Source organism: Hetaerina americana, unplaced genomic scaffold (genome assembly GCF_022747635.1).
Source record: "Hetaerina americana unplaced genomic scaffold, ioHetAmer1.1.p SCAF_44, whole genome shotgun sequence".
NCBI lineage: Eukaryota > Metazoa > Arthropoda > Insecta > Odonata > Calopterygidae > Hetaerina > Hetaerina americana.
Window position 1 is genome coordinate 1,521,227 of NW_027287030.1, and position 121,360 is coordinate 1,642,586.

The window sequence follows — 121,360 nt, forward strand, 5'->3', positions numbered from 1 at the left end:
ACTCCGCTAAAAGTTACTGTTGCGGCATCTCCCATAGTTTCTTTGGAATTTCCTATTAGAGCACTATTTCTCCATTCTATTACTGAAAATTGTGGGGAATGTACAGAGAACTAAATATAGATGAGAAACAATAAGAAGGAAATGTAACTGCAAAGATGTGGTGAAATTTCAAAGGTAGATATATTGAAGTTTTAAACAAGAAGTAAGAGAACTGTCAGCAGAGTGCAGCTAGGGGAAATCTGTTAAGACCACATCAAACTAGATGGGGAAATCGTTAAAAAGAGGCAAAGATTCAGGAAAGATTGCATAACTGAGCTTTATGATGAAGAGAGTAAGCCAGCCAGCTTATAAAGGGAAATTGGTTAAGTTATATGTTGTTAAATAAAAATTCCAAAAGAATATACATAGGGTTTATTCCACTGAATACAAAGAAATTATCCTCTAACCAGTACTAATAATATTCATCATTCTCAAGGAACCACCATTACACTCTAAATAAACATATGCTGCCTACAAAACAAGTACTCGTAGGACAAAGCAGAGAGCATACACGCACTGGCTTTGGTCAAGGAGAAACTAGCCAAAATGAGTTTGACGATAAGGGAAAATTCCTCCTTTTACCTCCAGCCATCTTCCATCCATCATCTACGTAAACATCTTGCCATAATAACATTCTTTCTCACTGGTAGAGAACCTATACCATCTTGGCAGAATGAGTGGCATGAGTGTCTCATTCTACAATAGAGAGACTAATTAAATCTGATGAGTTATATTCCTGTGGTTTGCCTCAATTCTCTATACAAGGAGTGCACACATCCATCTTAAATGACCTTATCCTCCAGCACATTCAACTGGTGCATGATTGAAGTTAATGAGCAGAGGGGCTCAAATCAAGGCAAATGCAACTTGCTCCTTGATATGAATGTTTACCACGATGCCTGGCATTACCACTGCAACTATCAATGACATTACCAGGTTACAGATGATGAGATTACTCAGATATCATGTCCTATATTGAACACCTATCACCAAACCCTTGAAATTACATTATCAATGTCATTCATGTACTTGTGGATAGTTTCAACAGTGCTGGTAATATATGCTTTACTGTGGCATCTACCAAGTTATCTTCTTGAGCCTCTTCCTGTTGTACATCTCCCTTCTTTCACTATCACTGAAGTGGAGATGTTAGAAGGGAAAATGTGGGTACTGTTTAGTTCAACAGGAAGTATGTCACTCACTCACCTCTTTATGATGACTTCTAAGATGTTTTTTCAATGCAAAAGAACTCCATCTTGCAATGTTCACCATACATAAACACAATGAAATGCTCTTCAAGTTGGGCAAATGTGTGACAATCTCACTGGAATATAATTAATTTTCCTCCAATTTTTACTAATGGACTGGAGAGAGATGCAATTGAATGAAAATTTGTTTGTGAATCAGCGTGTGAAGGATAGCAGACAGAGAAACAAGAATAGCAGTGATAGAGGCACGGGTGTGAAACAAGGGTGGTCCATTATCACCACCAGTGTAGCTTAAATGTTGAAGAAACAATAAGAGTTTGATTTAGAACAAAAAAGGGCAGCAATGTGATTTAAAAGTTGTACTTTCAAAAGTAGATCAATATCAAGCTTATTAAGCAATAGTCATCTCCATGACAGAGAGATGGAAACAAAGAGTCAAGAGGTGAGAAAGGAGATTCTGATTAAACCCATTGATGGTTTCATGAGAATAGACTTCTAATAGGGATGGACTTTTCAATTCCTATAAGAGCTACAGGAACTTGACTTTGAAGTGAAGTTTGTTTTCAAGAGACTGAAGTTACCCCAAATTTTGAGCTTGCATATAACTGGATCATGTAAAATAGAATTTCATGCTTTTTCATCATCTTAAAATCCTTTTTGCGATGCATTCAGATAAATATGGAAGTTTGAAAATGATTCCATGTAACCTCTAATGAACATATGATTAGTTTATAGAGTAAAATTGGATGTTTCCAATTTGATTTTGAACTTCCGAGTGTAAACCATTAACTTTGAAGTGAACAAGCTAAATTCTACATCACCAAAAAGATTTGTTCAAGAAACACAACACAGGCATGGTTGTATTTCTTACCCTCATCCATCGTGGTTTAAGAAACAATAATCTCAGTGTCTTCAACCTCTTTGCCCAATTGAAATCTTTAGATTGTGATATGAAATTCAGGGTTTCACAGTGCATGGAAATACCTTACTATGGTCAAAACAGGGAAATAACTTCACAATTCAGCTTAGAAAATATGAAAAAGTTTATTTCCCTGGTTTTTTGTACATGGACATGGAAGGGAAAACTAAGGTACAAAATCATCTCTACCAGTATAAAGATTAAATGTATCAAACATTGCATATGATGGCATCTGCTGAGCACAGTAATGCATTTTAATATGATATAAAATATAAATTGTTAAGTGAAGTAAATAACATGTTAGCAAGGTAAATCACTTTGAATTTACAATACAATTCTTCCCAAAGCTATGGAAGATTTTTATACACAATCGAACCACAAGGACAAACCTTGGTTATAGCCATTGTTCAGACAATTTTTTACAAAAAATACCTTACTTTTATATTTTATTAAAATAATGGTTCATTACCTCTTCACCAAGGCAGAACCATATTAGTCTGTCAACAGTGGAATTAGTGGGTATGGAATGTGACAAAAATGAAACATCCACTTCACATTACAAATACACATTATGAAACCTTCAGAACAGGGCCCACCATAGGCGGGACAATCAGAATCAATGTATCAATGAGGCATGATAAGAGTCTTCTGTAAAAAGAAGGCTCATGAAATGTATCACATTTTTGAGTGCACTTATTAAAACTAGAATTTTCTAGTATTGACCATTTGATATGGACAAGTTAAACATGTTTTATATACGCCTTTATTGTATGCTACTGGAAATGCAGCTCATGAAATTCCATAAAACATATACATATATGTAAATAAATAAAACTAGCGGAAGACAATGATGTCTTTACAAAAAATGTAAACTTCTACAAACTCCAGAGATTTTTTTTTACGCACTTCATTAAGCTACCTTCATCAAACTTTTTGATTAATATAAAAAATTGGAATCAACACTCGCATGATCTCTTCACAAAGGTATTTCTTCATACCACCAACAAGGCCCATAATTTCCCAGTCGCACAATCAATGATAAAACAGTCCTCACATCAACAACATTATAAAATATATACTAAATGGTGGTAGTAAATGCTTTTGATGCAAATAAACCAAAATCTAGAGAAGTAAACGATGGGAAATGCAAATTCTCTTTAAAAATTGTCTACATATAGAAAATATAAACATGAAGTGCTTTCTGAATTAAGAAATAAAAATACATATGTTCACTCACTCAGTCTTAAATCTCAAGAAATATATATACACAGACATACATACCGAAATAAAAATTGGACGAATGCTCTTGTTGTCCTTAAAAAGGACCTGATATTCCTGATTCTTGAATGAATTAGAAACAACATTTGGTGTTGTCCGAGTGTTTTAAATATGGCTTCAAGTCCCATTGCTTTCATTCTTAAGCATATACATACTTTTGTATAAAAGTAACTCTTGCTTCATTCGTAATAAAATCTTGTGCTTCTTCCATTAATAGCTAGCTTCTTATAACAAAATAATCTTCATATCACAAAATGTTTTCTCAAATTGAAAAAAGTTGCATTCTGTCATGTCAAAGGTGAGTAGCAGCCCCCTCTGCAAACATCCCATTCTTCAAAGTTCCCCCGCTGCCTCCAATCGGGCAATAAGAAATGTGAGTGCCAGCATCTTCATTCAACAGCATCAACGTCTGACTCTTCAGGGCACCAATCAGAGTTCCCTCAGCCTGGATGTAGATCTTCTTAGGATGGCCCGATGGCCTTTCCTTGGGCCCCCCTTCCCCCAACAGCCCATTCACCGACTGGCATGCCAATATGGACATGGATGGGTGGGACACAAAGCTTCCGGAGGTACTTGCCATTTGGTTCTCTGGCTGCGCACCCACACCCAGCCCCCCCTGACTCCCTTGGTTGACCACCATTGGCTTGAATAGAAGCATGGTCGATTTCCCCTTCTCGATATTTGAGGCACCATCAATTCCCTCAACTTTGGAGGTCCCACCATTTGCGGCATTACCATAGGAAGTACTACACATCGTCTCCACATTCTGGTTGTCAAGAGCCACACATTGATCTGTGTTCAAATAGATGCAGTTCAACTGGTCACGAGATCTTTCCTCCAACATCTCAGATTTGACCACAATGGGACGCATGCCCTTCTCACCAGAATCCATTCCCTCTGCCTTGGTGACCTGGTCGGCATCCTCGCTTCTTGCAGGGACGTCATCATAGTAAGAACTATCGCAGTCACCCACGACTTCCGTGACGGAGAACTCAATTGGATCTGGAATGATGGCATCTCCTTCACAAGAACGGAAATCAGATCCCTGGAATGGTATGTCGCTCTGCCTCATTGCTTCCTTCACTATGTCCTTGAAGAAGGCCTTCCTCACACTGGTCACCTTGCCTTCAAGGGGTGCTCGAACACCAGAAGTCCCATCTACTTCCATGTTGTTGTTCTCCTTGTTTGAGCCACGCTCTTCCCCGCACAATTCGTCCGGCGAGTTGCTATCTGAGTTTACGTCACTCGAGATGTCAGATTCCTGCGAGATGTACTCCATCTCATCGTCTTCCCCATTACTTCGCTCACCTCCCTGCATTGCATTTGATCGTGTGCAGTCACTATTCCTGGATTTGCTGAGGATTCTTGCGGTGGTTTTACTTGAGACATGTCGTGGCAGAGCTCGCACCTGCTTGAACTCATCATCCGAGAGGACTAACAATTCTCCTGAGGGAGTCAACATTTTGCCGTGATGGGTTCGCATGTGACGCTTGTAGGTGTTCCTTGTCTTGAATCTGTCACAAAAACAAAAAAATTCCGTTCATGAGAAAGAACAAGTTGATAATCTTGGAGACATCCAACGCTTAGGGGATGCCTCAATATTTTATATATAATATCATGCATTTTTTTAAAGTCTTTCTCTGCTGGCTTCTCCTACCATTCTCAATATTTTGAAAATTGCTCAAACACACTAATATCACTTATAATACTTATCCCTTTTCCCACTGTAAAATTTTTAATTAAGAAATGTTTTTCATGTAAAGATGAAGAATGGTCCTTCCACATTCTGGAGAAAGGAAGTCATTCAATTTTGATCAATTGTGCTTGACTTGAAACTTTTCAATTCTTTTCATATGATGTAACGCTAACTGCAAATGTAGTGGTCCCTATTCGCATTTCGAAATTTCCCAAGACCACTCATCACTACTGCATAAGACTTCAGGCAAACACATATTGTAGTGGAGTCTTGAGATAATGGATTTTATAATCACTTATCAGCAAATTCCTATGACTTTCAAGATAAAATAGGCATCGCTGTGGGTAATTTTTGTCATGGATATAGTATACCGTCTGGAAAGCTACTAATTAAGAGGACACCTTGGTAGCATTACTGGCTACAGTACTTGGCCAGGTATCGAGGGATCCAGGTTCAAATCCCGGTCAAGAGTAATGATTTTTATAATCAGAAATTGTTGCATAGTAGAGCACATTTAGCGGATGACACCGTTAAAAATTACTGCCGTGGAATTTCCTGCGGTTTCTAGGAATCTATCAATAAAGACACTGTACATTTTTAAGACCATCATTTTCATAGGAGGCATCATATCACCATTATTATTATTTTGTAGTCCACAATTGAGGTAGATTTTTTATGGACACAGACTGAACATGGCTATATTTCTAAGTCTGTCAATCTTCATCATTCCATCCCTAATTAAAATCCTCAGTATCCATTTTTCTTGCCTCCTTTGGATTTCACCTGACAACCCTCGCTCCTACAAAACCATGCCTAACTATGTTTGTTTTCTTCCCAATCCATTTTACTTTTTCTGTCCTTCTCCACCCTCAAATCTTAAATCTTCACCTATCCCTCTACGCCTCCGATCTACCCCTATCCCTCAGTCTCAATGAACAATTTTTTGTGCCATACAAACCTATGCTCCTTATTATACTTCACATCATAATGATATGCATTAAATATTCTTAGCCGCCAGTCTCGATAACTGCTCTAGTTTGATACCACAAACATGGCACGTCATCGGCTAACAGTTATGCCTCAAACGTATACGGGTATCAACTGGGGAAACTATTAATAATCATTGATTGTACATTTCAATGGCTGAACATGATTTAATATCATGCTTTTGCAATAGCATGTATTACATTTTTATCAGTTGATCTCAGTGGCTGCAGCAAAGTTACAAATTTGGCCTTTATATCAATTAATATAAAAGATAATTTATCAATAGATGTTCACGCTATTCAAAATAATATTTATATCCTCTAGCCAATGATGAGCCATGTTTACGGTATCGGATTAATGCTGAGATCAACTGCTAAAATTTTTAATACATCATAAAAGTGTACACCAAATGATTGTTAATAATTTCCCCCAATACATATGATGCCTAATACCTACAGCAATGGCTATACTTTCTATGTCTCATGAATTAGCTAATAAGTATTTAAAAAATTACCATCTACAATATTTAGAACTTGATATAGTGACTCTTTAAGGTCTGAGTGCTCTTGTTATTGTAGACTTCTTCTATACACATAGATATGTTCCCAACTATTTTGGACATATTTTCAGTCACATATTGAGTAAATACATCATTTATATATCAGATTTTCTTCTTCCTTAACTTGATCATATTGCTAATTCCAACAACCTTTCCAAAAATGTTACCAAGTAAAGTTACTAGGCATAATACATATTCTTATGGTTGCATTCAAATATGACATAAGATAACCTTGGGTAGCATCTCATTCATACCCCACCTGAATATGCACTAGTTGTATAGTATTGCCTGTTGTTGACTATAAATATGAGTTTCCGCTATCCTTACAATTATCATCTCATTTCAATACTGTTCACTGATACACAATACAGAAATCTAGCCAATGATATTATTATTATTATTATTACTTTTTATTTGCCCAGAGATCACAATACAAAAATACCAGGTGGGTGAAGTATGTACATGATATAAGGCACGTCAATGAGGAGCAAAGACACAGGCTCAGTTAAGATACATAAAAGAATAGATGCTCATAGTTACATAAGTGTTTGGTACAAACCCATGAACATCGGCTGTAACATGCACATACAATATCAAATTCAGAAAAATCATTGATCACAAACATGAATCAGACCATTACCATTGCTAGAAACTAAAAGTATGAACTTACTGGTCGGGAATATTGTTGAGATATTCATCAACCGAGTAAATTATATTGCGTTGTAGATATCTTTTTAGTTTATGCCTGAATACGGCAGTTCCCTGTGTATCCTTGATACTTTTGGGTAGTTTGTTAAATAATCTGATGCCCATTTCATTGGGTCCTAATTTCAATGCTTTAGTTCTTATATTCCCATAATGGAAGTCATTCCTGCCTCTGGTGTAATGATGATGATAGGCAGAGTTAAGAGAATAGTTGCCGATGTTATTTTTTATATATAGAATTAAAAACATAATGTAGATGCATGGGAGTGGTAGCAAATTTAATTCATGGAAAATAGGCCTTGATGGAGCATTGTAAGGTTTCCTGGCGATGATTCTAATAGCTTTCTTTTGCATTTTAAAGATGTTTTGAGAAATAGCAGCTGATCCCCATAATATTATACTGTAGGTTATATTTGAGTAAATTTCCCCATAGTACAAATTGAGTAGTACAGTTTTACTTGTAGTTTCATACAGGTGTCTTAGTAAGTAGCAAGTTGAACTGAGCTTGTGTTGGAGGGCTTTTACATGAGTATCCCAAGAAATATTTGCACATAGAGAAATACCTAGAAATTTGCATTCTGTCACACGCTCAATTGATAGGTCATTGATTTTTACCAGCAGATCATCTGATATGTTCTTATTGTGTGTAAAGTTTACTATTTTACTTTTATTTACATTTAAGTCTAGAAGGTTGTCTGTACACCACTTGTTTATAGCAAGTGTGACAGACTTAGCTTTTTCCACAAGGCTGGGATATGTTTGTGTTGATATTATTATATTAGTGTCGTCAGCGTACAACACTGGTATTATTCCATCATTATTTGGTAAGCAGTTAGGTAGGTCATTGATGCAAATCAGAAAGAGGAGTGGCCCAAGGGTTGAGCCTTGTGGAACACCTTTGTTAACTTGGTATGCTTCGGATGAATATTTTGACCCATCAACTGATAACACTACTTTTTGAGTGCGATTATGAATAAAGGACTTCAACCAGTTTAAAGGACTTCCTCTAATTCCTATTCTATTGAGTTTAATTAGTAGTCTATTGTGGTTTACATTATCAAAAGCCTTTGACAAGTCAAAAAACATTCCAAGAGTTTTGCGTTTAGCATCTAATGAATTAAGTATGCTGTCGATTGCCTGACATATGGCAGTTGTGGTAGACCTTTCCGATCTAAATCCATGCTGAGAATTAGAAAGTAGGAAGTTTTGTTCGAGATAAGATGCTATTTGCATATACATGGCTTTTTCGAATATTTTAGCAAATGTATTTTGGACGGCTATTGGTCTGTAGTTATTCAAATCATTTACACAGCCATGGTTTTTATAAATGGGCACTACTTTTGATTCTTTTAATTGGGATGGGAAAATCCCTTGTATCAAAGATTCATTAATTAAAAATAAAAGGGGTGCTTTTATGGCTTCAAAACAATGATGAACAACTTTACCAGGAATTTCATCTGGGCCAGTACTGGATTTGTTTCTGAGTGAGGAGACAATAGTTTTTAGATTGGTTTCAGAACAGGGCTTGGCAAACATTGACGATGGTGCATTTGCTAAAAGCACATTGGCTGGAGAAGTAGTTAGGCAAGGAGCTGATACGTAGTATTTGTTAAATTTATTAGCTAGAGATGAATAGCTAATGGCAGTGTTATTTTCAGGGTTACAAAGTTTTGGGAGAGTGAGTTGTGGATTTTTCTTACCTCTACAGTCATTAATTATTTCCCATGCAGTTTTGGACTTGTTATTGGAATTAAGTAACTTATTATCATTATAGGTTCTTTTCGTGGTAGAAATCAGTTTACGGTAATACTTTTGAAATTCCTTATAGAGTAACCTTTGTTCATGATTTTTTGAACTTTTACTGGAGATAGCAAGTTTTTTAAGGATAGTTGAGTAATAACGGATCTCATCAGTTAGCCATGGCTTACATTTAGTTCTATGAAATATTTTATGATGTGTTACTGGGAAACACATTTCAAAATTGTGTTTGAAAATTGAATAAAAGTAATTGAAACCTTCGTCTACTGACTTAAGGTCATAGACATTGTCCCAGTTTTGGGACTGAAGAAGGAGCAGAAAATGCTGCATATTTCCATGAGTGAGAGACCGCCTTGGGTAAGTTTTATCATTTGGACTATCCATTGGTTGGTTAGTATCGATACTTATTTTCACCATGCAATGGTCTGTTATACCTAGGTCGCAAACAGTTGTGACTACTTTTTCATGGTTAAAGTTGGTCACAGCGTAATCAATTAGGGTGGCATATTTTGGCATTTAACCTATTAAGGTACGTTTTCAAAAGAGACAGCCTACACAATTGTATTTATCACCAATTTTATTCAAATAGTATTTATCAGCCTATGGTTTACTATGGGAATATTAAACCCGTAATTGAAACAATTTTGAAAACAATAATTAAAAACACTATCATTATTTATAATTCTTCAAATGGTTTTACTTTTTGGTGCACATTCAGTGAAAAAATGACTTAGAAAAACATAACAGTTTCAGGCTTAACTTTCTGGAATTCCTTCATTATGAGGGTAAAAAAAAACTTCACACTTCCACAATAAAGATTCAATATTTCACTGAATCTTTATTGTGGAAATTTTTAAAAATTTCATTAAATCTTTATTGTGGAAGTGTAAAGTTTCTTTTTTACCCCCATAATGACTTAGAAACTTGAAAAATGGATTTTTACTCACTGTCCATGCAATGACCACAAGAGATGGGAGAAGGCAATGAAGTGAAAAGCACTCTTTTGTTTTAACGCACCTGTACATGCAGTCTGAGCACTCGTACGGTGACTCCCCTGTATGTCTCCTTCGATGCTCCTTGAAGTGCGATGGGTGCCGGAATTTGCGCCCACAGTCTGAGCAAGTGAACCTTGTCTGATTTGAGTGGATGAGCATGTGGTAGTTGAGGCTGTGCTGCCTCGTGAACACAGATCGGCAGAGACGACACTCGTAAGGTTTGATTCCTGCATGAGCAAACAGAAAATTTGTTGGGAACATTAGTTGGTGTGGGGTCCTTCATGTGGAAACTGTACAGAAGGGAATGGTAGAGGAGGACGGTGATCCTTCAAGCGCAGACCGACATACACAAAGCCAACAGAGTATGGATGGTAGATGCAATGCCCCTCTTTTAACTACCATGGACTACATTTCATCCGTTAAAACACCCTTGAAGCCACAAATTTTAACATTAAATCACTAATTGAATAAATAAAAACTCCCAGAGAAAATGTCATGCTTGAGGAGCCAAAATGGAATCATGACAAAAATGAGGACTGTCTAATTTCAGAATCAGAAAAAAATGTTATTATGATCCTTATTTCATACTTTTAAACACATTCATGAAAATTCATGAATTTTATTCACTTAAGTGGTGCTTGAGTCAGCTGCAATTAAAATTAAAACCAAGGGTTTTCACAATTAAGATGCATGTCTCAGTTTAATCTCCAATTAAACTGATTATGTCACTGTAATTTTGTGAACATTCACAGCAAAATAATGCTACACACTGTTTCATGTAGGTAATTGAAATTCTAGTATTGAATACATCAATTTTTTATCACAATATCTGAAAGTACTTTTTGTGAGAATAATTTTTAATTATGCAAAATGAAACATAGAAGTGGATATAAAAATAAGTAGCTGTGCCAGTATTCAGACTAAGTTAAATTATGGGAAAAAGGGTTTTTATGTTGGTAGCAAGTAAAAAAAAGTACGTAGTATTTGAGAATGAGAAGGAAAGGCAGTGGTAGGTGGGCTGATGGACAAGAAGAAATAGTACTAATATTGCTTGCTCGAACTGTTTCTGAAATGGAATTGCATCCTTCAAACATTTAAAAGAATAACCTTCGATGACAATTATTATGGAAGGAGCAGCAATACAATGACTGGTGGGGCTGAGCATTACATATTCACTTTTGTACTTCACTGTACACAGCACTGAAATAGCAAAATTTCCTTGAACAAACACACTTTAAGTTAGCGTTCAACAAAAATCTTCAATTCATAGCAAAAAACGTCAATTCATAGCATATACACAACAAATTATTGCCTTCTGGTTATTGCTTCCCAATTGTAATGTATTTGAATGGCAGTCATGCCAGAAAAAAAATGAAGCCCAATTAATGTCCATTCATTACAAGTGAAAGGCTGCAATGACTCACACAATATATTGAAAGCGCATGTAAGAAACATTGTTGAACACAATTATTTGAACATACCAGCATGGCTCCTGTAGTGACTGATCAGTGTCGTTGGTGCTGTGAAGGACCTTGGTGGGATACAGATTTGGCATTCCAATGATTCAAGAGATGTGACCCTACCCTTGATCGCTTCAATCATTTGTATAGCTTTCTCCTAAAGTAAAAAAAAATATTCAATCATTCATATAGCATAGACCATACCTATCACATTTTCTAAAGAAAAAATTTAGGGTGCAAATACGGTGCTTTCTCAATAAGAAGAGAATTAATAACAGTGACTTTGAGTAAGGATGTTACGGCAAGGCTCATCAAAACTTTGATATGGAGCGTACTTATGTACACCGTGGAAACATGGTCATTGAAGCAGGAGAATGGACGTAGATTGGAGGCTTTTTAAATGTGGGTGTGGAGAAGGATGGATAAGGTGAAGTGAACAGAAAGGAAAACAAATGAGGAGGTGCTTGGAATGGCATAGAAGGAGAGGGGACTGCTGAGGGAAATCCAAAGAAGGCAGGAGAGATGGATTAAGAGCATATTGATTGGCAGTGGGATCTTGAAGAATTTGATTGAGGGGACAATGTTAGCCAAGCTAGAAAGGGGCAGGAATAGGATAGGATGCTGGATGGAATGAAGGGAGGAAGGAATTAAGCAGAGTTGAAGAGGGCCCTACTATAACGTTGGATGACGGGTAGTGGCTGTTAGGAGAGATAAGGGAATTTTCACTGTAACATTTGGTAGCTTGCATCCATCAAAAAACTACCAACTATTAACAACCCACGTACATAAAGCATATGAAAAGGGCCTGCTTTAAAATCCCAAGAGCCCAAATCACCATAAGTAATCTAAATGGGTCTCTTAACAAAAGAAAGAAAATTACTTCAATGCATGATATTATGATCATAGGCATCGAGGTTCATTGTTACACCTTGAGAGAGAATTATCCACTGGGAATTGACCATGCCATACCTTCTCTGCTTTGGACTGCCCAATGAATTTTGCTTTTCCTTTAGGCTTCTTCTTCATACGGTATTCATCCCTTTCGATGTTGTTATTATTGTTAATCACTTTAATTTCCCTAGAATCCTCCTCACTCTCAGACTCAGCCATCTTCTTCAAAAAATCCTTTAGCTGACCTGTATGAAAACATAAGCACATTAGAAGAATGATGGATACCCCCTCCTTGGAACTAATTATAATTAAGGCCACTAAAAATTAAAAAAATGTCCATGAGCAATGAATGTCAGGACAAACTAAATAGAATCACTGAATAATAATTAACAGTTTCTGTTTTTGAAACAGCAGAAATATACTGTACATGACTATTGTAACTATGTTTTGTATTCAAATACGGAACATTTTTATTACCTGTTTTCACATCCATTTCACTACCAACACAAGGCAATTGTTTCAGCTGCAACTTTTCTTTCTCTAAAACACACACCATTATCTGAAATTAACATTAAATTGTGATTTAATTAAAATTTATTCACATTATAAAAAAATTAAAGTATCTACATATAAAAGGACAGGTAAGATATCATCATGAAATCGAAAAATTCATCCATCCTGATTTTCATCAATGAGAATAATTTGCATTGGATTTTTTTTCAATATTGGAAGATTCAACTTATATACATGTACACTCCAATAATTATCTGTATATTTTTGTATTTGATGTTAAGTTGACCTTTTATATGTAGACTTTCCTCCTTCATAGGATAATATAATGTTGTTATAAAAACTGTAGCAGATGTCCAATGGTTGCTAGTACATTTAGCACATGAGAAATCTTCCATAAAACCAAATGAAAATGTGTATACATAGGACACCAGCAAAAGCTTACAAATACACATGAACCAAAACAATGTTAAGAACTATGAACCCTGTCTCATTAATTAAACACCATTTAATTATCAACAAATTGAAAAAACGCCCACACCCAAACAAAATAACGTCAAACACTTCCCTCCACCCTTCGCCCACATCCAGATTCCAGATTTGTAATATTGGATGTTGCCTATTATGTGGGATAACAGATTTTTCAATTAGAGTTTCTAAGGAGGAGGAAATGAATTATGTTTATGGTTTGTAAAAAGCTAGATAAAAGGGAGACCTGGGATATGAGGTAAGGATGGAAGGCAAGTGTTATCCATTTTTCCTATAGTTTGGTAGAGGAAAGAGTAGCTTTCCCTATGGATATGAAGTGTTTCACATCAAAGTTGTAGCTAAAGTAAACCATAATATTTTAAATACATGCATCTGTTTCTGAACAAATATTTTTGCACTAATATAAATGAGACAGCTCACTTAGAAGGGCATTGTACTTGCTGTCAATTTACATTTGCTGCAGTGAAAATAATGCACAGAGAATGTAAAATAAATTTTTGGAAATGTTCCATCATTATTTTCTCCCCGAGATCAGAGTACCTAACAAATACAGAGATATTTCTTAATTACGGTTTCAGCCATAGAGGGTACTTGACTTAACTGCTTTAGAAATGTATTTTGTCATTGGAGTGTCAAAAAGGGCAGACACACCAATGATGAACAATTTAGCAGGATAAAAAGTTTGAATTCTTAACAGTAAAAAATCAAACAATGCTAACAAGATAAAGACAGCACTTACCACATTATGCAGCGTCTCCGACATCATAAATTTATTCAATTCAGGAGATGTATGCTTAGATTTCTCCTCCAGGCCTGTTTTGATTGCACTCTTCAACAAAGATTCATTTCTGTCGCAGTGCCATTCCTGAGGCTTGCCGGCTAGGATTCCTTGCCCCTTCACATCGTCACCAGAGGTGGAGTCAGTCCCTTGAAGGAAGTAATTGTGATCCATCAAAGCGACAGGATCTTCCGTTTTTACTACCACTTCCCTAGCACCCCCACCCCCTTCCACCTTGATCGGGGACGTGTCCATGACGGTGGTTGCAACGGGAGTGCCTTCCTGTTTCACCGATCCCTTGTCCACCTTCGTTGGATGCTCACGCAATATGCCGGCCAACCTAGAAGTTCCACCTTGGCCTAGCTTTGTTTCAGATTTCATGTCTCTAGTCACAGGATCAACGCAGAGGACACGTGACGAGCTGGCATTCCCACCCTTTGGCTTGGAGTCATCCTTCACATTGCAGGAGGTTTTCAGAGGCTGCCCCATTGCTCTCAGCATTGTTTTCTTCTTTTTGCTCAGCAAATTTGCCGAGTCAACTTTCCGTCTTTGACGAGACTGTACTGTCTCAGCCTTGAAGTGCAATCCCACTGAAAAATAAGTTGGGACAACTTATTTTTGGCAAAATGTTAACAAAGAAGTGAAAATACCAAAAAAAAATATTATTCAGGCTAGCACTGGTTTCCTCTACCCCCATCCCTGACTGTGATTTTCCTCCCAAGTTTTTGAAAACTGATAAGTCATATTTTTGTGGGACATCCTCCTTCCCATGGCGTTTATACTGATGAAGTTCGTCTGACTATATTTTTGGTTTTTGCCAGGGCCTAAATACATGATGGCCTAAGGCTAACTAACACAAACTGATCTCACAACTAAAATGAACATAGTGAACTCCCACAATTCTCATATCATATCCACAATTTTTTTTAAATAACCCTTTTCTCCATTTTCTCAGAAAAATTCAGAAAAAATATTTTAATTCCCAATTTTTCCAATAGTGGCCAACCTGATACACAATTAACCATTAGAATAGTGTCAATTAGGATCTCTTGGAACACATAATTCATTAATAATGATGCTTTGGCAAACCGGGTAATCATCAATGAGGTGAGGAAGGACTAGATGGCTTTATATAAAAACAAATGAGTGCAGATTCACTAATTTGTGGTTAAGTCAATTCTTGCCCATACCAACTTCAATATCCCAAACGAGATTAATCACCAAATTAATCAGAATATCAATAAAAGAGATTGATCTATGAGAAAACTGTTATTGCTTGTTATGATACCTATATTTGTAGAAGTAGATATCTCTGTGCCCTTTTGACAGCAAATAGCTCATTTAGGAACAGATAATAACGTGAATTATGTTTATTAGCCTTTTACTTGGCTCCTTATTGGTAACCTTTCACTTGATTGGTCAGCTCCGGCAAAATTTCCCAAACTTTTCCAGATTTTCAGATCAAAATGTAGCTTTCCCAGGCCAAATTTTCGGAGGAGATGATTACATTGAAGAGGGACTTTAGCCATTCTACATTTTCCCGGTGCTATTAAAATATAAAATGTGGAAGATGGATTTCTGAATGTCAAAATGGATACAGATATTTCTTAAACATATTTCAGGTGACACTACCACAAAATTACTGACTCAAAATCCAAAATACAAATGCAGAAAATGTAGCTGTATTTTAATGAAATATTTCATGCAAGTTCATCCTGGTACAAAAACATAGCAACCACATATTGTGGTTTACTTCCCATAAACTTGATCCCTTTTCCAGAGATATGGAATTTTACATGCTCTTTGTAACAGATTTTATACTTTCAGAACTTTTCCAGGTGTGCATGAACCCTGGATTAATCACCATATTAAACTAAGAATATACTTCATAGTCATCATATACAAAAAAATTAAACAAATATACTCACTCATTGCTTCCTCTGACAGCTTATTGACATGCTCTAGCAAATGTGACTTCATCTGCTGCCTTGCCTTGAGTTCACTCCCAAAACTTGAGAATTTCTTCTGGCAACGTGCTGGATCCAGCACACAGGAGTACGTAAACGTCCTCTTCAGCTCATTACCATCAAAATCAGAGAAACATTTGAGCAAGTGGTGGGCTGACAGCTCCCTTATTTGATCAAGGCTCAGCATGTCACCTTCTCCAAGCTTCCTACACGATGCCCGCTGAAATGTCAAAAGGAAACAGGATGTTATAGGAAACAAAGCGAACACTCAGGAAAACATTCAAACTCAATGCTTTGTGTTTGTCAGCAATTTAGGTGCTGAATCATACTACAATGAATATGTTTTACATACTGAGAATATATTGAAAATTCACTTTAAATTTGGATTTTCGACAAATTAACAGAAATTCATTTCTGAGTCTTTGCAAAATTTTCCTTTTGGAGGGTTCTAAAATTATTAACAATAATAGTGTGGAGTGGAGTAACCATTAGAGTAACTGGAATTGCCTTGGAAGTGATTGAAATCCAAAAGTTTAATTGTAATCAACTTATGACTTCCTTGGTACTTATACTACTCCTATTTTAAACTCTAGCATTAAGTTATAATCGAGTAGTAGTTTTGAGGGGAGGCGACCGACAGCTAAGGTCATTTGCGCCATAGGGGATGGATAGGAAAGGATGAAGGGTGGAGAGAAACCCGGCGTCGGCATTAGCCTACTCTTAACGAAAGGCGCCAAGGGGTCCGCAGTTTAACGTCCCATCCGACGGACGGCGTACTCACTCAAAGTGCCCTCCACAAAGCACCTCAAGTAGGGATCGAGATACCTCTGAAAAATATTCAACACCGCCGGGATTTGAACCCGCGCCCTCATGGTGGGAAGCCAGTACGTTAGCCCCCGCACCATCTCGATCCCCAGTTATAATCGATTATTATTGAGTAATAAAAGATTCATTTCACATGAACACATAAAACTTCACCAAATGGTCTGAAATAAATGCCAAGGAGAAAAAACATCACTTTTACCCCTTAGCTAAATGCCATGGTAATTCCAACATAATTTCCTCTTCTAATAACTATGCCCAGGATATTTCCCTCAAATCTAATTATGCAATGCTTTCCTGACACTAACAGTGCTGAGTCATGTGATTCAATGTTCTTCTATGTCATTGTAATAATCTTTTTCAAATGGTACCTATTGCAATTAGCAATAGCTCATTTTAATCATAAAATGAAAATCTACTTGAATAAGTTAAATACTTTATTGCAAATAAACACAAGGCAGGATTTTTTGGCTCTCAACGAACTGAAATGTCTTTGTAATTACAAGTTGGACGTAAATCATCTAAATGGCAGCACAGATATTCTCCTACAAAACTCTAATCCACAAGCATGACTCTATTTGATACTAAAAGTTGGATTCCTGAAAGTCAAATGGCTAAAAATAGTTGTTAAACATACTCCAAGTGACACTACCACAAAATTGACTCAAAAGCCAAGAGGTGTTGGCCTGTTCTGAGAAGCACTTGATATTGGCAGTTCTCTTGCCAATTATTGTGGAAATAAAAATTGGGATATATAAGATGAAGAAATCTGGTCATCACATTTTATTTATAACAAGATGACCAAATGTGCCCACACCCCATTCTCAGGACGATATTCTTGGTTCACTCCAATGAAATTCACAAGGATGGCCCCAATCAAAAACCAGAAAATTCCAGCTATTCCCAAGATTCAGATATTTGTTTGCCACACTATAGAAAATTGACACAGCCAATCTACCAATCTTTTTTTCACCAGAAATTATTCATTTCATACAGAGAAGGAAAGGAAAATTGCCATTTAAAAAGATTTACCTTTCTTTTGCTGGAAAGGAGGTGTCCATTATCAGCCGGAGAATGAATGTCGACAAAGTGCATGGAAGATTCTAGTTTTGGCAGACTGTTGCCAGGGGACATCTTCATGGTAGGATCTGAGTGCAAGTGGTGTGATGCCACAGCTGCCAGCATATGCAGCCGGTTATGTGATTCCATGTGCTCATCCATTATTTTTGATTTCCTCTTTGGTGATCCCACATCAGCTATGAATACAAACAATTAAACACAAATTAACACACAACTTGACACCAAATGAACATTTCATTTTCCTGATTCTGGTATGCTTAGCTCTAACCCTTCCCTAACTCATTTTAATAAAATTGAACTTCAGCATTAATCTGTGACATTGATATCTTTAAAATATATGGCCAAGATTATGTAATTATAGATTTGAAATGTGTCACGCACAGTGAATGAATCAACAAGATGGTCAAGACGATGCTTCATTTAAAGTAATGACTATATGTCTTCTCATTCCTTATAAATAAACCTGTAAAATAAAACAATCAGATAATACTAAAAAAACACAAAGAATCAATACAATAATTGGCTGCTTGAAATGCGATCCGCAAGATGTCCTCAGTATTAGTTTTAGCATGGCTCTCAAGATTTTTCTACAGCAGCACACCCTCATTCAGCAGTCGTGGCAATGAACTAGACAAAAGTATTCAATTATGCTTTATGTCATCTTGAATGGATCCAGGGAGACCAAAATATTCCTAGTAAATCAATGCTACTTGGTGATGACACTACTTTCATTCATTTGGGTCAAGATATAAACTTGACCACAGTTCTATCACATATTACTCCTGTTCAATCCCATAAATTATTACCTGCCAATTATCTTTCATCAAACAAGGACAAAACTCAACAGCTGTTATTTACTTTGTTCAATGATTAATTTAAAAACAACCAAACTGGTAGCTTCTAGGGTTAATCCTCAATGCTGACCGCAGCTGAGGCGTAAACAGTTTACGTGTTAAACTATCTCGCGTCATCTTCTATTAAGGAAATCAAAAACATGCTATCTACGTCATTCCTCAATAATGCATGCCAGGCATTTCTCAATTGCCATCGGGATTGAAATTATGGAGTGGTTCCACTGGTGACACACTGACCCTCCTCCAACGTGTAATGCAGCTTATAGAGATCACTTGCAATCCACTGTACATTGGTAAGGGTATTATGACGGTTTACATCCTATATATTTATGCTGTATTATGTGGTGCAATGTTGATAACACTAGACAAGCACCAATGTACATAATTATGAAACAAGCAACAGAAATAAGCTAAATAAATAATATTCTTTTTGGCTAGTTTACAAGACATCGAAATTCTTGGGTTTCACATAATTTAACTAACTACCAGCTTCAGCATATAGCACCAACATCTCATTCAATCAAAACCAAACTATCACTGGATATCAACCAATCATTTCTACTCGGTCAATGACTTTATTGAGGCTGATGCTGGTGACAAGGCATTACAGTAAACAGTACAGAGATACATGTGTAATAAGTACTCTGTTTTCTGCCTTTGATATTACTCATGATATCTATAGGGGTATTTAATGTATGCAATCAAATGATAAATATAGATTATTAAATTGGAAGTCATTTTGGGAAAAGATAAAATACAAGGGCATCCCCAGTATATTATGCATGTACTCTTCAAGAGCTTTGAGTAATATGTAAGACTTCACTGTATACTGTAGAATGATCAGTATAATGTTACACAAAAAATTAATTTATTGAACAAAACCATTTGGGGTTTGTCTTCATTTGATTTAAGGCAATTTGAATTGGTCCAATCAGCACTATTTCTTTGCAATTCTCAAATTATTATTATCAGCAGTCTCATGCTCAAAGTAGCTTTGTGATGGACAGTGAGACAAACCATTGCTATGATTCAAAGCCACACTTAATGTCAGTCAGGTACCACCCTACACAACAATAAAAACTCCTTCAATTCCACAAACTTTCTGCCTCCCTTCATTTTGTCTTGCCTCTTCTTTTCATCCCTATACCTTGCTTATCCAACATTCCCCTCCTATATCACAGTCTTTGACCTTCAACTGCCACCCATTTTGCCCTCCATACACTTTTTCCATCTCCTTACAATGTGATTAGCTTCAGGCATGATGTGATGGAAGTCAAGTTTCCACTTGATATCAAGTGGAAAAGTGCTTCGATCAGTTATTCCTTTGAATTTCTTCCAGTAGCTGTCTCTCTTACTAAACCATGCTTCCTTGTTGTCTTTTTATCTGTCTACGCCACTTTTTTTCACTTGCCTCAAGACATATCTCATCATACTTCAATCATTACTTATCCCTAAGCTTGAGTGACTAATGTAACCATCCTAGCCACATAGAAATACATTCCATATCAACCTGATCACTCATATATATTTTCATCACATTGTTATATGATTGTTATGATCAACATAACAGCTTAACATCACTCTCATAAACAACTTCCACCCAAGTTAAAAATCTTTTTTCTCCAACAAAAATTCTTTAAAAATCATTATTACTTCACCCATCTTTCTCTACATCACTCCCCAGATAGATTAACTATTTACCTGCTCTACTTTCAGCCCTCTGACTCAGATGTCTGACTTTGCCTTCTTGTTTCTCAAGAACCATATCACGCACTCACCAACACTGGGACAATTACTGAGCACTGAAGATTAACATTGCATTCTCAACAAAAAGAGAAGAGACTGAAATAGAATTAGCAAGGGATGGGCATGTAAAAAAAGTTCACCATACAAAATGCTATATTGATTACTTTAAAAATGTAAATAATAACAGATTACTTTCAAAATTATCCCATCACAACTGATCGAATCACTTTTCAAAAAATCAAAAAAGTTATTAAATCACTTTTCTAGTGCAGCAATAATAAATTGTTTATAAAATTACAGAAAAAGCTGAGAGCTTATAAGCAATTTACATAAAATGAAATATTTTTTCTTCAATAGTAATGGCAACTGAATTCTGTTCAGGTATAATTTACAATACAGTTTCTTTGGCATATTACACAATGAAGCGATAAGAAAAAAGGAGAAAGGTAAAAGGAGAACTATATAGGAGGATTGAGAACAAGATACATGGAACACGGAATAATTAACAAATGAATAAATATCTATTTTTGCATATTTGTCAAACCAATCATACAATTTATAACCAATTACAATGATGGTTTATGGATAATCCCATAGGATTAAGTTATTATCGAAATCCAACAATTTATGCTTCAAATGAGAAATTTCAATTTTCCCAAGAAGGAATCGTGAAACAAAATTAACAACTGACATTATCACAAGCAAAAATGAAACTTGCTTTCACTCAACTGGTCATTAAAAAAACTCACGGCCTGATATATCAAAAGCCCTATTGAAGTGTACCAAATACCCAAAATAAGAATTAATGCACACAAATACATGGAAGTCTAAATGTAGAGCAAACACTCAAACTTCAGATAGTAACTTTATTACATATAATTGAATATTATCTCATGCCTAATTGTTTGAAATCTACCACACAGATTAAAAAACTACTTGCTTACTTATAAGGCAAAAACTGTAATTTCCATCAATCTATTGGAAACAATGTCTCAATTTTATAAGAATGATTTAGTATGATGCAAAAAATGAGGAATTAAAAACTAAAACTAGTCACTTTCTGCATTTCATATTTATACATCAGTTTTATAGTGTTTTTCCTCTGCCTTGTATCTATTGAAAAAATAGCAAATTGTTAGACAAAAAAATGGAATGGACCAAGAGCCACATGTAAGATTGCTCAAGAGTAAACCATGCATAAATAATTTCTATCTGATCTAGTATCATTATGGAAAGGTTTCTATGGGATAGCTTAACAAGAGATTAATATTTGTTGTACCTATAACGATTAAATAAGACCTAAAAAGGAAAATCAAGTGTTTCCATAGACATATTGTCACACAATTAAGGGAAAAATGATTATTCATATCTACGAATGCTAAACATAAATATTGATATATATATATTTAATATATATATATATATATTTATACATGTCTTTTTACGCGTACACATGCATGGGATACAAACATATATAAAGGTACAGAAAATTATGCAAACACAAAGATACAATCTTACAAATTAACACCACAATATTTACTTACTGAGCATTAGCACTTTTCGATTTATAGCTAAGTCGATATGCTCTTGGATTATCTCTCAACTGTTTCTTTTGCCTATTCAGGAAGGAATAGATTTGATAAAAATAATATTTCATATGCTCTCACACCCTCTTGTTGATACAAGTATATCTCCTGATTTAGTAAGATATTATGCACAAGCACAAACATTAAAAGCACATTAAAGTGGACACAGGGATGGCCCCTTTTGTTATGGATCCTCAATTATTACAATTCATTCTACACCTGATCCACCTTAACATATTACTGAACGTCGTCAATTTGCAGAACACTGCATCGCAAATTTAGCACAACACTGAGAACAGGATCAAATATTCCAACTAGGTTTGGCATTATTCATTTGAAATTCTCTAGTATTCACTACAAAATGACACTAGAAATTTAGGATATCTACCAAGTAAACATCATACCTGAATTTGAACTTATCACTTTATTTTAGTTTAACTTTCTATTGTGCTTTATCCTTATAAGGAAGTTCTTTCAGTAGAGGGTGTTTACAAATTTATAGTCCTTATGTCTAACCCTATTAAAAATTCTAGCTAGAGAATTGGCCATTTTGAGCTTGACTACCAATATGAAGAAATAATTGTTTACCAGATAAATATTGAGTGAAATAGAAAAATCAACACATGAACCTACTAAAGATCACTGTATTTAGCAGGATCAAACTAACATATGAGGAACATTTGTATGTTCCCATGAATATTTGATAAGGCTATACTTTTTGCTCTTTACTAGCAGTTCTACCTAGATTATGGCATCCTGCTACACCTAGCAAGATCCAACTGGATGTGACCAGACCAATAGGAGAACTGTGAATCTTTCTGAAGATTATGCTTTCTGTGGGTTTTTTTCTTAGATCTTCCTGAATACTTATCGGATTCCACAACATCTAGTGCATACCAATATTACTTATTAAATATTCCAACTTATTTTCTATTTTCCGACAACCTGGAATTTTCACCAGGGAATCAACTACATGCAGTTTTCAGTTGAGTTTTGGAGGACATAAGTATACAAGTTTAGAATCTCGCAATTAAAAATCCATCACTCATAACACAAGCCACTGAAGATTTCTCGGCTGCTTAAACTAAGGGTTGTTAGGATTTTTAATCATGCAATTCGTATCATCTGGCACATTGAGGCTATTCCATACTACAATTCCACCATCAGTTGAGACCTTAAACATGACATGAAAGAGAAGACGTCCCACTCAAGATCCTACAGATACGGCATATATATAAATACTTAAATTGTATTATTAGGCCTTCTAAACTGGAAGCATTATTCCTTCACAATGCACCCATTTTTTTCTTTAACAAGATATGAATCTACAATCCTCAGTGAGATGTCATTGACCCAAGGTATACAATTCCTTCGAGCAGTAATTGACAATTGAACAATAAAATGCTATGGTAAGATTGTAAATTAACTGTAGAGTGACTATACATTTGACGAGTCATATATGGCGGTGCTTAGGGCAATCCTATCATTTTCCTTGACATAATTGAACCTTCGTACTGACTTGTCATTTGTTAGTGATTGATAAAATCATTGTGAGGTGAGAATGTTAATATTATCACATAGTTATCACTTTTCTCAGGTGCAACCAATCGGCATGCGATCTCTTTTCCCTATACATGTTAATTACCCAAGCAAATAACAAGATATGACAATTTAAGCCATTAACAACTTAAAGAGCTCCGGCTGTTTGCCTGACTTTCGTATAAAATTCGTCTGTCAGGTAGAAACTTTGGATATTAAATATGAAGTCATTAATAAACGTCAAATTCAAAGTTGAAAAGAAATACCTAGCACGCACCCATATTGTAATTACGTTAGGTATTTTATTACATCCGATTTAAAAGAGCACAAAACAAGTTCGCCCAGAACCTTGAAGGAAAGTTACATTTTCAAATACCATGGACATCAACAGACCCAATGCCATTCTGAACTTAAAACAAAAATATCAGCCCCACAGGTTTTATTCCTTACAGCCGTGGAAAAGAATGCTCACGATAGCAATGCGGAATTTTGCTACGCTACGAAGTTTTAAAATTGAAATTCTGCAGTTCTAACGAACACTCGAAAAACACAAAATTGGAGGTTTAACACATTTTCGCACCGTGTAACACAAATTAAGAGAAGAAAACATGAGCGACTATTTCCTCCAAAGTAACTCGGAAACAGTATATTAATGTCAAGTGCCATATCATATGCAAACGATGCCTTCCGGTTCATTTGAGAGGGTTAATATTTTATTATGTGATCACGACATTTCTGAAAACTAAATATGTAAAAACAAATTTACAGCAACGGCGGCCAAAATAGTTAAGTGTATCAATTACTGGGTCAGGTTTCTGTGTTTTTCGTCGAATCCATTTTATCTAAGTTCGATTTAATCTCATACGTATTTATAATTATAGAAAAAGTTTCCAGCTAAACGCTTAAATAAAAGCAAATTAAAATTGAAAGAAATTATTAATTTAAAATTGCACTGCAAAGTATTCACACAATGTCACAAAACACCAATTGACTGAATGAAAACAAGTTTCAAAATATATCATGGCAGACCAAGTTTCAGTGACAATTTGGTTTGACAACGCCCCAGTTTACTCGCAAATTTAATAAGTATTCGACAAGGAGGAGATGTATATGATCTTTAAAACTGTTTACACATATTTTCAAACTCATTTTAACATCAATTAAGACATGTTACTAGCAGTTAAGTGCATAGCATTTTGAAATTGTGAAGGTAACAGTTGGTCTTGGCGCGAGTTGTTTTAGCAGACGCCATGAGGGTAACTAGCAGCCGACATCAAGGTCTTAAATCGGAATTATCACGCCTAACTGAATACATTTATAAATACTTAAGTTAATAATTTTTGCAGTCAGAACTACGAGATAAAGCAATGTGGAGAGCATACTCACAAGATTCTCCTGCTGGATGAGCAAACCACTCGGTAGATTTCATTCTTGTTTTCATTGTTCTCAACGAAGGATGGATACATATTCGAGGTAGACTCGATGGAATCGAGATAAATCGATTCCGGCTGTTTACGCTTTTCTCGTTATTGCTGTGATATTTATCATGGTAAATATAAATTAATTATGAGCAATGGAAGACGATTTTGATTTTATTTTGTGGTAATGAAAATAATTTAATGTGTTTTAACTGAATTCGCCGAATGCCATTGTAAAAATGTCGTCGTTCTGAAAATGTATTTAATATTCCCATCGTTATTCATTTGTTTTCGTCTGACAGCTTCAAATTATGGGAAGTGGCAATTATGACCGAATGGCACGAAGAATATTTGGAAAAAAATAATGATAAAATTTTGAAAACTGTGAAGTAAATGAAAACTCAGTTGAAATGATGTTTTGTTACAAACGTGGTGTTAGAGTTACTGGTTCCAGAAAGTCATAACAATTTTGCCTTATCGTGATGGTGTTGCATAACATTTTTTATTCCAATGTGGAATAATGGGAGATGGAATTGAGGTGACTGTTAAAGTTCTGTTTTTTGCCAAAGCCCGAGAATTGTCAGGGACTGAAGTCAGTGATTTGAAAGTAGATGCCGCGTCTACTTATGATTATCTTTTAAATAAGATTGTGAATAAGTTTTCCTTGGGGAAAATTCGCAATAACATTTTACTGGCCATCAACGAGGAATACAGTGGTCCTGATGCACCGATACACCTCAAAGATGGAGATGAAATTGCAGTGATTCCCCCAATAAGCGGCGGTAAGTAACTTTTGTATTATCGCAGGTTATTTGAAGTAAAGGAGGCAATATCACGGCAATCTTTATTCTTCATGTACAGGATAATTGGTGTAACGGTTTTGAAGAAATCGTAGAAATGGATTATATAAAGTTAGTCGACTCGAATTTAAGTTTGGAAGAGGTTTCTGGGCTGGTCTCCAACCCATCATGCGGAGCGGTTTCATTCTTCGTTGGTATGACCAAGGAACACTTTGAAGGAAAAAAGGTTTGTGTCTACTGAAGTGAAACTTATTAACATATCAAAATACTCTTGAATTGTTTCAAGAGATCTGTAATTTGTAAACTCATGTAATCATATGCAGTCTCTCTGGAAGTTATAATTTTGGCCTTGTCACTTCTATACTTTACTCTGTTTCGTCTAAGAAAATCTACTACACCGCGCACCGAGAGAGCCATTGAAGTGATATGAGGAAATTAGTTGAATTTTGCAAACAGATTCAGGAATGAAGTCTAAAGAAGGATGCAGATTCAAGTGAAAGAATCCCGCACGACTAGAAGTTACCATTGAACGAAATTAGTGCAGTTATCCCTGACTAAGTGGAAAAATGTATCTCTGAAAAGGTGGACAAAGAGAAAACATTGTAAATCTTGGAACAAATCGAATTTCAAGCTGTAAAGACTCTTTGAGTGTTGAATTGTTTAAGTACACTTTCAAAACAGTTCGCGAAATTATGCCCTTGGCGTTGGGTAGGCAGGTAAATAATTTAGGATAAAGCCCGGACACGCTGTCTAGGATTGTATGCGTAGAAGCTCTGAATATAACGAAAGACGATGAACATATTTTTGGATATATTCTGAAGTAGGTGTTACTAATGGTGGAGTTGGGAGGAAGTTTTTGAGGCAAATGTTATGGAAATATAGAGAAGTAGCAGTCTTCTAAAGTATGTTATTATTTGCAGGAGATACCAGTTTGAAGTAGTTTAAATAGACATTGGCCCTACACACTACTGTACTCATAAGTCCTAAATAACATAATACAAAATATTCTCAAACCCAGCCCATATATTACGGCTAATTCTTTATTTACGTATGTACATTTGTGATAGTAAATATATAATTAGGCTCCCTTCTTGAAATGGGGGAAGTGAGAGTAAGTGAGGACTTATGTACCGGGAGTTTAATTTCACACAATTATTTCATCGAGTTAGCTTACCTGCTGAGGAAATTTTAAGGATGGCATGGAAAGAGCTTTAGAAAGGGGGCAGATAGGTTTGCAGACACAGTGAAGGGGTTACAGATATTTTTGAGTGCTTTACGGGAGCAATGGGACAGATATGAGATAGAGGATGGAAAATGTGTTGGAGATTTCAGATAACCTGGATTTTTTCAGATGTTTTTATTTAAAAATTCTTTTGGTTTTAATGAAACTTTGGATTTTTTTTAACTTTCCTTCAAGGTAAAAAAATCAAATGTGTAAGACTGCCTCAAACATCCCTTTCAAAAAAAAATATTTTTAAAATTGAATTTTTCCTTGTTTTAGAAACAACTTTCTTTACATCCATTCGATCATAAACCCCTATAAAACACAGTAATCAACCCTAAGGTGGATTTAGTAGTTGATGGTAGTACTCCCCAGTACTAAGCCCTATACGGCGTGTGAAATTCACAGTTCCTTTCCCTGTGTTCCTTCCGTTCCTTTCGTTCCTTCCTGCGTTCCTTTCCCGCCAGTTCCTTTCCCTGTGCCGCATAAACCCCTATGTCTATTACATATTTATATTCCTACTCCATAATTGTAAATTATCATTATTTTATTTCTTAGGTCCCAACGAGTCGCAAGTCTCTTACAAAGGATTATTTTATGAAATAATACAAATGCCAACCAGAGAGTTTCTATTAATATAATTAGCTTTGGTCTATCAGATAAGGGTGGCTTTTCAATTGGCCCCTGGGCTCTATGTACCACTTGTATTCATAGGCCATACTTAACGCAACACTAAACACCCTTAAATCCAATATTACATGTGTATTTCAATAAATCATATGTTACCTCTGCATACCTTCTGCAATTAATTCCATTCAAAACGCATATTCTTTTCCTCCCTATACCTTGCTTACCCAATGTCCTACTTTCTATAACAGTATTCAGTATTCTGCATTCACTTGTTCTGTCTTTTTCAAAATTTTCATCGTTTCGCCCCTAATAAATCTAAACCTTTTTCATTTTCCATTCTCATTTTCAATAAGTGGTAAATAAGCATAAATATGAAACTTTTAGCAAATATCATAATGAAAGTTTTTACTAATTTTTCAAAACATTTTTATATAAGGTCCATTTTAATCCCCTCTCTTTGATAAAACTTCTTTAACTCAAAAAATAACTCAAATGATTAAGTGAAAGAGACTAAAGACTGATAAATGACTGATATTAACTACAGGTGATTCATCTGGAATATGAAGCCTATGAGCCCATGGCAGTGAAGTCTATCAAAAAAATTTGTGAAGACATAAGGAGCAAATGGAAGGTGGAAAACATAGCAGTTTATCACAGGTTATTATTACACACGAAGTTGATAAATGGAACTAATGTCCTAAATCCACTGTCACATTTCTTCCTCACACCCATTTGCTTTTGGCCTTTAGGATGGGTGTAGTTCCAGTCATGGAGGCAAGTGTGGTCATTGCAGTATCATCGGTGCATCGCACTGAGTCCCTGGAGGCTGTCCAGTATGCCATTGATTCTCTGAAGGCTTCTGTGCCCATTTGGAAGAAAGAGGTGTACGAAATGGCCCCAGCCATATGGAAGGAGAACCAAGAATGTGTGTGGAAACACTAAAAGTCTTCCATTATGAATACTTCTTATTTCCTATTTCTTATAAGGATGCTCTTGCATTTCACGCTGTGAAGGTTTTCAGTTGTGAGAACAAAGTTCAGCTGTTTTTCCACAATGCCAACACCATGGTTATACATCAGTAGTCTTGAAAAACTTCTTTCAGAGTGTTATGCCTTAGATAAAACATGAACTATCTTTCACATGCGGATATATATATAATTGAAAATCTTTTGTAGCACTCTTTTACTTCTCAACTAATAAAGAAATATGCATGGCCATTAGTAAATGTGTGAGCTGTGATGAAACTCCCAACATCTCTTATTTGATCATCACCTAGTCTTGCTCATTAGGTACTCTTTGCTATAGATTTTATAGATTTAGAATACATTTACAGTGGTGATTTGAAGGGATGAACTGTTTCTATAACAGCTATTTCATATAGTTGTGACTTTTATGTATCATTACAGCTTACAATTCTTTTAAAATCTGTCAGTTTTCATCAGTAATAAATTTTTAATCAAAGGCAACTCATAATGCTGCACAACATTCCAAGTAACAGCTGACTATTTTAATGCACCACTAATAATGTTACACAATGTCGTCTTAATGTTTATGCATAGGTATATGTGTGACTGTCTTCATTAAAAGTTCAAATTTGATTTCTTGGGTCAAATACCTGAGAATTACATGAAAGCAGAGACAAATTCAAAGAACTGCAGAAGGCACCATGACAGTAACTTTTATGTCATCCATTAATACTAGTTATGTATTAAAAGGCAGGCATTTCATAGTGTAAAAATCATTCGCCTTGACCGGGATTCAAACCTGGATCCCTCAACATCCAGCCGAGTGCTTTAACTAAACTGGCTAAAGCACCCGGCTGGATATCGATAACTCTGGGTTCGAATCCCAGTCAAGGCAAATGATTTTTAGACTATGAAATTGATAGATTGTAATTCCCAGCTCCAGTTTTCATTGAAAAGTCTTATTGCCTGTAATTTAAGTATTTTGCGATTAAAAAAAATGTGTAAATTCTTCTAAAATGCCATTGCCAAGTATCCTTTTGACAATATAAATAAGGCGTTTGTTTGACTTTATAAACAGGTTAAATGCAAATAGCATAGCATTTTACGACTAAATATTCTGTACAAAAATCACTTATTATTTATTTCAGCTTGATTCGTGATGAGGAAATGTTTAAATTATCCATTTCACCACCAAAAATCATAATTTTTACACGTGAATGTCTGTGATCCCTTTGTGTATAGACCAACACTCACCAGTCACATGGGAATCAGTGGCTGTCTGAAAACAGTTGTACAGAGGGCTTAATGTGTAAATGTATGAATGGCTAAACTAGGTTTCCTGTCTGGATGAAAGGGACCGAGTTTTGTCTAATTTCATGGACCACTGTCAATCCCTCCTCCTAAATAAAGCTACATTACTTAGCTAGGTCGTCTCTTTCAAGGAGGGACCATTGGCCTGATACAGCAGTGTACCACTCGTCTTGAGAAACCTTTGTTGTATAAAGAAGTTAATGGCCTTATAGATTGCCAGTCTTCCACACAAATATTTCTGGCTTCAAACTTGGTCCCTGAAAGACGTGTTAGCAATTCCTTACCATTAAAGGCCCCCATTTACCCATACAGGCAGTTGAGGAGCCTGTTGAAAATGATGGCTGACCCCCATCATAAGGAGTTATTCTTTCATCATCAGCCTTAGTTAGAAGTTTCTTGGTGGGACATTAGGCTTTGGTGTTTGACAATGAGTTAAAATGCTCCAGATCATGGGATTTCTAGGTGGTTATTCTGGTACAATTTTAAGGTGTGATACAAGTCAGACCGTGAGTTTTCATGTTTAGGGAAAGTCAGAAGATACCTCAAAAATTAGAGAGAAAGTTCTCTTCCACTGGAGAAGAATAGTCTCAGGCTTTACTTGGTGGAATTTACTCACAATATGGGTAAAAATACAAAAAATCAACAAAATAAATTATTATTATTAAACAGCACAGAAACCATTGGTAGTGTGCCAATAAATTATTTTATTGAAATTCCTTGTTTTTCATCTTTATAATTTTATTTTTGATTCAATTGAATTCAGGGAAATTCTGGTCTACTCACATAGAGCTGTGCATATTTGCATAAATGTCCACACAACCGATGGTAGTTAAAATGTCTTCTCCAGATTGCCATCTGTTTCACCCTCCACCCCAGCTCTGCAAACATACCTTGACCCTTTATGATGATGGTTTTACTCAGCATCTTCACGCTTCAGTATCACCCCTTCCACATCCCTAATTTGTTTCAAGTTCAGGTTTTTTATATGATTTAAGGTATGATAGTCTTAAATAATTTTTCATGTGTTGACTACTGAAGCAATAAATATATTTTTAAGTTACTAATTAAAAAACGATGCTATACTTCCGAAAAGGTACCAAATGATAAATGGGGGATGATAAAAAAAATCAGGGTCACAATGTCATCCATGAATAACTCCCGGCCAGTTTGATATGTATTCAAATGGAATGAGTAAGACATCAAAATCAGGAAAATAGCCTCGAACATGAATGCCTACCAATCAGTCTAAATTATTCAACTTCAAGGAATAGGACAACATTGTGAGAAGGTGCAAAAGAGAAAATGAACTGCCATTTGGAACAGTTTTAAGTGGGTACTTTTTGCCTAGTGCAGCTATTGAAAAACTGCATGCAAATAGAATGAATACCTTTGTATTCACCAACACAAGTATAGCGTTTGGAATTTTATGAATGCCAATTTTTCTTATTGTTCTTGGATGTTATTTTAGGGCAGTTCAATGTTTTGGTGGAAAAGAAAAAATTCATGTAGTGTATTGAAAATTTGAAATGTTTGCCTCCTCTTTTCCCCATTGTTGAATTATTTTGAAACGAGCATGAAATGCTTTGAGGTGCAATGCTGTCTCTCATATGTTAATTTAGTAAAATATCAATTAATGATTTGAAATGCCAGGCAACTTGACAAAATAAACCAGTACAAATGGCTAACATTCATGGATGATTGTCTTGGAATTTTAATATTGGCTTTAAAAAAAATCAAGTTCTTACCATGCTTGTTATGTCCTCATTATTTCATATTTTATCTATATAGCTATATTTATTATACCAGTTTGAAAAAATCATCTGAGGATAGAACATTGGGGCAACACACTATGGTATAAGATAAAAATTGAGCTAAAATGTTTTTCACCTTGTGAAATTATAACAACTTACTTAATCCTCCTACTAAGTCCACTTAATCTATTATAAGATGAATAAAGTATATTATTATTAACTCACATAAGCATATTGAGACTTACTAGAAGCCTCGTGTAAGTTTTCATTTTACTGCTTCTTTTCAAATTTGTTGATCATCCTATAGTGTCTTAAAACATTTCATTGGATCCATTTATCGATCCATACCTTAATATTGTATCCCACATGATTTCCCTTCCTTAAAAAGATTTGGGTAGCCACTGAAGAAATGAAAATTAAATTAGTGTTCATTATCTAAAAATTTGTTGTAATCAAAAGTGAATGTTAAACTGACTTACAATGACAAATTGTTCTCAATTCTCTCCACATCTGTTAGCGCACAGTAATCTGCACGACTATATGTTGAAGGAGCACTGCTACGACACCCCTGAGAGCTCACTTCCCAGTTATGCATTGGAAGAAGCTTCTGTGCCCCCACATTTCATACAAATAAAAGCCAGTGCTGATGAGGTAAGGAGGTTGGAATGGTAATAAAGTAATTTCTTCTCATTTGATTCTTATCATATTTTTCATTTCACAGATTAAACAACGGATAGACACATTCATTAAAAGAAAGCGTGAAGCAATCAACCTTACCAATGTTAGAGATTTCTGCCAAGGAACAAAGGGAAGCACTTGTGCTAGGGTGAACGCTGTTCTTGTACCCAGGAAAGGCAGCAGAAGTCATCTTAGAGGTATATCTTAGCTTCCTCATTCTGTGCAAAACTGACTACCAGGCTTAATTTAATGGCTTCCTAGCATGACGAAATAAATTATTTTGTTCCTTTATTTTAACTTTTTAGTTCGGAAAGCACTGAATAAGTGGGGACCACAAACCGTTGGACTAGACCCTGGTTCTAAGGACGTTCATAAGTCTGAAGCAATGCCCATCGAAGAGCAAGGAAATGATTGTAGAACGGAAAATATTGTAGCTTCGTACCCTGGGATAGAGGGAAGGCTAGTGAATGCAGAAAGATACCTCGGTCTCCCCAACAAACCCGTTCCCAAGGATGTTTATGCAAGATTGAAGCAAATAGAGGATAAAATTTTATACCTAGAGAGCGTTTCGCCGGAATATTCCACATGGGTAACAATCATTACAAACTGTGAATTTTAAATAATGCTTCTTGCAATTAATGTTGGTATTCTTTATAGGGACAGAGTCGAGTTGGGCCGACCGAAAAGGATTTGATTAAACTTAGAAAAAAGGTACTAAGCATTGGTCTCACAATATCTTTATTTATCTGTTGTAAAATGCCCCTAACAAAGTCTTATTAATTTGATTCCATTTTTAGGCGCACACTGCAATGGACCTGGCTAACAAAATTAAGGAACTCGAAAATAAGTTGGCTGGAAATGAAGAACAATGAATTTTCACGTTATAACGTTAAACTACATTTTTAATAAAGTACATTACAGAATTAACTAGTTGCTTCCTTCCATTTAATGATGACCTTCGGCTTCTTTCTTCCTTATCTCCGCCCATTTCAACTTATTTTCAGGAGAATTAGCTAAAAAGCAAGGTTAAATGGTAAAAATATGAATTCATTATGTTAAAACCTAACATTGTGGTGAAACTTACCAAGTCTGCTGATGGAATAAAACACCGGGGTGCAAAGAACGAGGGACACGAAGTAATACCTCCAAATCCACTGATTCTGGATATGCCATCGAAGTGGAAACTGGGCTATTTTGGCTGAGAATGTATAAGGGAACTTCATCCTTCGGTCTGCCATTTTTACTCCTATTTAATACAGATAGGTTACTTGATTATGACGGGACACATTTACTATTCACATCAAATAGTGCAGATGTAAATATTAATAGTAACAAAATAGCAAAGCGAGCGAAACGCTGGACGTTTGAACAACACTTCTTTCCAGAGTTCCGAAATTCGTTTACTCCTAAAATTTAAGAATTCCTTACCTCGTAACTCCACAAATTTGCAGACACTCGAATGGGAAACAATTGAAGGAAGAATGTGTGATACCAAAATGGAATACATGCAGAGAGGTGGTGCCATCTGTCAAAACTACCGGGAAAATTTACCAATTTAAAAAATATATCCATAAGTCATTGTGCAAATTCCTTGCCCCGAGTAGAGAGCGATGATAATCATTTATACATAACTGCAGCAGTATGTGGATGCGTTATAATATTATGAAGAATGATCATTTGAAATGTATGGACAGTACAAATGGGTTTGTTTGGTAAGTCAACTCTTTCAGAAATTAAACACGAATAATAAAGCAAACTTAACTATATTCTAACCTTTTGGAACCTATGGAAATCATTAATATGAGGGAGACTTTGTGTAATAAAACAAGATGAAAGATCATTAATGGAGATACAACAGGGGATACGAAAGGGCCCATTAAGTCAACCCAAATATGTAACTTAATATTTCCAAAAATAGGGGCATGGGAAATGTGTAATTTTTAAGAATATATCAGACGGCTGGTGAATTTGATGATTAGGTGGGAGTCTTCTGCACGTTTCCTATAATTTTCTGAAATTTAATAATGATTTGAAAAATGTAACCGACGATATCATCAACTTAATGTGATACGCTATGAATGAAAATAATAATTCAGGTTACTAATTTTGTTTTGACTCGTCAAATTAGGTGTTGCCTTCACTGGTACAGCTCTTTTAATGTATTTTGCCTTATTTTCTGTCGGTGGCCATAACAATGTGGATGATTTGCTTATATCTTGAAGTAGCCCATCTTCAGCAATGATCCGTTTGGCTGGTAATACGTCACAGTTATCCTCCTCTCAGACTTTTACCACTGCCAACTGTAATAAGGATATTTAAAATTGTTCAAGGACCAATACAAGGTATGCCATTCAATGAACGAGAATATTTGCTAATTTTCCAAATATTGATTAGACCTAATGTGTAACAGGGAAGTGTGTATTTTAATGACAAAAGGTTCCTACCAATACTGCATAATGCAAGCATAGATATTGATGTGCTGAGAAACTAAATACAATGTATTGAAGTAAATGAATGATGACCTGGAATGGAAACAAAACCTGAATTTTCTTAAGGCAAAATCATACATTTGGGATCAATACCATTATTGAAGAAAGATACACACTCTTTTTGTTACTTAAATACTCTCTTTCAACTTTAGTACAATTTACTGGGTATTTGTAGTTGCACATGCACTCAATTAACTGATGGCACTTTGCCTGCATGATATGGGTTGTGTTTGACACAAAAACAGCCTTTGTAATTTTCAGTATGAATCAGGCCTAATAGCCAACTTAGTATTATTTATATTGGATGATTTGTATGATTCCTCATCATTATGGGCCCTGGAAAGCGTCACTATTGGGTACTCAATCTTTCTGCAAACTTTTCTTGTGTCGTGCCTCATATCCTCTTTTTCTGTTTGCAATCGGTTGCAGTACCCTTCAACTTCCCAAAACAAAGTTCAAACAGTCCCGAATGGATTTCAAACAGTGAAATGCAGAAAATGAATACAGAGGCCCTTGATTTTGGCACTCCTTAGACCTGTAAATATGGGAGAAGATATTCTATGAAAAAAATTCTTTAACTGTTGTTCACAAAAATTTTAAGGCATTTCTCAGCTTCATCAACATGTGTCCCAGCTAAATGTGGACTTGTAAGCATGTACGAAAATACCACGTGGCAGATAATGTTAGACTACATTTTCATCAATTTCTCTAAACCCTTGGGAGGCTGTTTACTTCTGTGGGTACCTTACATTTCCAGTTCTGTGTGTACATTTTTTCCCATATCACAGTGCAGTTTCCGAGGTCCAGGCCAGGCGAGCCAGGCATGTGGAGGTTCAGTTTAAAACATGTTCACATTCGAGGTGCATGTAGACCAGCTTAAACATGACATCTTACATTTGTTTTGAGGTCTCCTGAATTATAAGCAGAGTCAATTCATTTATTTCGAAAATTATTCATTTTCAGCATGAAGTCAATTCCTAAAAATATTATGCAATTTGCTAGCCACTCACCAGAAATAGAACACCTTTTTCCAGGGGAATAGCCAATAAAACCACATCACAATTGCATTAGCTGGTGCATCCAGAATATAATTTCTAAACTGAAAGCCGACTCCTTTGCCTTTGAATGAAAAAAGTAGTCTAACTTTCATTCTGCAATTCCCTTATATATTCTAGAAAAAAGCCTCGATTTTACTCAGCCCTTTACACTCATCCATGATTTTATCTACAGCCTGCTGATACTCCTTCCTTTTTAATCCATTTAATGTGTCTACATTCCATTTTCTAACCCACCGTCCCCTACTCATCTTTTTGAAATGGATGCTACATTTCATAACAACTAAATTTTGGTCAGAGTCCGCATCCGCTCCCGGGAAGCTGTGTGAATCGATCAAACTGTTCCTAAACCTGTGCCTAACCAGAATATAATCTAACTGATACCTTCTGAGTCACCTGGCATTTTCCATGTATACCTGCGTCTTTTGTGGTGTCTAAGCCGTGTTGGTGATGACTAACCCCTGTCTCCTGCAGAACTCAACTGCTTTCTCCCCGTGGTCATTCCTCGTGCCTAAACTGTAGTCCACGAACTCAAAACCATCTCTTCCTTCGCCTACCATCGCATTCCAATCCCCTATCACTATCAAATGTTTCCCTGCAGGAACACATGCGATTATGTCCTCTAATTGATCGTATATCCTATCGACCTCTTCCTCCGTATGGTTGCTCGGTGGCATGTATACCTGAATAATAATCAAGTTTATTGGTTCTGCTTTTATCTCTACTGGTAGTATTCTATCCGTTGCGTGTTCTATGTTGACTACGCTTCTTCCTACATCTTCATTTGATACTATGGCAACCCCTCGTTGGCTCTCGTCCCCGCCGCTGTATACTATTCTATACTGATAACTCCAGTAATCCCCGCTATCTTTCCATCTCACCTCGCATAGACCTAAAATATCTATATTTCCCCTTTCCATCTCTCGCTTTTTATTCTCCAGTTTCCCTGTCCTCGTCATTGTCCTAACATTCCACGTTCCTATTCTAACTACTTTGGTCTTCTTCTCCTCCTGTGTCTTCTGTCCTGCTCCTGCCGGATTTCCCTTACAAGGGTTTTGTGGGATGACGACCACGGAAGCCTTGCCTCCCCCGCTGCTGGGCATGACACATGGCCGATTAGGCTGAGCCTCGTAGTTGCCAGGACTCAAAATCTCTTTAGTGACCATCATATTTGTCTTGGGAATGATAATTGAGGTGGTTTTCCAGTACCTTCCTCAATAGTGTTTTTAAGGTGACACCATCAGTCAATGGCTGCCCCACTGGGGTCAGATGCCTTTGCAGCCACCTCACTGAAGAACAGGCACTGCGTGGACTACCTTTTGTCTGGCTTCTAACCATGGACCTATCTAGAATGGATAACTCTTCTAGGAGCAATTATCATTTCTCCCACCAGCACAGCTCTAGGGGTTATCGGAATGCGCAAGCCCTTCCACCACGTCAAGGTTGTAGTCCATGGGAGGGCTTGTTTTCATAAATTGTCTCAAAGACAAATGGATTAAGAGGGTAAAACATGTTTAAATATCAGTCATGACAGGGTAATCATCCACTGTGCCCATAGAAGATATGGCGACAAACAGGAATTACATGAAAATATTCATGAGCACTGTGAAACTCCATAGGTCAAATGCATGGATAATTTACAGATCATATAAATCTTTGAAACAATGCTAAAGGCAGATTTTGAGGGCCAAATGGATAGATAAGAAGAAGAAGAGGAAGAATACAGGAGAGTAGCAAGGGAGAAACCATTGGGTATAATATAGATATGTAAGTGTCGATTAGTCTCACTGATTGGTCACTTATATTTATTTTATTTATTTATTTATTCAGTATAAGTCCGAAAACAGCACATTTTGGCCTTTACATCGAACTATTAACAACGATAACAATGATCACGTTTACAAACACCCAAGCCCTAGGTAGAGAAAAACTCACCCAGGCGGGAATCGAACCCGCAACCCTTGGAATAGCAGACAAGGACGTTACCCCACCGCCACCGGGGTCGGCTTCTCTGGACACAGTCCTTTCCATCAGTCCATAAAACCATTAATGGTTTTTTTGTGAGTATTAATTAAGAGACAAATGTCCCAGATGGAAGACAGAAGATGACATGGAAGAAGGAACGAAACATTAAAGACATGAGTTGCGAGGGCATATAAAATGGTCAGGAAAAACACAGGCTTGCAGTCAACTTTGAATGAGGGCTAGAATAAATTTCAGCTTTTAAATTATACTTTTAATAGCAAAAGATTCTGGTTTGCATCCAAATTGCCAAGTTAATTTTACACAAAACAGCTAAAGCAGCAATCTTAGGACAATTAGGAGTATAGTTTTCTAATGTTCATTCAATATAATAAGATGGAATTATCTTCTGTTATTGCATATATACATGCTATAACTATGTTACTACCTTACTAAATCTGAATATAAATCAACCTTACAGGAGTTACTTTTGGCAAGTATGCATTTTAGCACACCCAACTCTAAATAGTTTTGAATTGATACTATTTGTAAATAAAGTTATTAATTGATTTAAATTTGATGGTTTGAGGTTCTACTTTCTGAAAATTCAAGATCATTACATAAATTAACTTAGTATATTTTCACAAAAAAAACTGATTATACTACTATCGGTTTCAATGAATAGGTGACATCATCTAGTATATGATGTCACCTATGCATTGAAACCGGTAGTAGTATAATAAATTTTCTAGTGCAAAAAAATACTAAGCTTGTTTATTCAGTGGATTGATTTAAACTTTATCCTACACCACCACAACACCAGGTCGAAGGATAATATTCACATGAAGTAAAGACACTGCAATAATGGTGTTATTTTATAATTTTTATCATTTAATTCAAAAAAATAGCTACTCTATTTCATCAACTATGCAAAACAAAACTTGAGATTACAAAAATGGGTAGTTCCTCTGGTAAAATAGCTATTATGACCCTCATCATCAAATAAGTGTATCATGTGTTCACTGGTATATATATATAGGGATGTGGTGGCATTAAGAAACTAGTGATGCGCCGGTATCCACCTCAGCAACAAGGGGCCACTCCGATAACACTATGGAAAAGTGTTCCTTAGAGAAACGTGTTACCCGCCTCCAAACGGGAATATCAAAACCCAAGTCCTTTTGACTAGATAGCATTAATTTATTTTGCCAAAATGTGCGATGTTTACGTAATAAGATAACGGAGATAGAGGCAATAGTCAAACATGGTGGCTACAATGTGCTATGTTTCAATGAGCACTGGATCACGAAAAATGAATTTGATGTGTATAAAATTAATGATTTTGGCTTAGCATCTTTCTACTGCCGATCTGTAGCAAAAAACGGTGGTACCTGTATTTATGTCTTGAAAGGTATGCCCTTCAAGGTAATTGACTTGGACAAATTCTGTCTGGAATTGCACTTTGAAATATCTGCGATCATATTGAAGGACCTGAATTTGATCATTGCTTCTGTGTATCGCTCCCCTAATGGTGTTTTTGAACACTTGTGCAATCAACTGGAACTAGTACTATCCCTATTCTTGACTCTGAAAGCCAATATCATAATTTGTGGAGATCTCAACATTGACATAACACTAAAAACTAGTGATTGTCAGGTTCTTGAAAATCTTTTGCTTTCTTATAATTTATACTGGGCAAACAAACAGCCTACTTGACTTTCTGCCTGCCTAGATAATGTAATTACCAATTATGGTCATGAACTGTACAGTATAAGTGTTATTGACTATCTCCTTTCTGACCATCAAGGTATAAGCTTCACTTTTAATACTCAAATAACTCAAAAGATATATCCAAATAGAGGTAAAACCATAATCGTGAGGCCCATAACAATAGAAGGTTTAGAGAGTTTCCAACTGCTTCTATCTTGTATCGATTGGCATGGTTTTTGCACAGACTCTGTAGAACAAACATGTTTTTCAAGTTTTTTTGGTAATTTCCTAGGCATTTTTGAGCAATGCTTTCCTAAAAAAATTCTAAACTCTATCCCCACTAAAAATAAAAAAAATCTCTGGTATACCGGGGAGTTATTAGCTCTTAGAAATGATTTACTTAGTTACTACCACTCTTACAAAACCAGTGGAAGCCGGCATGACAAAGAGGCCTACTTGAAATACAAAAGAGATTATTATAATTTAGTTAGGTGTGCAAAAAATAATGCTTACAAGGATTTTATATTGAATGCAAAAAATAAACAAAAGGCAGCATGGAGTGTAATCAATCAAGAAGTTGGTCATGGTAATGGAAAAGAAAATCTTCCTTTCACCCCAGATGCTGTAAATAATTTTTTCTTAAAAGCTGTTGAAGACAATTTGTTCTCTCGAAAAGTTGATGCTGCCAATATTGGTAATATGCTGCAAAATCTTCCTCCGAATAATTTAAATTTTAAATGGAATTTTGTTACTCCACTTGATATTATATCGACTGTTAAAAAATTTAAAAAATCCAACAGTAAGGATATTTATGGTCTTTCTAACTCCCTAATAAAGGACATTATTGTGCTCATTGCGGAACCATTAGCAATGTTAGTCAATTTGTGTTTTGAGACAGGAGATTTTCCAACAGCTCTAAAATATTCCAAAACAGTACCTGTCTATAAGAAAGGTGATAAAGATGATTTAGCTAACTACCGCCCCATTTCCATAGTCCCCGTTTTTGGTAAAATTTTTGAAGCTATTATGAAAGATCAAATATGTAATTTTTTTGAGTTAAATAATCTCTTTTCCAATTCCCAGTACGGCTTTCAATCTGGGAAATCTACAATTTTGGCAGTAGAGTCCATAGTTAATTATGTCATTAATGCATTTGAAGAAAAGGAATCAGTCTCAATGACACTATGTGATCTTAGTAAGGCCTTCGACTGTGTTAATCATTCAATATTACTAACAAAGCTAGAATATTATGGTATTAAGGGAGTTGCACTGAAACTAATGAAGTCATATTTGGATGATCGCCACCAATTGGTTGAACTTGATGGCTGTCGGTCTGCAGCTCTTAAAGTAAAATGTGGTGTACCACAGGGCTCTGTGCTTGGTCCAGTACTTTTCATTATCATGATTAATGATTTGCCCTGTAATATGAAACCTAGATCTGTTTTATATGCTGATGACACTACTTTTGTGCAAAAGTGTCAACATCCAGAAGATGCAAAGTTACGATCTAGTGCTACCCGAAAACAGGCTAAGGAATGGTTTGATGTTAATCATTTACAATTAAATACTAACAAAACTCAGCATATTGTGTGCAGTCTTAAATCAAAAATAACTGATATTGAAACTGCTAAAATACTAGGAATTTATATTGATACAAAACTTAATTGGGAGACTCACATCAGTCAGACCTGTAATAAACTTAGTAAAGCTGTTTATATGTTAAGAAAGCTCAACTTTATCATTTCAAATGAGTATCGTTTAACACTTTTCCATGCCTTCTTTCAATGTCATTTGAATTATGGTGTTGAGTTATGGGGTGATTCCCCTCATGTTAAACAAATTTTGCTACTGCAAAAGAGAACTATTCGCTCTCTTGCTAATATACCACCACGTGATTCCTGCAAACCTTTTTTTATTAGGTATAGAATCATGACTGTATTTTGTTTGTATATCTTTAAGGCTCTGATTCATGTGAAAGTTAATCTAGAAACTTACCAATTAAGATCCAACCTCCATAACTATTCCACAAGAGGTAAATCGAATCTAAATACTACTTATTGTAGATTGTCATCAACTTACAACACATTTCACAATATGAACATACGACTGTATAACTATCTGCCTACTCAGTTGAAATCAGATGGTATCCAGAGTTTCAAGAATATGGTATATACCTGGTTACTTGCTCACCCACTATACTCATTGGATGAATTCTTTTGTGACAATTTTCATCACATTTTAGAAAGTATGTTTATATGTTAAATAATACTTATATTGACGACATTTAATATGGCTGTACCATTTTTAAAATGAATAAAGTATTATTATTATTAGGGGGAACTTGGGAGAGGACTGTCATCGGTGGTCAATGGGAGGGTGTAGGGAAAGGTAGTTAAAGGGACAAGGCATGGGTGATGGAAGGTAGAGGGGAGGATAAGGTTAACAGAGAACATGTGTCAATGCGAGAACATCTTTGAGTCTTCCTTTGCTTATAATGGGCCCTCTCCCAGGTAGTGGCTTTCAAATGGTGTCCTGTGCTGTCAGCCAATGACAGGGAGTTGGGTGGAAGGCCCAGGAATAGGGATGGGAGAGTTGATACAACTTCCCTCCTTGAGGGTATGGTCCCACGAGGGATGGCAGGACGCATGGGTATCTATGCTGAGGGCTCTGGGGGAGAATGTCCTCTGGTACTAGAAGTATAAAAGAAAGGAGAAAGAGGGGACAAAAAGGCACTAGGCAAAGTTGATGGATATGAGGGGAGGATTACTATCATAAAGAAGTGCATTTAGGGCAGGGATACTGTTCTAGGATTGCTGGTTTAGCTCTATTGACTTCAAAGCATCTAATTTCTTTCCTTAATTTTCCATAAGAAGTACACGTGCTTCAAAGTAGCACTTATGCCACAATTTGGTGAAGAGCATGGCCACCATAAAGGTCACATTTTCCATCTCTGTGCACAAATGGCTTTCCTTCATTCTTGTACTGAATTGGTGCCTATTTGTCCCATGAATGAAGCCTCACACTCACATAATAAACTTGTGAAGAAGTCAAATGCGGTCCAACAGAGCTGCATAATCATAAGGCAAACAAAAAATGAATATAGAAAAATATGTGCTGCAAATATTATCAAAAGCAAAATATATTATTATATTTTCTCTGTTTCTTAAGGAATGTTGACATGATTCAAATTTCACAAATGCAAATGCTGGGGATTTAGAAAATAGGAGAGGAAGGCACTGCCTTTGTCATAGGATAGTTACTGTACGGATCTCACATTTTTTGTCAAGAGGATGTTTAACGTGAGGATGTCACAATTTGAGATGCTTACATCAAACCATTGTTTTTAAAGTGTGCACAAGTCCTCTATTAGTGTTGAATCTACTTGTAATTTATGCAATTGTATGGATGTCTTGGTAACTTCTTGTGAGTTGTTAATCACTGGTGAGCTGTTGTGACTTGCAATTTATTTTGCCGGTGCCTTTATTTCTTGATGATTCTTATGTGGCTTGCCAACTGGTTTGGGGTGGTAAATGATTGATTGAATGGAATATTCATGTTTGAGTTAGGATTAGAATTTGCAACCTTAGCATCATTAGGAGTTGCTTCTTGCTGATGTGGGATGAACACACATGCATCTTTTACCCTGCTTTGAGGGTTACACCCAGGAACAGCAACACTGTTCTCACCTTAACTGCAAGTATTAAATGAGCTTTCACACTGTTATTCATTCAAAGCATGACAATATGTAGGCTGATCTACCATAATAAATTATCTAATATCTGCAAACTGGAAGTTTTCAATATTATTTGAACACAAAGTGATAATAGTTTTTCTTATTTTTGTAATCTACCTTAAGAATCTTCAACTTCTCTTGATTAGGATCAATCTTTTATGGTGAAATTTTAAATAGGCGATTCCAAAATAACTAATTATGCATTTCATCAAATTGGAGCAAATTGTCTTGATAAGTGTGCAAGTACTTTTTGGGACTAAAAAAAACTACCACGATTTCATCTTGTGTATAAAAGAATTTAACATAACCTTAAGAAATATAATAATTCCTGACTTTGTAATATACCATTTTGCTTTTGTGAATTGATTTAAATAATAATCTTCCAATCCCTAATCTTCACCTATCTCTTTTGATTGTCATTCTTCAAGATAATCTTTCTGGCAGGCACAGTTCATTCTATAGGGATGTTCACAAGTACGGCACCAGGTATAATTTTCATAATGGCCATTGCAGAGTAGCAGCACTGCAAAAAACCCCAGAAGTTTCAGGAAGACTGCTGTTCTGTTTAATCGACTTCCTGAAGAGTTAAAACGAATACTCCCCCAAGAAAATAAATTCAAAAAAAAGTTGAAAACTTTCTTTTTAAATAATGTTTTTATAGCATCCAAGAGTACACACAAATGTAGGGAATTCTGTTTTTTAAATGTTTAAAATTCATATATTTCATGAACATTATTATTCCTATGAATTTTTTATACATGTTAATGCACCTATAAATGTAATTGAATCTTAATGAAGGCCATACAATTATGTATTGTTCTATGGCGAATAAATTTATCTATCTATCTCTGTAATGCCACCTACATCTGGGTCGGTGGCCTCCTTCTCTTTTTCCTACTTGTAGCCATTGTGTTACATACTTTGGCAATCTTTCTTCTTTCTCTTGCTGCACCTGGCTATATCATACAAGTTGTTTTGTATGGATCTCATCCTACACTGGAAATAATACATGCATTGATCCTTTCATTTAGGACTGTTTCTAATCCAGAGACACCAGCCAACTGAGTCCAAAAACTCATCTCTATTGCATTTAACACCTTTATATTACTTTCAATTGCCAGACTTCATATCCATATGTTGTAAGACTTTTAAATATGGTATTGAACACTAGCTGCTAACCCTTAAATACATGGTCTATGGGCAAGTGATGCTGCTACATGATATGTGACTCATTTACTACTGAGTGAATATATAAATTCCCTTAGCTTTCATTGAACAAACCATATTATATAATCTTAGTTCTAATCTAAGTTCCAAAGTTAAACATAACACCTTCATAATAATCATAACATTAATTCCCACCAGTTCCTTAAGTTCTATCATTTGTAATTCAACAATTCATTCCTTCTGAAAAAATGTTATTTTCTTTTAGATTTGAGTGAAAGCCAGAACTCTAAAGTGAGGCATAGGAATCTGCTTTCGAGTGACTTAATGCTTACTATATGATAAAAAATAATTTAAATATAATAAAGAGTTTGATTACATATGACCAACATTTAAGAGCGCTAGCAATTTTTTTTTTAAGAACTCAAACAAGCATTTTAAGTCATGAAGCAGCTCCACTAAGTTACACCTGAAACAATTTCCTGTAGAGCTAATGTGATTGGGTTAACATCAATAATGCACAAAAGAATAGTTATGTGCATTCTTTTCCCACACATTAAATTTTCCTGGGGAGTGCTTTGCTAAAAACCAACTCTGCCTTACATAAGTAAATACCAGCCCCTTCAGTGTATATATTTGTGATTCCCAACATCTATCACTGCCTTAACTTCAATCAGCATTCCTCAAAAGTTAAGTAAACTTGGTAAAATAAACCAAACAAATTATTAAAAATAATTTATTCCAACCAGTCCTTCATATATACACATTTTTTTGGAGTCACAAATCCAACGGATGAACACTGATGCATCACCTGTAATAAAAAAAAACATTCATTTTTATAAAAGCTGATACTCTCTTTGTAAATCTGATGACAAAAGCTGAATATACACTACATGTATGAGGAAAATAAATATTAAGACATTTAAAGAGTAGTTTTTGACATAAAGGAGTGTGAACTTTAATTTAAAACTATCCAACACAGTTTTGGTCTAGTTCAAGAAAGCATGAACTTATTACAGACAAATGACAGTCCCAAATCTTCAATTATATGGAATTCCTCCACTCATTTGAAAATATTTTACTATGTGGATATTCATATAGAAAGCAGGAAGTAAATCATGCCTTCATACCTTCATAACTTTTATCTGCTTTCATGCAATTCACAAATCCACTTCCTCCCTCTTCCTTAAAACATTCACACTTATATTAGTACTAGTATTTAGAGGAGGCGACCGACAACTGAGGTCATTTGCGCCATAGGGGATGGACAGGAAAGGATGAAGGGTGGAGAGAAACCCGGCATCGGCATTAGCCTACTCTTTACGAAAGGCGCCAAGGGGTCTGCAGCTTAACGTCCCATCCGATGGACGGTGTACTCACCCAAAGTGCCCTCCACAAAGCACCTCAAGTAGGGATCGAGATACCCTCACTGAAAAATACTCAACATCGCCGGGATTTGAACCCGGGCCCTCTGGGTGGGAAGCCAGTACGTTAGCCCCCGCACCATCCCGATCCCTTAGTACTTAATTTTAACAAAATTTTACCACACCAACTATGGGTTTGAAATATTGTTTTTCAAAGTGAACAACATCCCATCTGTTGAGTCTTAAATGTGTACACTCCAAGGAACGATAGTGTAATGAAAAGTAAAGGGGGAGGGGGAATAAGGGAAATCAGCCTCATCTCCCCCCCCCCCCCCCCCCCCATATCCCATTCCTTGGGGGTATGTATGACTCAATACAGAACTTTCCCCTTGAAAATGACACAAAAATAAAAATTATATAGGGTGTATCTAATTTAATCATTGCAAGATATCTGCTCCACTTGTTTTTTATGCCCTTTCCAAATTTCTTCACCCAACTTCCTCTCTTTTATCACATTTGAAACTTTACCATTAGACTTCATCTCTGTTCAAAATTTGCTTTATTGGTGTTCAAATGAGATCTTCACCAATCTTGAGTCAATGGACTAACAATTTAATATATTCTGGAATATTATAGAAGTTTGCTTTGGTAGTGCTGTGTGTTGCTTTATTAGTATGCAAGCTTTTGCCAACTGCTCTGACAGCTTCATCAAGTGAGAATGGAAAAATTTCATTCAAGCTAGATGATCATTACAAAAATGAGCTCCAACAACCATTACTATAGAGGAGGATGTAAATAGAGAATTTCATCGTTGAATGTGGAAAGAGAGACTCTCAAGATAAAGTATATTATAAGCCTCATAAACAGAAATATTAGAGGTAACTGATACATAGAAGAAATCATTTCAAGTCTGTTGTTGCACATGAAATCTATTAATTGTGAATTAAAGCACAACTATTAAAGTTACTCCACAAAATAGTTATTTAGACAAGACAGGTCAGGGAGAGAATGATGCAAAATTTTAACATGAGGTGTGATATGATGATGATGTGTTACATTGTAATCTGGGTTGTCTACATAAATATTGCGTCAATTAACAATTAATTTATGCCACAACTTACTGCAAAAGAGAGTATATACAACTGCCATTACCTAAATTAGTTTGTTTAACATTGCATACTGTTCCAAAATGCAAGTATGAAGGATTTGTACAAAACAAGACACCAACCGGACAAATACCACATGGCATCTTCACAAGTCCAGGCGGAGGAAGCAATGGTTCTGCAGCACGGTACAAATTTTTTGAGTCCTGAATCCGGAGGGTTTTTTCAACTTTTCCATCAAAAACTAAAGTATCAAGAATAGCCTCCATATCTTCCACAGATAATTGAACCTGAAATATGTCAAATACGAGTTACCCAGTTTTCTGTTACGAGTTTTCTGTTCAATTAGAACTTAATATACAAAGATCCTATTGTGAACAAAATATAAACTAAGTACATGTTGGCACAACTAACTTTACTTATTCCAAGTTCTGATATGAACTTCCACACATCATTTGAAGATGCATAGCTCATATTTCGAGCACTGATTGGGCCATCCTTACAGGACTTGGACATTTCCAACTTTTGAAGTAAAAACCTATAACATTGTTGATTGAGGACGTCAACAAATTCTGTTTCAAAATCATGATCCGAATACCATGCTCCTCCAGTGACAGATCTATCAGGTTCAAGATTGTAGAGCATATACACTTTCTTCTTACTTGCCTGGAAGAGAGGTTAAACATTACACATATAGCGGCATTTTAATTATTATTTCAGACTATTACCTCGATGGGGCCTTGCAGAAGAAGGATACTTACTGAAACAGACTTCACAGCTTTAATTAATTTTTTATTTTCCAAACTTTTCAGTATTTTATTGAGCTGAGTAGGCGCTAGATTTGATTTATAACGGATATCTCGGACCCATATTCCTTTATTTCCTGCTTCCTCGATGATACTAAATACTACTTTTTCCTCGTTGTCAGCACCTTTTACATTGCCTCTAGAAGGATCTTTTAATTTGTATATCAGTACACCATTTTGGTGAAATAACTCAAGCATACCCTGCATAAATGTAAAATAGAATTATAAAATGCCCAAGAAGAAGAATAATAAGAAATTTTTGATCGAATACAACACACTAGAAAAGTATATACATTAGCTAAAAGTTTGTTGATGATAACGGCCCTTTGCTTTGGTATTAACTCGGGGATTTCCTTTTGTATATCCTTATCAGAGACTCCCTTGGGATTTGTTTTCGCCAATGCAATAATCCTATTAAAATAATATCGCAAATACGTAATAATTAGCAACTGTACTTTATAATTATGTTAGTCTTGATGTAATCACAATACTTCTCAACCTGTGCTCCATCTCTGTGTCGGAAGGATTTGATGATTTGCGAGAATCACTGGAAGAACTTTCCCCTCCAGTTTTATCCATGGTAATGTTGCAACTTTGAATACGATTTATAAGAAAAAACTTTGCCGGTCCACCGCGAACTTATTTTTGTTTACTTCTGCTCGGCATGTTAGCTTCCATTGCATGTGGTTTCCCGCTGCTCAACTGTTATTTAAACTAATCGAAACAAATAGTGATTGCTTTATTCGAAATTATAATCATACAAAACTGTCCTAAAATATATTATTTTTTCATTTCTTTGAGCCTGCCGCAGTAAAATTTAACTTTTTAAGTGCAATATCCTATTCGGATCTCTCTAAATTTAAATTACGTGTTAAGGCATTCATTTCGTAGATTCCTTAAAATATAAGGAATAAAATTTGAAGAAAAGTAAGTACTTTCACTGTGAACTGGTTTCCATTTTCCCTTTAGTGTTAAGGTGATGCTTGTTATAAAATTTCAAGGGCATATTTGTGCTAACTGATGATGGCGTAGTTTATCGCCAAAATTTCGGCACGATGGCAGTAAAAAATGTGACACATAGTGGTAATATTGAAATTTATTTCCTTTCATCGATTTAGAAAAAAACAAGTGGATGACTTTCGAATTTCCTGGTTGTAGAATTGTGTTATCACCACTTTCAGATATATGGTCATCAATGAAGTTATTTTTTCTTTTAGGTTACTTATATTTAGGCAATGAATAATTTTAATATTTCCATTAGAATAAAAATGGCGTTTTATTAATTCTCAACCCTTGAGCAAGTGACAGCTGTCCATGTTAAAAGGAGGGTGCATTCAATGACAGCCACTGCCCATGACATCTTGAACATTGTTCATGGAAATAGCGAAGGCCACAAAAACTGTGAATCGCAAATGCCTGAAGAAATTTTGTGGGAATCGGTGGAATGAAGATGCCTTCTTTTGCAGAGGCAGTTGGAATACATAGTTTCTTCAATGTGTATTCTTAAAATTCTTGATGGGTTCAAATTCTTGAGAAGCAAATATGTTACCCCATTTTCTGATGATTAAATTGAAGGGAGACATATATGAACTCAACTATGGGCTCCTAGCAATCCCAATATCTGTCAATAGTATAAGTTCGATAAAGATCAATTTGAACCAAACCTGCATCGTTTAATAAACTCCCTTTACAGTTCATAGCGCCAGAGTAATGGCAAAGAAAGAAAGGATAAATAAAAAGAGCAATAAATGGTAGCAGAGGTTATAAGGGGAGTTGACAAACAGCTGAAGCTTATTGTACTATTGAGAACGAATGGGTAGAGGTAAAATTTTCAGGGAATGGGGGAAGGGTTTAGTGAAACTCGGAATTAGCTTCCGTCTACTTTTAGATAAAGATACCATGGGGTCACACAATTTAATGTTCCATATCTGATTGATGGTGTACTCCACATAGCACCCAAGTTTAGACCAAGATACCTCTGAAAAATTCTGCCATTGGTGGCTTTGGGATGGGAAGCCAGTAGATCCAAATTTCTCTCCACCAACCCAATACTCCATCAAGATCAATAACACTGTCTGGCATTTATAGGGGACATCAATGATGGGTTTTCAGGATGATTACGCAATATGTGAGGTGAAACTATGACCAACATATCTCAATACCATCTTCAGTTATCATAAATTATGAAATATTTCCGGAGCTCTCCTTCTGAAATACTCCTCATTGTCTGCCTCATCATCTTGAGTACAGTGTTTTGCTGGCTCTCCCGCAGACTTCTTCATGTTCTAAGTGCCGAGCACCAAGCAGAGAAAAGGCAGAAGACCACCCTATATTACATGGCATTTAGTTCTCGAAACTTAATACATCATGGACTCTTTGAGGCAAAAAAGATTCCACTGACATTTGATATCCTATTATTCCCTACCTTTGAATTTCATTTTAACAGAATCAAATAATAAATGCTATTTAAAATTAATTTTCAAGGTTGTCAAAATTGTCAGTCCGCGTGAGTCAAGTTGGAATTGGGACAACCCAAAAAACAAGTATACCTTAGTTAAATCGCAATGAATCCTGATATTGGTCAATATGATTTAACTTGGAGATGGAAATTAAGTTACCACTCTGATATGACATTCAATTAACTGCCACTTGACCATATGTGCTGTAATTGCCAGATGCTATTAAGGTCTTGGATTTTCCAGAGGTTGAATAATAAGGATCATGCATGAAATTAGCTTATTTTTCATCCATGCCTTATCCTTCAATTTTTCCCAAGCCAAGGGCTTCTCAGGAAAAGAAGATTTAGAGCATAATACTACATTGATTATAATGAAATTTTATTTTTAGAGACTGATGAATGGCTGGAAGATATTTCTAGGTCCTCAATCCATTAAGTTTGCAAAATTGAGTAAGGAACTAAGTTTTTTGGAAAGGCATTATCCTAATACAACTTCATCAAAGTGCGCTATAAATCTGTTCAATTAAAATGACATGTCTCATTTCTGCAACATCCTTAAAAGAAAAAAATGTCATTGAATTGGAGGTTTTTAGTTAGATGGAAACCTGATGCATTTCAAGCACCCAACATTGTCATGAAAGGGAACTCCCCTTCTGAACATCAACACATTACTATTTTGAAAGATAACTTAAAATAAAGTTTGTTTTTGCATTTATTCTTTTTTTTTGTTCAATTTATTTCAATTCCTTTTCGGTTAAAATTCCAAATATTCTTAGTTTTGTGAAGGATTTCGAGTATTAAGTAAAAAGTAGAGACAATAAAGGGCAACCATCTTGGGTTCTTGAACAGATTAATCCATTTAACTTTACAGTGCATGAGTCATGGCCGTCTTCTGTTTCTGTCTGGTTCTATTGCAGGCATTCAAACAAGTAAGATGAAGGCAACGCAAAAAACAGATGCACAGAAATGTGGTTAATGGTGCAAATGACCACGGCTGTTTTTCACCTCCCAAAGCAACAATGACTCTTTCATTTCAATGGCAGTTTGATTGAAGGAAAAATGCATTTCTCTCCAGATTCAAATACAATTCATTGTACACAATTTCAATAAACTAAGTGGTTTAACAAAAAATGTAGCAGTGAGTTATGATATTCTATTTCTTCCCAAAAGAGCAAATTTTTGAGACAGGAAAGTAAAAATGTGGTAGCTTCCAAAATTTGAAGCCAGAAACTTCAGCACTTAGAGATACAGTCCTTCTGGGGTACCTTCTTTCTTGCGATAAAGAACACTTTCTTTAGATTTTCGGAAATCTTCATTAGTCACTTTCATTCTTCTCTCACGCAAAGCCATTAATCCTGCTTCTGTGCATATTGCCTGAAATTGAATAAACAAACTACTATTAGTAAAACTATACATACTAGTTGTTTAAATGATACTTGGAACATAATAAATAATAAAAAATGAACTATTTCTGATTCATTATTCTATCAAAAAAATTAATCAACAGTTAAGGATCAGATAAATATTAAAATTATTACAATGCAACAGGTACCAGTAAACTGTAAAGCATGAAGAAAGAATGAACGACTTGGCATTTCCACATAAAAGAATTTATTAATAAATAAATAATTATATATAATAACTATAAGAAATTATTTCCTATGGAAAGGCAGTCTTCGATTTATTCTTTGTGCTTTACAAATGGATTTCTACAAAGTATCGGCCTCAACCATCTCTCCAACCAGTAAACTGCATTACTAGGATGGTAATTTATATCTTAAGCCAATAAATCTACAAATATTGACAGTCTTTAGATGCATTTACAAAATGCCTTTTATCATACAATGAAACGTAGTGTTGTGTATACGTTGGTAGGACCATAAGTATGAGTCAGACATGATAAACGTAGGCATGAGTTTCAACCACTCCAGTGAGATATCTTCTTATCTAGACTTAATGCCAAACACAGTAATCAAATTCAGGGATGGTTTCCTAGCTGAGGGTGGGTTTCACTTCTTACTAAACACAATACAGAGCATGAAAGTCATACATCAGGGTAGGTCGATCAGTTTCTTTTCCTGTACCACTTGTGGTTTCCCTGGAACATCTGGTACTCAAAAAAATCAGACAGCTTGGGCGAAATTGAGATTGCCCAGATGAACACCTAGTAATTGAGCCCACCTTCTCTGGTCAGTAGGCCAGAGCTCTACACAGTGGACTGCCACAACTCTTTAACTGGCCAAATAACATCTAGAAAATCTTATCATACAAGATCAATCATGCAGCGGATCATTCAACTTCCACAGGCCTCCTCCTCAAATTAAAAGCAAAATAAAACAGCCTTACAACACTTTGCCAGTGAGAAAAAAGAATGAGGAAAACATTGAGCTGCCAGAGTGAAAATTTAGTCCACGAACTCTTCTCTTACTAGGAGACTCCATAGCAACACGCAAAAATATATATTATTGTCACTGCCCACAACACTCAGCTAAATTACTTAAAATGAAAATCTCACAGAAGAATTTTCAACTGCAATACAAGCAACTGACAGCTGGATATGTTATTCATTTTAATTTAAAAAGTTTGAACCCTGATTCCATCAAATATATTTTCCATGATGCATTATCCTACACTCACGAGGATTAAAGGAAGGGTACAAGACTGTGTATACAACATACTATTGTGGTATTACCCTCTTAGTATACTCGTTTAGATCATTAGAATGCCCATCCACAAGTTGGGGGTACATCAAATAAGACAATGGAGGGAACTGACACTTCGGGATGCCCAAAAGTTAACTTTCAATATTTTCAATCATGTTATTGATTTCAGTGACTTTATCTAGCATAAGTATTAACCCTCTTAGTGCGGGGGGCCGATATATCAGCTTTCGTATCCCTGGCGAAAAGTGCGGCGGGCCGATATATCGGCTCTTGCGTAGGCTATTGTTTAAATCGTTGTAACTTATGGTTTTTTCTTTAATAATTTATGGTTTTCGTGCTATCGATAGGTTGAATTCCATAGAATTACATAGCTAATTTTTTAATTTTTTATTAGCAATTTTAAATGCTTTTCAAAGCGTATAATTCTTACTATAATTTTTCGTTCAGTTTTGTACATGTCGGGAAGCTTAGCCTAATTGTTTGCTCATTTTTTTCTGAGTGGTCTTTCCACTATGAAAAGCCACTGAAAGGCTACTAATTAATCTGTGATCATCTGTAATCTCTTGAATGTGTTATGGTGTGGTGGTGTTGATATATAGCCGCTTATTCAGACTTTGTTGAGACGATGGAAATGAGAGCACTGCTTTGTAATCATTTTGGTTTCATTGCCATCCATCCTATCTAGTCAATTGCACCCTTTGTATTGGATTACATTGTCAGCAGTTCTCTGTGAGTTAGAACTTGGTTTTTTCTTGCCTTTAGATTGTAAGCACATTGCCGCAGTCTCAAGGAAAGGGGAAAAGTCCCAAATTGACTCAGTGACATCAGCCTTTTCAACAAAATCGAACTATGCAGAGGCTGACAAAAAATTTGCAATTCATTGGTTTTTCTTTATTTATTTATAATATTTTCTACATGTCTTTTCGATTCTTTATTATATTTAAGTATCGTAGTTTTATTGAAAAATGTTTTAAAAATAATATTAGTATTGTGTCTAAAAATCGAAATATTATTAAAAAAAAAATATTCTTCAAATTTATAATACTAATAATTACATTTATTTTTCAGATGATGTAAATGTATTACAACATTATTAACTACAATATTTTATTTTAAAATAAGAAAACTGCATATGGATATCTAAACAAATAACTTCATAATGTTTTTTTTCCTAAGGTGATACATTTTCTTAAATTACCCTTCGCACTTTTCACAAGTACCCCTGGAATCCCCGCCGCACTAAGAGGGTTAAGAGGTTAAATTTCACAAAAAGCCTTAGTAGCCTTAAAACCAGTTTTATTTTTGGATGACTACCACACTGATCATTAACTTTTCAACCGCACTGTGGTACTAATTAAGGGAGGCTACTAATTTTCTTAATTCTACCTTCGTTCTCAATTTTCTTGATGAATAGGGCATGATGCTTTTTCTAGATCCTTAGCGTTAAGAGTTTGATTAATTTCTCTAGTGATCATTGAGATCCTACCATAGTTTGGTTTTATGGCAAAGCCTGCACGTTTCATGGCCTAGGGAAAACAAAAACTGATTTTTCACCTTAAGGTAACATTGCTCTCATTGAAAATTTCCTGTTTTGATTCTATATTCCTGATTTCCTCATCAAATTTGCCACTTTCTATAAATAATTGGCCCTTTTCCCCATTTTTTTCCTGACTCTGTGGCCACTCTGCTACTGCTATCTCAAAACTTGATGGCAAAATTTTGAACAAAATCTCATGGAGGATGATAATTCACTAAACTGGAGAAGTGTGATCATGGAGAGGTGCGTGTCTTGCTCTCTCTTTACAAAAGTCATCTGATTCACATGGGGAACACACAAGCACACATGCTATCACTCTTCCTAAGGATTTTTTAAAGTATTCATCAGTGGGTAAATATTTCTAGGCAGTTTTTATTCACAACAATAAAATTAGGTTGCTGGTCAGCTATGTAAGATATGACAATAGCTCAAAATATGCATATAATGAAGTGATAAACATGCCAATCAAATTAAATTTACAATTTAAATAGAACTCCCTACTGCCAATTCATTTTTACAATTGGGTCTCTGTTTGGGTTGTCACACCTTGTGTGAAATGCTCAAGCCTTGGGAAAGTTGTATGTGCCAATGTTTGCCCATGGAGCTGGTTGCAATGACATTATCATTCAGAATTAAAATAAATATTAGATCGAATACAACAGGAATCTTGACATTTTTATTCTAAGACTGTAGATTCAGATTGCTTTGACATAAAAATAATTTTCAATTGTCATATTGGAGAAATTCCTAACTTTTCCCCAATATCCTGTTTTTTCCAATCTGATAGACCATTCAGGTCATGTACACATATAGAAATGCAAATTCTGTTTAACGGTCATCAGGAGATACCTGCCCATCATCAGTATCTAATGAAAATGGTGTCACAATGAGAGTTAGTGAGTGTGGAAAGACAAACCTTCATGTCTGCACCCGATAGATCATCTTTCGACATAATCAACTCCTGCAGGTTGACATCACCAGCCAGAGTCATGCGAGACGTGTGGATATTAAATATTCTCCTCTTTGTTTTCTCATCTGGCAGAGGGAACTCTATCTTCCTGTCTATACGGCCGGGACGGATCAAAGCTGGGTCCAGAGTTTCAATTCTGTTTGTGGCCATAACGACCTGAAAGGAAAACCACAGTATGAATGTTATTCAACATCTAAAGGTAAAGAACACTCATCATGATGATGACGCAGTACCTCAAAAAATAAAATCTATAGACATATAAACCACATACCCACAAAAAATAGGTAATTATAAAAATTTCTTATTGTTAAAGAAGTAAACCTGCTTGTACTGCAGAAACAAAACATCAATTCCAACTGGATTTTTTCCTTGGTATTTGAACTGGGTGAATGACTGAACTGAAAATTGTGAAATGATTACCATCCCATTTGCCTTGAGTTGAAGTCCTGGCATCATTCTACTCTTGGCTGGAAATACTCTAGCACAGGACGTCCCAACCTATTGCTACTTAAACACTTGATAGACACATTTAAGTAAGTCATCCTTTTCCACATTGAGTTAAGCATGCATCCATCCATCCACCCAGTCGAAGTTTTCTGGGATCTCTATAGTTCTACCATCCGTTTGATTATTCCAGGAAAATTATTTTTTCTCAATAAAAGTCTTGTTTAATCAATTCTATATGGTACCCTGGTTCAGACCACACATGTTCAGGAATTACTGAGAGGCTGAATTATTTCTTCCCAACAATTCTGCATGGTAGCAAAGTATAGAATTAAGAAACATCAGATGGTCACACTCAGATTGTAAGCCAATCAGAAGCCAGAAAGTAAGAGGGTTAAAAATCCAGACTCCCAAACAGCCAATCAGAAATCTCAAGGCTAACCATCAAAGGCTAAAATGCTAAAAATGCAATAAAAATTACTTTGACTTAAAGACACCTCCAAGACTGGAAGCAAAACTATTTCACCCACATAACTGATGCAATGTTAACTTTCTGAAGAAGAAAAAGTCTTCTCCAAATATGTTTTGCTGAAGCTTTCGGAGTACATTAAGCATATTTTAACAAGTAGAAATTTGTCGTAATAACTACTACAAACAATAAGAGGTTTGTATTAAAAGTATCAGTAACAATTTTTTGAATTATCAGTGAAAATTTGACAATGCACAAGATCTGCACTAAACTCGTCCCGAAGGTCTTGATGGATGACCAAGAGTAAAGTCGAGTGTCTGCTTGTGAAGACCCTCTGCAGCCACATCTTGACAATTCCCCCTTACAGTCCCGATTTGGCATCAGCAGACTATTTTGTATTCCCAAAAGTGAAATCCTCCCTCAAAGGACACCACCATGGGACATTAAGTGTCATCAGAGAAACTTACATGCATGCATACCCTTAAGGACCTTCTGGAATCCACCTACCAGGGAGGGTTTGAGTAGTGGAAAAGCCGCTGGCAAAAGAGTGTCAATTTTCAAGGGATGTTCTTTGAAGAATTTTGAGGCATTGTAGCAATATCTGCATTAGATCTATTTTTCCAAAAATTTTCCTGATACCTTTTACACAAACCATGTACAAGAATCACATTTCCCCAGTCCTCTTGAAGTAATTTAACCAATTAATTCACCTTAACATCTCCCCTTGAGTCAAAGCCATCAAGCTGATTGAGCAGCTCCAGCATAGTCCTCTGGATCTCTCTCTCCCCCCCTGAATTGGAATCATAGCGCTTGGTGCCCACAGCATCAATCTCGTCTATGAAGACTATTGATGGGGCATGCTCCTCAGCCACACGAAACAGCTCGCGCACCAACTTGGGACCATCACCCTGAAAGGCCAAAGAATTCTCAAATGCAAACAATTGATGCAGAAAATTTAATCAATTCCATTACCTTTTCATACAACTCCTCAGAATGGTGCCTTAAAATTACTAATATAAGATTTCAATGCATGAACTCTTGTGAAATTGAGCAGGACTCATTAAGCTCTTAAATATTGCACACAAAATGGATATACAGTAAACTCTCGATTATTCATGCTAATGAATGCATGATGAAGCACTTCCAACTGAAAAACATGGATATCCAAAATATGCAGAAAATATGGTCATTATATAAATGGATTCAATTTGTATGAATCAAATAATTTGAAGAAAAAAAAACAAATGAACCCTCCTTTTTCATTCCTTACCATTAATTCCAGATTTTTAGCAACGTTAAGTAAATTTTTTTCCATTTTTCGGCCATATTTATAAAAGGGTGTTATTATGGTTCTACAAGAACACAGAATCAATTGAACAGCAGAACGAATTGTCAGAAAGCTAAACCAATCACTTGGCCAGGAAAAAACAAATGATTAGCAAAAGACCAATGTTGACAAAGGATTACTATAACACTATATTCCACCCTCATCATTAAAGGTTGATTTGATATTTTAAAAATATCTGAATTTTGATGAAGCTGTAAATACTGACTAATACTCAGTATTTACATGATATTTTTTTAATAAAATGAAACAGCTGTTGTTACCAAATAATATTTTCCACCAGTCTGGTTCTGTAATTTTTTTATAGAGTCACTAACATGTGGAGTATGATTTTCCTCTAACTTTTTAAAAAATCGCCTTCAATGAGAGTACATAAAAATATTTCAGATGCCAAAAGTGACAGTAAATGTACATCACTGTGGCATTGAATAAATTTTAGTGGAGACTCACCAAATACTTCTGAATCAACTCCGAGCCCACCACTCGAAGGAAAGTGGCCGACGTCTGATTAGCCACTGCCTTGGCCAACAGCGTCTTTCCAGTTCCTGGAGGCCCATAGAGAATGACACCCTTGGGAGGCTTTATTCCCATTTCCTCATAATACTCAGGGTGTGTCAGGGGCAGCTCGACTGATTCCTTGATCTCTTGAATTTGAGTGTCCAGTCCTGAAATAACCACACAACATAGCTATCATTAAGTCATTCCTAGCCAATGAAAGAAGCACAGTTGATATGCTCAGAAGCTAGTATAGTTATTCCATTAGAATAAGGTATCCACCTCAAGTAATTTTCCCACATTTCAATATTATACAAAGCAAAATATAGATAAACACAGACCACTTTACTTAATTACAGTGTGTTATTTTAATTAAATAAATACTAATTAAAACCAATCATTCTATTCAGAGTTGGATACTTTTTCATAAGTGTGTATAAGAGAGAAAAAAAATGACTCTAACCTCAAGATCCCTCAAGGGCAATTTTCCAAAAAGAGCTTTGAATGAAAATGAAGAAATCCCTGAGCAAACTTCCCTAGAATATATCGAAAAACCCTATTTGGACTAGGTTAAATAGACTAACAGGGAAAATAATGTAATCTGAAGTCTTTCAGATGTGATTAGATAGCTTTATGTAGCAGAGAAAACATAATAAAGTTTTGAAATATATACTGTATGCATTTGTGTATACTTCAACCCTTCACAATTAAATTTATGGGCAACAAATAAAAAAAGTACTTTAAAATATCTTCTCGAAACAATTCCAAATATAACAGCGATACCGGAATTTTCTAGTCATAATTTTATTGTGTGAATATTTACATTTGATTTCAATGATTGCTATTTTGATTTCCCTTCATATTTTTCTTGCAACTTCTAACAACAGAAGAGTTTCAATTAATTACAACACTGTGTCACTTATGATGTTACTCTATGGAACTTCAATAAATCACTTATGATTTTGAAGTTTAACATTTATGCTAAATAACTATCTACTGACCACGAGGAATAAAATAAGTACATAATTCGATTCATTTATCATTCAGGTGTTTTTGTTTTAATATTTCATTAGTTTTTTGCAGGTGCTGTTTTCAAGATAGCTCTAGGAGCTGGGTTTCAATGGCACAGTGACTATGACCTCTTTCTCTGCCTAACTAACTGATGGACAGTAAAATGTTCGGGAAAAGTCCAGCGTGAAGTTGGTCAATCAAAGGCAAAATATCCCATTGGTGTATTTTACCACTGGTTTAGCATAAGCCTAGAAATTCAATGCTAAGATTCCACACATCTGTGTTTTACATTCAAAATTTACTCTTGATCTAGCAAAACAGTCGCCATGACAACTTTTGAGTACGTAGTTTACTAGTGAGTTTCAAAACTTTTGCATTTGCATCTTTGCATTTTATTTTCATATGATGTGTTGCTTGTATGATAGCATAATCTCAGATTCAAGTAGTTCATTTAAATAATTCTAATAATATAATACACCTATACTAAATGAAAACATTTAATTACCTCCAATGTCAGCATAAGTTTCCTGTGGAGCCTTCTCTAGTTTCATTACTGTCACCATGGGGTCAGTGTCATCAGACAAGACTCCAACTACAGCATGCACCTGAGAAATTAGAGAAATATGATTAACTGCACTAAAATGTTGATGCAACGCTCATAAAGACACTAAATATTTATTTTACTTCTCAACAATATGCTGATATTATTCATGACTAGAAATGAGTCAATTTAATTCGTCCAATTTCAGAATGTGATCAAAAAAGAATCCTCTAAATTTCATTAGTCAATGGATAGATATAAGACAAGGCATTATAAATTATTTACCTATTTTTGTCACTCCATTATCAATTATTTTTCTATAATACACCAAATATACCTTTGACAGCCCTCACAGAATTAAATAAAAAAGATTTTGTAGAATATGTAAATGAGAAAATAAAACTACGGGTGTAAATGATTTCTATGACATATAAACATTACAAAAAAACCTAAACTGAATGAGTCATCTGAAAGAGTCAACTGCAGGCAAAACTTATGAAGAAAATGAAAGAGCTGTCTTCTCTCTTGAGAAAGGCCAACTTCATTGACTTATTAAAATGAAACAAATTATCAACAATTAAATGTAAATTTGATTTATGTTGCAATGCGTTCCAACAACATTCCTTCTGTATTTATTTTCTATCACTAAGGGTAACCAATAGGGGGATAGGAAACCATGAGAGACTACTGGCAAGTATAAATAGGATTCATTTAGTATGCTCAAGTTCTCATATCAAAAAAGAAATTGAGGTCACTGTAATTATAAATATGGTATATTATGAGCAATTAATCTCAACATCATAGTGTGTTGCCTAACACAACAATTTAACCACTCATTTATTCCTCGAAGATAGCTCTTAATGACATAATACAGGTAGGATAAACTATTCATTCTCAACACCAGGAATGTCAACAAAACTTCCAAATAACAAGTACACTGGAGGCGAATTTCACTTCACAATGAAATCCCAGATCCTTCCTAATGGACCTGGAAACACTGGCACACCTACAACCTTCATTTCCAGTTAACTCTTACAACGATGATTCTAGAGCAGGAGGAAGTAAGCAGGTCAGATGAAGAAGCAGGCTAAACCAATGCCTACGTTTACATTGGTGATTGATAAATGAATTTGACTAGATGATGAGAGAATTAGGCAATTTTGATACTCATTTTGCCCCTCTGCTACAAACAACACTATTTGTAATGTGTTGATAATATCATAGCATCCAAGATGATAAAAAAACTTGAAATATGGAGCAGAGTCCAATTAATGCAATGCATCCAAGGCTCATTAGAGATCACCTTGTGGTTGAGCAGCACAGAGCAGCCAGGCTCCAGCTGGTCCTTATCCACAAATGACAGGATGCTGACATAATGCTCGCTGCCAACAGAAGTCGACACAATGGCATGGTTGTCATCTATTATCTCCTCCAATGTCCCCACGGACATTGGTGTCCCTCTCAAATCGTCAACCTTGGACCTCTCCTCCTGCAATGGACAAAAAAGTAGTACAGATGCATATGTTAGTGCAGTCCACAAAAACAAACACCATTGCTCACAGTTAAGTGCCCAAATGCTGGACCCATAGATATGGATGAAGCAGCACAACCACATGCCTATTGATAAGGGATGTAACTCTTTGAATTTTTGCACCCACTTATTGATGTATATTCGACCAAACAATAAAAAATGCTTTTAAAGGTAAGTACGTCACATGTCACTAAGAATCTAGATTTAAATTTTACTCCATAAAGGCTTCTGCAGGCCATAGGCATTATGAAACCAACCATTAAGAGAGAATATGATACTTTTCACTAAATTTATGTATTAGGTAGAGCTTATTCTTTCAACCATAAAGAAGTGAAATTAGGCACTAGAGAGATTAAGCTATGAAGATGAAGGCTTGAGTAAATGTTATCACAGCTATAGATTCATGAATTTCTATATTCATCCAGCTAAAAAAATATAATATTTCCCATATGAATGAAAGTTAACCGAGTTATATGGTCAGAAAAAAATGACAAAAGAAGATGGCATGTGATGATTTAGTTACAACAAATTAATCAAGCTTAAAATTAAAAAAACCAAAATACAGTAATCAACCTGAAAGTCGGTTTGATAGGTGATGGTAGAATTCACTCAGTACTATTTCCGATGGCATGTGAAATTCATACATCAGGGTAGGGGATTATGGTTTCCCAGGAATCAAACCCGGGCCCTTTGGTCAGCAATCAAACACTCTACTCCTGGACTACATCGTACCAAGGTTAAAATTTACATGCCAAAATTTTCTTATTATATTTTGATCCAGTTGTACATAAGAAAAGAATCTCAGATTTAAAACTCTCCATTAGGCACAAAAATGTGTATTTTACAAGCGTGACCTCCGATCTGGAAATACTGACTATACACACATATATTGGCATGGCTTTTAATGAAATGCCATGCTACTCCTCTTTTGGCCACCAATATCACAGATAAACTAAAGATGTTTAATACATGATATCCAGTTACTCCAGCTATTAAGAAGTCCTGGACCCATCCGAAAACCACCTTCATCGCCCCTTCCCAGCAAAGCTATGCCATTACCTGGGATTTGTGACTGCAGTAAAAACTTTTCAAGATGACAATGTATTATAAAGACTCAAGAGGACAATTTATTGTAACATGTTTTTCTAATTTTATGAGCTGTGTAAAACCTTTTTCCTCTGAAACCCCACCACCCCTTCCTACTCCTGCCTGATTCCAAAATGCCTTCTTTCATCCTCACACTGTTGCCCAATGACCAAAACTTAAGAGTTTTGGAAGATAAAGCTAAAAAAAAATACCTGATGATGAATGATACTATGTCTTTAAACTTTGGTTGTAAGATAAAAACATTAGGTGGAATAGACAAAGCTGCATTTTTTCTTTCCACTACGACTAAGTTCTACATGGTACAGTGTTTTCAATTTTGCATGAAAAAATGGGAGTGAAAATATCTCTTCTGATGCTGCATTTGCTCTCAGCAGGAAATAAACTTAACGCTGTAATTGATTGAGACTGATTTGGCAGTTTTCTGTCGAATTCCTGATGAATTTTTGCATCGATGCATAACTGTGGACGAAACATGGATACACTATTACACTCCAGAGACAAAGAAGCCATTGAAACGGAGTTTCTAAATGCTCTGAAGAAAGTGAAGCCGAGGAAATGGACCAACAAGGTGATGACCATGGTTTCTTTGGGATGTACCCTGAATCATACACAAGTCCATTTGATCATCGATTACTTGCAAAAAGGACAAATGGAGAGTATTTGCATTATATGTCGTTGTTGTCTCTGTTTGGGTAATAAAATCAAGAAAAAAGTCTTCATTTGGCAAAGAAAAAAATAGTTCAGGAATCTTTAAACTCATTGCTTATGCTATCGACTTTTACTTTACTTCGAGTGAAAATAAGTTTGTATTATGATATTTGAAGTGTATCGGACACATTCTTCTATATGGTATAGTATACTATTCTCCCCATATAGAATGCACGATAATGTTGAAAAATAACATACATTTTAGGTTAGATATATTAAAAACACTTTGTTTTCCTATTTGGCCCATTTGACTCACCAGAACCAAATTGTTCTTCACACTGAATGTGTATTTGACAGGCGAGGATACAGTTCAACTAGCAATGCACTCAGGCCAAGGGAGATTCATACCATCAGAACATATGAGCAGTTTTTCCTGAGCATGCTGCCGCAGGCAGCACAGGTCAGTTTGTGTTTCAAGAAATGAACAAATTGCATTTGTCTGAAGGCTTAAGCCAGAGTTGAACTGAGGAGACACACTAGTTAAGAGTCAAATGCTCTCTCCAAATCTCTAAGCAATAGCGGCTCGAAATCTTAACTTTGAGACGTTGAAAAGATGGAGATCACGGAGAAACCATGGAGATCCCTATGAGCAAAAACTCCAAACATGGAGATTTCAACGCTCGATGACGACCTTCTCATTCAGGGAGTTTAGATTTTGGGAATTCCCACACATCTAACTGGAGATTTTCTTCTTTTAGGGAAATTAGGGTTGAGAGACAAGAATAAGCCACCGGAGAGTCGAATTTGTCATCCGACCGCATAAATCGAATGCTGCCGGTATGAAACGATTAGACACGATCTTGAACCATTTACTCGCCCCCGATGGTTTTGAACGCGGAAATTGAAACAAAATCTCAAAAGATTCGATAGCCTTGGCCTGTCGCTGCGGTTTCCGGGTTCCTTGTTATTACGGCGTAAATCTCGCTCGGGAACAATATTCAGAAGCGGTGATGCAATCTGATGACGCTCCTCCGGTGTAATAGGCAGGTCGGCTAGTAGACCACAGCGCAGTTTCTAAATTGCCGCTGTCACGGCGTGACATGATCACGATCATCAAAAGCTTAGGCCATATGTAATTATTATCATCCGTTTCCTTACCTATGAAGTTTGGCCTTCACATAGTGAGAATGCCTATGATAACCTTTCTATTTCTCCCCATCGTTATGATACTTTCATAAAACCCTGATATAGCAGCTAATCGTTAGTGTGAAGCAAGTTAAGGGCTGTGAAAGGCGACGAAGCGCGTGAAAAATAAAGCTACTACCATGTTGGAGATGGATAATTCACCATAATTTTTTCATTTGACGTAAATTATCGAGATAAATTACGGCAATTATCGAAAATAACCGTAATTTCAATTTATTTTCTTGTTCAATTCTTCGAGAAGAATTATTAGAGAAAGCCAACAAGAAATGATAAGAAATGCGAGATGTACATCGATCTCTGTCATAGCACGAGCCATCTTGGAAGAGATGATATCCAAATATCCTTTGCAAACTGGTTCCGCTAGTATCTGCAGAAATAAATTATGGTGAGTACCACATGCTGGATAGGGTACTTATAGGAACAAAACATCATTAAACCTCACTCTCAAAATACTTTCTCATCACCAAAGTTTATTTTGAAATACTCCTCAAATGAGCAGAGGAAAATACATTATAGCATAGTTTTGTTCCTACTAATTAATACCTTTCGTTGCTATAAATCGCCTAGTGATGAATTCAGTATTTTGTCTGATATTAATATTTTGAACAGGAATTGAAAATTCATTTTTAACAATGCCCCCACCAAAATGGCGAAACAAAATTGCAGACTCACTCCAGGACTTCCAGGATGAATAGCGAAAGCATTACTATTAACCTCATTCAATAAACAGTAAATTTTGAAAAGTCATAATTTTAACCGAAGATAATAGTTCATCCTCTTTATTACAATGGGCGCGAAGTTTCGTAACTTTAGAGAACTTTTCCAGAAAAAAATTATATATAATGACAATGCAACAATTTCAGAGCAGGCTCTGAAATTGTTGCATTGAAATGCACATTAGCGGATGACTCCGTTAAAAAGTTACTGTTGCGGCATCTCCCGCAGTTTCTTTGGAATATATAATGACTGTGACTCTTAAAAAATAAGCCATACTTGGGTAATTAGAAGTCGACAAGGATTGAGGGTGTGGCACCACATAAGTTGGTCAGCGTGCCGGATTTGGGAGGGAGCATAACAATTTGAAATTTTAACACGCCTACTTGCCGCGGCGCCAAATCTCGAGTCATATGTTGCACCGCCTTCGACCACTAATCTCCACTGGTTTCGCCATGGAAACTTGATCTTGTTTAGTTATCATTGATCTGAAACCCCATTTTTTGGCCTTAACATCGGATTTTTAAACTTGAAAATAACGACAAAGAAAATTAAAAACACTCAAGTCCTAAGTGGAGAAAATCTACATAGTTTGGAATTGAACCCGCGACCTATGGGTTGGCAGGCGAGGACGTTACCCCGCCAACTCGGGGTCAGCAAACTGATCTACTTACGCATAAATTACGATTCATCTATCATTCCTTACATTTAAAAACCTATTAAACGCGTTTTAAAAAAGGTACTTTTTATTAAAATTAACAAGAAAGTTTTTTTGGCCTAAGTATCCTTCTAATTACAATCTTTCAATTTGAAAAATTTCTCATCACTACCCCGGTTTTCAAGGTTGTTATGATACGGTTTATAGATGATGAAACGTTTTGGTTTAACGCCCATTTTCAAGTGTAAAACAATGCCTTGAATTATTAATATTAGAAGAAGTGCACCGAGTTAGCACATGTATTGGATGAACCCAGGCACTGCGCGCTGCGTTGCTTCAAAATTCATGATTACTGCGATACAAAATATCGGTGAACTACATGTTACAATAACTTTCTTAAGGTCTGAATGATTTCTACCGCCCTTAATTCCAACCAAAATGCACATTAATTTTCTACTTTTACAACGCCTTCCCAACATTCTCCTCTCTATTTCCGTCTTCAGCATCCGATCGCCTCTCCGTAACTTCTACATTCACTAGTCCTGCCCTCTTCGAATTCCTACCATCAACCCACCACCAAAGCTAGCACTTCCTTGTTTTCCTCTCTGTCCATTTTATTTGGCATCTTCGGCGATGATATTGAAAATGTCCTATTTGCCCGCATAACGGAGAGATAATATGAATAAAATTTGAGAGATTAAGTGAAGAACAGATGTATTTATTTAAGATGTGATTTTTCCCACCAAAGATAAGGGATCAGAATAACTCTATCCGGGCCGGTTGGGGGAGGGGAGTATTTTGGGTCAAAAGTACTACGGCGCGTAGCCACCCCCTGCAACACACCCTAGCGGTGGCTTCCAGGGTACTATGCAGCATGTATATTTATTTTCTCCACACCCACATCTCAATCTACGCTAATTTTCTAGCCTCAACGACTAAGTTTTCTGCCTGTGCAAAGCTAGGCTCCATAATTAAGTCCAACAAGTTTTTACGTTCTTGTTCGTCAACTATCGCGTACTTGCAAATCTTTCTTAACCGAACGCAATTCTTCTTTAAACGGTCTAACTACTCAGTGCTCCTCCCAAAACACTCCCTAAATAGCTGATGATAATACCATAGATTCTACAATACTACAATAGATGATTCTACCTGTCTCAGTTTATGTCACCCAATTTCGATATGTATCCTACCTTCCTTATTTCTTGACAGCTTCATTACCTACCTTTTCTCAAACATGACGATCTGAATATGACAAACAATTTTGTCAAGAGAAGTAGATATATTACATGCAGTCTACGGTAATTGATAGAAACTATATGCTAATTTACACAGTCCCATCTCTAGTCGGCATGCAAGACCAAGCTGCTAGGTGTGGAGAATTCGGTTCGGAAAACTTCTCTACCGGCTGCTTTGCTCATGCGTGGTTTGTACAAAAAGTATAGGGAAAGGTTTCGGGAAAAGACATTTATTTCAGATATTGCTACGATGTCTCAAAATTCTTCAAAGAACATCCCTTGAGCTTTGACACTCTTTAGCCAGCGGCTTTTCTGGACTGGAAGGCTCCCTGGTAGGCGGGTTCGGGAAGGTCCTTACGGGTACGCGTGCAAGCTTCTTTGACGGCACTTTCGGGGCTCATGGAGGTGTCCTTTGAAGAATTTGATTTCACTTTTGGGAATAGGAAATAGTCTGCCGGTGCCAAGTCGGGACTGCAAGGGTGTTGGGGAATCGTCGAGATGCCGTAGCAGAGGTTCGCAAGCAGACAATCGACTCTACTCTTGGTCGTCCGTCAAGACCTTCGGGACGAGTTCAGCGTAGATCTTTCGCATCGCCAAATTTTCAGTGATAACGTTGTGCACTGTCATCTTATCAATGCCAATGTACGATCTGTGATCATGCGCACACTTAACCGACGGTCTGAATCCGGCACTTCACGCACACGTCTGGGAAATATTGTAACCGATATTGTGACGCAATAAAAGGAAAATCCACACACGGGTGCGCAGTGCAATGAATGAACACACCATCTGCGCATTCCCTTTTTGGGTGTGTACCCCTTTTTGCAAAACAGTTTTGTTCCCTTTCTTCGCAAACACATGCAGTGCTTCTCCTTTCTACTGCTTCCAATCAATTTACCCCACTGCTTTCATCTATCTCTCTCTTTTTCGCGCAGTTCTGCGCCACCAAGTTTTGTGACAGCTGCATCACCCTCGGTTAATTTACACACTCGACAAAGAACTTGATCGACCTCACTCTGCGGACGCCTGCGCTCAGACAAATTAGAAGGTTTATGTAACTCAATTATTCACGGAGCTGGGTGATCTCAACGGCAGAAAATGTATTGGTTATGTAAATTCAACTGGGATGAAGAATACCTTTTTAAAGGTGTGTACGGGAAAAAAATAAAGAATGAATCATATTCTATTGCAACACTGCACAAGGAAGATTCACCCATTTATTAATGGCGGATTTTATAGTTCGCTTTACAGTCTGTCTTAGGAAGCTTGACCTTAAAAAAACCTTTGACTTTCGAATGACCACTGGATTCACATACTCGTATAATCCACACTTGGGCGAGGAGACTGTATCCTCTGTCGTCATCGCGGTTTCGACATTGGTCCTAGATGGACGATTGTCGGAGCTCTAGCGCGTCAATATTATGATGGCCATAATTTTTCCCGCGACAAATCGCATTTAAACTCATGCAACACAATCACCGGACAGCTTACAACGCCGTTTAATGCTTCTTCTCCATTTGGATAATTCACGCAATAAGAGGGAGAGAAATGTGGGCTTTTATAGAATACTTGTCACGCGAAGCTAATGCTTCACAAGACGCACAACGAGGTTAGACCTTTGGTTGTATTGCGTTTTTACTAAACGCGCCTAAGGAATATCTTACTCGTATAATCGGAAATGATTAATTATTTGCTTATTTTTCCTCTTCTTTCCAGATGAGGATGATGCTTGTGGAATGGCAAGTATTTCCAAGAAAGCCGCGAACCCATTAAGAGAGAAATTATTTTGAACAAAGCTACAGAATCAAGGTTAGCAATGAAAGAGGTCAGCTCAAAAATCTGGCTCTACGTGAATGAGAATCTGGTATTCACGAGAATTTCCCGGTGCCATTTCGTGGACGACACCTTCCTAAAATCGTCGTCATCTATTGATTCAAAAGGGCCGAAGTGCCAAAAAGGAAAGGGACAACAGAACGCAATAAATATTGTGGAAAGCATCAGGACATTGTCATGGCCCATTAGGTGGAAAGTTCCCGCAAATATTCACAGGCATGAGGACCCTGACTCGCTTCGCCTCTTCTATATCAACCTTAATTATTCCTCACCATCTTTCATTCTCACTCACGTGGGTTACCGTCCTTCCTGACCTGCCCACCAACGAGGAAAATGGGATAGCAGGAATGGCAAGGGGGGGGGGAACAATAGGACGTTCGGCGAGTTGTTTTCGTGCGCCAGAGGGTGATGGAATCATCGCGACACACCTCACACCCACTTGTTCTGGGAACACCAAGCGAATAAAAAAAATGCCGCCATTAAATATACATGTGTGCATAATAAAAGGTGGTGTACCCTTCGGGTTGCCCCAAACATCAGAACGCGATTTCGATTATTGCCCGGAATTTTCTGTCAAGTGAAAAATACATCCGTATATGTTCCAAGAAATGTTATCAATGTGGCGTTTTAGGGGGGAAAGTGGTGGTGACACCGAAGTATTCAAACTCGTATTTTTTTTATTCCAACGTCATGTCTGTGACCATAATTTCGTGAACAGTATTACGCGAATGTATGTAAATATACAAAGCTATCAGGGGGTGAAGGAAATAACATATTAGAAAAGAAAGGAGGTCTGCCGATATACATGAGCAAATAAATAAATAAATATAACACACGCACGTTATGTGTGTGTATATATATATATATGTATATGTATATAATGTGCGTGTGTGTTATATTTATATATTTGCTCATATATTACCCATTCATATCGGCAGACCTTTCTTTTCTAATACGTTATATATATATATATATATATATATATATATATATATATATATATATATATATATATACACACACACATACATATATATACACGGTGGACGACATAAAGGTGTTCACCAGTGTTCGACGCATATAATTTACAAACGTTAAAAACAGTCACTCAACCCCACAATTTATTAACCGAATCAAGTACTTTTGAGTAAAACCTATTTAAAAAATTAATTGTAGAATGGTTTCATTCACTCGAAAAGTACCAAAGGAAAATTACGTCTCCATTTCCCTGAAAGATAATTCTGTATATAGCCACACTTCACTCCTGTACGAACAAAATCAGCGAAGAGGAAGTAATGAAAACCACCCCGTATGACGTGCTATTCAGCATAAAATATAAATGTCTGCCGGAAACATAAATTTTGCGATCGCCCTTCCTAGAATTCACCCGACTTCCGAGGATTTCTATCCAACTCCTCGATTGGGTGACGAAACACTATTTCAAAACTTTTACTTAATTCGAACGTCACTCGCATTCGCATCAAAATTACTGGAAAAAATATCATTATTCCTATTTTGAGTGATGAAAAGAGGCGAGAGATGCGACCAAGGATGCGAAGCCTTGGAAAAAACAGGATTGTTCTTTAGGGAAAACCGAAGAATGCGAAGTAGGTTTGTGAGGGCGGAAAACGGGTTTCCGTGGACTGAGGAGGGTGGGAGAACTTTTGGGGAGTTAGGGGTGGAGACTGTGACCTTCAAGCGGTAGGGAGTGATAAAGGTATGCATTCATTTATATCTGCTTGTTTGAATTTCGTTACCACGTTGAATCGCGTACTGTAAAAACCGCCCGGAAGGGGTGGAAAGGAAGTCCTTCGTCAAAAGGATGCCATTATATTAGTGATAAATTTTACACGGATAAAAGAATAACTTAAGAACCTTTAGAGACCAGCCGTGGTTTCGTGATGGCGAGCGTTACTACACTTCGAGTTCGGCGAGTTTCTAGGGCAGTGTTATATTTTTGTGTACATTCATGTCATACATACATATTTATTTAACTTTTTACTATTAACCCTTTATCAATCCGCACACTCTTAACTCACAATTACAATGTTTTGCATAAAAATTATTAATAACGCATGAATAAGATCAGCACGTTATAAATTAACAGGCGAGCACATTCCTCCTTATCGGGGATCATGGTTTATAAACACTACTTCTTCCGCGTGGTCTTAACGTATTATAAAATTATCATCGAACAATTTTTAGTTGAGCAAGAAGAAATTTTAAACATAAATAACCTTCTTACATTGAAATAATATTTCAATTTTAATTTAGAAACAAATGGTAAGTTTTAACTGTTATCAATCGTAACTGCAAATATCCGATTTCTCATCGCGTATTGAAAAAAGCATAAAAACGTCAACACCATTTGTTTCTATCAAGAATTTTATCTTAAAGCGAACTGGAAGTATTTACAATTTTAGTTGATTTTTGACATAAGTAATAGAGCTTATACAATATAGTTTAAATTTTAAATTACCAGCTTGAGCGAATTTATACAGAATTTTCATCATGAGAAATAAAGGTTAAATTTCAAAGACAGATATGAGGCCGAGACTTCAAGAAAATATATTATGATGCTAGGAAAGTTACGTGAAAGTCCGCTAAACTGTAGTATCTTCAGGACAAAAGATCAGACCTAAGAGCCACCTTACGTCCTGAAAGGTAACGAAACTAGTTGAATAATAATATAATATACTTTCAATGGAACGCTATGTTTATAATGTGTTAATTTCCTACAATCATAATGGAATTAAATATTTCGAAATGCTATGGGTATTATTTACTTGTAAAGAGGGGAGTCCAGAAAGTAACTTACGTTTCGACCTAGCGTGGCAGTGGACAGGGCTAGAACCAGCATCTTGGTGTCTAAACGTCCCTACACTAAGTACGCATCATGCTTTTGTAGTGTGGACACTGTGGTTATTCTACTTTGGTCACTACGAACTATTAAAATGTGTTATGAAATAGAAAATCCCACGAGTTTTGAAATGCGATCTGTGATTAGGTTTTTACTGGCAAAAAAAGCCAATAGCCAATTAATCCTCATAATCAACTTAGTGAAGTGTATGGAGACGGAATAATGAGTATGAAGTTAACTAGGTTTCCACTGCCCCTTAGAAAGGGCTTTTTTTAGAATAGTGAAGATTGACTGATTTGTTTTAACCTAACATAGGTTAGCCCTAGCCCTAACCTAGGTTCTGTATGCTGGCGAAACTGTGGCAAAATCGATCCCGTAAAGTGCTGCAACCCCTAAGTAGGATATGATGCAGAGACTTCTAGAAGGACGCGTATTTAATTATAATGGAAAAAATTAACTCTCAACTTCACATACGTTTTACATTTTTAAAGAACCTCCAGAATATAGGGTCACTAACATTTGAAAAAGACATAATCACCTTCAAAAGACGAACATTATCATGGGGAAAACATTTATACACTGAAGTTCAAATATTTATTCCCAGGATTAGTTTGAAGGTTCCTCCCCCCACCCCTCCCCGTAAAAATATTCACTTCAATCCGAATTATTATTACAACACCAGTAAGAGTTTAATGAAGATGAAAGCGCTTTTAATAAACTTCCAGATACAAAGAGCTTAAGTAGATTGACTAAGCTGGAGAAAAGGTTAAACGGCTTAAGCTTTGCTATCAAAGGAACACGATCTGGCATTGAAACGTGATTATGAAGAGGTGATTAAATATTTCGCTACCTACAGGGTGAGGAAATGGATGTCGTAATAAAAAATTAAAAACTTTTCTTAATACCTTCAGATATCGGAGTGCAATTTAAAAAAATAATATACTGTGATATGTTGTGCGTCTTATATATGATTTAAATATTATATTTTATTGGTCGGTGGAAGTGAGTCACTTTCCTTAGGGAGGTGGGGGGCCTGTCACAGCCCCCTCGGTTTATGATACCTGGTTTATTATTCCTAATTTTTTCCCGATATGTGTGCGTGGAGACTTTCACACACCTCTAGTAAATGCGTTCTCTATAGGCTTCAACGAAGTGAGACCGTTGGATGTGAATTGGATCATGTTTATAAAAATATTAATTTAAATTTGATGATGTACCATATTTCAAATATGCGTATAGGGAACGCAAAGTCGTATAAGACTGACATTTTTTAAATTACCCACAAGTTCTTTCTGCCTTGTTTGTTTAACCAAAGCCGTATTACATTTCACTGCGCAAATTTCGGATGTCATTATCAGCGATGTCAAAACTCCAATTTCGCAATAATAATTTGCGAGTGTTAAGTGTACGTTAAATTACTTCAACATTTTGTCAATACCCTTGGTCAGGGTGTTGGTGTAACAGAAATGCTATATAAATTTCTTTTAACGTGTGGATTGATTGTGACAGCCCCTTTTTTATATTTTTTTACAGCTTCGTATTATTTCTTTATCATAGTGTTAAATGTCTCGACGCCTAAGTACATATCGTAATAAAATTAAAAACATCGCGCATACTCAAACACATTGATTAATCATTCAAAAGCGACTGAAATCTCCTTCAATAAACCCATGATTTGAGTCCAATGCCTTTAATAACACCTAGAGGTACATTTTAGTTTAAAATATATCACAATTAACCCTCTTGGTACAGTTAGGTAACCTGTTTTTAACTTTTTTATTGCCCGCGCATTTATAAGTCCTAGGTCTTGGGCAACAGACGGTAATAAACCTACAACAATTTTTCCTGTTGGAGTTAAATGAAAGTTAGACATCAGCACACTGTCATTCAAATTAGCTTTCACATCACATACGTTGTCGTAAATGCATTGGCTGCACAGTCATAACTTCATCGGTGACATAAAAGTGACCTCTTAAGTGATACATTACACATAACACGGACGACATTTATGTAGTAAGGATACTATGCGTAGGTTGATTGCTATTGGCTTGATTCTCAGCGGTTGGAATGATAAATTTGCGTTGAAGACACTCGCACTTTAAAAGCACAAAGATTACCTTTCCGTGTTCATAGTGAAACACAACGTTAGAAAAACTTTCTTCTTGAAAACCTTTGCTAATGCGTATCAGATTTTTCGTCCACATTACATTATTTTAATTATTAATACCTCAACAACATTACATCATTTCTCATCCCAAATGAGTTGAAGAAATCCCTAATTGCAAGACGACACGGACCTTCGAAGGAACATGTCGACGGTTTTTCATTCATTTAGTATTAATGCGAAAATAGCCCAGTTTCCGTCTTTCACATCGAACTATTAAAAAAAACATACAAGTAACACATTCCAAAGAAACTGCGGGAGATGCCGCAACAGTAACTTTTAACGGAGTCATCCGCTAATGTGCATTTCAATGCAACAATTTCAGAGTGTAAAAATCGCGGCAGAGTGTAAAAATCGGCGAATGATTTTTACACTCTGAAATTGTTGCATTGAGATACAAGTAACACAGTAATCAATATTTCCAAACCCGAAGGCCGGTTTGGTAAGTGATGGTAGAGTCCACGGCGTTTGAAATTCACACATCAGGATAGGGGGGGCGGTTCCTTTCCCTGTGCCGGTTATGGTTTCCCAGGAAGACCTGGTAGCCGAAAAATCACACTCTACAGGTGCCCTGAGTGACTTGCTCGGGAATCGAACCCGGGGCCTCCGGTCAGTAGTCCAACGCTCTACCCCCTGGACTACCGCGACCCACACATCGAACTATAAATATGAAATAATAACAACGAAAACCACAAATATCCACCTCTACGTAAGGGAAAATTCATCTAGGCGAGAATCGAACCCGCGTCCTCTGGGTTGTCGGGCGAGTACGCCAGCCCGCCGTTGCCTCAATAGAGGTAATGGCATGTCGAAGTTCAAAAGACAAAATTGGGACGCCATTCAGAAATCTTAAGACGATCTTCATTGGTATTTAATGGCATCCTCCGAACTCCATCTCTCACCCTACTTCTTATAGATTATGGTTTCGATTTACTATCACAGTGATTCCTTCGTTTCTCCACTTTGTCCGAAGATGCAGAAACCCAAGGCTAGTCCAAAGTTTCCCTAGTAATTTGTAGTTTTCCCACTCTGAACAAGGTTATAAAACTTCCTAGGAAATTCTTCATTAACGGGCATATAAAGTCAAAGTCACTTCCAGTCGGTCGAAGAGAAATACAAAGTTTTTAACTAATTGGCGTTGGAAATGGGACTTCGATTGGCCGTATGACATGGGAAGATGAAATAAACGAAGAAATCAACAAACACAAAACCTCTCACCAGCACTATTCGACATATACTTCGACAATGTGATAAATAAACTCAGGGGATGACTGTCTATGAAATGAGGGTGATTAGGAAGGCTCAATTTCCCAGACGACATCGTAGTTAAAGCGTAGAATCGAAAAGAACTGCAGGAATCTTTGAACACACGGATCGTTTCCTTAAAGGCAAAAATGAGTGCACTTAAAATCATGAGGTAGAAAAACGAAATCTTCGCGTTCGGAAGAGGGAAGCTGAAGTCAGATACGATTCGAGGATGAACATTAGAATAATTTGACTCTTTCACTTATTACAAAGAAGCCCGTCGAAGATCGCTCGTATGATGGATCAAACTAAGAAGACTTATGTCTAAAACACAGCAGGATTCTGTTATCAAAGAAGGCACGCTCGAGTACAAGGAAGATGTGCGAGGGAACATTCCTTTTGGATGAGGGCACTCTATGGGCGGGAGATATCGTTGGCAGAATCACAGGAGAGACGGGAAAATTAGAAACCTTGGTTATGAGGCGGATGCTAAAAGATCAAATGGGCAGATTAATTAAGAAACGAGAAATTGCACAGAGGGATTGCAAAAAAAGACCCATTGAGAGACTTGATGCGGAAACGAGAGGCGAATCGATTAAGTACACAAAATGGATATTACGTAACTTAAAACATGAGAAAAAAAATTAAAATCTTATACGAAAGAGAATGCGATACAAATAAAGAGGGGCATAAAAACAATAAGCAAAATAAATGAAGTAGTATACTAAAGAGTGGATGGTTATGCTATTCCAATCTTCGGATTGAACTGACCTCGGAAAGATAAATAGAGAGGAAGTAAAAACGATTGTCCCCGCAAGAAATTGTAATATGTTTCGAGAGTTAAATTCAAGTACATTGTTCAGGACAGGAAATTACCCATTACGATTTATTAGCAAATGACTCTCTACGACACCCATGTAATTACTTGAAAATACGTCACGTTATTTCATGTTTCTCAAACGTATTTTATACATTTGTTTGTTAATAAATGAATATTAATATTGCCTTTGAAACGTATTTCTTTTGTAAATTACGTTTTAGGATAAGATGACCGGAAAATATAAATAAAATTATTTTGAAAGACTTTTCCTTACGCATACTCAAGTCCACATATGAAGGCCTGCGGAATACTTATTCCTCCATAACATTACTGTCAACTATCCCCGATGTAAATCCGCGACTACATTCGATGGACCCCTTTGTTCACAAGATATTAATGGATTTTTGGGTGGTCATTCGTACAGATAGCGCTAATTATTTAACAATTTCGTCACTTGCGATTCAGGTTCCCTTCCGGCCCAAAGAATCACTAATGACGAGAATGTAAAAATTACGCGAACATTGCCGTAAGAGTTATTTTAGAAAATGCTTATGGAAATAATATTCCCAAAAACGCTAATTTCCTATTGGTTTCATAAGCGCTAATTTTAATTCGGTTTCGTCAAGGATTTAGAATGAATTCACTCGGGCAAAGGAGAAAATGAATACTCTCCATTGAATGATTTTTTCGCCTTTTTTTTAAATTTAGGAATCAATGAGGAACTCTTCAACACGATTTGCTACCCTTTTGAAGTCATTACTGAGAGGGTCAGGTGATGAACGTTGTTTCCACAGATTGCCGCTCTTCACGTGAAATTGCAACCGTGGTATTGCACGCCACTCAGTCGTTCACATGACGTTAATTGACTAAATGCGCCTATTGCGCAGGCAGCAGTTCAGAAAATTATCGGAGGATTCCCCCTCGAAACCAGACGTGGAAATGAAAGAATCCTCCGGGAGCAGCGTGCAAGGAAATTACTGACGGAAGTTTTCCCTAAGGCTGCTCCTGAATCCAGATAATTCGCGAGGGATTTTAACACTAGAACATTGGGAATGGTTTTTAACGTTAGATTAATAGAATTGATAAGAACGCTTATGGCATTTTTTCTTCAGAGGATCCCATGATCGATCTACGAGCTTAAATCGTCCTGGGGAGCTCAAAAAACTACAGCCATACAAATAAATTTTATTGTTATAAGTGTGGAAATAATGAAATGATTTTTTTCCGATTTCAGTTTACTGAGAGTCGTATTCACAGCAGACAAAAAATGCCGAGGCAAATGGATTTGTATTTCCAAAATCAGTGAACTCTCCATGAAAATATTTGTCCTTAGTTTTTTAGAACTAATTTGTGTTTCATTATGGGCATGACATTTATATCTATTTCCGTGTCTAAAAAATGTAATTTTTTGTTTCAACTCGCTAAGGATTATACATATTTTTTATCAGATAGAGAAGATCCTTGAGGAGTGGCGTTGAGCGACCTATTTTTGTCAAAGGATGGAATATCAAGTTCAGAATCCTTCGTGCACCCCTGTACTTTGTTCATAAGAACCACAAAAGCAGTAATTAATTAAATTTCAAAGGTTTAAAGACCAGTACTTTGTCTCGGGGGAAAACCTACACCAGCTAACTTGCAGAGCCACGAGTTTGAGTGTATGAGTGTAATTTTTAGGCCATTGGTAAACAACTTAAGCTCATGGGCATGCCATTGGTCACGCGGAGGTTGTAAACGGCAAAGGAAAAAACTTCGCGAGTCCCCGAGCAACTCGCGGAGTAGTTCACGAAATAGATTTCTTCAGAAATTGCAGATGTTTGTATCGCACAATTAACTTGGTGTGAAATGCGATACATTTAAAACGAAATGTCCATGAAATGGGAATAATTTAGAAAAAACGGAGCGGGAATTAAGAATGAACAGGTTTGTAATTGGAAATTCGTCCTCGAACACGGCCAACGTGCGTTTTCGTGAATGAAACTGATGTGATGCATGCAATTATCGAAATTGCAGCACCGAAATCACGGCCGACTTGGACGTTACCAATTTTAAATTATATCATGATTCTCTCGATTTATTTGCACCATTCACGCTTCGAGTATACGGCAGCAAGGCCAAATATTATACGATTTTGAAGAAGATAAATAAAAAAGGAAGCAGGAAAGATGGACGCAGAGCGTTTTGATTTGACAACGGGACATCGAAGACTGTGACAGAGGGGAGAATGCTTCGCAAACGGTGAAGGGGCAGGAATAGGATAGGACTATTGAATGGAATGAAGGGAGGAAGAAAGAAGCTTGTTGTAGATTAATACGTTGGGTTGTGTTTTGTTAGGAGAGTCAAGTAAATATAGGGTTGTAGATTTGTATAAGCTGCGTTGATCAAAAACTTACATTAACCGGTAGAATTCCAATAACAATAATAGTTGGTGTATGATGCTGATGAGAATCGATCTAACTCTAACGCACCAGTCAAATTCAGTTCGGAAAATTTTTCATCATCTAGTGTGAGCTACTTGAGAGGCATAAGTCTTGTTAAGGGTGACAAGGCGACCCTCTTCTCCTTTGACGTGAGCCTGGCATGACCTTGAATATCATTAAGATATGACACTGCAGGTCATCTCACCTTGACTGACCGCCTTCCCCCGTGGGCCCTGCACGCAGTGGCCGGTCGACAGCCAACCACGCCACTCACGGCATCTCAACCCCTTACGACGCCCCGAGGGCGCATGACGGCCTTTCGCAGCGACACGCAACGTCCCAGGTTTTTCCCCAAAGGAAAGATTCCTCCAATTTGAATAACAACTTTGCGACGCACCGACAACAATTTTTACCGACGAACAAGTACCCATTAATTAATTTCCTCCCGAGTGATGCGAAAGTGAAAAGTTATTTTTTGTGAATCATGCCAACGATATCATTCAAATCGGTCCAACTTCATTCTCAGTTTTTCACAGGGCCTACACGCACAGTGACTCTACCAAACTAGAAATGATTTTAAAGATATATTGCCGGTTTTGGCTGTTTTGTTAAATAAAATAATAATGGACATCGTACCCTTCGGAAATTCACAATTGCCATATCACATTCTCGATTCGCATGCCAAATTCCAGACTGGTTCAAACTATTTGGCCCATTTTTCGTATTTATTCGTGAATATTTGAAGAAACTAACGAGTTTACGACCAAATGGCCACCACCACCTGATTAAATTCCCGAATTAACTGCGTGAATGCCTACGTACTCACCAGCGTTAAAAAATATAAACAGAATACGGATTAAGACAAACATTTCTACATTTTCTTAAATATCAAGAAATACCCACTCTTTGGAAAGAACTCTAAAAAAAATAGAGAGTTCCCGTCGATCAGAATTTGCTGTTACCATGCTATGCTGCCGAATATCAACTAAAATTGCCTTCGCGATGATACGTGAGTCACCAGTTTCTCAGAGCGACGCTTCAAAATCATTCGGTCACTAGCTCACAATGGAATTCACCCTGAAGATGTTTCCCTTTTCCCAGGCGGACCATACGAGCTGCAGGCATTTGAACATTTATTTAAAAGTTAAAATTTTTAACTTAAGCGACGTTAAACGTTGGAAAAAAACTCTCCCTACTAAACATCGTCTACATCTTACCCTGCAATCCGTCACGAGGGCGTGTGGCAGAGGTTGCTAGGTCACCAGTCATTAAAGTAATTATCGATTCATGTACCGCAAATTGTTTCCCACTGCTGCGGTCTCGCATTGCGTGAGAGAGAAAATGGATTCTTTAAGGCGATCGGTTCTGCAGCCAATGACCCTTGACTCATCGTTGTGTTGTCTGGTCTACCATTGTAATGCTGCGCTAGAATTATTCCTTACGGGTGAGCATTAATTTCGAATGATTTTCTAAACGTTTCAGTCGCGCCCGTTGACCTTCGTGTTTTCAATGCCTTCCTACCAAGGCCTTACAATAACAATTTGACGCTTTCTGTTCGTCCACAACGATCCTTCAGGAAACGGGTAGCTCTTCCTGATAAATATCATAAATAAGTCCTCCGAAAGGACCCAAACAATCGACCCTTATTCAAGGTGAGATCTAACCAATGCGAAACGCTCTTCGTGACTTTTTATTCGTATTTATTTCTCCAACGTTCGTTTGATATGAGCCCTCGTTTCCATAATGCTTCTCCGTAGATGTTCCTAACCCGTTTTCCCCATGCTGGGTCCGATGATTCTCAAGTAGGAAGTAGCTGTAGGAAATGAAACTGCCTCGCAGTTCTCTTTTTCTTCAGCGGCCCCACACCTTCCAGCCAGCGAGGCTTTTTCGAGCGAAAACTATATCTTGTTGAAGCTTTACTATGTCCTTCGCCAGACCGTGACGGAGCGTGACGATACATTGGCGCGTGGGGCGTGACGTCATCAACAATCTCGCATCATTTCCGCAGCGACGAAAAACCGGACTGTTTGGGTTCCTCCAAACCGAAAGGAAAAGGTATCGAGAGGAAAATCACTTGACCATGAACTTGAAAGAAGTTCGATCTACGATCGCAGAGCCGTGACCACGGAGTCGGAAAAGGTAAGAAAAGAGTGCGAATCCAACGCTCGGCGAGAGAGAAAGCGGCGCACCAACACAAATCACGTGACTGTGACACACCAATGTCAATGCCACGAGAGGCATCGGTGTGTTTTGCGGCACGAAAACAGCTTCCGTACAGAAATGATTCTATCTCACAATCACGATCACCGGTTAATTGAGTCTTCGCGATGAGCACTGACAGATTCCCAAAGAAAAAATTGCTGACACTAGGCTAGTATAATAAGAACAATGTAATAAATACGTTTTACGACACTCTTAGCAGTTACTTTATTTTTTTATGTTTAGTACATCGACCGCTTTGGCGTCGGTACCTGCCGGGTACGTCTGAAAAAATCTGAAATAGTGTCTATCCCTCCGTTCGCAAAAACTCATGACTACTGAAGCAATCAGGGTGCCTTAGAGTCAAATAAGTAAACTATCAGATCCTAGTCATTTGCCAGTGTAGCAAATGTCTGTACTACCAATTGCCGTGTGTTACGTGACATTAGATGTTTGCCGACAACAGTGTTTGTGCTGCCTCCACCTTTATGGCCCTCGCCTTGATCAGGAGCGATACAACAATTAACAACAATCTATCTTTATTGGCTAACGCAATTGAAAAGCGTTAGTCGTTGTTGGAACTAAGCCGATCGTTCTCTAATGGTATCCGCAGGGAATCAAAGATAAGCTAAAATACGATTATGAATAATGAGTAGCCATCGAATGTACCTAAATGCTCATTTCATAAGTCAGGATGGATGTGGAATATGATCCCATGCTTGCGACAACAACAATGAATGTTTAATGTCACACCAAGTCAATGAAAGTGTTCGCGCTGGAGAGTTATATTTTGTTTTCCATCTTTTTTATCCGACCTTCACCGGGTTTGAGAATTTCAACACCCGTCACATCGCGTACTTACGCAAAACACGGAGAGCGGAGCGACAGTAGAAAAAGAGAAATGATTAATATTAAGGTTTACAAGATAATTTCGAGAAAGGAAACAGTCGCTGATCACTTTTGTGCCGGTAGGTACCTAAATCGATTATATATAAGCACTCACGAGAGCAATATAACGGCTAAATAGAACAAAAAATAAAACAGGTAACACCCTGGACCATTTCTCACGAGCTTCAAGTGTCGCTTAAACCGTTCCCAAATTTGTCAAAGTGATACCACTTTGACAAATTTGGGAACGGTTTAAGCGACACTTGAAACTCGTGAGAAATGGTCCATGGTCCAGGTTGACGCAGTGGGTTGGCTGAGCGACACACATCTCGTGATCATGCTTGAGTTATTGCTGCAGCTGACTCCGGAGTCTCGGGAGAGAGTGAAATCAAGAGTGTGCGATGAATGCTGCTGGGAGGAGATACGTAATGACGCTCCCACCGGGCGATCCGGAATATCAAGGTGTCCAAGGCAACCAGGAAAGCGAGAGGGAGGAGACTGAGGGTATTGGGGGAGGAAGGGACGCCAAGGAGGTAAGGTTGTTCCATGAAGAATTAAAATCCAAACATTTCGAAGGGGGAGTTATCTCCGCCTTCCTAGAAATATCACGGCAATGGCCTCGGCAGCAAAGAATGACTTCCAATCGAAGATTTTCTAACACCAATGCTTCGCGTGCTTCTAACAGTTGACACTCACGAAGGTTTCCAGAATATCGAGCATATTTCCCTGTTTCTTCTCTAAATAATTTGAAAATTTTAAAAAAGTACAGGAGAGACTATTGTTTTCCAATCTTAATTTATTTCCTAATGCCAATGACAAGGAGTTCCAGCCCCAATAAAATATCCAGGCGATTAAAATGCAAATAAACACTACAACTACAGGTACGTAAAATTAATTCTGGTTATGTTAACATAAAATTTGCAGTCTTCAACTACATTTCGTTCGTATAAATATCGGATACAACACCAGACGGATTCCCGATACAATTGAAAAATTCAATGAAGCATTCAGAATTCAACGCAATTCCTGGATACAATTATTAAATTAATAATTTCGAGTTAAAAAAATTGGCTTTCCATCATTCTTTCATCGCCGTTTCTCCTGAAAATGGGGAACACTCGAAACGAACGCTATCTCATTAGGGATAGCGATAAGGGTAATTTCTAGGAAATAATCCATCACCATCACAGAAATGTCCAAGAAAATTGCTTGAACTTTAAGAACTGTCACGACCAAAAAAGGACATGTTAAGTTTTTTAACAATCATGAGATTGTAGCCGACCTTAGCCTTTTTTTTAAATTTACAATCCACCCAAGAGAGTTAAGATTCCATTCTCGATAAGTAGCAGCTGTTAAGAAGAATTCAAGCTTCGTTCGCGTACTCGAAAATATTGCAGCCACCTATCGTTTAGTAAATATGTTCCGAGCCTAAGCAACCCAAGCCAATTTAATCTTGCCTGTCCATTTTTCAAATTTATATTCGCCCTCATCTAAATAGAAACTCGCCGTTTTTCATATTAGTCTTAAGGATTAAATTTTAAATGATCCACAAACCTTCCCAAAGTATCCCATTACGTACTACCTCAAACATATCCTATCAGTATTGGTAGATATGTTGAAAATAAAAAGGAGACGTTTGAGGCGTGATATGGTGGAATATCATGATTAATTAAAAATTGGCAATTTTCCACAAAATAAAATTTAATACGATATGCAACAAGCTCATCAATAGGTCCTCCAGATGATGATGTAGTTACATCACCTGATGATAATGTAGTTACATTGAAACCAGTCGAACTAAATTTTATTTTGTGGAAAATTGGCAAATTTTATTTTAAAATGGTAGATGTGATTTAACTGTCCCAAATTCTTTCACTTCAGAGTCGCATCCTTAAGGACAATCCAAAACATCGAATATATATATACAAAGAAAACGATAACTCCGTACTAAAATGCTACATCCGCAATTCTTTTTAATATTTTTATAAATAAATTGAGTGTATTCAAAAAATAAAACACTCATAGAAGCGACTTATACATTACCACTAATAAAAAAATTGAATAAATCGAATTTTACTAGCTCTGTCAGGCGCGTGGGAACAAGTTTACTGCCACATCTAACTACCGATACGAAAAACAAAGTTTCTTGAGGTCGAAGATCTGTGGGGACGAGGAAATGGAAAGGAAATTGGTGAACTATAAAATGTATTCAATTTGATATTGAAAATGCTAAGGCTAGTTTATGGCAGTAAACTGAAGTAAAAAGTATTTAACTATCATTTACACCCTCGCGACCACTCGAGAGGACATTTCGCGAGACTGCGGTTTTCCGTTTTTTTCCTACGATGGATGGACGGTTTCCGGTGACTTACAAAAGCAATAGGTGGGCATCAATGGGGTGGGGGATTGGTGGGCGGCCATGACCACGACACTCCGGGTGTCGACGATCGAATTCCACTCTTCCTCACGACGCGCCAACTCAAGTAAATCAAATACGAGCATACGAAAATCATTCAAGTAATGACTGATGCTAAGGCGACGATGCCTCGACTTTCCCATCAGCATTATATAAATCGTGGGTTTCCCCCATTCGCTTATTTTTTGGGATTTTTTCCTTTTTCATCCAGGGGAGGAGGAGCGGGGGAGGCGGAGAGTAACCTGACGACACGTGCGAACCGCGAGATAATGACAGAGATCAGAGTGGAAGGGCGTGGCTTCCGAGGTAGGGACGCCGCCATTTTTTCTATTCACCGGCCTCGACCACCTCCTCCTCCCGAGAAGGTTAAGACGCGGTGCGCGGGGGTTTTCCTCCGACGAGCAAGAGGTGTGGGGAGGATGAATTCTCATTGGTCGGCTGCTTCCTCACTCGCAGGGATCCGACTCGAATATAAAGAGGAGACACGATCCCAGATTGAGAACAGTGTTTACCAGATACTGATCAACTGCACAGAGGAACTTCGACATGTTCGGATTCAAGGTATGTTGTGGTGTGGCTATTTCACCTCTATGTTGGGTACAAGGTTGTTAATATGACATGGGAAAGGTTCGCTACGAGCGGAGACAGTGGGTCACGATTGCGACAAGGGCCTCATTCAGATAGGGATGTCGCGGTGTCACTACTGTGTAGTCGAAGGGCGAGAGGATAAGGTTGGCGCTGGTGCAAACTCTGCATTCTTCCCTCGTTCAAGCCAAGTCGTTTACGCTAATTTAAATCTTTTTGTATTAAAATCTTTTGCAATTGCACATGAATTCCTAAAGCACCACTAGATGAGATTGAAAGGAACTCTTCAGCGCTACATTTATCATTTTTGATCCTTCAAAAGCCGTCATCTGTTCTCTGTCACCGTAATATGTTCGCAAAATAATTTACAGCTTGAAAGTTAAATTCAATTCATCCGGATTACCCCGAATTAGGCGTGTAGCTTCTTTTCCAAGGATGTTCCTGTCAATGTGCTTCTCCTATAATGGTTTAATGCAAAATATATGGATTGCAATTATTTGTTTTAACCCCCCCAGCGTAAAGTGAGTTTTCACATTCCGAAAACAGCCACTATGGTTAACGAGCCGTCTTGTATTATTCACAAGCACTATCGAGATTCTTATAACATAGAAAATCGCTCGCATTTCCAAAAGAGTATAAACCTACGGAGAGACTAATTATCGTAAAAACGAAAGGCGAGGAGATTCTACACGAGAATTGATGAATGAGAAACTAAGCATATTAGTCGGACATGAGAGCTTTAAGTAGAAGTGTTTTCGCAGTGGGTAACCTGAAAATTCGTGTCAACGAAGTTCTCTATTTTCAGTGGGGCCGGAAGCATGAATTTAATAATACAAGATAATGAAGGTAGTGCAATTCCGAAAATGTTTAGTCAACAGAAAAGGGGCAGGAAACGTCAGGGTAATCGAATGCTTCATAGCACCCGACACACAGAGTGAATTGGTGGTGCAAATGAAGTAAATTAAACACCAAAAAGAAGTGTTCTACGTTGGGTCCCGTTGAGAGAATTAACAGTCGACTTATCAAACATATCCGATGGAAGATTAAATGATTTAGGTGGAAGTGGTGGAAGGAGAGGATTATGGGGGAAGGCCATTGAAAGTAAGATTGAGTGGAGTTGTAGCAATTGTAGCACTTTTAGTATCGATTCGAGCGAAAGTATACAGCACAGTAAAAACATGTAATTTTTAACATCCATTTCCCAATTTGGTTGTACTGCGTTCCTCCAACAATTATCCCCATATACTATGGTCGATTAAAAGGTGCCATTGGCTGTCTCATGTGCGACGCTGAAGTGGAAGTCTTAAAAAAAACATTTAATAGGTCTATGAAACATATGAGAATGTACGAACCAATTTATGGATTAAGACAGAGGCGAAAGAAGTACGAAAAAGATTCGTGTGGAAGATACAAGTAAAAAAAAGTCGCGAGTTTCCTAAAATCAGGTTCACTTTGACAAAGCTTTCCCCAAAAAAGGAACCGTGAGACGGCTATGCATGTAACTAGATAACCACATAAATGTCTTCCAACTAATTTGATATATCTTAAAATGCTCCTCTCTCTCTCTTCCCTTCAAGGGACTGATGGTGTTGCTGCTGGTGGCAGCCGCCGTGATTATGGTGGTGAACGCCGACTTGGAGACGGCAGAGCAGAGATACGGAGGTCACAGGGGAGGCTACGGCGGCGGTGGATATGGAGGATATGGCGGCCACAGGGGAGGCGGTTACGGAGGCTACAGGGGCGGCTACGGAGGCCACAGGGGAGGCGGATACGGAAGGGGTTAAGAAGGGAGACTTCAAGAGAGAGAGGAGCGGGAGGGGGGAAACAGCTTATCCCTCCCGCAACATGCTGTTCATATATAAATAAATACGATGTAAAAAAATGCAAATGCGGGAAGGTGGAGGGTTATAGGTAAAACAACATCCGACGCGCAGACTCCATCGCACTTGGCACCGCCGCCGTCGTCGTCACCGGCAAGGGAGGGCTGCTCCACCGCTGACCACCCGAGGATCGGACGCTTCGACCAGTCGTGTAACCGACCAATGAACCGGTGACGGACTCGTGAATGTTGACCATCAGTGTGGACCAATGTTATCGATGCAATAAACATATCACACACACAATAGGAGTGATTCATTTAACGCTCTCATTACCCACGAAGCTGTTTATTTTTTGTAAAGTGGAAATCCTAATCCGAGATAGATGGAAAATCTCCAATCAAAAGGGATAACGTTTTTTTTATTCTAAAATAAGAAGAAATATATTCGCGAAATGCTCCCCTCTTCTGTTTCCACGCAAACGCTCTCGTCAACGATTCAATTAAAATTTCAAACATTAAATTAATTAGACTTAACAGTTAAAATTACGAAAGAAAATTAATACTGACATCAGTTGTTGATTAGAACGATTTTTCATTAATTTAACGTAAAAAATAGATCATATCAAACTTATTTTCAATCATCTTTTATAATAATGCATACGCAAAACATCAATTTGTTTGGACCAATGGAATGCAGGTGCAGAAGAAAATAAGATAGGAGGCTGGTTGGTCGAATGTCACACAGTTGAGCATTCTTGATTGCAAGTTTGAAGCGGGATAGAGGCAGTGCTCCGGTCACATGAAACTCAATTCGCATAATTCCTGATTGCGATCTATTTAACTCAATTATCTTTAAAATTAAAAACGAGGAAATATAAAACATGAGCATATCTCGGAATCCTTAGAAATGCCTGCGAATTGAGAAAAATATGGAAATTTGATGAAAACCTCGTGTATTTCATCAAATTTTGCACATTATAACTTAAGTCTTTTGGACCGAGTTTCAGTAAAAATATCAAATTGCGAAGATTATTCCAATACAAATACATTTTGGGCAAAAATTGAGTCGTACTGTATGTTTTCCGTGTACATTTACGAAGATAATTTTTTTAATCCATACAGTCTCCACATTAGGAGAAACAATTTAAAGATGTTGCACTTATACGAACACTATCTATTTATAAGACAGAGAAAACACACTTAGGAGCAGATTTGTTAAACTGGCAATATTCTGCGCGTCACCATAAACGACCACGGACATCATAGTCGACTTTGGTATAAGGATTTAATTGAAAGGGGAAAGCAGTCGGACCGCATTGGGAAGTGAAGACTTAAAATTAACATTGTTTTTACTTTTTATATAGTTACCGGACAATGTTATTATTGATTAAAATACAAATATTTCAATACTATTTTGCAATTTATATTATATTAATAATTTATGTGTACATGAAATTTTTACCGCATTTTGTAACCATGCTGAGAAAAAACGAAATATTTCCTTAATGAGCCTTCATCTTAGTGATATTTAAGTTTGTTATTAAGTATCCAATCAATAGTAAGATAATTTACAAATGAGATTTTTCCTACAATCAGCAACGCACTTGGTAGATTATGGGCATATTTTCAACATGCGGCCCTCTTATATCGTATTATACCCTAAAACTTCCCTTAACATAATTCTAGCATTTCATATTTGAGTTTTAAAAACATTACTTATCTCGATCCAATCAAAAATAAGAGGACCATTTAAAAACACTTAAGTCGACGAATTCTCGGAAGTGACATTGTATTAGTGATTCAAGTCTATTATTACATAATCAAATTGAATTGGAAATTAGAACGCGGAAAGTACGCATTTTCCTGTGATGTTAACAGAAATGTAGTAAAAGATGTCGCCACAATCGAAAAAAGGGACTAATTTAACGCACTGTTTTCAACAGGTGAGAAATAATATCTGGCAATTTACTTCATGGAATGATTGCAAATTTAAAATCTGTGCCTGGCGCCTGATTCCAAATTAAACTTTCCGCACGCATATTAATTCACACTCACCAAATCTCCGTCTAACAAAATCCACAGGTGACGATGGGAATTGTCTTAATGAATAACGTGAAATATCAAAGCGGGGAAAGAGAAATACCATATTGCAGACTCTTCCACAGTTTATTATTGAACAACTAACGGGGAAGAGTTGACGATGCTAAGGAGCAATTAAAAAAAAGATGATCACCTTTCCCCGTACAATAAATAAAAATAGCTTGAACTGCAGATGGAAAGTAGATGTCCTTCAAGATAAACTATCACATAAAGTTCTTCCATTAAAAACTTTGTGTTCATCTCGATAAAACAAAGTATTCACTCCTTAGATAGAGGCGGCATATAACCATAAAACCAATAGCAACAGGTTAGGGATATTGGCAACTTACTCGGAACAGATAGTCGTGACTGAATAGAAGCGTTAAGTGAATAAGTGAACGCCCGTTGCACAAACAGCAACCAGAATAATCTCCAGGTTTCAATTCTGCTAGAAAATAAAATTGGGTGCCTACCTATTAGAATGGTGCAGGGTGCTAATTCATGCCTACCTGATATTATAAACCCCAAAAGAGAATTGGGACGTAGATTTCCGGGGAAGCTCATTCGTTGTTTCTCTCATTCAAATACGACTTGTGGGTATAGGCAGCTGCGCAATAGGAAAACTCCCAATGTAGTGCGTATACGAGAACCGTTTAGGAAGACTTCACAGGAAATCAGCAACAATTTCCAAAACACTTAAATATCTTCCGAACAATAAAGTACAACAATAAATAAAAGAAATTGTTGGCATAGACTCAACGAGTGGCGCTGTCGCTTCATCGTTTCACAGACTCGCTTACAGCACTGAATTGGAACGGGACAACTGACGACTCCTCCGGAGTGGGACGTTTACGGACCGGGATATCCATGGGTAGAACTAAGAGATCCCACAGAAAACTTGGAATATCTATTGGGAGAGATATTCCATTACTGCAAATGTTTTGGCAGACTTCGAAGCTTGTGTCTAAGGCGCAAAAGTCGGCATGAATACGGAACATGACCCGTTGGCGGACTTAAGATTGTGGGCCGGGAAAGCAACAGATCACTCATTGGAAAATTTCGCTTTGCTCGGCGTGTTTCATGACATAAAAATATATACTATTAGTAGTATTTTGTCTTGCTGGGACTATATTAAAAGAATTATCCCTTCTCTTTGGAATCTGCTCTGCTACAGGTAAAATGAATCTGCTCCCTCGCAAAACCTTAAGGGAAATAATGAAGTATTAATTTTGTTCTTCCACGTATGTTAGTTGACGCGTATATGATACGTGATTTTGATCGTTATTGGAGCCGTTGATAAATGCAGGAACTTTTCGTAATAATCAGAAGGCCCAGTTCGTTTCTTTGTTACGCGGATCTAGATTTTTTTTAAACAACTAAATCGGCAATTTTGATGCCTAGATGATATGTGATTAAGACATTTGTTGGAGGCGGTGATTACTGAAGGTACTACATAAAAAATAAAATTAAAATTACAGTTCAAATGAAAAGTCACAGTTTAATGACATGTTTGATTGCCTTGCGATTACGATGCATAGAATATGGATTGAAATTATTGCAGAGTTACCATTTAACTCTCTCGCCCTTTACGGCGAGGTTTAGTAGACTCGCGAAATTGGAAGTTAGCGGAGGCAGAGAAGGAGCAACATGAAATGGATGGGCATTTTGACAACCTTATTTATTACAAGTCCGTCGTCAAATGATTCACGATTACGTTATTATAGCCAATAACTAACGCCTAATTGCGCGTCACGCAGTCACTATAATTTCTTCCACTCATCGATTCTACCTCTTGAGTATTATTCTTCCACTCTAAACGCCAATAATAGAACGACTCGTCTGACTACGTCTTATTTCACTTCACGTGCTATTGTTAACTACGAAATTGGCCCAAGAATACAAGGTTTGCATAAAAGGTATGGGTAACAATTTTTTCCTGACGTGTGCGTTAAGTCCTGAATTCACACTGTCGGTTACAACCCACAAAATGGAGTACACACCCAAAACGGGAATGCGCAGATGGTGTGTTCATTCATTGCACTGCGCACCCGCGTGTGGATTTTCCTTTTATTGAGTCACAATATCGGTAACAATATTTCCCAGACGTGTGCGTGAAGTGCCGGATTCATACCGTCGGTTAAGTGTGTGCATGATCGCAGATCGTACATTGACATTGATAAAATGAAAGTGCACGGTATTATCACTGAAAATTTGGCCATGCAAATAACGGACGGCGATCAAAAGAGTCGAGTGTCTACTTGCAAGGACCTTCCGCAGCGTCATCGCGATGATTCCCCAACCACCTAACAGTCCCTTGGCACCAGCAGACAATTACCTATTTCCAAAAGTGAAATCCTTCCTCAAAGGATACCGACATGGAGCCATGTGTCTAAGTAAGGGCTTGAGCAAGCGATGACCTACTGAGTTACAACACACACTGATCTCGAATTTAAAAGGAACACAGTTCTCACAGGGAATACCCCATCACCATACCATATTCCCGATTTGAGTATCGAACCTTGGTTTTTCTTTTAAATCGACAAATTCCCCTTATATTTTCCGGAATTCATTAAAAAATAACGTTTAGACATCAAGAAATTTAGTGTGAATTCAAATTGAGGAGTTGTTCTTGGCAACTTCATGACGGAGAGGAAGACGTGGGAATAAGGAAAGACAAATGACTGAGACGGGCCGTGATTTTTTTTCGAGAGACTTGCACGGTAATTATCCATCACAAGATCGGGGAAGATTTCATTTCCGTAAGGGATGAGATTCCCAGGATCTACTCCTGGGTTTTTCCTGCCAATACTTTAGTTTATAAGCAACATAACACTGACAAAACAAATTTACGAGCATATTTAATATTATAGTCAACAGAAATACGGAACCTGATTCGGTGGAAGACCAGGGAACACTTACTCAGGAACACGCGCCAGGAAAGAACCAAAAATTTCCCTTTGAAGGACTCGTTACGTATAATAAAAATTAATCCAATCATGCTGGACCAATTTTTAAAGGGTTATCGCTTCTTTTCGGAATCTGTTCTCCTGTACGTACAACGAATCTGCTTCCAAGTTTAACCTCTAGCAAAACAAGCGTTCAAATTTCCCGCCACAGTGCCACTTGGCGCCCATTCCATGCCTGCCTCGGTCCATAAGATACTGACACAAAGTAGTGATTACTGGATCCATTCTGCCCACGAGAACACGGAGAGAAGAGACGAAAAATAAATATTTCCCCTAATTCGGAGAAAAGCACACGTCAAACATCCTCAAGAGGTATTCAACTAATAGATCCTGAACATCATGCTATAAAACTAAGGCATCATCCTCGAAGGTCTCTTTATTTCTAAGTCGCAAAACCAAACAAAAAGGGACCGTCGGTGTAGGAAGTGAACGGTACGGAGATACGGTCTAATGCCAAGGAAAATCATCTCACTCATTCGCTAATGTTTCGATCCAAGGATCGGCAGACCGTAGCGAAGCAATTTAATGCTAATTCAATTATGGCTGAACGACTCTTCCGTCGAGTACTCCTCTCGATCCCTGAGCCTGTGTGTGCGTTGCATTCATCTCGTTGAGGGCCTCCATTACTCCTAACACAGTCTTTCCCCTCAAGTTACACCTTCTTATCGATTCTTATCTCCTATCTATCTCGTATTTTGGTCTCCCGCGGACCGCGATGAAATTCCAATCAGATGGTCGGTTAGGTGTCACTGTCTCTTCCCTTCCATCGACTCGCCCGCAATCCCCATCCTTTCTCCAGACATCGCCGGTCTCTTTACTTCTGCGTAGAGCTCTTGAAGTCCTAAGACCTTCCTCCCTATTGCCTCTTTATCTCCCCTATTCCACTCGTGGTTGTACATTCAGTATCGCATAGGCCTTCGGGCAATTTCACCGCGCTCCCGCGACTTAAGTTTGTCACTGACCAAAATACTCCTCTACCTATACAGGTACATTATCCATGGTCAATACATCACGCCATTTCCAACACGTACGGTGCCTTTTACCAATCCGCCCATTTGACCTTTAGAGCACAACCTATTCTTCTATACTAGCAGTAGTAGATTTAGGGGAGGCGACCGACAGCTGAGGTCATGTGCGCCATAGGGATGGATGGGAAAGGAGGAAGAGAGGATAGAAACCCGGCGACGACATCAGCCTACTCTCAAAAGAAAGGCGTCCGGGGGTCCACAGTTTAACGTCCCATTCGACGGACGGCGTACTCGCTCAAAGTGCCCTCCACAAAGCACCTAAAGTGAGAATCGGGATACCACTGACAAATATATGCCGTCTCTAGGATACAATCCCGGGTCCTCTCGGTGGGAAAATAGTACGTTAGCCAGCGCACCATACCGACCTTCTTATTCTACTGTACTGTTGTTTTCTAATGCATCTAGGACCACACCCCGAAGGAATGTCATCACGACACTCTTCCTCCCACATAACCGCGTCTACCTCGATCACGCCAGTTTTTTCTTCCACACGATGGATTTTTTATGCTTCAACCATCTTTTGCAATTTTTTCAATCGTGTATGTTTTGTTGATCTATGAAAATATTACGCTCATTCTAACTTTCCACATCAACGTAGCGCAATACCTGCATCAAACTTCTCCCATACGTATACCAATATAATATCTAAATACACAACCTTGAAATGTTTCATCCATTGCGCTCAAGGATATCTGCTTGCCTTTTCAATTCCCCTCTGGAAACGTAATCTCAGCGAAAAGAAACAATTTCTGAAACCAATCCCTTGTGCTCCTCTCAGCGCATCTCTGAGGTGCATGCTGACTGATGATGGGAGAGAGGGAAATCTGGCTCCTTATTCAGTTCCTCAATTTACTTAGCTTTCATTTTTGTTCGCCTTTCGTTGGCACATTCAAGGTTTTTCAAGAACAATAAGGTATTCCGAGAGGATGCCAATCACTAGTCTACCTTAATAATCCGCGGGTCGTAAGTCCGAACCTCTAACACCAATCGCCATTGCGGGTTATTAATCCGAGGATTAGTAGCAGCTCTCCGTTCCGTGCCAATCTCTTCATTCTCTCATTACTACGAGCACCGACATTTTCCATTACGATCTTCTGGCTCATCCTGGGCATTTCTCAGCAGATATACCTATAATTGACGTTTAATAAGCTATCACGACTGAGGATGAGTCCATTCAGTTTTCTTCTTCTTCTGATAAGAGTCCTCCAAACGAATCACCCACCACCACCCGCTCCTCGAAGTACTTCTTCATTTGTTTCTCCATCTATCAATTTTATGTTGAGCATACATCGGTAACATCACATTTCCATCGCCTCCAATCCTCATTTATCCACTAATAGTCCAGTCGTCCACATTTCTAATCCGTAGAAAAGGAGACTCAATAGATAAGATTTAATGAATCGAGTTTTCTTAAGTCAGTGATTGTAATATTTGCCGTTAGTACTTGTTTCTTAAGATAGTAGGACCTCTCCGTCATTCCTATTCTGATTAGTATACTACTTAAAATTCACCTCATTCGTTCCAGCGTGTCTTCCCTTAAATCTTATTCGGGAATTTTATGCTCTGCTTCGACTGTCGGAGACCATTACCGTCCATTCTTAAAAATAACCACAAAAACACCTCCATGGGGGGAAAAAAGTCTCTCTCACTCTCTCTCCCCCCCCCTTCGAGTTAGACATTTCCGAAACGCACTCGTGCTTCGCGTATCGTCGACACGCTCACCTTGAGCCCGAGCCTGCATGGCTGACTCATAATTAACCGCTCACGCTCCCTCACCCTCGAAAGCATCAACAGAACCGGAATATTTACGACAGGCCCCAGGCCCTTGCCGACATGGGACCTCAATGCAAAATGCCCCTCTTCATGTAGACGGCCAATTCAAAATATCATAGTTCGGGTGCAGGGTCCCGCATTGTTTAAGTGTCTCGACGCTGATTGGCTGTCGACACGACAACGGACTGCGGTGCAGTAACTTTTAGGCGCGCAACAAATATAAATCTACAGAAATTCCGCGGACGTGTAGCATGGGGTATACCCTTAATTTCGCCATGCGTGGGATGCCTTCGATGGTTTACATTTCCGCCCATTTGACTTTTCACGTCCTTCCTCAGACCCACGTCTCAAAAGACGTCCTACGCTTATCCTCAGGCCTTCAAATACCAAGTTTAGAAATCCGTATTTAAGTTTTCACCGGTATTTTCTTTTCATAATTGCATTATAGTATAGAACATATTTATATGTGTGGTTAAAAAATTACATAATTTATGTTGGTGGTTAAACAAAGGCGATATTTCACTTTGTTTTCCGCTATTATTTCCGCTTAGGTTTCAGAAGTTAGTTCGTGAGCCTTCCTTAAAGATCCTAATTGATTGTCTTGAGGGGGTTTTCACTCAACATCCTCTAATAACGCTGCATCTTCAGGCAAATACTTTCACATGCAACTAGAGGCATTTCTTCTGACTCTTATTACTACTTGACCCGTGGTCCCAAAAACTCGACGCGCATTCTAAACGATGGCTAAATAATACGAAATGACACATTTTTCTTTGTCACTACTAACGTACAAACATCCCTATGCATGAAGCCAGGCTTATTGAAATTTTACCCACAAGTTCTCAATTTGAATTCCTCTTGAAAGGTCTGGTTGTAGGTTAAGACTGGTTCCCAGTTATTTCGAATTACAATTGAAAGAAGTCAATCCTATATTATATGCAGTACCGAGTATCGTAGACAGTACTGCTGTCAGATACTGCATCCCATAACACGCAAACCTCATCAGGAACGATCCTCCGGCCCTTCTCCAGAAATCAGTGCACAGGGTGGTCATTCATTTAATGGCTTCTCATTCCAGGAATGTTTCCTAAATTTCCCGACGAACACGTCATATTTTCCCTGATTTTGACATGAAATTTTGGTCCACGCAGAGGAAGTTGCCTTGTCGCTCGTGTTAACCTAGATAACGCGACTTTGGAGTTACCGGCTATTATTTATGGAACTCCGTGACTACATCGCAGTGAGCAATAGTTCACTTGAATGGCAAAGAATATGTCCACGTGTTTAAGAAAGATTCGTTAAAAAATCTTTAAAACTACCAACAAGGCGACCAGGCCCAAAATTACCTAGAATTTTTACGCTCTCGCCAAATTAATATAATTTTTCGTTGAACATTTAACATACGTCAACAAACATCCACCCTTAAAAAGATGCTAAATTATTATTATATTATTCGAAATTGTAACGTCTGGAATGGATAAAGATCGAATAAGAATACATTTCTTCGACCCTCCTAACAACACCCGATCTGACATCCAACACAACAATAAACCATGCTTCAATTTCTCACACTTCTTCCCTTCCTTTATTCGGTCCAAAAAACCTATTCTCTTCCAACCAATTCCTCTCTTGTCTTGGTCAAATCAGTCTTCGGCATTGCATTGACAATCACAATTCTTCGAATCCACCAGCACAGGGAGAAACCGGTTCTCAGGGTCCGAAAAAATTTTGAGGAACCACACAGCGAAGTAAGAACGGGAAAGCCGAGAATTTTAACTGCAGCCGTAACGTTTAACACACAATTTGCGGTTCAGTATATCTGAAAACTCCCTTGCATTTTTTACCCTCCCCAGTTTTTTAAAACCGATTAAATTATTTTTCTACCTATATTATAACCTAAACGCTCTGCGTACCATTGGTATCCCTGAAGCCGGTCCGAAACTATACCATCAGTTTAGGACAGGGGTGGCTTATACTCTTTTAAATGTCGTTCTCATCGGTATATACCAAATCACATCTAATTCCACACTTTTTCAAAAACATCGTTCAACTTTTCTACAATTTTGGATGAAGCTGAAGTATTCTCGACATTTTCCAGATCGAGTCACCACCATTGTATAAACAATGCAAACTGCAACTGCGCGTCAGGAGAAAGAAATAACTTCCTCACCAAACAATCGGATGTTGCTTTTTCTCTTTGCAGGTCCCGTCGGCCTTCTCATAAGACATCTCCCTCCACGCTCCTTGCCCCGGTGTGTCCTTCACCCGATCACTGTCTGCCAGACCGCAAAACACTAGTGCGTCGACGAGCTGATGACGGCATTCATCCGTGAGAGAGCAATCCCCGAAATTAGAGGAAGATCGGAAACTCTTCCCCTCCCTCCTGTAGTCGCGAGTTGGATTAATTCGGCTGTGGCCTGACTACTTGTATTGATTAACTACTTTCATTTTCTTCCTGAACGTTAAAAATAAAATTATATAATAGTTATAAAACACGCCTTTGCATTTAGATATGGAACCCCATAAGTGATATTGATAGAATGCAAGAATCTTAATTTTTGACGGCATGATATTGATTTGGCCCATGATAAAACTTGTTATCGGCTCCAATCGTGAGATATTTCGTTTCTTTGTGATAAATAGTGATTATACCATTAAAAATATTAACCACGACACTATTTTATTTCAATATGTCGGCCAGTTCACTTTCTTCAAAACTTTCCGGTAAAATATGGCACCATTTTGCAGCTGACGACGAAATACGTCAAAAGTCAATTCTTTGCCAAGGAATGCAATACCCACAAACACAAGTCCGGTTGATACATGAATATGGTCAGTTAACATCGAGTTATTCAATTATCAGTGTATATTAACTTCTGGAATATATTTACTTATCGAAATGTGCGATTTTTCGTTACTCGCTGAGAGTGGCAGAGAAAGAGGCCAAGTTAACAGCGCCCAATTGAAGGCAGAATTACGCATAACGTAGTTCGGGAAGCCCATTTCCTAAATCGGGTCAGCCGATAAAACCTACTTCAGAAGTTCTGCATAGAAACATTTAGAATAACTGCAAAAATAGATCCCACGGCCCGAGCCACCTTACTGCTGCCACAGGTCACCCGGGAGCCAATCTCCCAGACTGACCGTTGACAATGGCATCTTTATCAGGGCACCATGGACAACGAGGACAAACCCAATGAAACGACTCACACGAACTCCAGCCGGAAACATTTAAAAACCCCAAAAATAAAAACGCTAGCAAAAAGCGGAAAGGATGAAGCAAGCGGCTTTCTTACTTACCTATGAATAAGACACAATCGCAATTGGTGAGAAGCAGAGGTTTCATTTTCTTATTACGCCGAATGGCACATTATCTAGCTAACACGCCCACGAGCAAGTACAGAAGCTAGTTTTTACCAGTCACATGATGAAAGAAGGGACTAAGTTTCCCTTTAATTCTAAAATTTTTTGAATCAGTCGAATATTTTGTAATTTTGCCCCAAAAACAAAAACTCATGTCTTATGTCCCTATATAATCTTCTTGACTCGAAGATAAAAATAGAGAACGACTTCTTTCGGGTTCCATCCACAAAAAAGGGAAGGCCTTTCACTGCGAAGGGTTAATTAAAACAATAAGTAACGTGGATAAATATAAAAATAATTTCAGTGTCAATCGCGGAGTCCTTTCAACGCATGGGATTCCACGCGTAATGCGGCTATAAACGGACCAATGACGAATTAAATTCCAATGAATCAAAGAGTGGGTTGGGTTCGGCACCGGGACGTAATAAGTAATCTCACTTATTCAGTACCGTTTCGCAAACCTGTTCCGGTCGATCCAGATTTGGAATTTCTGAGCTGTTGAGAAATTTCCGAAAAGGCATCAGACGTATAACAGACGCATATGGTGTCACATCCATCCCTCTTTAAGAGTATATTTTTAGCGAATGTGGGCCATTAACTGATGCCTACACGTGCCAAAGTGAAGGCCAGCGTTATGATCGAAGTAGTAAGAAAAAACATAGGACAATGTGCACTAAATTGATAAAACAAATGAATGATTCCACGGGAGTAGAACTTTAATATACCGGAATATCGATGAAGGAACAACAAAATCCAACAGAAAACTCAGAATATCAATTAGGAGAGATACTCCATTCCTGCTAACGTATCGACTGACATCCAAGCCTATCTCTAAGGCGGGAGGGGGGGAGTTCAGAAAATGTTGCGGGAAACTAGATATTGTCACCAACCCATGGTTTTCATTAAGTAATTTTTGTATTTAATTTATCATCACTAGGATTCCCTGACACCGAAAAAAATCTGTTGTCCTTCATCTCGACCTATAAAATCAAAATCATGTTCGGGGTAATTATAATTGCTTTTTGAGATCGAGTACTATCGACATTCGATCCAGAAGTTTCGAAACCAGCCTTCTTCAAAATCTACTGTAACCTGTGAAATGCTAGCGAATGATAATTTTATTTTTGAATTCATGCATTATTTACGTTAGGGAACTACAGGGAAAACGTCGAGCCACTGAGTCCCTCAAAAGCAACAATGGTAACATATGTACAGACAGCATCCAAAAAGAGAATGTTTTTAAATAATTTCTTTCGAAGCGTGTACACTAATTAATTACCAAATTTTCGGGTTTCCACATCAATTCTCAAATTTCTTGGGGATGAACACATAAGTACTTTAACCAGTAAGTTAAGCTCAGCCTGCTTTTTAATAAGGTCCATTAGATCCACAGTTTCAGTGGCTGATCTCTGTGCACTATACTATGGTGAATTTTATTCTCACATAGCCTATAGTATCCTTTACTGGGGTTCATCATCCGCCTTGGCTACTTCAATAGCCTTGGCTATTTTCAGGGTCCAAAAAAGAGCCATTCGGCTAATGAGTTTTGCAAAACACAATGCCCCTTGCCGTCCCCTGTTTAAAAATTTGGATGTTTTTCCAGTGCCATGCATTTATATTTTTCAAGTAGTAGTACATACAAAAAGAAATCTATCTGAGTGTGTGAAAAATTGTGATATCCACAAATATTCTACAAGGCAGAATGAGCAGCTGCACGTTTTATATGTGCGTACAAAAAATGCAGGTGCCGGCCCAAATTTTATTGGCCTTCAACTTTATAATAAACTCCCAGCTGAGATTAAGGCCCATAAAAGTGTGGCTGTATTTAAAGTCAATCTACTGAGGTTCTTAAAATTAAAAATGTTTTATTCAATTGCCGAATTTCTTGATAATGCCTGATATGTCTTGTATCCACAAATGTATTTTGTCGCTTTCCACTGACGTGTCTTATATCAAGTGTAACATTTGTAGCTACTTGGTCTCTGGACAAATAAAATGTATTATCATTATTACTAATGACAGAGAGACAACCAGTGAAGGCAACATCACACATATCGCAGAGACATTAGAATTGCGTGCGAAGGAATCACGAAACAACAACTACACATAATATGTAATAAATCACCCGGATCAGAGGATGTTCCTGAAAGGGTACTGAAAGAACTCGCGACCGAAATTGCGCCTTTTTTTGAATACATATTCAACAAATCGATTTCAGAAGGTGTCGTTTCGCTGGATCGGCAAATAGCCAACATCACATCTATTTTTAAAAGCGGAAATAAACAAGACCCCGGTAATTACCGACCAATATCGTTAACCTCCCTCTCCTATTGTGTCTTGGAACACATTATTGTCAGCAACGTCATGTGATATCCTCAAGAGATAAATTTAATTTCGGAATTGGATCGAGTTCAGCGGAGGGGGGCTAGATTTGTCAAAAATTGTTATGACCAACGCAGTAGCGTAACTTCTTTGCTAGAAAATTTAGGCTGGGATTCCCTTACACAGCGGCGTTTACAATATAGATTAAACTTACTAAAAACATTTAAAGATGGGTCCTTTTCCGATGACATCAAGAACATAATACGAACCCCAACTTATTACAGGCGGAGGGATCACGAATATAAGATAAGAGAGATTGACTGCAAGAATGAACAGGTTTAAATGGTCATTTTTTCCAAGAACAATAAGAGACCAGAATGCTTGTAATCGAAATCCCCCAGGAGCCGGCTCGACATAATAAGTATTAACCTACAAGGTAGCGACTGCGCATGGTTATACGATTAAATTTATATTTTTTTTGCAGGTTCCCCCCACCTTTCCCCCTCCATTTGAAAAACCCTAACCCCCTCATCCCTTACCCTTTCCTCCTGGTGCTGCACCCCCTGCCACACACCTTTTTGGTGGCTTGCAGGGTATTGATGTAGAAGTAGACATTGCTCGACACTTACGACCTATTATCCAACAGACAACAAGGATTCAGAAAGGAGAGATCATGTGAAACGCAGTTGGGACTTCTTATACGCGACGTTCTACATCCGAGGGAAAGAAACGAACAAGTAGATGCGATATTCTTGGATTTCAAGAAGGCCTTTGATAAGGTCCAAAACGCAAAATTGATTCACAAGTTGCAATGGTATGGAATAAACGAAAAAGTAATAAATTGGATTCGGAACTTCCTTACTGACTGCAAACAAAGGGTAGTGATAGATGGCTCAAGCTCTAATTATGTGAAAGTAACATCCAGCGTCCCACAGGGTGGCGTCATAGTACCACTACTATTTCTTATATACAATGATGATATCACCAGTAAAATAAAAAGCAGCATAAGACTCTTTGCCGACGATACTGTAACCTACATGAAAATAGCGAATGATACAGATCGTGAATCACTAACAACTGACTCAAACAACATTAAAAAATGGTCTGAAGAATGGGGGCTGGAATTAAATACAAAGAAATGTACCGCCATGCATTTCCTAAACAATAGAAAAACAACCAAACTTTACCAACAGACACACTCGGAAGTGTTCGGCTGAGCGTCGTGGATGAAGTAAAATACTTAAGGGGTCGCCGTTGCATCAGACCTTTCTTGGGGAAAACATAAGACGCAGGATTTGTGGAGCGGCGCAACAAAAGCTGACATTCGTCAAACGTATACTCGGAATGTGTAGCGACGAAAAAGTGAAGGAAACGTGCTATTTATCTTTATTAAGGCCTCGCATTGAGTATGCGGCGAGCGTTTGGGATCCATTTCAAAAAACATTAATTACAAGAATTGAATACGGTACAGAGAAAGGCCGCTAGGTTGGTGAAAAACTCGTACCCAAGGACAGAAAGCGTCACACATTTAGCACGGAATCTGGGGCAGGAACCTTTAGATATGTCAATACTCGGCTAGATTAAACTTATACTAAAGATATAAGGCGTGTGTTTTTGCATCCGACATTGGAGATATAATTAGGACCCCTAATTACATTCGCAAGGCCTACAATTGCTACAAAATTAGAGAGTTACAAGTTACCTGTAGATTGTCGAACAGATAGATTGAAGTATTCATTTTTCCCGCGCACTGTTCGGGACAACAATAAAAGGGGGAACACGTAAGGAAATAACAGGCACACGCTGTCAAAAATAGGGGTACACAAGATTAAAGTCTCACAAAACAATCTCTAAGTCTGGCGTCTTATCGCTCCCCGCCGTGCGCCCTTGTGCCAGGTGGGATGTAGGTGAATTTATAAAAAGTCTATTGTAATTATGAATGGTCTGTTCGGAATGCGTAGAACACTAACTGGTAATAAATGTCTAATTTCTTTCAACGTATTTTCCTGTCCTCTTTGTGTAGGCATAGGAATAGCTGCTAACCATGTAATACTCGTAATATACTACCTTGATCAAAAAGTTCCCGGAATAACCACCGTGTGGCGCTCCCATCGTTCCGATTTGAGTTCTGTTTTTTTTGTTAAATTGGTACATCTGTTGTTGATATTCCCTTTAAATCTTAGTGTCATAACTGGACATTTGCAAAAGTTACGTAGCCAAGAGTACATCTATCTCTGTGTGTGTTGGCGATTTTTTACAATTTCAGAAATGGATTTAAATTTGCAACAACGAACTTGTATTAAATTTTGCGTAAAAAACGGATTTAGTGGCGCACGGACGTTGGAAATGTTGGAAAAGTGTTTCGGCAACGATTCTCTAAAAAAAACGGTCGTTTACCAGTGGCACGAGCGGTTCAGAAGTGGTCGTGAGTCAATCGAAGATGATGAACGCAGTGGCAGACCATCGACATCGAAAGTCGGTGAAAAAATTGATAAAGTAAAAGAAATGTTGGTCAATAACCGCAAATTAACCATCAGAGAAATAGCGGAGGACTTGAACATTGCCTATGGATCCGCCCAAGACATTGTGGTTAATGATTTGGGTTTCCGTCGTGTAGCAGCAAAGTTGGTGCCAAAAGACCTCAATTTCATGCAAAAAAGAGACCGTGTTGACGTCGCAAAAGACATGATTTGCGAGGCTGAATCCGATCCCACATTCATCAAAAGGATCATTACTGGAGACGAGACGTGGGTTTATGAGTACGACACGCAATCCAGACATCAGGCAAGTGAATGGCGTTCACCAAATGAGCCGAGACCAAAAAAACCACGTCGTTTTCAGTCAAAAAAGAAGGCAATGCTGACGGTTTTCATGGATTACAACGGTGTAGTGCATCATGAATTTTTGCCAGAAGGCCAGACAGTAAACAAAGAGTATTATTTGGGCGTTATGAGACGTTTGCGTGAAGCAATTCGCCGAAAGAGACCAGAAATGTGGGCAGAAAACTCGTGGATTTTGCACCATGATAACGCACCGTCGCACAGTGCTATCATTATTCGTAATTTTTTGACGAAAAATGCAACAAATACCATCCAACAGCCACCGAATTCACCTGATTTGGCTCCCTGTGACTTCTTTCTGTTCAATCGAGTTAAAAAACCATTACGGGGAACGCGTTTTAGCAGCCGAGAGGAAGTAATGGAAAAATCGCAGGAAGCACTAATGGACATACCGAAAACCGACCGTAACTTTTGCAAATGTCAAGTTATGACACTAAGATTTAAAGGGAATATCAACAACAGATGTACCAATTTAACAAAAAAAACAGAACTCAAATCGGAACGATGGGAGCGCCACACGGTGGTTATTCCGGGAACTTTTTGATCAAGGTAGTATGTAGGCATGTTGCATGATTGGTGTTCGGTCGCCCCCTTTCTACGCGGTTTTTGGTGGATCGCGGGGTGCCAGGTGCAAGAGGAAATAGATGGAATATATGTAGAATGGCTGGGGACCTACCACACTCCCTGCCACACGTCCTACCGACGGCTTACGGTGTATTATGTAGATGTATCTTTATTTATCGGGATGCATAGTGTCTGACAATTCGCACTTCAATATGATAACCACAGTTACAATGTTAAATTTACGTGGATAAACAGGGTAACAAACTCATCTCACGTTACCTCAGCTCGCTTTTAAAATATAACTGTAAGCTACCCGTAACTAGAAGCTTAAAATGTAATCGATTATAGTGACTGATGAGTTATTCCACTCGGTTATCTTTCCAGGAATGAACATAGAATGCAACTTATTTATCGAATGTATCTCCCGATGACATTTTAAGAATCCTGGATCCAGTACTGGTTTCAGTAATTGAAATAGGATATCCTGCAAAAAGACCATAAGGGCCGACCCGTCGATTCCGGGCCAGGCGTCGAAGTCTCTCCGGAGCGGAGGTCGTGTTGTTTGTTACACGGTGGGAGTGAGGGGAGGGCCGGAGCCGGCGCATCCATCCAACCAACCCCTCCGGTGGTGATGGGGCATGGACGGGAGGGCGCATCCTCTGGGCGTCCTTGGACGAGTGGGCCGGTCCCGTCGCAAGGCCACCGCCCACACCTCCGACGACCGCTGACCAAGGGCGAAGCGGTCCTCGGGAGGATGGGACGCTTTGAGGGTTGGGGAGGAAACAAGAGGTTGAACACACGCGCACCCATGGTAATTTCCGTCAACTGAAACGACCTTCGAGCCCAAAATGGAAATAAATCCTCCGCCCTGGAGCGAGCCAAAACACTCCCTGAATTAAGGAAGGGTGAGAGAGAAAAAAAAAACTCGACTAGCGAGGTTATTATAAAAAAATAACAAAATCGAGCTTCGCATTGATTTATCGCGACTACTTGAACAGCGCAGACACATTTTACAGATTCCAATTCCAGATTTATCCGTCGACGAACATGTCGAACGTTCTTTTTTTCGTTTTTTCTCCCGATAGTTGGGAATCTGATCAAGTATTTTTTTGTGTGAAGCATTCTCCATCACTTTGAGTGTCACTGGTATCGCTGAAATAAATCCAACTTTGGTTTTGGTTGTTGTCAGGGGAAGCACACGCGAAAATAGAGCAAATACGAACTGATACAACGACTGAAAGGAACATCGTTCTCGTAGAGAACCCCCGAACTGCAAAAGAAACTCGTGACTTTTCCAAAACATCGGTCCTACTCGCCCCTTTTCCCGAAATTATTTTTTATCGATTCATGAAGTGATTTCCGAGAGGCCATCCTATTAAATGTATGGGATACAAGGTAAAAGATGTAATGGACTTATCGTACAGATAAATTGAAACACGACAATTCCACAATAATCTTTAAATCTAAACGACAATGGTTTCAACCCTAAGTGGAATCATCAGGTGCTAATTCCAAACAGTGGTCAACCCATGGTCGTTTAGATTTAAAGTTCAATGTGAAATTGCTACGTTTCAATTTATCTGCACTAAGGAAACATTCTACCAAGTAAAGGCTAAGGAAGTTTAATATGCAATACGATTACAATAAATTAACAGAAAACGAAAATACAGAAGAATTGGGAAAAATTACTAACGGTAAGTCGGGTCTTTCACATGTGGGTGGCGCGAATAATCGGGGAATAGCTTTGGACACTAGAGGAAGACAACTGCTGATGTTTTAAAATCGATGGGCAACGAGAGAAAGCTCCGGGTTGGATATCCGAAAAAGAAAGAAATTGAAGAAATACTGAAAGGTAGCTAAAGGTCATGGTAGGATTATGTTTGATAAGCAGGGTGGAGGGATGAATAAAATTAGGTTTGTAGACAACATTAAAGCATGTAGAAGTTGAAAAAAAATGACAAAAGAAATAACCTAGGGCATACAAAAGATAATTCTCGTGATACGATGATAGCATATAATAGTCAGTCCAAAATCTACCTTTGATAGGTGTAATATCGTGAGTGAAAATTGATGAATCATCAAATGTCATAAGATATAGCCAATAGAACATTAAAAAATGATTTACATTAAACCAAGACGGAGCAAGATTAAGAACGTAGACGAAAATTTTCTCGAGCAAAGGTATTTCCGATACTACGAAGGAATTTAGGAGAGTTCCAGCTTTTCAAAGAGGAGAATATTGATGGGAACCAGAGAGCTATGATATATTAAAAGGATTATTTGACACTTGGACACGAAGTTTTTAGTTTAGTTTAATGAAGTCTCATGAGCATGAGTTATGAGGCAGGAAATCACGTAAAAAATTGGAGAAATTGAAGGAGGGAGAAATTATCATTCGTTCAACATGAATTATAATTTTTTTAATGTATGCATTCTATTTATAGGGCACGCATAGCTGAGTCTTCACAAGAAGGTATCAAAGGTGGAAATCAACTCGCGCCAGCGGAAGAAAATCAAACCTCCACAAGGTTTGCATAAAAAGTATCGGTAACAATTTTTTCCAGACGTGTGCATGAAATGTTGGCTTCATACCGTCGGTTAAGTGTGCGCATGATCGCAGATCGTATTGGCATTGATATGAAATGACAGTACTAACCATTATCACTTAAAATTGGGCGATGCGAAAGATCTGCGCTAAACTCATTTCGAAAGTCTTGACGACCGACCAAAAGAGTCGACGGTCTATTCGCCAAAAACATCTGCAACGACATCGCGACTATTCCCCAACCCACTTTCAGTCCCGACTTGGCACCAGCAGACTATTTACTATTCCCAAAAATGAAATTCTCCCTCAGAGAACACCACCATGTGGATCCTAAGTGTCGTCAAAGAAGCTTTCACTCGTACCCTAACGGAACTTCCGGAATAAACCTACAAGGGAGCCTTCTAGTCGTGGAAAAGGCGCTGAAAAAAGTGTGTCGACGCTCAACGGATGTGCTTCAAAGAATTTTGAGGGATTGCAGCAATAACTGAAATAAATCTATTTTTCCCATAATTTTCCCAAAACTTTTTCTAAAAACCATGCAGATTCGAGGAAACATAAATATTAACTAAATGCAGTGCCACAATTTCAACAAGTGTAAAAACCATTCTTCTTGAACGTGGTTCGAGCCCTGATCGATGTCCGGCTGAGTGTTTTGACCGGTTAAGCTACCGAGGCATCCCAGTTAAGGCGAATGATGTTTACACTTTGAAATTATTGAATCAAAATATGCATAAGTGGATACCTCCGTCAAAAATTGCTGTCGCGGCTTCTACCGCAGTTTCTTTGAATTTGCCAACTAAACGGTGATTGTTGAAACATATTAGCGAGTGCTATGGGAGATTTAGCAATCCAGGAGATAAGGGCGTTTAGGCACTGGTCAACGGATTATAGGTTCAAATCCGGGTGAGTCCTCTTAGCACCCCCAGCTGTACCCTGCGATTTTCTCGGAAGATACCAACTTGAACCGTAAACAGGAAAAGGGAAAGGAACTAGTCTTTTACCATTTAAGTGAACCACAGACGCTTAATTCAAGTTGATGTCTGCTCAGAGCACAGATCACACCATTGCTTCGGGTTTTGATTACGTCAAATGAGCTCTTATTACCTTATGAATGCGAAGCAAAAAAGGGGTGGACTCCTAAGGACTTAATGGAGTTTTAATTTATTTCAGCGAAATAAATTCGTCCCCTTCGTTTATTAACCTCCGAACTTACTACTGTTCCATCGCAATAAAAGTCTACTTGACGATTGAACACTTGTCTACAGACGAAAGAAGTCTACAGACTACCTTTCGTCTGGTTCCTTCAACCCTAACAGTGTAAACCGCCTACAGCTTGCACAATTATTGACATATTTTCGAGTAAAACAAGCAATCTGTAATGCAAAATAGGGTGAGGTATGAATACATTTCAATTTTCTCAAAAGAAAAGTAAAAAAAATATTTCAAGTACAAGGAGCACTGTTTATTCCAGCATGTAAACCAAAATGTTTTTCACGAAAGGGTTAATTTGTGGTAAAAAAATGAGTAACAATAAATATAAACTAAAGAGATGTAAAAACTAGGTTGACTAGTTCTATGGAAGAAGGGGAAATTGTAACACGGTAATGTGTACGGGCGACTGATATGGCGCAATGTGAACAATTGAATAGAATTACAAAACCAACATTCACACATCAAATCCTAAAAAATCACAATGTGATAATTAAAAGTGCAATTCCTTATGCACTTAAACCCACCAGTTGCTATTACTGTATAATTTACACGATGACAACCATAGACCACTCATCAAGCTTTAAGGCAGCCCAAATATGTCAGCTTAAATATCATTTCTCCATGTTTTTACACAAAAAATGTTCAATTTCACTGGGTTCCCTAGGATTTTCAGGACCTTGGACACATGGTAAAATTTCAATTAAAAAGCTTTCTTCCGCTATGCGCATGAAAATTGCGAACACATTCGTGACGATTCATGCAACTGAACGAATTTAAAAGAAATTTCATTCTGAAGTACAGATTTAGCGAGAAAAAATGAAGTTCAGACCATAACTAATAAAAAAAGTCGCATCTCCCCCTTCATGATTTTTCAAAAATCGTCCGCAGACGTCGAGGACACACGACAAGCTGGAAAAACCGGACCGATCAGTCACACTACGCGGTGGGAACATTGACGCAGATTCGACGAGGAGCCAAGGAGTCGCCAAGACACGATCACTAGCGTCCGCCCGAATCAATTACTCTTCGGTCCCTAAAGAAAACAACCGCCCGTTACATCTGGATACCTCGAGGCATGCGAAGACCCGTAGGACCGCCAACGAGCTGTAATTCCGCCATTTTGACGAAGATTTAATGTACGTTGGTCGTTAAATAAGTCTTGGAAAAAAATACAAAAACAATTTATTTCGGGTAATTTTTTAATCACACACGATTATGTTCATTCTCCACAGAGAGCAATCCAATATTGTCGAGATTTTTTTCCAAGTAAAACTTTTCATGCAAAATTGAAAACATTGTACCTTGTGATAAGCCTGTCGCCTCGACTACATAGCAAACGTTGATTTATCGATGACTTATAACCATATCGTGGATTTTGTCAATCATCTTGAAGGAAGTCACTTCCCCAGAACAATGTTCATCATTTGTGGATCCACGGCTACGTTAAATTCCATTTATCCGATCGTAAACAGTCGCGAACACAGGAGCAGATGTGCCAAGAAATTCATCCAACTCGGCTCTTATCTCTTACGGTGTTAAGCCTTTTAAATAGTGATGTTTAATCAAATTTATTCCATTTCTATAAATCAACAAAAGTTTGTTGCTTCAATCGGACTACGAACATGAAACCACGTGATGGATATAGCAGAAACTTCAACAGTAGTCAAATTCGAGAAGAGACTTACTGAAAGCGAACCTTTTCCGATACTATGAGCGCCATCTCTTAGATTTTCAAAGAAGTTATTAAACGACCTACTTAGCACTCGAATACTCAACGGGATTATTATTGTATTTGAAATGGATCATATCAAGGTCAAATATACTGAATTTTAATACTCCAAGGCAGCAGTTAGTCAATTGACGCTTACGCGACGGTCTCTTGTTTTTTCACACCAATTCCCACGGTTATTCGAATTCCGGAATACGAGGAAAACCGGTCACCTTTGTGTGGAATGGCTGTTCCATTTGTGTAATATAACATCCAAAACATAAGAATGTTAATTTTCACAACGAATGATTTTCATACTGCTGATGCTTAGGAGAAGGAATTGGAACATGAAACACTGTTTAATTCTATAGAGGTAAATCCATATATCTAGGCAAAACATTTAATGGAAAAATGGGAAACATATATAAACGAGGCAAGAGAATAAGCGCTGAGTGGAAATCTTTGGAGATGTGGTTATGGAAAAGAATGGGAAAAAACTATAAATGGAAAAAAACGAAAAAGTTGTGGGCATGGGATGGAAATAGAATTAGAGGGATTTTCGAAGACGGCAGATCAAGTGGATATATGAGATATTCATTTGTTCCCGGCTCGTGTACGTACTGAGAAGAAATGGAATGCTGACGATGGCAATTGAGCAATATTGGCATTGGCAAGAGGACAATATTGTACCTTTTAACCCCAAACGGTTTTTTAAAACCCAAGATAAATTTCACATAGCTCAAACCCTACCTTACCTCATACGTAACTTTTGAACTCTAATTCAAAATAACTCACAGTATTATTTGTGTAAATACCAAGAAAATGCGGGAGATGCCGCGACAGTAACTTGCCACTGAGTCATCCACTATATGTTTATTAATTAATTATTTGACTATTGACAAAATGAAAAAATAAAACTTGAGAAGTTCATGTGCAACATAAAAGAGCACCTAGTACAAAATGTACTTACATGTATATCTTGAAGAGATCCAAAGGCACTAGACTCTGATCTCGCAAATGTAATGAATTTTATATGCATTTTTAAGTAAATTTTCCCCAATATTATTTCCTATAATTAGACTTAACTCAATGGATAGACATAATCATTGGCTTAACTTTTTGGGATAGCTTGATACTTTTTGGTGATAATTAGAAATTTAAAAGAGCTACAATGAAAAGAATTTTTCAAAAGAACCACCATGATCAACAAATTAAATTCCATAATTGCTACATCAGCTAATACCAGTGAAAATTTCACCAACTGAATACTCAGTACCACTACTTTGTTTCTTAACAATGGATCCAAATTTTACATTAATTACCATCATAAAAACAGCAAACACGACAAAAAAACAAGGCGCTATTTTCTAATACAACAACTGATTTGGAATCTGAATCTTCATATCTAGAATTCTCTACTTGTTTATTCAAACATCAAACTCTGCAAAAAAGGGAGAGGCAACCTCACATGTACGTAAGGACTGTAGATTAATAAGTTTGATTTCACACTCAGCTATGGTGGTACTTTCGACCATCAACAAGAGGATAGAGAGGAAGGTAAATGATTACTTGGGGGATAATCAGTTGAGTTTCACGAGGGGGAGAAGCACACATAATGCCATAGCAGCATTGTGGGGGTCAGTTCCTTTCCCTGTGCCATCCATGGTTTCCCAGAAAGATCTGGTATTCCAAACATCACACAGCTTGGGTGGAGGGGCAGGTGCCCGGAGGCATGCCCGGGAATCAAACCCCCAAGCCCTGTGTTCAGTAGTCCAATGTTCTACCCTGTGGATTACCTTGTCCCCCATGTAGCTGATATGGATTGTGAAATCCTCTGACATGATATTTACATAAGTAATTAAATTAAAAATATAGGTAATCATGTATTGCTTTTCTGTTTTTACACTGATTATTCAAAGAAATAAGTTTTATTATTTTCCTCTCTTTATATTTCCGTTACTGAGGAAATTCTGGGACAAAAACTCAGTAGATAGGTAACGGAAATATAAAGAGAGGAAAATAATAAAACTTATTTCTTTGAATAATCAGTGTAAAAACAGAAAAGCAATACATGATTACCTATATTTTTAATTTAATTACTTATGTAAATATCATGTCAGAGGATTTCACAATCCATATCAGCTACATGGGGGACAAGGTAATCCACAGGGTAGAACATTGGACTACTGAACACAGGGCTTGGGGGTTTGATTCCCGGGCATGCCTCCGGGCACCTGCCCCTCCACCCAAGCTGTGTGATGTTTGGAATACCAGATCTTTCTGGGAAACCATGGATGGCACAGGGAAAGGAACTGACCCCCCCCCCCACCCTTAAGTGTGAATTTCACATATTTTTGGGCTTAGTACTAGGTATGTGTTCCATAAGTTGAATTTAGCATAATCGTGAAACCCAAGTATTTCACTCAGTATGAATTCATATTTGGATACCTCCAAACACAGCATCATTGGCCTGATCATTTGCTTTTGTTTACATGTTCACACCAACATTTTTACAGATAAATTCTCTTCCCCATATACTAAACCATTTATTACTACAGTAGAAAGCAATTGAAGTTATTTCATGGCATAATGAGAAAAACATAGTAGATTTCAAAGATTTTTATTTCAAAGGACCGGTATCGTCTAATAGTTGACATCTTTGGATAAAGATTTCAAGGTACGAACAGTATTTGACTTTCTATAAACAATGGCAGTGTTGGCAAAAAGTTTGACGACTTTTGTTTTTGAAGGCATATTATCTTGGTACATATGGAATGGTAAAGAACCTCGAACACCCTCCTAAGGATGTTGGATATTACTTCTAAGAATGTAGTTTGAAAGTGAACCATCTATTAATAACCAGTTTTTAGTTGGTGAAAATTCTGACTAAAGGAAAATAGAAGTTATTGTACTTTTTCATGAGTATTTAATAACATTAGAGAGCCCATTAAAATTCTGTTAAAAATATAAATAAAATGGTTTCATTCCTGCCATCACCTGTCCACAAATTAAGGCAGAAAAATTTAAATTCTAATCCCGATTTCAGTTTCTGTGTTTTTAATTATTCCATGTACTAGCACCTAAAAAAGATTAATTATAAAGAGGAAAAAATTCTAAATTAATATAAGGTTTGTTGAAAAGGTATCAGTAACAATTTTATCCAGATGTGTGCATGAGGTGCTGAATTCAGATCATCAGTTAAGTGTGTGCATGATTCCCCAACCCCCTTACAGCCCTGCCTTCGCACCAGCAGACTATTTCCTATTCCCAAAAGTGAAATCCTCCCTCAAAGGACACCATCATGGGACCCTAAGTGCTGTCAAAGAAGCTTGCACTCACGCCTTTAAGATTGATTGCTTAAATGAGAAGAGGTTGTTGAATTATCCCTAGACCAATGGTAATGTGAGTCATTCTGTTGTTAGATAAGAAATGGTTTCTTCCACATGGTTTGCTTATGATGGAAGTACAAATACTATGGAAAAAATCATTTCAAGCATTTTCTTATAGGTACTATCTGTGAATGTTACTGTTGGGTGGAAGCCTTTGGAAATTTGAATAAAAAAGGTGCTCCATGTCCCTAATAAAATCTAGGATATCACCAACGGCAATTATTACCTTCAAAATACATATTGGTTCATAGCATTTCAATGCATAATACCATAATCTAATATAAAAGATAATACACACAGAATATGCCGCCTAGAATATTTCCTAATTGAATTCAAATAATTTTCTAACAGCTATGATATTTACACCATCATCATCAGGCCAATTTTAAGTGCAATAGTCATTCAAATTTATTTGAAGCGAAATAGCATGAGAGGCAGATACAACAACAATAAAATTAACCAACCTAATGTTTGGCTTGACCAGCAAGGTTAGAGCTCACCACAAACCAAAATAGGGTGTGATTTACAACTCTATAGAGCAGGGGATCTAATTCCTTTCCCTCTGCTGACGGTGCTTTCCCAATGAGATACGGTACCCAGAAAAAACCCATCTCGGGGGAAGAGCCAAGAATGTCAAGAGGTGTCACCCAGGAATCAACCCCAGGCCCCCTGGCGAGTGGGCAGAGTACTACAAACTAGACTACCACATAACAAGGCGGACACATATTTACATGCTGGAATGTACACTATGAAACACAAAGGGCAAAGGTAAACTAAGTTGATTCAAAGAAACAACATTTACAAACATTGTGATCATTCAACAGTTTAAAACGATTATGTACCAAACCCAAACATACCTTTGAAAACAAAATGCTATACAAACATTCACAAAATAACTCTTAATTATTTTCATCATCTATCAGGGAAATGTGCAACTGTACATTATTGCAAGATAAAATGGCAAAAATTGTTAAAAACAGCAGCCTAAGGCCAACACCTTGAAATTTCTTTCAGAATGTCTACAGAAAAACCTATTGGCAGACAAAACAAAACCACTCACACACCTGTAGAACTTTTATGTTTTAAGGAGGAATAGAAAGATGGTTCCAAAGTAGAGGAACAAATAAATCCCCAGGAATGGAAGCAATTCCCACTAGAATAGAGGGAACTTGGGGAAGACATTGCTCCATACTTAAAAAACCATTTATCATAAGTTGATAGACAAAGCAGGGAGGGGGCATGGTGGATAACAGTAATTGCAGAAAAATGCTTCATATTTATCCGGCAAAACCATAGAGCAAATCATTGCTAGTTGTATACTGTCATTCCTTGACAACATGAACATAGGATGCAAGAGCCAGCACGGGTCTGGGAAGCAGATAATGAAAAAAATAATTGGGTCTATGTACTCATATTTGGAAATTAAGGGAAGGGATAACTCAGTTGTATACTATATTTTTAGATTTCAAGAAATGTTTCAAAAAGGCCCCGCAAAACAAAATAAGATAATACAGAGTGGTCAGCGATTACATGGTTTCTGTAATTCCAAGTTTTCAAGGAAAAAAATACTTTCTTCTAGGTTTTTTTTGCAAACATTTTAACTACCTCGTATCCCTTACGTACTCCAACAGACACTGTTTGAATGTACAAGGTCAAGTATTTCAGAATTTTCCTCTGTAGCTTATATTTATAGGTAGAAGATGAATTTAAGTTTCCAAAATATGATGTCTCCCCTAAATAAAAATCCCTTAAGGTAGAGAGCTATCTGGTTTCTTAGACTGAGTCCTACATTAGTTTTGAACTTTTTTAAGCCTCAACATAAATGCTCACCATGTACTGATACCTATTTCAGTTATTTATTGTTAAAATTCAGGAAATACAACTACAAAAACAACCTCAGACCCAAGCCCATTGTGGATTTGATTACATCCTGCAAAGAATTGATATTTTCTTGAGGATTATCTGCAAAACAATCGATGACAAAGTGTGACATACTTTTTAATAATTGTGACATATTGTACACTGAATTGAAAATGCAGGAAAATATATCAGTATGAAGCTCGAGTGAAAAAAATCATTCCTATCATCTTTATGAACTTTTCTCACTCAAAGAAACACCTAACAATTGATACTCAATTGTAATGCAATGGTAGATAGGTGGTTGTTTAGTAGTGCAACACCCAGTTACCCCAATAAAATGCACAAATACTCCTTCCGTGTACACGGATTTGATGCAAAATTCATTAGCTCCTTGCAGATTTTGTTGAAAGCCACCAGTTAAAAAAATAAATGTTACAATACTCAGTCAAAAACATTAAAACAAAAAAAAATTGCCAATTTTTTCCTCCTACTGCCTACTATCTATTTTCCAGTAAGATAACACCATTTCTTCAAAATTCCAGATTTTTTCCGATTGTTCAAGGAAATGTTTTCCCCATTCCCAGTTTTCAATTATTCAAGGATGGCCAGCCATCCTGTACAATGATATTATTGCGAAAGCGGCCCATGTATTGGATATACCTTTTTAGCTATAGACAAAAGCAGTTGCTGATTGGTGGAGAACATTAGAGGCAGCTTATGCTCCCAAAATAGCAGCAACCTTATTTCCACACAACAGTAATTTTTACAGAAATAAATAACTCAGAAGATTGCTGGCTACTCTCTAGTGATATATATCAAATATCAGATGGGTGTACAGAACAGTGGTTATAATTAAGCATAAGAAAATGCATAGAATATTGGGGCTCAAATTAAGCAAATCACCAAATCAAGCACTCATTGCAAATGCAATAATTGCATGTTATTCTTTAATGAAATTTTTCAGGGGGGGCATGCATCAGAAGAACATGTGCCTCAGCCTTGATGAAACTAGGTTTCATTACATGTATTGCAGGAAAATGTAATGAAAAAGTAGGACAGGTGTTATTTTGGTAAGGTAATGTTTGGAATAGGCGTTGAGTACGAATATTTGGGTTCAACAGGAGAAAATGTTACTATGAGGAATTGCACAAAATGTTCATAGATCTTATTAAAAATTCTTATGAGAAAAACGTGACCCTGGCAGATATATTAGAGAGGAGTTAGGATGGGAGATCCTAATGGCAAGGAGATGATGGGCAAAACTCACTATTAACAATTTAGGAGTACTGGGCACTCAAGTTCAACTTAACGCTAAGAATAATATAACGATGCCACATTGTAATGACTGACTGGAGCACTGGGATAAAATAAGCGATTTACATACCACATGCAAGTAACCGTTCTTCCCTCATACGATACATAATCGGAAGACTCCAAAGGCAACCACTCCAACTTTCTTTATTCAAAAATGCCAACATTTAAAACTACTCGAACACTTAGTGAGTGATGTAGATAGGCATAAGCATGTATGTAGTGCCTTAAACGTTTAAAATATTATTTTCCTTTATAATAAATACTTGCGTATTTGTGAAAAAAAAACATTCCTGCCATAAAACGTCTTGCCATACGTCCAAGCGGCTATATCGAGTACATGGAGATTAAAACGACTGTCCAAAATACTCAATACGTGGAAGGAGACACTGAGTTTTGACAGCCAATTGTACTTGTCATTTTTTGAATGTTGAAAAAAATTGTGAATGTGGTGACCAAATGAAAATAATTCCATAAATACCTCATTTTTCTCTTCTTGGGGTTTAAGCCTCTCCTGATTCCTAATGAATTCTTCTTCCATTAATAAATAATCTTTTATCCTTTCCAGCTTCAGTAGCTTTAACCTGCATCTGGTGTGTGGGGTGACTAGGGAAATAACAATGATATTAATAACAAAATTTAACAACACCAACGTGACAAAGCATTTGCTCCTGTCGACATTACATTATTTGTTAAGGTATTTCATCGTACCTTGAGGTAATTTCATTGCCGCATCTGGTCCCTTCGTCCGCCTTTTCTTTTTTCCAACTCTAGTAGGAATAGGTGGTTCATATTTCTTCTTCTTATCCTTTTCATCTTTCTTAGATCCACCAGATCCTCCGCCGGAGGATTGATTTTGACCCTTAAATCGGATTCATTTAAACAAGGTGAATGAATAATTTTCTGTGCTTAACACCTACTAACGCGCTATATTCGTTTAAAAGCGCAAAATAACAAATTAAGTACATATCCCAAATAATATAACAATTATTACCATTATTCCTTGCTGATGACAATTGTAATCACGAACTTCTAGTCATCACTGCTAAAGCATAACCTATGGGAAAGAAACAGCACTAACTACCGATATGTGACTAACGAATCCAAAGACGTGCGCATTGTGGCTGTTGCATCAAATTCGAATGTGACGTTGAAAATAAGAATGTTAATTATATTGAGAATTGACAGAATGTGATCAATGCACAACAAGGGAAATCGTACTTTAAATGCATAAATTTATTGGTGATTCTATTAAATTATATTTAATTTATGATATGTTCCCCGAAATTCTCTAAAGAGTAAATGGTATTTTTAAGTAAGTCCTTGAGTTATCTCATTTGCAGGGTAAATACGTTGATACCAGACTTCGTAAGCCTGTGTCCAATCACTTAAATGTTCAAAGGAATTTTAGATGCATATCTTAAAACTCCGCACAACTGCCAAATCGGACTCTCCAGTAATCCAGGAAAGTATGCCTTGAAAACTATACGGAGAGACATCATAGGTTTTGATTGATTCGTTGTTCAAACGGTGTCACTTAAGTGAATCAACCTTATTTTGATCCAATTGAAAGTAAAGCCAATCTTAATATCGGAACTAAGTCGGAAAAGCTTGCAAACCAAGCAGCAGGCATTCAACTCCCTCAAAAATTTCCTTTAATCTACGGCCTCTATTTTTTTATATACCTTCATGTTATTGGAGAGATTATGAGAATTGTTAACTCCTTTGTAAATGCATGGCCCTGATATATGTTTGTCATTCTTGAAACTCACTGCGAAATGCTTCTGCTCAATTCTTGTTGATATATCTCTGCCATTATCTTTTAAGCCTATTTTTTCATCTACCTTCATGAAAGTATAAAGTTCAGTGCCCTGCTATTGGGGGGCTCAGTGCATAACCATTTTCTCTTCCACTCTCATCGCAGGCCCAGTTTTCTCTTCACACGTATGAACTTGTATTCTTTCCCCTCTCCCTGAGTTGTTCCTTTGAAGGGAATTTATATTATCCCTTTTCTTTTTCTTAAATGTCCAATCCAGTTTTCTGTTCTGAATGGTATTCACTAGTGTTTTATCCTCATAAGTCCATCCTCATTCCTAATTCTTTCCATCCATCTTATTCTATACAACCTCTTCTGAGCACACATCTTAAAAGCCTCGATCCTGTCCCTTTTTCTCTTCGCCAAGGTCCGTGCTTCATACCCATGCATCAGAACACTCCACATACATGTACATTTTGGCCAATCTCCTCCGCAGCTTGTTTCAAATTGCTCTATAGTAAGCTTTTCATCTTATTAAAATGTATATTTGTCTTAGCTATTTTTAAGCCTCAAACTCCTCCTTTCCATTATTTGTTGACATACTTTCTTGATATTTGGTAAACTATTTCATTCTTCCTCCATTTATCATGACCCATGTATCGTATCAGCCATTTATTCTTATCAATTTAGTCTTCCTTAATATTTTTTATCATTCTATATCAACTCATTATCTCTTTCTAGCATCACAAATCTTTGAAATGCTGGGCAACATCATCCAGGACTACCTTATCATAAGAAATTATGATACAGTTAGTCTTTCTTCTACCTATAATTATTTTATAACTTACTGTTTAAGGGTTTGACTGCTGCATTTCACTGTTGTGTACTACTGTTTATTGTTCTAATTCTATTTTATGCATATCTTTATAACTATTTTTATGTCACATGCCTGACCGACTGAACAATAAAATAACTAAAGGTAGGTTTTGAATTGGCAGAGAGGGAAAAGTGCTGCATTTCTAAGTCTGGTCCAATAAAACACAACCTGACACCCTACGCAAAATAAAACCTTTAATTCCAACTAAATTCTACCTCCCTTCATTCTATCCATCATGTTTGTCCTTTTCCTCCCCCTGCATTCATTTCCTAACATTCTCCTTATCACATATTTCAACATTCCATCACCGATGAAAATGCTTTGCATCCACCTTTCCTTTCTTCCAACAGTCCTCTCTCTTTTCCATCCATTTTACTTCTTTCACCCTTCTCCACATCTATACCTCAAAAGCCCCCATCTGCACCTATCATCTTGCTTCCACAGCCATGTTTCTGCGCCGTACTAAACCAAAATCTACATCAATGTTTTCCTAGTAATTCCATTACAACCTTTCTCAGTATCCCTGTTATCAATTTCCTCCTTTCCTATCCCTGCCTTATTCCCTTGCCCATTTCCATCTTCCATCAGTCAATTGTACCTTAGTGAGTTGTGAATAAATCACCTATCCCTACAACCTACTTCTATTTACATTAATACAATCATAAATTTTACCAAATGTACTTTATTGAATACCTTCTTGAAATCTATGAAACAGACAAATACATTTGGTTTTTCCCTACATTCATTCCTGAAACCATCTTACTGTTATAGCATCACTCATACCTCTCCCCTTCCTTAACCCAAGCTGATCATCTCCCAGGCAATCATTAGCTATCCTCTTATTGATGGTCTCAAATACTACCATAGCTGGCAAAATCAAACTTATTGGTCAATAGGCCTAACTTGTGGCTGCATTATCATTTTTTAGGATGAGAAATATCTCTAATCTGACAAAATCTTTTGGCCAAATTTCTCTCTTGTTAATGCTACTTATTAACCCATAAAAACTTCATGTTTTCCTGAGCCTTTAAGTCGTTCCAGGAGGATATTATCTATCACCACAGCTTAATTAGATTTCAATTTCCTAATTGCTCTTTCTATCCCGCTGTCAAATATGCATGCCTGGACCTAAGCCATTCCTATCTATGTCATATTCCCTTTATAGGTCTGGAATCCATTTTGGAAAAAATTGCAAATCTAGTTTATTAGATTATTTACAAATATAGTTACTTCATTATCCCTTCGTGGGAAACTGGAAATTGACAATCCAAATCTCTATAACCAAAATGTAATCTGAAAACTTGATAAAGCTCCAGGCATTTTCCATGTGTATTGAATTCATATTGTTAGTTGATTGCATAGACCTGTTACATAACATGAATTTTTAAGGTGTTCAAATCACTTTTTAGTTGTACTTAAGATATTTCTCTGTTTAACTATAGTTTTCTCCGTGTGGTTTTTTCTTCACCCCATTCTAAACTGCCAACACGATGTGTATTAACTGTTTTCTTCCAGATACACCTGTTATTCATCTTGTTGACTGCATAAACCGGTTGCATAGCATACTTTTTTGGGGGAGCAACATCAAGGCTAGATCACATTACCAGTACCACGCATATATATATATAAATATATATATTATATATATATATATTATATATAATATATATATATATATATATATATATATATATATATATATATATATATATATATATAAAAATAAATAATGTCATCTTGCATGCAAAGGGTAATATTTCTCAGTACAGGTCCAACCATAGTTACTGTACAAGGACCTGCAATGAGCTTAAGGTTATTTAATAAACTTCCCATGGAATCAAATATGAAACAAAAGTATCTGTTTTCAAGAAAAAGCTGTTCAACATATTAAAAAATAATATGTTTCATTCTGTAAATGAATTTATGGATTTTTCACTACACACAAATTTCAACTTAACCAAATAATATGTAAATATAGTAGTATATTGGTATGTATATATATTTATTTTCTCCTAAAATTGTGAAATTAATATCTGATGTGTCCTATAGTGCCTAGTGTGTGTTAATATGCACCAAATCTCCGGGCAAATAAATAAATTAGTATTCATTTCAGAAACTGGTTAGATTATAAGTGAAGTTTCCTGCCAAACACATGAAAAGCCCTCATTTATTAATCTAGATATGTATTCTCACTTTCCTCTCAATCTAATTCTACAGTACAGGATCTGTCAAAAAAAACCGACCTTGAACTTTTCCCACACACCCTACTGATTATAGGATGGAAGGAGATGGTTTAACATGCATGCTAGAATTTTTTCCCTGTTGTTGAATGAGACAGTCGCTGCCTGCTGGCCACCTTAGAGTGAGATGCTGTCATCATACATGTTCATTGTTTTTCGATTTCTCTCAAGATAACTAAACGAGTTGATTTTGTTGGGTCTTACACCTATGACTAATCTCCAGCACAGGATCTGCTGAACACTACTGACACTGATCCTGAGTTTCTGAAAAACTGTGATAACTGGATGAACACATAAAGGAGAAGATAAATAGGGTGCATGATCAATTAGAGGGTTTTTTCTCGGAAGGGAATCTTTGATATTGATGGAGTATTAGAATGTGATGGCCAGGAAGGAAGACATGGTAATGAGGTAGGAGACTACAATTTAGGAGCAAGAAATCACCGTAGGGAGTAAGCAGTAGAGTTCTGCTGGAGAAATGGTTTATTATAATGAGCACTTTGTTTACACACCTCATTAAACACAGGTATACCTAAAAATAATGTCCTGAGAGAACTGAGTGATTAGTTTGCACAATTTCCTGGGAGTGAATGCAGAGTCCGATCATAGTTTAGTGCTAATGAATTGTAACATTAGACTCAAGAGGATAAAGCAGGAAAAATGGTCAAAAAAATGGAATGTGGAAGCATTGAGCAATTGGCAGTACCTGTAAACTGTAAAAAAAATTATGAATGAGGAAAGGGAGATGGGTAAAACAGGGTATCTCGGCCGAAAATGAAACTAATATAGGTAATAGGAAAAGGATGAGGGAACCATGGATTACAGATAATTTGACTAGGGAGTTAGATGAGAGAAGTAAATGGAACAATGCAAACACTGAACTAGGTAGGAGGAAGTAAAAGGAGGTAAATAATTAACAGGGGTGAGAAACTATTAGGATGATAGAAGCATAGTGGAAAATGCACTGCAAGGACATAGAGAGTTTGCAAAGGTAAGGAGAAATGATTGCACTGTACAAAGGTGAAACAACTAACAGGAAGTAAGAAGGGGAAAATCATGCTCACTATTGGAGTTACGGCAGGAAAATCATTAATTGAATCAAGCAAGGTTCAAGAGAGATGGAAAAAAAACAGACAATCATTGAGATAAGCGTATTAGGCTGGAAAGTTTAGACAGGATGAAGACATGATATAGATGGGGATAGCTTAGGTCTAGGTATACT

At 37.3% G+C, this 121,360-nt stretch overlaps 5 protein-coding genes and 1 long non-coding RNA gene across 8 annotated transcripts; 2 read left to right on the forward strand and 4 right to left on the reverse strand.

Moving 5' to 3' along the window:
• Positions 1 to 2,305: 2,305 nt before the first annotated feature.
• Positions 2,306 to 25,331, reverse strand: LOC139692935 (uncharacterized). Of its 2 annotated transcripts, none has more exons than XM_071591259.1 (9): positions 25,253 to 25,331; positions 18,094 to 18,317; positions 16,201 to 16,459; positions 14,234 to 14,862; positions 12,973 to 13,054; positions 12,574 to 12,740; positions 11,626 to 11,761; positions 10,167 to 10,371; positions 2,306 to 4,958 (listed from the first exon to the last, which is right to left on the reverse strand). In XM_071591259.1, exons 1-9 carry the CDS (start codon positions 25,305 to 25,307, stop codon positions 3,737 to 3,739), a joined length of 2,979 nt encoding a protein of 992 aa, XP_071447360.1. In that variant the 5' UTR covers positions 25,308 to 25,331; the 3' UTR covers positions 2,306 to 3,736. The 2 variants fall into 2 exon arrangements, with proteins under 2 accessions (XP_071447360.1, XP_071447359.1); XM_071591258.1 differs by having other exon boundaries at positions 14,234 to 14,883.
• A 126-nt stretch (positions 25,332 to 25,457) lies between these two features.
• Positions 25,458 to 33,519, forward strand: LOC139692907 (molybdopterin synthase sulfur carrier subunit-like). 2 transcript variants are annotated; one of them, XM_071591223.1, is made up of 9 exons: positions 25,953 to 26,066; positions 26,146 to 26,310; positions 28,481 to 28,593; positions 28,686 to 28,861; positions 32,481 to 32,614; positions 32,685 to 32,838; positions 32,947 to 33,230; positions 33,299 to 33,352; positions 33,439 to 33,519. In XM_071591223.1, exons 2-9 carry the CDS (start codon positions 26,182 to 26,184, stop codon positions 33,511 to 33,513), a joined length of 1,119 nt encoding a protein of 372 aa, XP_071447324.1. In that variant the 5' UTR covers positions 25,953 to 26,066; positions 26,146 to 26,181; the 3' UTR covers positions 33,514 to 33,519. The 2 variants fall into 2 exon arrangements, with proteins under 2 accessions (XP_071447325.1, XP_071447324.1); XM_071591224.1 differs by lacking the exons at positions 28,481 to 28,593; positions 28,686 to 28,861; positions 32,481 to 32,614; ... (2 more) ...; positions 33,299 to 33,352; positions 33,439 to 33,519 and having other exon boundaries at positions 25,458 to 26,066; positions 26,146 to 26,260.
• A 9-nt stretch (positions 33,520 to 33,528) lies between these two features.
• On the reverse strand, positions 33,529 to 34,123 carry roh (reduction of Rh1). The gene is made up of 3 exons (XM_071591225.1): positions 34,070 to 34,123; positions 33,726 to 33,887; positions 33,529 to 33,654 (listed from the first exon to the last, which is right to left on the reverse strand). The coding sequence occupies exons 2-3, from the start codon at positions 33,877 to 33,879 to the stop codon at positions 33,587 to 33,589; spliced, it is 222 nt and encodes a 73-aa protein (XP_071447326.1). The 5' UTR covers positions 33,880 to 33,887; positions 34,070 to 34,123; the 3' UTR covers positions 33,529 to 33,586.
• Positions 34,124 to 45,490: 11,367 nt separating this feature from the next.
• Positions 45,491 to 48,717, reverse strand: Polr3F (RNA polymerase III subunit F). The gene is made up of 6 exons (XM_071591236.1): positions 48,527 to 48,717; positions 48,321 to 48,438; positions 47,983 to 48,228; positions 47,636 to 47,887; positions 47,347 to 47,511; positions 45,491 to 45,565 (listed from the first exon to the last, which is right to left on the reverse strand). The coding sequence occupies exons 1-6, from the start codon at positions 48,604 to 48,606 to the stop codon at positions 45,491 to 45,493; spliced, it is 936 nt and encodes a 311-aa protein (XP_071447337.1). The 5' UTR covers positions 48,607 to 48,717.
• Positions 48,718 to 50,869: 2,152 nt separating this feature from the next.
• Rpt2 (26S proteasome regulatory subunit Rpt2) lies at positions 50,870 to 116,351 on the reverse strand. Its single transcript, XM_071591228.1, has 9 exons — positions 116,260 to 116,351; positions 115,977 to 116,127; positions 115,747 to 115,871; positions 61,264 to 61,449; positions 59,925 to 60,024; positions 58,364 to 58,578; positions 57,279 to 57,476; positions 55,602 to 55,811; positions 50,870 to 51,859 (listed from the first exon to the last, which is right to left on the reverse strand). The coding sequence occupies exons 1-9, from the start codon at positions 116,260 to 116,262 to the stop codon at positions 51,725 to 51,727; spliced, it is 1,323 nt and encodes a 440-aa protein (XP_071447329.1). The 5' UTR covers positions 116,263 to 116,351; the 3' UTR covers positions 50,870 to 51,724.
• Positions 84,221 to 86,609, forward strand: LOC139692906 (uncharacterized). The gene is made up of 2 exons (XR_011701806.1): positions 84,221 to 84,462; positions 86,064 to 86,609. It is a non-coding gene; the product is annotated as an uncharacterized lncRNA (long non-coding RNA).
• Positions 116,352 to 121,360: the final 5,009 nt, after the last annotated feature.

Coding starts and splice junctions, on each gene's coding strand:
- LOC139692935 (XM_071591258.1), bottom strand. CDS start 25,307: ATGAAAACAAGAATGAAATCTACCGAGTGGTTTGCTCATCCAGCAGGA. Junction 16,460..18,093: donor TCCTTTCCAGCAAAAGAAAG/GTAAATCTTTTT, acceptor TTGACATTTCAG/CGGGCATCGTGTAGGAAGCT. Junction 12,741..12,972: donor TGAAATGGATGTGAAAACAG/GTAATAAAAATG, acceptor GTTTTCATACAG/GTCAGCTAAAGGATTTTTTG.
- LOC139692907 (XM_071591223.1), top strand. CDS start 26,182: ATGGATTATATAAAGTTAGTCGACTCGAATTTAAGTTTGGAAGAGGTT. Junction 32,839..32,946: donor CAGCAGAAGTCATCTTAGAG/GTATATCTTAGC, acceptor TTAACTTTTTAG/TTCGGAAAGCACTGAATAAG. Junction 33,231..33,298: donor CGCCGGAATATTCCACATGG/GTAACAATCATT, acceptor TATTCTTTATAG/GGACAGAGTCGAGTTGGGCC.
- roh (XM_071591225.1), bottom strand. CDS start 33,879: ATGGCAGACCGAAGGATGAAGTTCCCTTATACATTCTCAGCCAAAATA. Junction 33,655..33,725: donor TTATTCCATCAGCAGACTTG/GTAAGTTTCACC, acceptor CTTGCTTTTTAG/CTAATTCTCCTGAAAATAAG.
- Polr3F (XM_071591236.1), bottom strand. CDS start 48,606: ATGGATAAAACTGGAGGGGAAAGTTCTTCCAGTGATTCTCGCAAATCA. Junction 47,888..47,982: donor AAGCTGTGAAGTCTGTTTCA/GTAAGTATCCTT, acceptor CCTCTCTTCCAG/GCAAGTAAGAAGAAAGTGTA. Junction 47,512..47,635: donor CAGAACTTGGAATAAGTAAA/GTTAGTTGTGCC, acceptor GACATATTTCAG/GTTCAATTATCTGTGGAAGA.
- Rpt2 (XM_071591228.1), bottom strand. Junction 57,477..58,363: donor AGTTGATTCAGAAGTATTTG/GTGAGTCTCCAC, acceptor TTGGCCTTTCAG/GGTGATGGTCCCAAGTTGGT. Junction 55,812..57,278: donor ACTCAAGGGGAGATGTTAAG/GTGAATTAATTG, acceptor TTTTCCTTTCAG/GTCGTTATGGCCACAAACAG.